At 35.7% G+C, this 132,543-nt stretch overlaps 3 protein-coding genes across 12 annotated transcripts; 1 reads left to right on the top strand and 2 right to left on the bottom strand.

The window, feature by feature from the left end:
• Positions 1-13,936: 13,936 nt before the first annotated feature.
• Positions 13,937-43,561, bottom strand: LOC110452500 (WD repeat-containing protein 78-like). Of its 6 annotated transcripts, XR_002463197.1 has the most exons (26): positions 43,410-43,561; positions 41,480-41,678; positions 41,081-41,188; positions 39,161-39,243; positions 38,644-38,741; positions 35,532-35,713; positions 35,178-35,285; positions 34,548-34,617; positions 33,902-33,919; positions 31,802-31,945; positions 27,710-27,745; positions 24,554-24,672; positions 24,104-24,206; positions 23,059-23,207; positions 22,504-22,590; positions 21,826-21,903; positions 21,302-21,375; positions 20,821-20,975; positions 19,884-20,007; positions 19,502-19,589; positions 19,016-19,144; positions 18,016-18,113; positions 17,795-17,870; positions 17,118-17,195; positions 14,232-14,422; positions 13,937-14,197 (listed from the first exon to the last, which is right to left on the bottom strand). XR_002463197.1 is itself a non-coding variant. In XM_021501064.1 (25 exons), the coding sequence occupies exons 1-25, from the start codon at positions 43,454-43,456 to the stop codon at positions 14,318-14,320; spliced, it is 2,556 nt and encodes an 851-aa protein (XP_021356739.1). In that variant the 5' UTR covers positions 43,457-43,561; the 3' UTR covers positions 13,937-14,317. The 6 variants fall into 6 exon arrangements, 5 of the variants coding, with proteins under 5 accessions (XP_021356739.1, XP_021356740.1, XP_021356742.1 ...); XM_021501064.1 differs by having other exon boundaries at positions 13,937-14,422; XM_021501065.1 differs by having other exon boundaries at positions 13,937-14,422; positions 31,820-31,945.
• Positions 43,562-43,833: 272 nt separating this feature from the next.
• On the top strand, positions 43,834-54,649 carry LOC110452501 (mesoderm induction early response protein 1-like). 2 transcript variants are annotated; one of them, XM_021501070.1, is made up of 12 exons: positions 43,834-43,902; positions 44,208-44,235; positions 45,615-45,742; positions 46,087-46,333; positions 46,815-46,912; positions 47,042-47,111; positions 47,582-47,638; positions 47,988-48,085; positions 49,179-49,260; positions 49,557-49,651; positions 50,122-50,249; positions 50,760-54,649. In XM_021501070.1, the coding sequence occupies exons 1-12, from the start codon at positions 43,894-43,896 to the stop codon at positions 51,280-51,282; spliced, it is 1,563 nt and encodes a 520-aa protein (XP_021356745.1). In that variant the 5' UTR covers positions 43,834-43,893; the 3' UTR covers positions 51,283-54,649. The 2 variants fall into 2 exon arrangements, with proteins under 2 accessions (XP_021356745.1, XP_021356744.1); XM_021501069.1 differs by lacking the exon at positions 43,834-43,902 and adding an exon at positions 43,911-43,998.
• A 3,100-nt stretch (positions 54,650-57,749) lies between these two features.
• Positions 57,750-121,381, bottom strand: LOC110452499 (high affinity cAMP-specific 3',5'-cyclic phosphodiesterase 7A-like). Of its 4 annotated transcripts, none has more exons than XM_021501059.1 (14): positions 121,134-121,381; positions 87,881-87,941; positions 75,651-75,737; positions 75,038-75,180; positions 74,154-74,217; positions 71,927-72,022; positions 71,077-71,177; positions 69,147-69,278; positions 68,363-68,454; positions 66,580-66,661; positions 65,378-65,443; positions 64,115-64,211; positions 63,393-63,473; positions 57,750-62,634 (listed from the first exon to the last, which is right to left on the bottom strand). In XM_021501059.1, exons 1-14 carry the CDS (start codon positions 121,278-121,280, stop codon positions 61,529-61,531), a joined length of 2,355 nt encoding a protein of 784 aa, XP_021356734.1. In that variant the 5' UTR covers positions 121,281-121,381; the 3' UTR covers positions 57,750-61,528. The 4 variants fall into 4 exon arrangements, with proteins under 4 accessions (XP_021356734.1, XP_021356738.1, XP_021356735.1 ...); XM_021501063.1 differs by lacking the exon at positions 121,134-121,381 and adding an exon at positions 117,392-117,562; XM_021501060.1 differs by lacking the exon at positions 121,134-121,381 and adding an exon at positions 94,333-94,535.
• Between the last annotated feature and the right edge of the window lie 11,162 nt (positions 121,382-132,543).

Raw genomic sequence — 132,543 nt, 5'->3', positions numbered from 1 at the left:
GCTATTCAGACCTCCGGTCTAAATACCTAAATCAATATTATTCCAGAAGGCCTAGTATGTATAAATTTGTTCAATTACTCAAAATCGAAAACACGAAAGAACTTAATAATTTAGGAAAGTATTTATCAGTAGCGTTTAAACGTAGAGCAGATTTATTAAGAGGTCACCACTAGAACAGGTCATGTTAAGATACATGTTGTATATCAGTTTATTAAATAAAAAATATGTAATATACCATTATATTGATAAGTCTTGTCTGGGTGAAAGAGGGTGAAAAAGGTTCTGTCGTGCGTATGAATGTGATTATGATCAATGACGAATGATTGCTGCTGCTGTTGCTGATATGATGATGATGATGTAATGATGTGATGATGATGATGATAATGATGATGATATAATGATGATGATGATGATGAAGATGAAGATGAAGATGATGATGAAGATGATGATGTGTGCGAGTTAGTGTGAGTGTTCTTGATGATGAGGATGATGTGTGCGAGTTAGTGTGAGTGTGTCCTTGTGAGTGTCTTTGTCTGATCTGTAATTGCCATAAGTTGTAAAACTTCAGCAAATAAAGAACTTGAACTTGAACTTGATAAAGTCAGCGAGTAATGCTAACACATGTCACACCATAACCGTTTTTAATGAGGTAGACTTTGAGGCAAAACTAGACTGAACAATTCAATATAATGATGACATACGGGACCAAACTGAAGACAAAGGGTAAAGAATAGGTGTGGCAAGATAAAATAGGCCCCAACTGCTCAATTGATCTGTTTTGATATATTCATTGTCCCTCAAGGATTCCCGTACCTTCAAAACTATTTTTTCCAGAATTACTTTACCTTGTGAAATGTTGTTGGGTTTTTTGAAAGAAAAAGTAAATATTGCGGGACTCATAAAACATGATGGAGATGGAATAATCACAAAAATAATCAACAATAATGTTCTTGGTGTAACCAATCAGAGTGGATTCGAACCATGGACTTCAAATTGTTATACTGTCGCTCTATCCGACTGAGCTGACTGTACTTCGTCAACGGAAGTGTCACGGAACCTGTAATTATAAATAGCTAGCAACAAGAAGTCAAATTAGTACGCATGTGTACAGAATACATTATAAGAAAAGCACATCATACATCACCACAAGCAACTAGCAAGCTTACAACCTTGAACGATGTTATCTGAGCGAAACTGAGCGAAACTATCTTAAAGCGAAATTAAAGGGAGGTCACTCTGTATACGAAAAATCACGGTGCAGTGGGATAGGGATCCCTAAATTAAGAAGAGAATACAAGAAAAGGGCCATTGTCCCACATTAGTCGCCTGATAAGAGACTGCAGTGGGTTACAGCAGGAACGGTAAAAAAACGAACACGAGACGTTTGTTCTTTGGACGGTATTCTTCTGGTAGCCAGTTTCCAAACTTCAGGCGAGCCATCCTCGATACTCCATGGGTTAGGCTCACTTTCGCTCTCTGCACCCCTGGGATATTTCATAGCAACATCGAAGGGCTCAGTGTGCACCACCTTGTTGATTTAGACGAGAGGACTCGATTTATCCTTTAATGTGCAATCAAAAGAATATGTCGGTCACGTAAGGGTGAAACTGACTGGCTTTGATGTCAGGTGTCGCTCCTCTGTAATCCTCAATGGACAGGTATCAGCCAAGCGATTTTTAATCAAGGTACGTTATTTAACCTTACGAACGTACATGGCGAATCGCAGGTCATTCCCCGATCCCTCGTTACATATCTGCATGCTGTAATTCTGAGCCAATCTGTGACAATCAGCTAAATAACTACTTAGGATCAACATCAGGGTCATTAATTATTAAAATAAGAGAAAACATTCGTTTCATAATTTTTGTAACATAATAATTTAGTGTAATTTTGTACATAATACCGACCAACCTATGTTCGATTCAGGCTTATAATGGAGATTGTAGGGAATCTGTAAGATGTATGCAATGTTGAAGAACTTACATGGAAAGGACACATGAAATTATCGTTGCATAGATATATAAGGATATACTATAGATACAATATATTTATATATATATATATTTATATCTATGGTTTATCCTTATATCTGTGCAAGTGTATAATGATAATTTAGTTCATTTTATACTAGCTACTAACACCTATACACTGAATATTAACAGATTTCAATCCTTTACATTGTTTTGTTTAATATATTTTTACTTCTCGTCTGTCTGTCCGTCCGTCCGTCATTCTTTCTTTCTTTTTTCTTTCTTTCCCTTTTTCTTTCTTACTATCTATCCATTTCCCTTTCTTTATTTCTTATATTTCTTTTTCTGGACTCTCTTTATCTGATTTTCTTTCCTTTCTAATATAACATTACAATAAATAAAATGCCACTTAGAAAAAGAGTAATGTGGATTTAGTATGAAAGTATGTGTGAAAGTGGAATTTATTATGTATAATGAAATGTACATATTATTGTTATGTGAAAGATATTTTGAAAATAAACAAATGAAAAAAAAGATCTTTTATGATATTCTTTTATTCATGTTCCCTGTTTTCCATCCATATAAAAAAACAGTATTAATTGGTTTCGCGGATAGTTTCAATATGTTCTGTATCAAAACCAAAACAAGCAAGGTAAAAAGGTAACCTTGACGCACTAGTTATAAAGGGCTGTTTTTTTAAAAAGTATTATAACAAACAAGTTGTTTCTTTGGCTTTGAACGTACGAACAATCTACAGCCCAAATTCTAAGACCCAATACCTTTTGTTCTGAACGATGAATTTGATGCTAAAATGGCTAAAATGTCCCCCCTGTAAATAAATTGTTTATATAAAAAAAAAATCCTATATTTTTATATTGTTGGTTGGCTTTTATGAGGTATACTTTTTTTTCGTTTTCCGTTGTGAAAATTTCATATGACTGGTACTTTCTGATTAAATCTTAGATAGAGACAGAGTGTCATAATTACCATCAAAACAATATATTTTATTGTCGTGTATGTCACACGGTAATGTAGCATTGTGTGTTGTTTTGTCAAGAAAATAATACAAGTTCACTCTCAACACTGTCAGGTGTGTGAATGAATTTCTTACGCTTTCAAATGAATTCTCAAGCTAATTATTATTAACATTTCTATACTGAAGCCTTCTTAAATTTACTTTATTTATTATTTATTTATTGAAATCCTAAGCAGAAGACGACGTTGATTTTTGTTCATATAGAAGCTGTCACAACACGTATCTAATCCTCACCATATTTTTGTTTGTTTTTGTTTATTGTTTTTAGGGGGTGGGGGTTAAACATAGGTTAACTAAACTAATAGGAGGTAAACCTATATTTAACAGAAATGACTGAAGGTGTCAATTATGTCCGACATATTTCTGATTATGCTATAAATTAGATACCAACCTTGATAATTCTTGTTAACAGATGTTAACGATATTGATATTACATCACCTGTATTACGTGGGTGATATATAACTCGTGCAGTGCGGCCTATTTTATAATCGGCTATCCGTAATATTATTGTTGGTACAATGTACGTATCGTATAGCCACAAACGTGACAGAAAAAAACACGTGTCCGGTGTTTTGATGAAGTCTGGTCATCCCTGTGTTTCTCGCCACTTCAGCTCGTACACAGCTCAAATTCGCACATCGTCTCATCCAGATATTGATATTACATCACCTGTATTACGTGGGTGATATGTAACTCGTGCAGTGCGGCCTATTTTATAATCGGCTATCCGTAATATTATTGTTGGTACGTATCGTATAGCCACAAACGTGACAGAAAAAAACACGTGTCCGGTGTTTTGATGAAGTCTGGTCATCCCTGTGTTTCTCGCCACTTCAGCTCGTACACAGCTCAAATTCGCACATCGCGAGTCTCATCCAGAAAAACCTACCGGATCATTGCTTCGTCCTTATTTAACAGAAGATTCCGGATATACAGAGGTAAATTATTTCGTTTCAGTAATTGATTTTTTTTCCAAAAGTTAAATGAAAGGAATTTGGGTGACGGATTGGTATCTGTTATTTGATATCTCTTTGGGCACATAAATATACTATATTTTGGAGATAGAATTCAAACTAATGTATGGTTCATGGATCATTATATTCGAGGTACATGTCTTAATATTTGCCTTAATTTATGCAGACCAGAACACTGTCGTCATCAATACTGCTAACAACATGGGCAAATGTGCCCCCTTTCTTGCTATATTGTTATTTGTTGACTCAATAGAACATACATAACATACTTTCAATGCAATTGAACCCTGATTCGCCAATATCATTCTTAAAAGCAGAGATAATGTTTAAACGACGAATCAAACAGTTTGTTAATGTAGGGAAAACCATTAAATTTCGCTGATTTCAGATAAAAGTAAATATTATTCAGTATTGCTTGCTTATATATATCAAGTGAGTATTTCAATCGTGGATAACATTACAACGCAACTGTAAGTACTTAAAACGACAGCCACGCATGTTTACCTGCGAGTTTTGGTTTTTGTCTGAAAAATATAATATGTATCAGATTTATCGTATTGTAAGCTTATATTTGTATTGTTATTTAAATTCAAATTTGTCTCTTTAAGGATATAGTTGCAGATTTTGTGATTGTGTAAATGAAACGGAGAATAATTATCGTACATTCGTTGAACTTAAACCTTATCGTTTATACTTGACATTTGTTTTTACCAATACATTTCAATGAAACATATTATACGCATGTCATGTTTCATTATTTTTCTTTTCTTTAATTTTGTGTGTGTTGTATCATTTCAGGAGAAAGCTTCAGGTATGATATCAGTGGAAAATATGGCAAAGAGAACCACCGACTCATTTTACAATCAAACTTCCTTTCCGCATTCCTCCATTCGACCGGATCACCAAGCCACAATGTTGCTTTCAGAACTGAGGCATTCTATCAGCACACCTTCAATGATAATTGACAGCAATGGATACCAGGATCAGTTAAAGCTGAAGCAATTCATGTTACAACAGACCTGTTTACCACTCCGAAGTGAGTCAACATCTCTGCACCATCTGCTGAAGACTGAAGAAGACCTAGGGATGACTTCCCGTGCAAACAGGCAGTTTGTACCGACCAACAAGAAAGACGGCTCTTACTGGCTAAAACGCTGTAAGAACAATGACTCGGCAAGGAGATCGAGGTTCAAACGTAAATGCCTAGACAAAATTCTCGAGAAGAAATTGGCCGTTTTACAGAACGAAAACTGCCGTTTAAAATATGAACTGAAGATGTTTAAACAGAATTCAAAAAACATTTCGACAAACGCATTTGCTACAAGTGCAGTTGAATCAACAAACCTTAATAATGATTTTGATACTTACTCATATTACCACAGCGAGGCTAACCTTCAAAACAGATCTTTTCCAGAGCAGGTTAAGCGAACGAAATCAACTCATTCTAGCGGGGATGAAAACGACTCCTCATACAGCTCATATAATTACGATTCAGGTAAGAGCATTCATTTTCTTGATGTTCCATGAACATTTATGGTATTACGAAAGTGTATTGATTAAATAGTGAAAATGTATTGACGCTTCTATTTTTAATGTTATGGTGGTTATGGACATTCATTTAATCAGCCACGAAATTCCAGTAATTACTCTCTCTTACCTCCTCTCTACCCATGAAATATGTCGGGACAAAAACAAATCGAGACACACAGTTTGCGAATTGATTGGTTTCCGGTTTAAAAAACCCTGACCTATCGCTTTACTGATACTTTGAAGATAATAGAGGAACGACATTTGCCTTCAAAGCCAGTCAATGTTAACATTACGAGTCCGCACAATTCTTTAATGTACATCATAGGATGAACTAGTACACATGAATCATCCGCAAGGAGGCGTGTACGGAGACTTCTATTTTGTCATGACATAATCCAGGGGGTCAGAAAACGTAAATGAACAAAACCCTGGAATTTCGAGCATGGCATTTAATATTATTGATAGCTCGTGAAAAATGCTAAATGTTCGAATTCATGAAAAAAAGCATGCGACGAACATAGAGAAACCGGTTAAAGCGAGATCAATGACCAATAACGTATCTGTGTACTGGATACAGACATAACGTCGTTATTTAACACCAATTAACCCTCTAGTCAGATAAAAGCAGAGGTAACAATAACAATCGAAAGAGAACAGTCGATATAGAAGCCACCCACACGTATGCAATGACAATTATTAATTATGTGTATGATCGCTATGTAATTGCCTTCATTATCTGTATATTTATATACCTATATATATCTATATATCTATATCTATATGTGTCTTGAAAAAGCAGCGAATCGCTCCGAAAATTTGACAACCTAAACTTGTCCACGCTGTTGGAATTACCTCTTTGCCCCATATATACCGTACTCACTCTACTTTTTTAAACATATTCAATTCTTCTTTCGTACGAAGCATTAACATAGAAACAATCTATAATTGTAAATATATCTGTGCAAGTTACACTAAAAAGAATACCCAGTAACCTTTAAATGATTTTTTATATGCAAACTTACATAATTGGATATATTATATATATACATGTTGCAAATAATAACCATTGGTTTTTAATCATTTTCGTCAGTAACGCCAGGGTACACATGTTTTAGAATCGGTTTTTTTTAACCATCTACATCAGTACTATAAGGGCAACCGTGTTATAGTACCGTTCCTTTGAATCATGTACATCATTACTATCAGGGCATACGTGTTCTATAATCTAACATAAACAACTTTCATCTCTCACATAAGTTTTTCTTTTTTCAGGTGAATATCCGAATCCCAGTAGTTCTCCAAGTTGTACATCTGATCTTGAGGGATGTAGATCCATGTGTTCTAGTCAGTCTGCCGACACAGGAAGCTCATCTGACAGCATTGTGTGTACGTCAGATCTCCCCCAAGACGATAGAGTGACCACAGATAGTGTTCATGACGCAATCTCAAGTCTGCAATTTTCCGAAAATGTTCAAAAAGTGCCCCATAAGTTACGTTTAAAAAAGAACATGCATTCCATTGTTGAAAGTTCTTGTGCATCAGAGGACATTTCAAATCGAGAGCCGCGTCTAAGATGAAAACATTCTACGTGAACAGCAGTAAGGAATCTCATCAAGATGATATGACATTAGAGTTTAAGACAGTTTAGTAAACTAAGCATGTGGTATGCTCCTCAACTACTTTACAAGATTGAAATCACATTGACTTACACAACAGTTTATTTTATCTATTTACACATAAATGGAAACATTGTTAACGATTAAGTCTTGTCCACGATACGCAGTGATGCTCTGTAAAAAGACAGTGTCTTTTAGTAAGTTGCTCTATATTTGGTGTTATCATGTTGGTATGTACGACAATGCCTTACATAATATTAACAAAGAGGAAGATAACTAAAGTTGTGTGGTATGGTAAGAAATGGTAGTTGTGCTACAAAGCGGTATAGAATGTATTGTTAAATCAGTGTATTAACGATATAAAACGGTCCGCCATATATCACATTATTGAGGAAGTCTTACACCTGATATGTTTTGTGATTGTTGTCAGTTAAACGGTATCGACAGATCACTGGGAAATATCATTGTGCAATGTTGTGACATTTTTTGTTTTATTATTTTACGGTTCAAATCGTTTCGGGTCAAAAAAACTGTAGAAAGGGATGTTAACCTTTTTGAACGTCTGTTTTGTACATGGTTTTGGCCCAAAATGACTTGAACCATGAACTAATGCAATACAATATTTGAATCAAAGTATGAAAAGCAAAAGGAAAACCTTATAAGCAAACGAATTTATTGTAAACTCTATCATGTTTTTGTGGGGATAATTTGTATGTTTTAGTTATGACTGATATTTTTGTTTCTTGTTTGGTTGGTAGTAAAGTAACCGTAAATATATTGTTAAAATAATGATATTATGTATTAAAAAATATTGTGGAATGTATGCATGTATTATTTATTAGAGGATTTCGGGAGAGTGACTCTATTTACGCGAAAAAAAAAAAGCAAAAATGGTTTTGCTTAGGTTTAAGTGTTAAATTTTAGCGCCCAAGCTTAATAATATTTTACTAATTTCCCTTTTATAAACTTTTTAATTATTGGATATTCCGCATTATAACCGATGGATAATTATTGTTGAGATCTCATCTTTTCATTATTTGTTTGATATTCCAATATATTAAAACTAGTCAAATACTTTAAATCTTTTGAAGATCAAATGTTCATCAAAATATTTACTAAATGTAATGATCGCGTCCGATTTCTTTGATTTTATTATATATAATAATTGTGTTTTCCGCGATAGTGGTAAAAAGGTTGATAAACATGACAAACGTTTTGCTCACAGAACGCTTATATTCTGCAGTAGATATATGGATTAAAAGTCAGAACTGACATAGATGAAATAGAAAACCCAAGCGTCAACTTACGCAAACGAAATCTGAAATCGAGGCCGTTATGAAAAATTGCACAAGTTTGTTTTATCATTCTTTATTAAAATAAGTAAATACAGAACGTGTTGAAATATTGTTTGAACTCGGGACCGCCCATCCCGGAAGTACAAGAAATCGAGATAACACCTGATCAACATTTACCCAGTCTCCAAAGAGTACGTACATGTTAATTAGCCTTACAATGCTCATTCAAGAATCTACCGGACTCTGAGAGCATAACCCCCAATAAAAATACACCAGGTTCCAGAAAGTTGGTACATTAACCTAGCATCGCCCATCCCAGATGTAAAGGAAAAAGAGTTTACACCTGACCGACCTTGACCCAGTCTCCACAAAGTACGTATAACAGTCTACCACCACCAAAACCATGAGAACAAGAAACCGATCGAGATTCCACCGGAACAACTTTGATCCCATTTCTAGAAAATTGCGTATGTCAGCCTAATACGACCCATCCCAGAAGAAACGGAAACCGAGATTACAACTGACCGACCTTGACCCAGTCTCCAGAAAGTACGTACATGTATAATAACAAGAAACCGACCGAGATTACACCAGACCGACTTTGACCCAGTTTTTAGTCGACAGTACGTATATTAGCCTAACACCGCCCATCTGATCATCCTCGATATCCAGGGGCTACGCTCACTTTCACTCTCTACACACCTGGAATATGTCATAGCAAAATTGAAGGGTCGGTGTGCGCCACCTTGATGAGACAAAGATTAGTTCGATCCTTTTATGTACATCAAACGAATCTCGCGGTCACGTAACGGTAAAAATGTACAGGCTTTGAAGTCGGGCGTCTCTCCTTTGTAATCTTCAAAGGACATGTATCAGCCTAGCGATTGGTAAGTTTTTTTTACCCGAGACCAATCAAACAGCTTGCTGCATGCCTTCAATTTTGCTATGACATATGCCAGTAGTGCAGAGAGCGAAAATGAGCGTAACTCCTGGATATCGAGGATGCAGTCTGTTGGACTCCCGAGATTATCAGCACGTTACATATCAATAAATTAATCTGACCGACTTTGACCCAGCCTCATAACCACAAATACTCGATATATAATCCACATGATTATCTCCTCGGCAACATTAAGTTTGTATAACGTATTCACTTTTTCTGTATATAGGATTAAGTATCGGGTTGAAAATTGATCAACCACACCGTAATTTTTCTTTGCTTTCTATTTTGATAAATACTTAAAAGGAAGGGTTGAAGGTAACTGCTGAGATTGGAAGGCCACAGAGATACATGAAATTAGGTAAACAATCTAGGTATTATATGATTTATCTTTATTGAATTCGTATTCATCATAATACTGAAGTTGTCAGTTACAATTGGTGCACAATGCATGCCATCAATGGATTAATGGTATTTTGCTGAAACATTCTTCCTAGGGCCTGAGTAAAGCCTCAGTTAACCTGGTGTCCAGCTACCTGAGCAGCAGGAAGCAGCAGGTAAAAATTGGCTCCAAATGCGGTGACTGGCTGGAAGTGCTGAAGGGGGTACCCCAGGGTTCTATTTTAGGACCCTTGCTATTTAATGTATTTGTAAATGATATGTTTTTATATGTGACATCCTATAAATTATATAATTATGCAGACGACAACACTGTCAGTGAATCAAATAAAGACCCAGATGCTTTAAAAAATAATATTGAAAATGACTGTCAAAATTTAATAGACTGGTTTAAATTAAACCAGATGAAAGCAAACCCTGATAAATTCCGGGCCATTTGTATAGGGAAACGTTCGGTAGATGCTATAGTCTTTTAGTATTGGCGAAATAGACATTGTTCCTGACAGTGTTATCAAACTTTTAGATGTGAACTTTGATTCATTTTAAACTTTGAAGCTCATATCTCTGAAATTTGTAGGAAAGCCTCAAGGCAATTGTCCATTTTAAAGCGAATTGGGAGTTTTCTAACCAAACAAGGTAGACTTATAATTTATTACTCTATTATTGTTTCAAATTTTAACTACTGTCCTTTAGTCTGGCACTCTTGTTCCATGAAAAGTGTCAGAAAGCTAGAAAAGTACAAGAAAGAGCTTTAAGGTTTATACATAATGATCACAACTCATCCTTCAGACACTTACTCAGTATTACCAACAGCGACAGGCTTCATGTAAGGCGTTTGAAGGAAATGGGTTGTGAGGTTTTTAAAATTATAAACAAAATTTCTCCTGAATATATTTATAATCTTGTAAATATTAAGATGTCTAATTATGACTTCAGGAAAGAAAATACTGCAGAGGTGCCCACCAGGGTCAACACTGTGAAGTATGGCCATAAATCGTTTGCTTTTGAGGCCGCCGGGGTCCACGTGGAACAGTCTCCCAAATGACTTCAGAAAAGTTGAACACTTCAAAGAATTCAGGAGGCTGGTCCATTCCTGGGATGGCCCCATCTGCCTTTGATTGTGTGATACTTTTACTGTCTTATTTCATTTCTTATATGTTTTAATTCTATTCTATATTTTTGCTGCTTCTTATTTGTATTTTAATTCCATATTTTCTAAAATATAAATTTTTACAAAACTTGATAAATTTTGTTAATTGATTTCGGTATCATTTTTAATTCACACTATAATACTGTATATTCTGTCAATTTTTATTTTTTGCTATATTAGCATTGTATTCAACATCATAGTGTTTTAATCCTAAGCCCTAAGAAATTCTTGTGTGATATACAAGTATTCATTCACTATTAACTATGTCTTTTATGTACCTTTTCTGAATACTACTTATCTGTGATCACATTTAAAGCTTTTCATATATAAACACCATTTTTTTATATATATCCTGGGGGCCTTTGTAGGTAGGGGACTCCCAATCACTTAGAAACCTGGGATATGTATACTTTCTTTTTCTGTGATGATTATTACTGTTTTATTATTAATATACCGGTATGTGATTATCTCCCTTTACTTGTAATATAATATGTTATTGTTATTTTTACATGTTTGTCGCAATAATAGCTCTCAAGAGCTAATGTTCCTTATTTACCTTTATGCGACGTTAAATAAAGTTTCTTGTATCTTGTATCTTGTAAGAGATTCAGACGTCAACCAAGAGAACAAGTACCAGGACAAACCAAGCAATGTAGACCACTCACCATTAACAGAATGATGAAGTGTGCAATAACTTTAACCTTGCACCAACGCATCTGCCAATCAAGGGCTGAATTCAGCCTGACAGAAAAAATATGATTAACACCCCAATAAACGTAGAGGAAACCAGTAGGGAACTTTCAGAATAGTGTAGGTTTTTCATAACAATGGATGTGAAACGCCTACTTAATAGTATCTCTTTTGGTGGAAAGACCTTAAGATTGGCGATAAACAAACCAGTAGACATTACAGAATGTATCAAATACTCTTCAGGAAACCACCTTTTGACTTTTACTGTATGAAACATTGTCGGTAAAATGAAGTGGTATGTTTAGTATTTTGGGAACTGAAGTCTGAAAAGCCGAGTTGACCATGCATCATGATTATAACAAATACAAAGTATCATCAATTAACAATCTCATTGACAAAAATCACGTGTTCTCTAAATTGTTTGAAAATCGGTGACAGCAGTACCCAAGAAGTTAAAAACTGTGTAGACACACAGTGATGCTTTCAAGCTATTACTTAGTCATGCGGACCAGTGACATTTGTTTGGAACTTCGTGTGTGTGGATAGAAGAACGACACTGACATACAAGTGTAAGTTGCATAGCAACCTTAAATATTCCACTAACAGAACAAGCTTTGTGTTCAGTCATTGTGTAATTTGGCAATGTGATTATGTACCATGATTCAGGATAGCCCGGGTTTCCTCTGGCTCTTAAACCAGACATCTATCTGTCAAAATGTCTTAATCTGGTATCAGGGTCAAAGGGAACCAGGGCTAGATCCAAGAGTAGAAATTTTAAACCGTTGTTAAAAATTCAACCGTTTGGACATCTCAGTTTCGACTCCCGGATCATTAACTCAACACCCTTCATAGGTTACCATTACCTCAGAATCAAAGATTTCCTTGCAATTTTATAGCTCAATGCAAGAAAAGCACTTAAAGCATCCATGACTGAGATAGCGACAATGCTACCCTTCAAGCATGATGCCCTCAACGAGTTAGCGACAATGCTACTTTTCAAGCATGATGCCCTGACAGAGTTAACGATAATGCTACCATTCAAGCATAATGCCCTCACTGAGATACCGATAATTCCACCCTTCAAGCATGATGCCCTCACAGAGTTAGCGAGAATGCCACCCTTCAAGCATGATGCCCTCACAGAGGTAGCGACAATGCTACCCTTCAAGCATGATGCCCTAATAGAGTTAGCGAAAATGCTACCCTTCAAGCATGATGCCCTCACAGAGAAAGTGACAATGCTACCCTTCAAGCATGATGCCCTCAGAATAAGCGACAATGCTACCATTCAAGCATAATGCCCTCACTGAGATACCGATAATGCCACCCTTCAAGCATGATGCTCTCACAGAGTTAGCGATAATGGCACCCTTCAAGCATGATGCCCTCACAGAGGTAGCGACAATGCTACCCTTAAAGCATGATGCCCTAATAGAGTTAGCGACAATGCTACCCTTCAAGCATGATGCCCTCACAGAGAAAGTGACAATGCTACCCTTCAAGCATGATGCCCTCAGAGTTAGAGACAATGCTACCCTTCAAGCATGGTGCCCTAACGCAGTTAGTGACAATGCTACCCTTCAAGCATGATGCCCTCACAGAGGTAGCGACAATGCTACCCTTCAAGCATCGTGCCCTAATAGAGTTAGCGACAATGCTACTCTTCAAGCATGGTGCCCTCACGCAGTTAGCAACAATGCTACCCTTCAAGCATGATGCCCTCACAGAGTTAGCGGCAATGCTACCCTTCAGGCATGATGCCCTCACTGAGATAGCGACAATGCTACCCTTCAAGCATGATGTCCTCACAGAGGTAGCGACAATGCTACCCTTTCAGCATGACACCCTCAGAGGTAGCGACAATGCTACCCTTCAAGCATGATGCCCTCAGAGTTAGCGACAATGCTACCCTTCAAGCATGATGCCCTCAAAGAGTTAGTGATAATGCTACCCTTCAATCAAAGCAATACTCGCTGAGTTAGAAATAACATCTTTCACATTATAGTTGTAATCAAAAAAACAAATCAATGTAATAAAGAATAAGGACAAAATTTCAAATAAACAAATTTATTCATTATGATTTCATATAAATATTAAGATTGCATACAAAAATATCTTAACATTTCATGAAAATGTAAGTCAAGAATAAATACCATTATGAGGAACATGAACAGAACAACGATTAACAATAAAATTGTCAGTACCACCTTCCTACGGAAGATAACTCACAAATGACAAAACATTTCTACAGAGCACTGAAAGTAGGACAAACTCACAGAAACAATTACTGAAGTCCTGAGATGAAAAACTATGTATGTGAGAATTAATGCTTCTGCTATTCCTACCTTCAAGACTGGTAGGCAATTTTTTTATTGTTTTTTTTTAATAATGAGAATATGTTTTGAGTACTGGTAATTCAATCTTTAAGCTATCACAGAAAATAGGATGTATATGATATGTGCCGTACAAATATCACAGTTTTATTAAAATATTAACTCTGATGATCCTAAAAGCAAAGCAGCATCCATATAAGTTAGGAATGTTCCCTTGTGTGGTTTCAACTGCTTTTTAGTGTATCTTGCCTTCTCAAGCCCTAGGGACAATTCACTAATTTCCATGACCAACTCGTATCTTTCATTGACTGGCTGGTCACATGTCCTAATAAGATGACAAACTGTCTGTTTCTACCAATCACAGATCACCTGGACAACAAAGATCAATCATCTCCATCTGCTCCTTCCTCGTCCTCTTTTGCCTCTGCTGTTTCCGACTGAAGTTGACTGGCCAGTGACGCCTTGATGACATTGTTAAGTGCCTCGGCCTAGTTGTAGAGAAAGTGATGTTACGTCAACATGTAAATACCTGTACTCATTAATAATGCTAAAAGCTGTATCATAGTCTAGAAGATGTACTGTGAAATCACATATTTTTGTGGGATCCTAATTTCGTGGTTTCACAAAAAAGAAAATTAAAAAAAATTGTGTGGGTACATGAATTCGTGGATTACAAGTACCCATTCATACAAGGAATAGCTTTATGTCAAACCTGGTATTATTTCTAGACCTAAGAATTGATGGATTAGGAGTGTCCACGAAAAATTTGTGAATTCACAGTAACAGTATTCATATCATGATTAGAATACGGAAGTACCTTATTTAGGGTTTATGCTATCCGATGCATTATACCTGTTATTTAAAGTATTTTAGGGTTATCTCCCTTAACTATGTTTTATCTTATAATTCAGAATGCTTTCAACTTTAAATGTGTCATCAATTAATTTGCAAATTCAGATTTATTGTCTATAAACTCACTATTAACAGGTTTAAATAGCAGATACTCATTTAACAATGACAGCGATACTTTTTATTGTCCTTGATACAATAATGTGGATAACTAATTGTCATGACGATATATTTTAGCTGTTGTTTTCCAATGACCTAGTTAAAAGACATCAATTCATTAAGAAAAATATGACATACAAAAATATTAGGCCTGAACTTTTGATCATGTTAATAATTTTCTACTGGTTTTGTATCTGCTTTAATGTTTGTGACTTTAAAAATAAGGAAACCCTACAAATCTGTTTCATGAACAAACCATGACAGTATGACCCTACATAATGAACGTGCTACAGAAAAAATAATAATATACATAGAGAATAAAACATGCCTTTTTCCATATCACACCCAGTATGAACCCCCGACCAATATCAGTCGTCTGGCCTTCAGCCCTTGTGCTGATAATGCAGTCTCGGGTTGATACTGGGGGTGATATGGAAAAAGGCATGTTTTATTCTGTTTATTACATACTTATTGATAAAAGCTACTATCTTATAATCTATTTTTCTTTTGAAATATTGAAAAACAAAAAAAATCCAAAAGAGGTGTGATACTGGTTTTGGGGTTTGATACGGCGGGGGCTGATACGGCTTTTGGGGTGTGATACGGTGAGGGCTGATATGGGTAAGAGCAATTGTGTCGTATCAAATATACAAACAAGAGGCCCACAGCCAAAGCTACAGGCAAAATATCAGTGTCTTGACTTCAGAAGATACTGTTAAACAATTAAAACACATTTGACCCCTGTGACCTTAAAAGTTCATAGCTCTTCCAACCAGAATGCAACTTGCCAAATATCACCACCTTATACCTTTTGTTTATTGAGAAGATGACTTTTAAAGATTTATGCACTATACACCAGATGTGAACATATTTGACCCCTGTGACCTTGAATATAGGCAAAAGTCATTAATTTGAATAAACTTCGTAGCCCTTCTTGCCAACATCCTTCTGGCCAAATATCATCACCCTGGACCTTTTGGTTATACGCAAGAAGTCGATTAAAGGTTTTTAAGACAATAGACCCATGTGACCTTGAATATGAGTGAAGGGTCATTTGTTTGAACAAACTTGGTAGCCCTAAATACCAACATCCTTTTGGCCAAATATCATCACCCTGGACCTTTAGGTTCTACAGAAGAAGTCATTTAAAGGTTTTCAAGACAATTGACCCCTGTGACCTTGAGTATGGACGAAGGTCATTCATTTGAACAAAATTTGTAGCCCTTCATGCCAACATCCTTCTGCCCAAATATCATCATCCTATTGAGAAGAAGTTGTTTGAAGATTTTACGACATCTGACCCCAGTGACTTTGAAAGTGGATCAGGTCATTCATTTGAACAAACATGGTATCCTTTCATCCCAGCATGCTACAGGCCCATTATCAGTACCCTGGGCCTTTTGGTTATTGAGAAGAAGTTTTTTGAAGATTTTACGACATCTGACCCCAGTGACTTTGAAAGTAGATCAAGGTCATTCATTTGAACAAACATGGTATCCTTTCATCCCAGCATGCTACAGGCCCAATATCAGTACCCTGGGCCTTTTGGTTATTGAGAAGAAGTTTTTTGAAGATTTTACGACATCTGACCCCAGTGACTTTGAAAGTGAATCAAGGTCATTCAATTGAACAAACATGGTATCCTTTCATCCCAGCATGCAACAGACCCAATATCAGTACCCTGGGCCATTTGGTTATTGAGAAGTTATTTGAAGATTTTACGACATTTGACCCCTGTGACCTTTAATGTCGGTCAAGGTCATTTATTTGAACAAACTTGGTGGCCCTTCATCCCAGCATGCTACATGCCCAATATCAGTACCCTGGGCCTTTCGGTTATTGAGAAGAAGTCGTTTGAAGATTTTAAGACATTTGACCCATGTGACCTTAAAAGTTGGTCAAGGTCATTCATTCGAACAAACTTGGTAGCCATTCATCCCAGCTTGTAACAGGCCCAATATCAGTACCCTGGGCCTTTTAGTTATTGAGAAGCAGTCGTTTGAGGATTTTAAGACATTTGACCCCTGTGACATTGAAAGTGGGTCAAGGCCATTCATTTGAACAAACTTGGTAGCCCTTCATCCGGACGCCGCACCATGCTATAAGCTCACTTCGGGCCAGGTGAGCTAAAACCCTATATTTATTAGTAATTATGTAATAAATAAGAATACATACCTGGTTCTCTGGAGGTTCAGGCATACATCTCAGCTCATACACTGTCACCTGTCCCTCACTGTCACCCACCAGGATACACTGTCAACAGGGAAATAGTAACATTATACAATACACTATCTTACAACCACATACACTGTCACCTGTTCCTCACTGTCACCCACCAGGATACACTGTCAACAGGAAAATAGTAACATTATACAATACACTATCTAACAACCACATACACTTGTCACCCAGTAGGATACCTTGTCAATATCCAAATTGTAACATTGCTACAACTTTGAATAGTCTTTCGATCTCAAAATTACCTGATCAACTGGCAATATACTTAAATATCTTAAACTTGGAATATTTTTTAATATTGAATTTCTCATAATTTTCCATGCTAGCAGCAACAAGAGTAGCAGTGCTCTTGCTTAGTTCTGAAACACGTGGTTGATGTAACGACTAGCTGTTTGAATGTTCATATACATGTACATGTACTCCAATAAATACCTATACATTTTCTGAAAAAATAGCCAGTTCAAAGCTGATGAATACAAAGCAGGCTACTTTTGTCAGCAACCAGCTTTTGATGAGAAAACTGACTAGAATATATGTCCATGTACTACTAGCCTAGAAGTCTATAACATGTAAGTACCTTATATCACCCTATGCCTTCTTTGTGAAAAAATTACCTCAGAATTTTTGGCAAATGTCACTGCAGTCTGTTTGGCCCCAGAGGATGGGTTACTGACGATCTGCGGGTCCAGTCTAGAACAAAAACAAGAGAAATGTCCAAATATAAATACAGGATTTTAAAATTCACAAAAAAAAAAAAAAAAAAAAAACATTGATTGACTTTGAATGTATGATGCAGTATATATCAATGTTGTTGATACAAAAGGAAGCTACTTACGTGCTGAGGCTGAGGTCCCACACCTCGACGCGCCCCTCGTTGACGCAGGCAAACACAGTTGAAGATCGCGGGGACCATGTCACGTCATACACTGATTTCTGTAAAATCAACCGACAAGAGCACATTAGTAGAAGTATCTTTTGTTGTCCAATTAAAACTTGTCTATTACAATTAAATCCATGAACAAGATATCATCAACCTATTATACAACATTAAACAAAAATTGTCCCAATAAATCACAGCCTGTCACCCAAGTTTAATTAACAAAGGCCTAAAATTAATTAACAATTTAATCAAAAGGATAACTTCAATACCCCCTGCTCCTAAAAATTCAGAAAAAAACCCAGCTTAAATTTCAATATAAAAAGGTAAAACACTTCAAATAAATCACAAAATCACTTAATTGAAAAAAGGTACTGATCATGTCTACCATATCCTTTGAATAACAGTCAAAAAGTAAATAGCAGTATACTTCAGACAAAATCTGTTAAAAGAAGTAAAAAAAACACCCAAATTGGCATAACTCCCCAACAAAATTGTCAAAATCAACATATATGACAAGCAACTACCAAAGAGCACTATTTTTCATATGTATCAAGCAGAACTTCCGAAAAACATCAAAAACAGATATCAAAATAGATATATATCACATCAAACAAAATTGTCAAAATTGAAAAAAAACATACCAGTCCACAACTACCTAAGGTACTGATGTTCCATGTTCATAAAAATTGGTTGAAAATATAAGCAGCTGTGTATGTACGTGTCAGGCAAATTTCCGTCCACTAACAGACAAACGATAGCTCAATTCAAGTTAACAACTTTATTAGGGGATGGAGGGTATAAATATGTACTTTGTCTGCAGAAAGCTTTGACAAATGTTTGTATTTGTCAACTTTGCCAACTTAACTGAAACTTACATTTACAGAAATTTTGGTTCACATATTATGTTCAGGTTTTACTGGTATTATAATCTCAATATAAAAAAAAAATGACGTACATTTAGGGAAAAGAAGCTAAGAATAGGTTTATTTCTCTCTTGGTGCCATAACCGAATACTCCAATCTGCACTGCAACTGAGGAAAATATCGTTGACGAAGGGAGACCACTCCATTTTGTAAACTGGACCCTGAAAAATAATACACAGATACATTTCAATACTATATAACAGCAATAGCATCCATATCGATCATTATATCAAATCATTTACCCCTGAGAACACATTTGAACTTTTCCAAATCAAAATGCGTCCTCCTAAAAATGAACTCCGTCTTCACAAAGAAGACAACGTATGTCAATTTCGAGCCGTTATCATGCAGATGATACTTCGCTGTGTAAAAATTCTGCAAAATTTCACATAAAGTTGCCAGACAGTTTGGATGAGATACAAAAATCTAGCACAAGGTAGAATGTTGGTGTCTGTGTCTGAGGTGCAAAATCAGAAATATTTCCGTAATTATTTGCCACACGTGACAGAACTACTTACATTGTGACCGGTATAGCTGTCCAGATATTGCTCGTTGTAGGAACATGAACACTTGTGAATATGGCCTTCTTCTGTTCCAGCTAGGTAACTAAGTACAACCAAATCACACAATTATTTTTATAATTTTCAAATACATAAATATTTCAAAATGAATTGAAAACATAAAGAATATACTACATTTTCAATGTAAAATTTAGAGATTCAAATTAAAAAATAAAACAACTTATTTCCTTGTTTTAATTTTGAGAACCTTTCCACATTAGTTTAGTACAGATTTGCAGCCCTAATATAAAACACATAAAAGACCAAATTTGTATATGTTAATTAGAAAGTTACAAGTTCTACATTCCATGCAGACTGACACATCTACATATACACTTACATGTTAGCATCTCTGCTATGGAAGTCAAAACACAGACCTCCGGCATGTCTGGAAATGAAAGCCTCGCCCTTCTTCTCTTTTTTACCTCCCATCCTGGTCGGCATTCTCTTCAGCCTCATTAAATCTATTATCACCAAACAAATTAATTCATAGATCATGAAAATGTATACCAAATAATATCAATCTACAAATTACCAAAATGTGGATTTATTAATCATTATTATTATTTTTTTAAACCAAGAGGCGACATGGTCCTGAACTGCCCACATCTGGATGTGTTTGGCCCTCCGCCATCTTTCCCCCTTTCCAGAAGGGTCTCAACATTTGTTTAGACAACATTAAATCCTCTTTACCCAGGGATGCTTAAGAACAAATTTGGTTACTATTCCTTTGTCCATTCTGAAGGTGTAGTCTTTTAAAGTTTACCTCTATTTCCCCTATTGGGGCCCTTGCCTTTGCTCCAGGGTGGCCACACCCTTCATAACGTAATACTGAGTTTCCTTGGCCTTAAAGTCATGCCACAAAGCTTATTTGATTCAAACCCCTTCACACATACTGAAGGAGTGTTTATAAAAAATATACTTCTATATCCTGTATTCCCCTCTGAAAATCTAATGACCTGTACAGGTGGAATAGTTTTTTAACAGAAAATGTTGACAAACAAGGCATGACATACCACAGTATAATCTTGTATGGCCCTTAGGGCAAAATGACCTACAAATTACCACCCTAACAATTAAACCTGTAAAACGGAATAACGCTATACACCTATTTCATCTTTATAAAGAAACTGAGAAGCAAGAATGATTTAGTATGTAATGAAGAAAGAGGTAAGAATTTGTTAGACGGGACCAATTCATTCTTGGACAGGCATTACTTTAACTTATTAGTACAAATGTATAGGGATCGTCAATAGATTTAAATTCTAAGTCTTTACCGTAGCTTTCGAATCCTTTTCTGATGGACCACTGTGTCACTCTCCCATCCGTGGAGATAGAAACGAGTACCTCTGTGCGCTCGTCACCTGACCCTCGCTCCTTCTCTATCCATCGAATGTGCCATACAGGTGCTGTGTGCTTCCCCGCGAGGTGGCTACACATTATATACATCAAGAGGTCAACAAGGGTTCTAGTTTCTTACAGTTACATGGTTGAAGTTTCAATACAAGTTAAGAATCCCTTCATAAATAAAACAGTTCTTTTCAAAGAAAAAAAATCTTTTTATTAGGAAGGAGACATATTTACTTTTGATCACACAGCTAAGATATAGATAATTGAAGCCATCTTTTTTATTATGAGTGGCTTTTCATTACAGTTAACCTTTTATACTGCTTCAATGTCGCTTTTCGCTGTTAAAATGAAAACAAATCCTGCTTGCACTTGTATAAAGAAAATATCAGGTAGAGATTTCACACTCACAAGCTATCAACAATGGGCTCATCTTGTGTGCTCTTCACGTTGTATATGGCGACCCCTCCATCATACAAACCAACCTGTTAATGAAAACATCAAATTTACATCCTAGTGAAACAATAGGTGAAGTATACAAGTCATTCATATTCATATCGTTAATAAGTTAGAATTTGACCATTAAATATTCATATTGTTAATAAGTTAGGATTTGACAGTGAAATATACAATGAAATATACATACCCCTAATAAGTTAGGATCTGACAGTGAAATATACAATGAAATTTGACCATGAAATATACATACCCCTAATAAGTTAGGATTTGACCGTGATATACATACTGCTAATAAGTTAGGATTTGACTGTGAAATATACATACCGCTAATACGTAAGGATTTGACCATGAGATATACATACCGCTAATAAGTTAGGATTTGACCGTGAGATATACATACCGCTAATAAGTTAGGATTTGACCGTGAAATATACATACCGCTAATACGTAAGGATTTGACCATGAGATATACATACCGCTAATAAGTTAGGATTTGACCGTGAGAAGTCAATTGCAGTCACTCCTTCTTTACAAGTATAGACACGTTCTGGAAACTGAAACAATAATTGATGAGTTAATAAAATTCATCATCATTTTACAACTGACATATTGCTGTAATGTGGAAAATGCCATACAGAGCCATACAGAGCTCAATCAAATTCTAGGAGAATATTCTACAAACTTATCGATTCTATTTGGCTATAGGCAATTACGACCAAGTTTAGATTCACTAATAGAACAGATTCTATTTATTTTATTAGTAAATAGTAGATATAAAAATGTCACATAAGAATCAATTATCAAATGATATTCAGAATTAGTATTTTCATAAATCATACAGAAATGAAGGATATGAAATACTTTACTATAAGCTTAAGATATAAACTCAATCTATTTCTAAGTGTTGCAATGTCATGAGATAATGTCAGCTGCTGCAGCCACTTCAAAAGGAGCTGTATTTCATCAGTGGATATGTTCCAACAGTAATCTAGATTCAAAATAGAGGACTGATGAAACTTAACATTCTTCAGGAATTCTGCCTTATTGAGACATCTGGGTGCCAAATACTGATCTGTATATATATATATATATATGTTGATAAATTCATAATTTTCAATTTGGAACCAATATGCTAATTAAAATAGCATACTAACCTCTGGATTCTTGAGTGACCAACAACAGATCAGGCCAGATTTTTGATTGGAGAACTCAAATTGTCCATAACCAATGGCGATTAAATCCTGAAAGATGGAAATGATGTACGACAATGAAGATAGAAAAATGATGTATGACAATGAAGATAGAAATGACGTACGACAATGAAGCTTGATTGATAATTGATGTAAACCTGGAGAAAATCACACTTTGACCAATGAATGAGGTGAAATAAGCATGACTTTTATCACATTTCAATTTCAAAATCTGTACTTGATATAAGCCGACTTTTCCGTATTCCCAATTTAGGAAAAAATGTACTACAGGTAATTGACAATCAAAGTTATATTTTAACTGTCTGGGTAAGAACATCGTTTTTTTACATAGCAGTGACTTGATGAACCTTATATATATACAAAATGTTCTATTTATTATAAAAAAAATGATAGTTTTATTAATTTTTTCTTTCAATTTTAAAATAGCTTATTTTTCTCCTAAATCTTCCTTAGCTTATTGTTTATTTTATCTAAGATGATAAAAGGTTATCTCTTTACTGGATTGAGTTTGTTCCAAGTCATACAGCTGACGTTGCGTCCCTTGGTCATGGGACAGGAATAGGCCCATAGTCTGTCCACATTTGGTCCCATATCGGCCACACTTATCTGCTGGGTAGGGTTAGCAGTTTCACTGGTGCTGTCAATATCTGTGAAAGACAACACACAGCTATATATATCTAATCATAAGCTGACATTCTCTTTTCCTTTAATTCATCAATACATTAGCTTACACACATATAGCTTTAATTAGGTCAAAACAAAAATTATGTGTGTTAAACATTGTAGGTGACATACAAAAAAAATAGGGTATGTCGGTATAGGCAAACAATTTTATTTTCAATTTTTATTTTGAAGGATCAATATAAGGCTTTCATGAGTATTTCAATTTGTTTTATAATGCATTTCTATACACATTACATTACTGTCAAGAATGTATCAGGGGTACAAGTAAGTAATGACATTTTCTTAAGTTGGCAGGGAAATCTAGGGTATGTCATGATACCTGAAACCCAAACAATTTGTTTTTGACCTTTAAACAAATGTGTATAAAATTATCACCGACAGCTATTGCTTAACATACAAACAAGCAATATATAGTATAACACTGCAAGTAGACCAATCATTTGACTATGAATGCTTCTGTTGCGATACTGTGCATTAATATACAATGTACTTCATCATGAATGGATATAGCAAGATAGAGCATTTCAAGTACAGCTATAACAGTCTTATTTGCAGGAAATATGATAAATTTTCACCGCCAAATTCCGGGGTTACATCGATACCTAATCGGGGTCTTTGCTAATTTTTACGGATTTTCCGGTACTACCCCGCACAATCGGGGGTGATTGACACCTTCAGGAATATAATGACAACCATGACAGATAGGCCAACTCTCAATAAGAAAGGACCACCTCTCAATTACGAATATGAAGACTCAATAACTTTAGGATAATCTGTTTTAATTTTGAAGATGGACCTGTCAGAGTTGTTGCCCCTGATACCGACACAGAACTGACCAATAGCATGTGAGGAGAGTTACCTGGTACAATATCAAACCCTCTGTAACTAGCTTGTTTTGGCTGGTAGGTGTTCAGGTTTATCACTCTCTCCATGATGAATAAATCTCTCTTGAAATTTTCAGCCTAAACAGGAAAATTGAAAAAGAGTCGATCTTTAGTTCCTCAATCAACAAAGGTTTTATACAAAATTTATATAAAAGATGAATAAAGAAATGTTATTGGAATGTAACAACAAAATTCTAAAATTTCTGCTAGGGACATTTATAAATCAAAGTTTTGAATGTCATTCTGGTTCACAAAAGATCTAATTAATTTCTGACTCAATTATTGCAAAGTTGTTTTGCCATAATTCACAATTTTAAAAATGGTGTGATATTTTATTCAACTTAAAAAAAAAATCAAAAAGAAATCATAAAATTGAATTTGATGGAGCACATTTTTTTTGTGTCATAAAATATTCTTCCTCTAACCTTTAAGATTTTGTCTTCCTCAAGTGCTATAAGGTCTGTTGGCATGGAGGACACTCCGGTTTCTCTGCTGGCGAAAATACTCTCCGACCCCGCCATTGATGACATGGTGGCACGGCTCTCTGTAAACCAGGGTCAAGGTCATTAACCACACATTATACACTGTGTTTTTTACAGCTGCACTATAAATCCTTACTGGAGTTGTTAGGATCATGAACAAATTCGGAGATTAATATACATAACAATCATAAATGCTAATTTTGTTTTTAACACAAACAGGAATTTAAAACTTATTTTGCAAGCTTTAGAAAACGTATGTATACACACATACATAAAATGTATGTGCGCATCACCAGTTATTTAAATTCTTTGCTTGACAAAGAAAACAGACGCTTTTTAAAAGCTCGTAAAATGAGGTTTCAATTACTGTTTGTGTTCAAAACAAACTTAGCATTTAATTATTTATTTATACCAAGCTGATGATTCTTATTCTGAATACAGAGGAGTCACTATAAAGGATTAACATATAGCTAACATATATAGCAATACACTGCCACAGGACCAGAAATCGCCTTCAAGATGAACAGGACATAGGAGACACAGATATTAAATAGTTCCTTGTTTAAAACAAGATATAATTATTTTATGATTGTAGTTGAATTACAATATTTCCATGATTCAGCAAAGCACAGTTAGTGAAAACATTGAAACATCTGAGATTGTCACGTAACATAAAGTGTATCAGAAGGTATTAATGGGAAAACATTACATTTTCTATTTATAGCATCTTTACGTTCATCAAAACCGTAAAAACTTGTTTAATTTGCGCATTTTTTGTGTGTTGAAGTTTGAAGTTGGGGATGTGCAAATTACATAGCTATAGGTGTTTTCAGGATTTTTTAAAAAGAATTTTGTATATTGACTTGAATTTTTTCACAAATATTCATAATCTATTTAAATATCTAACAATTACTATTTGTATTTTATGTACATAATGTCAATAAAATGATATTGACGAAACAACACTCCAAAAATCTTAGTCACTGAAGCGTTTGTTCAGTATTATTTGAACACACTGCGAAACGTCACAATGGCAAATATAAAGATGGTGGCATAACCAAGTGAGTGACCCCACATGCATTCATAAAGCTGTAAATGCAACTTCAGTATGGGTGCAGGTTCCTATAACACCAATGTAAATAAAAGTGTCGGTGGGTTTTTATGACAATCAGTGTTAAATATGTAGTCAGTCATATCAACCTTCAATATCTTCATGACTGACCTTCAAGTACAATTTTGAATCTAGGATTAATTTAAAATTATTAAAAACTAAAAGTGAAATGTGTACACCCTGCAATTCAACATGAGAATTTCACCTTTGATAAGATTAAATGCATAAATTTACTCAGATTTTGGTAAATATTTTCAAAAAATTCAATTAGAATTTATTTAAACATTGATAGTTTAGTACAACTAAATCCTGAAAGCTAGAGAAAATTATTTAGGTGGAGATGTTTCACTGTTAGCTGTAACAATGGTGAAAGTAGGGAAAGCAAATTTTACTCAAAAAATGGAGATGTTAGTCAAAGGTTATAGTGATGGTTAAAATAAGTTACAAAATATATCAATTAGGTCTCAATTTACAGGTATAGTTACTCACAGCAATTAAAATTAATCAATACATTGTATATCACAAAAGATTTTATTGTAAAAGTAATCCCTGGAACAGTGGATGGGTGTTTTTTTGAGATGATTTGGTTTAGTCTGGAATACAGTAAAACGCTACTACTCTTGTAACTCGAACTCTTCAAGGGGTCCAGATCAATAGTTTGGGGGTATATCAGTAGATGAAAGATGACATTAGTGAATTAACACTTCTGCTAAAACATCAATGTCAAACATCGTAGGGACATAATAAATCTGCACACAAAATGATAATGCAGCTCTACAACAGGGTTACATTACATGTACTAAATGATGCTGCCGTTAATCCCCTGATTATCTAACGTCTGGCCAACACCTGTATAAATCCAATGAGCGTGGACCGCAGTCTGTGTATTGATTCCTGTCGACGGAGAAGGTGTGCTATACAGGTTACTACCTCTTCGACAAACGGCTGGGTTAATTACTAAGAATCTGAGTAGTCGGGAATAAAATTGAATGAAGTTTGAGGAACATGAGGTAATTCAGCAATGGCAATCAAAGTGATCCGAAGTTATTTACAAAGAATATATAAGAACATGGTCGGGACTAAGCAAACTATTTAAGGAATGGGGGTATTCGAGTAATGCGAGTTCGAGTAAGTGCCATGGGTTTAACTGTAATTCTAGATTAATTAATTAGTCAAATCACATTAGTCAGACAACTATCATTAAGTCAGAAATAAATGTCTACCATTGAATTAATTGACATGTGTACATGAACTGTCATTCAAATTAATTTGTTTAATATAAATACATAAGGCATTATGTGAACCAGGGTTCTTATTAGCATGGTTCTACTGTAGGCTGGTTTGAACTAACCAGTATATGATAACCAGGGTGTAGAAAAGGTGACACATGCATGCAGGCAATGGGAGTTCCACAAACGGACCAGTTAGTTACCAACATACACACCATGGTTAAGGAAATATGTAGTGAGAGGTTGAATCATGCAAAGCAAGTTATGTCATATTAGTACCGTATTTGATTGCAAATAAGCCCTCACTCGCAAATAAGCCCTCTCCTCACTTTGGCAAATATCTTGGAAACAGGGTGAGTGCCTGCAATTAAGACTTCTCCCTACTTTTGGTCAATCCTTTTTTTCACTAAAGGATGGGGGCTTATTTGCGGATAAATACGGTAAGTACATGTGTGATAATCTTATCTAAGCTGCATGTACAATGGTGAAGACAAAGGATGAGGGGGATAAAGGAAAGGAGGTGCACAGGAAAGAATATGTGTGAAGTGAGTAATGATTACAGATTTAAGAAAAGAAAACAGATAGTGATGGAAATTCATATTTTTTTCTCCATCTCTCATTTCAATAACTGAGGCATCTAAACATGCATTCATGAATGTAAAATACTCCAACGAAAAGTGCCACCCTACCAATAGAGTTCAGGCAAAGTCTAATATATATCTTTACAGGGTGCACTACACAAGATATCTACAGACTTACCTGCCCTTGATTGTATTGATTGTGCTGTGGCCGAACCTTAGGTAGCATAAATATAAATCACATTGAATAGGTTGTTTATATTAAGGTTTACTGAAATGCACATACAACTTTTCAACATCATCTGATTGAAGCGTACAAACCATTTTGACAACTTAATAAGACAAACAATATACAATTAAAAATTTGAAGCCCAACTGTTGTAAGATAACCAAGTATCAAGTCTTGTTAGCTTACAATACTTCGACACTGTTAATCAGATTACACATAAGGGTGTTTCGATATTAACACATGTAAACTGTGAGTTATTGTGAAATCATTCATTTTCATGGGTTTTTTAATTTCGTTGATTTCCTGGAAAATCTTAATTCACAAATTCATAGGTCCACAAAGTAATTACAAGATTGATAAAAGCAGTTCTCAGTCTGAGTGGGTACTCGTAATCCACGAATTCATGTACCAGGTACCCACAAAAAAATGGTGACTTGTCGGGAAAACCATGAAATTTGGGCCCCACAAAAAAATCTGATTTCACAGTAAACCAGTATTTGGACATTTAAAGGGACATCACGTGAAAAGGCGGGTTTTTTTTTAATGAATGTATGTATTGTATGCACTTCCACTTATGTTACCTCGCTATCCCCATATTCATAGTGCGTTCCAAATGTCCAGTTTGACCACTTGAATTGTTCGGGAAAGCCCGGCTAAAAATAGTGCTGATAACGTCACCTGATTAGGCAGAGTTATATGATTTCTAATTCCGTATTCAAACTTATTGAACAGTAATTATTCATCATCAGAAGTTAATTGCACACTTGCCAATATTAAGAATTTAAATTTATTTAGATTTTAACATAAATTTGTTGCCAATAAAATTAAACAAAGGATGGGGCACAAGTTTTTACAATTTATCACAGCCTTCTCCCGTGACCGGTACAGGTGGTACGGGGCTAAACACTCCCTCAACAATGGGACAAACCTTTCTGTAAAAAGGAATATTCACGAGACGAATATCCCTTTTCAAATGTTTACATAAAGTGCATATATGCAATGACAAACTACACGCGAATATAAAAAGGAAACGTTTGTGAATTTATTTATTACATTAAACAACTCAATGTCTTTGGCCATTTTTTTTCTAGACCATGAATATAAATCTATGTATACTCTCTTTCCCACTTTCACTGTCTCCAAACGCTAACATTTAGGAAGTCATATTAACCATCACACACAATAAACTGTATGGCAAAACCACTACGTGTACATGTAGAATATGTGTCAATAAGGAACGTGTTGAGATACTTGATAATTATATTTTTTCAATACTTTACAGAGATTAAAGCATACTTTTAAATGGACCTTTTTATGCTGAGACAACTTTTCTTTAATCAGTTCCTTTGGTCCGAAACAGAAGCCGTAGTTATCGGCAGCACGCGCCATTTTTATAACGTAATCAAATATTTTTTCCCCTGTTTTCAATACGTATTCCGATTCTATCTGAAGTCGAAAATTTATTCTTTATAGAGAAAAGGTTGTTACATGATCATACATTCTAAGTCAACATCATATGAAAACATGAACTGTTGAAAAATTACGATTTAAAAAAAAAGTGTTATGCGATCCTATTTACTAGAAGTAGGTTCTCCTTCCTCAGTTATTCATCCTGGTCCGTCATTTTGACATTTTTAATCTAGCTGCGATAACGTAGCTTTCTGACGAAGAGCGATTTTTTTTTTATATATTGCGTCGTCGCGCCAGGGCAGGCCGGGTATTATATTAGTACTAATTTAAAACTTGCATGTCAAAACAAAAAACAATCGTTTAATTCAGCAATATAATTAAATCATACCATTTTACTGATCCCGGTAATATTATAAATTATGTAAATCTAATAGCGCACGTATCTAATTTGACCCCGAGCACCAACAGAGGATCAGAGAACAGAATACACCGTGGCCATCACAGCAGTTATCCCTTGGGGGGCCTCATTGCAAAATCAAACTAACCAGTCACTTATCCCTTTCGTTTGCATAAACCACTGTATAATTATAAAAAACACAAAGTAAACTCTCTCCGATACATGCCCATTAACATATTAAACTAAGTTCATCTGTGCTCAAACTCACACAATGATATAGCGAGGTTCATAGTTTTAGATATTTATTTATAACATAAACAGCGCTAGCATTTCTGTCGATTTTATTTCAGCTTAACTGGCCGCTATCCGGAAGAAAACATGCACCGTACTGACTGCTAGGGCAGTTATTTTCTGCTTTGAATACTTCCCACTGGCAATAATGATTCCGTAACGTACCCCTAGCGCTATCTTTTGACCATTTGACAACTATTCGCTTCGTAGCTGACACGGTACAACACTTTTCTTTCGCTTACTTCACACGGCCAGTCATTTTGTTTACAAGGAAATGGTGTGCTATGCGCATGCGCTAGTAGATGGAAATCCCTGAACAAAACATTGGTCAGACAGGTAGAAATACCGATGATTATCTTAGATTTAATCATTTTTATGAATCTATTTCAGCCAAATCCGATCGGCATTTTCCATAAGGAGTCTCACTTGATATGTTTATGTAGTATTTGGAAAAAAGACACAAAAAAAAGTTACTTCAGCGTGATGTCCCTTTAAGGAGTACATAGGTTTATAAATATATTAGTACACATATGATAACAGAAAAGGGGTGAAATTGTGGTCTGCTAAAAATTATTATCAGTTTCCAAAAGTATAAGGTTTCTCGATTTTAAATTCTTGGATTTTTCTTTATCAAATTGGGAAGAAGAATGTCTAAATCTCATTGAAAATGAGAACAAAAATATACATATGGAGGAAAACCCCTAAGAATGGAATTTGTATGGGACTGCATGTATGTCCCATGTTACATGCAAAAAGCCCTGTAGAGACTTAAAAGTACTCGAGTAACTTACGTATAACTACCTGCTGCAGAGGACACCAATAAATCAGGACACTGATACTTCAGAAGTAAGATATGCTACAACTACACTTACTTCAGAAGTACGAGTAAGCTACAACCACCTTACTAGGTACCATGTTTTTATCCTGCAATAAGGGGGCCTGTTTATAAACTCTTACTTTTATTACTTATAAGTAGTGGAAGGGCAATGAAAAAGCTTTTGCTAGCATTTCTACTGAACATTGTTTGACATGGGTGGGCTTATTACCAGATATATATGGTACAAAGCTCCTCTATGAAACGAGAGTATATTACAGCCACTGTAAGAAAATGTTCACTTCAGAAAGAATTTTAATATCACACAACAATACAGCGACACGTCAACAAATGATAAAACACTGAACATATGATCGGAATGAGACTACGTGTGTTGCAACAAGTCTTGTGCTCAGAAATTACTGTATATCTGTAAACACTGTTTACAAAATATTTTGATGATACGAACTCTGACAGCCTGCTGTTACTTTCAATATGAGTCAGGTAATTATTTCTTTATTCTGTGTACTTTTTAATGTTTGAGATCTGACTGCAGCCGTGCCAAAAAAAGGGGGGGAAGGGNCCTAACCATAAACTCAATCCTTTGGTACCTATTCCACAGACATTCATTTCCATTTTACCCTGTATGTGCTGCTATGTACAGTATAAGTAAATGTGAAAATAAATACCACGCAAAAATCTGCATAATCTACAGGAACAGTTTAAAAGTTTCACATTATACAATAATCAATATACAGAGATTAACATCATCATAACTATTGTTACTTGACTACCAATAATGGGGGGGGGGGGGGGGGGGGGGGGAATCTATGAGGTTATGTAATAACTTTCATATTCTCTTATTATGTTTTTTTCAGAATGAAATGATACCTTTATCAAATCCAGGATAAATAGGTGAACTAAGCATGCATACAGACTAGAACCAGATTCTTCAGCTTTCAGCTTCAAAATACCAAGCACCCATAAAACCAAACCAAATCAGAAAATTAAAAAAATATAGAATTGTTATTTTTGTAGATAGAACAATAATGAAAGTGTCCTATATCAGATCCAGTAAAAGAGTGTACAAGCACAGGTCTACTGTTGGTTCTACACCTAGTCCCATCCCTACCTATTTTCACGGTGCTACCTTCACGTGTAAGTACAGGTTTGTCCTGGCTGGTCGTCTGTGAGCCGGTCTCCTCTTTACTGTCTCCGTCCTTGGGACTCGTAGGCCGACTGATTGTACCCTCCTCCTCACCGCCATCATCGTTCTCTGAGGAGGCAAAACAACAGTGATACATGTAACAATATTAGGTACATGTATATGTGTCTCTTTCGTATTTGCAAATATGCAGCAAATAACTTGAGTAAATGTGTTTGAATTTCATTTGAACAATAGATACATTACCCACAATTACACTCAAATATTTACTGTCTACACTGACACTAAACTCAACCGACCTTGTTACTGCACACTGGAGTTATCATCTCATAACATTACCTATTAGGTGATATCTTAGGTAACAAGGCCAGCACTCTATCATACAGACAAAAATAACCAAAGTCATACCAATCAAAATATGTAAGTTATTTGGTCGTTAGTCAAAATATCTACTTAATTAGGTCACAGGTCAAAATATCTTTGTCACTATGTCACAATTTCAACTTTCCATTAAAAATAACAGGGTGATGTAAAGAGTGAAAGGGAATATTCTTCAGATATCAATATAGCTTAGCATGATGTAAGGTGTCTTTTTTCAAGGACACAACAGAACATTTACATAGGGTGGGAGTAAAACCACCAGACTGTGAAGGTCACCAGTCAGGCCAATTAGTAATCTACTATTTGTGTATTATTGTAGTATAGATTTACATATAGAAGTAACTGGTATATTGTGTTTTCATGTTTAATATCAATTCTTCACATCTTCAAAATTAAAGTCTATATGTATTGTAAAAATTTCTCCAATTTTTTTAATAGAACAAAATGTTTTTGATAGAGATCTTTTTATAAACACAAATATAATTCAGGTTTTAGCTCAAAAGATTTGCATTATGTAGTAGATATAATTTGAAAGATTTTTAGACAAATTCATTAAAATGAAAAAGAAACAAAGTACCTACAAAATGTAATTTACATATTAACAGACATCACCAATTATGATTTTAATATTGAAATAGAAGTTTGCAGATTGAAGGGTAAGAAGCCATTTTTTTCTTAAAGCTGCAACAGTCTGATTAACAATCCATTCGGATTGATATGTTTCGCCTATGCTCCGTTTTGACCATCAATGCACATGTCAGAGAAACTAACTTAAACGCAAAAACTTAATGTTGATGGAGATGCTGATAAAGTCAATGGACCATGAAAGGTAGACCGCATCCATCATTTGATGCATGGATTGTTATGTACTAACTAAGATGCATCTATGGTCCAAGTTTGATTGGTCTAGCACTTATACTTTCAGTGAAACTAACTTAAATGCAAAAACTTAATGTTGACGATGTCGTCACCGGAAAAGTAACACCTTAGTCTTGCTTCCACTTCGTGGTGGTGAGACAAAAACCAAATTTTGTATGATTTTATGACTGGTAAAAAGACTTACATCACCAGGTGACAACATCAATGAATACCTGATATACAGGAATATTCGAAGATTTACTATTGATATTAGTAATTTGTTAAGAAAATCCCATTGAAAACACAGAAAACATCATGTTGTGTATGTAAGATATATCAGTACAGTTTATCATATAAAAAGCAACCAGAAATATTATAGAGACATACACATACATATACTTTAAAATACAGGAATGTAATTTATATAAAACTTGTGCGGACCTGCACCAGATGAGGTTTATATTAGATATATAGCAAGTTCATTCACACAAACAATACAATATATAATCAACAGCACACGGTTCAAATCATCATGGTATGTTACAATAAAAAAAGGGTACAAGACTGGTATAGTTTTAATTAGTGTTAAAAATGTAGTTCATGTTCTTGACCTTTCAAATTCATTTAACCTGAAGTACTGGTCACAAATCTGATGGGATCATACCAGTAATGATTAAGGGTTTTTTAATTATCACAAATTTCATGGATTTTTTTTATTTCAATCAGGAAATGTTAAATGATTTAGTAAAAGAAAATGTCATCAGTATGACATCAGAGAAATGTTAATTTCCATGTCAAGTGACACGACATCACAACATTGAATCTTACTCTCTTTGTCGGGTAAACCTGAAACAGTATCTCTCAGTTATATATACAGTACATAAAAAATAAACAAATATTGGGTATCTTTGAACAAATAATAATAACAGACAAATGCATTTGGCAATTGTCAATAGCTAAAAACGTTGTTACCGTATTCGTCGTAATGAACATGAGCGCCTCTCCCTTTTTATCAAGTACCCATTGAATGATATATGTGCCCCCTTTCCCCTGGTTAACAAAATATAGCATTTCATACCCTTTATATCAGACAATACAGTTTCTCAATCTGCAAAGAATGTTTTCCAGTGGATTAGAAGAAGAAAAAAGGAGAACAATTTTTAAATTCTCACAGTCCCTGGGAATGTGTCCAACCTTTATGGCAACTAAATTTACAGCAACTGCCCCTGCCTATATTTTGGTATTTTAACAATTTTTATGCACCCTGGAATTTTGGTATTTTAACAATTTTTATGCACCCTGGAATTTTGGTTGTTTAACAAAAAAATTATGCACCCTGGATGTTCATTACAGAGAATATGGTATGTTTAATCACTTTATTATAAAAAAAACCACTGCTCTACCTATTTTTCTACTTATAAAATAAATAGAGAATAACTTTTAAAATTGCATTTATAAATTTGTATAACGTTACCTTTGTTTTCTTTATCCTGCTCGTCATACGTGTCATACATGTCCCACGTGGTGGCTGTTATACCAACGTCCTGTCAAAATTCAACAATCGGTACATACTTCAAAGGAAGCTTTTACGAAGAATGCAGTGATAGGTATAACAATAAACTGTATGTCGGAGTGACATATTTGTCTTAATTACAAAACTGTTCAAGGAAAGGATTCCTTGTCGAGTTAAATCATAAATATCTAATAAACAAGTATTCGATAAACTGAAATGTATTTGTATTTAATTTCATAAACAAATAATACTTTTTTAAAAAGATTTTGTTTCTGACACACTAGGAATTATTTAATTTACAATTAAATAGTAAAATGTTGTGTCAGAATATCAGAGTCTTCACCTTATTCTATGATTTAAAAATAAATTGTAGAAAAAAGCCATTAAATATTTTTATAAAAAAATGGAAATCTCTACAAATGTACATTAATGATATCTCAATGGTAATCCCTTGATCGATTTTGAGTAAAATGTCCATATTGTAAATTGATTAAAAAATCACCTGTTAATAATATATATCCATTTGCATGTTAAGAATATCTATACAGTTCTAACAAGTTTCTGGGGCAGTATTGCATGCCAAGAACCTACATTATAGGCAATTTTGTTGGTCTGGATGGTTTTAAACTTGGGTGGCTCATTGAATGTGTTCATGCCTCTCTCCATGTATCTGTCATTGCCCACTCTGCTCCTGATCAACTGAAATCAATAAAAGCATATTGTAAGCTGAAGATATTGGTACGAGTATTTCAGGATACATGTAACCTTAGCTTACCCTGTATTGTGTTTTCATTCCATGAGGAACCTCATGTACAATTTTCTGTAAATGTTATAAGCATGGTACTAAAATCACCAGGACATCGTCTAGACACTCTTACAACAAAATTGAAGATGTCAGGTAAACGAGGATTGCGTACCCGAGATATCTAACGACTAGTTACTTACCTCTTGGTACGTTTCAGTTCTCTTTTTGATGCCTGCTGCCTCGTCTGACTCTGTGGAGACACAGATTGTGGGAAGGTCCAGCAGCCATATTGTCTCAGTCTCCGTCAAGGTGAGGTCAACCTCTTTCTCAAGGTCAGCTTCTGTCAATGTTTCCTTTACCTCTTCGCGTTTGTGTCGAATGTCTGTGACAAAAGAGTGTATTCGAGTCTATAAAAATGTCAAAGAAAATTGAATACCCCTCCCCCAGTACCTAGTAAATGATAACCTAAGCGGAAAATTCTGTTTCAAATCCTAGCTGTTTTAGAAACACATTTCAAAGACATGTAAAAACAACACAAATATATTAATTAAATAATTACATTTTGAAATAAATGATATTATAAGTAAATGAGTATTGAACAAAATTGACATGACAAGAATGACAGAAAAAACAGAACTATGATTGAGCTTAGTTTTTCAAATACATGTAGCAGCAAATGATGTGCTAGTGTCTGAATGATGTTTTGTCACAAGCAAAATATAACATGGTGTCAGGGATCCATCTCTCTGTTACCGACATAATTTTCTTATTTTAATCTGACATTTCAAATTCATGTATAAATAAAGACCGCTACACCAACAAAATGATCCTGACCAAATTTATCCATGATCATAAGAAAATGGAAAGTGTTTGAAAACTAACAATGAACCAGAATCTAATAAAACACAAATAAGATTTAATGTATGAACCAACCACCATACTACGAATACATTGGTATAAATTCCAAATCACCGTAAGAAAAAAACAACTTTTCCTACAAAGATTTTTTTTTTAATTAAAACACCAGTATTACATAGTAAATATTTTAAAATGAAACCCTTTTCCATAAAGGCTAAATTTTACCGATATAATCTATCGATTCAGGAGAACTTCGCGTGAGAGATGGTACTGAAGAAACATCTAAAATAAAAATTGTATTCCGTATACTTCACATGTAAACATTCAATACATAAATTGATCAAAAAAGTTTACTTATAATTCTTGAAAGCAATCTGGGGGTCTTAATAATGAGAGGAAAACCAGAGTGGCCAGAGAAAACCCAGTGGTCAGGCGTGAGACCCTGTAACATTATCACATGTGATCAAGGACTGGGATCTCTTCAATCTTGGTGAAAAGTGAGTGCACTTACCACTGTGTTACCCGACCATTTTCATAACACCATTTCATAAACTACATCTGAATTATTTAATACCTCAAATGGTAATAATAATTCTAGGTTCTTATATACCGCTTTATCACAACCTAGTTTGTAGGTCATCTCAAAGCGGTTCACAAATTATTATCTGTGGTTATAGGGCCTTTGCAACCGGCCAATATCTTTCTCAACTCCCTGGGGAGCATACAGCTATATGCTATCACTGCCCAACCACGTACTCATTTACAGCTGAGTAAACTGGAACAAGCGGAGTAAAGTATCTTGTTCAAAGATACAACACAGTGCCTTGCCATGACTTGAACCCGCAACCCTTCGGTCACAAGCCTGGGATCTCACCACTAGACTACCGTGCCTCCTGAACATTTATGATCAATATGATATATTACTTTACAAAGATTATATATGAAGGTATTTAAGCATTACTGGTTTGATTTTGCACAAAAGTCTAAAAATATGAAAAATGTAAATATTTCTTTTAAAACTTGAAGAGCATTTGAAATAAAAGCTGAAATAAATAGTGAATAGGTTAAAAACAGAAATTGTTTATGAGGTTACTTGTTTTCTAGGTTCAAATGAGTCTGACTGCATGTAAGCGTTTATAATAACAAAATTTCAATTATTTACCATAAAATAAGCAGATATTTTTAGGGAAATTAAGAGCTACTCAAACTGAATATACAGTTTTTAATTTTCTGGATGAATGATATTATGAATATGTAGAAATTTTGTCGCTAAATATACGTAGACAAGTTGGCTGTTGCTGAGGAACTGCAATATTGTTTGGCCTGCTACCTGACAGCTATGAAGAACAAAATTGTACAAGTAAATTAGAACTAAACCCTGAGCACAAGGACATTTTTTTACATTCTGGGATAAGAAAAGGCATTCATACATTCATTCAAACATATTTTATTGACATTAAACAGCCAAATGGACTGGGCACAATTTCTTACAACTTACTGGGCCCTCTCCCGACAACACAATATGATTTTACAAATATCATATGATGACAAAACGTTAAAACATATATTATGTACTAAATAATTGATATGGAGTGAGGGAAAAAGTGAAAAGGTGGATCGGAAGAGAGATACCCTGGTTACATTTGGTGTCCACCAAATTGTTTGTAAAAGGCTTTACTTTGTTCTAGATCCCATAACAAAATTGTTTTTCAGTATCAATTTAAGGTGACAATTCCTTTTGATTATCTTGATCTTTATGTGATCAGTAGGTTATCTCATTAACATTACTGCTAAGTTGTGTCTAAAACTGAAATATTGAAACCCATTAAAAACAGTTTTCCAGCACACAAAGCTATAATTAAACAATAAGCCAAAATATCATTGACATTTTATTACAATTAACAAAAATAACCAACAGATCTAAATGTGATGGAAATTTTCACATTTTAATCTTATTGACACTGTGGTCATCGCAAAATAATAAAATATGCATTAAAATTTCTAAAAAGATATTTTATTTATATATATATATTTATTTAGATATATATTTATTTATATTTATTTATATATTTATTTTTATTTATATATTTATTTATATTTATTTAAATTTATTTATATATTCATTTAATTATTTATTTATATATTTATGATATCTGTTTGGTTCATTTATAAAATGTAAGGTCAAATTTTGTGTTATTTTTGAAATAATAGTATTTTTTATTTATTTTACAACAATTATGAAACAAGTTACAAGGTATATCAACTTATATTAATCACTCTTGTTTCATGTGGGAGGAAACCTGAGTACCTGGAGAAAACCCACCTGGCTGGGCAGGTGACCCCATTACCTTTTCACTTCCAATCAGGGAATTGAAACCCAGCCGTCTTGGTACATACTGACATTATTTCATTGTACCAGACAGTTGTGTTTTGGACTGGTTTTTCATAACTAACCTGCCCAGGCTGTCTGTTCTGAGGAAGGCTCTGTGATCTCATCATCCCCACCCATCATGGAGTCTGTCCCCGTGCCCTGTGACTGGCTAAATACAGATCTAAAGAACAAATCACAAATAAAAAACATAATAAAACATTGTTCTCTGTATTATTAAAAATATGCATGTTTAATGATTTAATACCAAAAATAATGGAACAGAATTTTTTATATTCACAACTGTCTAAAATATAAAAAAAAGTTTTTGACACTAAGTACAAAATAGCAGTGGTACAATTCTTTGATCACAGAGTGGTTACCAAGTAGAACAATTCAAGGTACTTAACCATCAACTGCACCTTGGCAATAATATTTTACCATGGATTAAATGGCATGTTTGCATATATATATTTTTTCCATATTTGTCCCTTAAACAAATTAGACAGATAATAAATTGTTCCGATATTACTCTGAACTCCTTGTAAATTTCAAATTTTTAAACGGAAATTTCAACAAGACTTCTTTTGTGAGGATTTTTACCTTGTAAAAGGGCCTCCACCAAATGTACTGGCAGTCACATTGGCTGTGTTGTAAATGGAAGCTTGAGACATCAGATCTGTTGGCTATAAAAATGAGGGATACATGTCATTTCAAATCCTTAATCAAAACAATTTACCAGTTCTATAAATTTGTCCAAGAACTTGAAAACTATCAGACAAATGCATGAGATAGAAATACATAGAACACAGTATCAAAATAGCTTTCTTTTTAAAGCAAATTTACTAATAAAAGTAACATTTCAAAGAAAACAATAATTTGCATGAAATCACCCAAATACACCATAAATTAATTAAATGATAGACTATGCACTTATTTTAATCTAGACCACCAGAATTTTCAAAAAGCAACCTTATATACCCGGTACAGTAGCAGCACGTAAGAATAAATATGTGTACTGTACCACCATTTTAAAGTAACTAGTGGATTACTTATTATGTAGTACTTTAAAGTGCTTAGCCAGATTGAAAAGTTGTATTAGTTCACCCAAGGTTGACATATCAGTTTAAAAAGAAAGTGAGTTGGTAGTTTTTTTTTATTATTATTTTATTGGTTATATTACCAGTAGGTTTTTGGTCTTACTTTCGGGCAAATCAGCCCAATATTAAAAATTTCAACATTATTCTTTCCTGAAATAATAGTTACTTTCTAATAAAGATATCTCCTTAAATTATAAGACACCATTTAATTTTCTTAGACTATACCTGTAAGCCACTGTTACATTCTTCACATTTTTTGGTAAATGTTCATAATTAATTTTATGAAAAATAAAATAAATCTGTTGTTGATTAATCCAACATTGTATCATAAACTGTAAAAAAAACACCAAAAAGGTCCACAAAGAAGTTCCAGTGTTTGAATGATTACAGACAGAAAATACTTGCAAATGATATCTTTAAATAATTCTGCAGACCAGAAAGAGGATCATCCTGGTCGCTATTTCATTCTGGTCGCTATTTTTTTTAAATGTTCTTGTTCAACATGAAATCATCAGAAACCCATGTTTGGCTTGAGTTTGAAAGAAAGTATGCTTACTGTTCCAGCGTTTGATATCTAAAGTATGCTTACTGTTCCAGCGGAGCTATCTAAAGTGTGCTTACTGTTCCAGCGGAGCTATCTAAAGTGTGCTTACTGGTCCAGCGGAGCTATCTAAAGTATGCTTACTGTTCCAGCGGAGCTATCTAAAGTGTGCTTACTGTTCCAGCGGAGCTATCTAAAGTGTGCTTACTGGTCCAGCGGAGCTATCTAAAGTATGCTTACTGTTCCAGTGGAGCTATCTAAAGTATGCTTACTGTTCCAGCGGAGCTATCTTAAGTATGCTTACTGTTCCAGCGGAGCTATCTAAAGTATGCTTACTGTTCCAGCGGAGCTATCTAAAGTATGTTTACTGTTCCAGCGGAGCTATCTAAAGTATGTTTACTGTTCCAGCGGAGCTATCTAAAGTATGCTTACTGTTCCAGCGGAGCTATCTAAAGTATGCTTACTGTTCCAGCGGAGCTATCTAAATTATGCTTACTGTTCCAGCAGAGCTATCTAAAGTATGCTTACTGTTCCAACAGAGCTATCTAAAGTATGCTAACTGTTCCAGCGGAGCTATCTAAAGTATGCTAAATGTTCCAGCGGAGAGCTATCTAAAGTATGCTTACTGTTCCAGCGGGGCTATCTAAAGTATGCTTACTGTTCCAGCGGAGCTATCAAAAGTATGCTTACTGTTCCAGCGGAGCTATCTAAAGTATGCTTACTAATCCAGCGGAGCTATCTAAAGTATGCTTACTGTTCCAGCGGAGCTATCAAAAGTATGCTTACTGTTCCAGCGGAGCTATCTAAAGTATGCTTACCAATCCAGCGGAGCTATCTAAAGTGTGCTTACTGTTCCAGCGGAGCTATCTAAAGTATGCTTACTGTTCCAACGGAGCTATCTAAAATGTTACTCTGGTTTTTCTTCACAGTCGTGTGGTCATGGCTTAACAGTGGAATAGGTGTCACATCATTACCACCTTCATCAATCACCTGTAAATCATGGATATATATAAAACCGATCAAATCTATACTGTTTTAGTATAAAAGTCAGTACAGCATCACATCAATTAATGCACTGGTTTTTATCCGATTATAAAAGGTACCTGAAAATTTTCACTTTAGAAGATATCATATTTTCAAATATTAGCAATTTTCACACTAATTAAATTAATTACATTATTTCTTATTTTAACAGTAATAGCAGCTTATATATTTGTATTTCTCATTACCTATTGATGTTTAAAAACTCAATTATCATTTGTTTTATGTTGTTGTTTGTACCTGGACAGGAGGTTTCCCTGCCATTGAAGCTTTTTCAGCTTCCCTTGCGGCCATACTTTTTCGACTTGCTGATGACAAGATATTTGACCGTGATCTTGTGCTACCGTATACTCCAGTATTTCCACCATACTTGCTCTTTGATACAGAGCCAGCAAGGTTTCCTTTCCTGGAGGCAGTGCTGGCACCTTGACCGCTACCTCTGAATAAAGAGAAAATATCGCTTTTATTACACACAAGTTCTACAAGAAATGTCAATTTTGTTCCATATGTGTGATGATCGAAGTAACATATATTATGCTGTGCTTTTAAAGGGTCTATTTAGTCAAATGACAACCTGAAAATAAAGCCAATCCTGAAAATATAAATCTCTTAATGAAAGTTTACGTAGTTAATAATGACATGACCTGAAGCCAACGTCCAGTGTGGTCAGTTACCTCTTTTGGGAAAGTCGGTGATAAAAATAGCTACGGCCAAAATAGCGCAATAACCTGCCTGGGCCTTTCAGTGAGAAGTTGACACATATAGCACTATGCTGTCAAAAACACAGTGTCAGTTATGAGTCTGAGCTTACAAATAGCACATTCTTGAATTTACACAATACACTGTACATCGCAAGTAAGAATTATAAGTATCATAATATATATCTCTAATCAGATGTCTGTTCACATTTGGATTTGAATAAAAACAAACAGGTTCAATTAGACCATGCTGGCATTGAGAGGGTGTCGCAGGGATAATTTCAAACCGCAGAAAGTATGATATCAATAGGCTTTTAAAACATAAAAAAGATCACTCATTTATAACGATGTTTGAGATGCTGTTGGAAGATGATTTTGATTCAGAATATATGCATGTACTTGTATTCTGAGAGGCTAGGTGAATAAACCGAAAAGTTACCTTCTCTCCTCGGCTGGAAAGACATATTTGTTATCTAGAAATTCACCGACAGCTGCTGCTTAAACGTACGGCTGTACAGTTAAGGATTTCTCCATTACTGATTAAAAATGCCAAGAAAACATTGTCTCTTGTCAATTTCTCGACATGAATTGTTCATAAGGAGTATCAAACTATATCATCATGGAGAATTTGGTGACAAGATTATTTTAACAACTTACTTCACTAAATTGTCCCTTTAATATATATCATATATTGCTGGTATTCTCTAAATCAGTAGTCTAGATTAAAATTAAATATATATTCTATATATCTGTAAAAAATATAATGCAGCATAGCATCTTGATCTTTCATGACATCACCAGTAACTTAAATATTCACAAAAATAATTTCCACAGAAAAATTGCATCTCAGTAAATCTTCTTATGAATTAATAAATCGCCAACATTTATTAATACTAATATCATTTGATCATCAAGATTATAGATATTCTCTATATCCTGTTATTCCAGCTGCAGACACAGGGTTCAGCGCTTCCAGTGATACTGTAGTATGAACGTCAGTCTAATAGTGACTATATGCTACTGTACCAGTCATAAAAAATCAACGTCAACAATATGGCTTTGTGAATCATCAAATCTCACTAGTTGTATGGAAAATTATACTATCATATTATTTGAAATGAATATGAATATTCCTTTCCAAAAGGTTCTTTATAATGAATAAATGATACAGAAATACATAATTGTAGTACAATTAAGTTCTTAAAACTCTTTATATTAAAGCCGAATTTCTATTGCAATATGCTATAATGCCCCTAAAGTTAATTTCATGTTCAGGATGTATATTTCAGGAATTCATGGATTAGCTACATTGACATATATTTTCAAATTTACTGTACTGAAGCAATTGCTTATAACGTTATGACATATTTGGTTTATTGGATTTATAAACAAAATTATCATTGATCAACATTCAAAATCATCATAAATCTGCAAATAAAAACAAAACAATTGTTTAATTATGTCATGCATACCCTGGTTGCGCTAAATAATTAGGCTTCTTCGATTTTGACGTTGACATTGTCACTGATGAATTGGTTTTGCGTTTTCAAACCACAAACTATATGACAACAATGTAGCTTGTAGATAATCAACAGGGCATCGCCATGTTCAAAGTTGTGTCATGTTGCTATAGGAAACCAAGTGCCGTATGCAAGCAAGACTTTGATTGGTTAACTTAGTATCTCCCTTGAGATAATTTGAACTGCAAAATGGTATTTCAAACAGATAAATGAACAACAGGCCATTAAGCATGCAAAATATATAAGATATCCTTCCACTTTGAAGATTTTTAACTTTAATTAAATTGCAAATATGTCAACATTTCCCCGTAGTTTGGTTTACAGTCAATATATACCTTATCCAATCAGAAAAGCTGTAGCATGACAATTTATAGCGGCAGGTAGTTGTTGCCTCGTTTTCGATTGTAAGCGACGTATCCCATAATTTCTAAGCAAAATGGCGGAGGTAAGTGAGGAAAAGAACCGAAATATCTCAAGGAATTTCCCTTAGATTTCTTGTCTCACATGATTTTGAATTTCGAGACCGATGGATTCTTGTTCCGTGAGATATTAACTTCTTTTACTGTCGATTTTTGGCTGTTTAGACTCGATTTCGCTTGGATATTTACAATTGAATTATGGCGCGCTCTCGATTAAAATTTTGACATCGCAATCGCACCGCGAAGTAAAGGAATTTCCCGGAGTTTTTGCCTTATTGATACATTAATAAGAACTCATAATGACATTCTTTTTTATTTTTCACCTTTACAGACTGGTGCGAGCGATTCCAGCAGCCCAGGTAAGTGTTTGATACCAAGAAACGAGATTTATTACGTTTCTTATACAAAATGAAGATATTTTATGCAAATTACCGGGGTCATCGTGATGCTGGAAAGAAAAGTTTCATTGGAAACTAATGTGACAATATGTCACAATAATGACACATTCTTGTGAACATTGTCACCGAATTACAAAGTAAAATAGTTCTACCGTATGTTCTTAGAATGAAGCCGGTGAATCCCTGCTGTCTAGAGGCTTGCATTGAGTACCGGTACCGGTGTCGTCTTGGGAATTTACTTGATGAGAAGGTCGAGAAGCCAAAGAGAAACTTTCCGTTTTTCAATGAAATGAAATCGGAAACAATGATTTTTAAACATGATATAATTGTCATTTTAGACCCTGCTCTGTGTTGTTAAAATAATTTCCTATTTTCAAAGATAACCGACATTTTTATGCAACAGGTTTTGAAGGCTGGGTTTTGAATAATGACATTTCACTGGAATCCTCAACTAGTTCGGGCTAAATCTCTACTATGATCTTCATTATTTTATTTATGGACAACTTAAATGTATTGAGGAAGGTATAAGGATATATTCTAGATTGACAGATTAGTCTAGATAATGATGGAGATGTTTTTGTGTTAGAGATCTCAGCATACATTAAATTTTGTTAAATCTATAAAATATATAAATAAGAAATGATGCATGCTTCAAATCAAAATGAAGTCGCATACAAGGGGTTTCCCATTTAATTTCAGAATAGATACGTTTGTCCTTTACCGGGTTGGGAACCTGACAGTCAAGATTGTTTCACATTTGTGATGCTTTAATGCACTTCTTGTCCTTTAAAAAAAAATCTAAATTTTGTATTTGACTTAGTTCTTTTGAATTAAAAATAATTATATATCCATTATTTACAATAAGTAACTTTTAGTTTAATGCTTTTTATTTCTGATGTATTCTTTTGACATTTAGTGCCTCAATTCAACTGGCCTTTAAAATGTTAACATACATTCTTTGAAGTGATTTGAATTTGAATGTGTAGGACTACTGAAGTGCTTTCTATCATATACTAAAAGGGGTTCTCTCAGATGCGAGATCTCAGAAAGTTGAGGAAATTGCTAAACACTTTGTTTATATGTTGACACTGAATATGATTAATTAAATATTATAAATCTGAAGAACATTTTGAGTTTAGCTTGCCATCATTTGTTCACAAATCATTTAAATATAAGTATAAGCAAGGCTTATCTAGTCTCCCACAACCACCACCAATATGTATATATTTTTCTTAGCCAGTTCTGATTTAAGAAAAGTATGAAAAAGAAACAAGTTGCTAGATAATTTTTAAGTTTTGGAATATTTAGGATGGCTTAAGGTAATAACCTGCATTTTTCAGAAACCGACCGCGATTTTGACCCATCTGCTGACATGCTAGTCCATGACTATGATGATGAACATACACTGGAAGAGGAGGAAGCCATGAGTGGGGACAGCTGTTCGAATGAGCTAGATGATCTGGAAAGAGTAAGCACTATGTTTTGTACAGCTTTAAAATGATAATTTGTTATGTTGATGAAAATGGTTTCATGACTTGTCATTCTTAGTTTTGCACAAGACGTTGGATGGTCAACTTTGATCTTTTATGCCCCTGTCATAGGGGGAAGCAGGGTTTTGGGTGTGTGTGTATTGGGCGTATATGAAAAGAGTATTTTAAACGTGATAGTGAAACATTGAAGGAGTATGTTACCAAAAGTTCATAATTTTGCAGGGACATTTACAGATTAAGTTGTTAAGTACAACTAAATCATATGTGCTCAAGTGCTTGTGAAATGACATCAGAAATGTTGAACATCAAATTTGTATTCTAGGAAGGAGATATGCCTTTGGAGCAGTTGTTAGCCATGTACAAGTACGCTGACGAGCCACAGGATACACGTTCAAGCAGTGAAGAAGAAATCCTCAGCAATCAGGATCTGACATTGGACAAAGAGGAAATAGCCCGCGATCTACTCAAAACCAGCGATGATGATGATGACAAGGAAACTACAGTTAATGACCTGCTAAACAGTGTTCATGTGTCTTCTGCACAGAGTCAGACAAACAGGCTTCTTAGATGTAAGATTGCGTTTATTGTAGATATCAGTCTGAATGTCATTGATTTATTTAGGTATCAGAGACTTTCAAAGTGTTGCACAACTAACACAAGGCATAGTAAAAGGAACTTCACAATAAGATGCCATCTGAATTCAAAAGAAAAAACTAAGTGCTTTACATGTTATATTTTGATTTCTTAATTGCTTGAAGAAAATTTAAATTACTGCTAGAGCAACTTTTAACATAATGGTGAACAGTTTGAGACTATAAAATCTTTCCACTTGGGTCAAGAGTTTCTGTCTTGGCCCATAAAATGTGAAAGTTTGCCTTTTTCTCTCATACATCAAAAAAATGTTTTAACCAAAAATAAAAGTTTCTAGTGATATCAGTATTAATGGAATAGTATAATGCATGACTGCATAATGTAGAGTTAGTGTAAAATAAAGATTCAATTTGGCTTATATTTAATTCCTAGACAACCTTTCTTTTGATTCCCTTGTAGCCAATAGTCAAGATGGTAGTGAGAATGAGGAAGACGAGGATTCTGAAGAGGACAGTGATTACCACCAACCCATAGAAATTGTTGACGATTGGAAAAAGGTGCGTCTTACATGAGAAATAAGGAAGCAAAAGTTTTATTAGGAAGCATTTTCTGGTTTCTGTTTGATGTTGTATATGTGAACTTCATTTAATTTTTTTATTAACTATAAAATCATTTTGTCATTGCAGACGATCCAAGTTGGCTCTGATTATCAAGCTAGTGTTCCAGAGGGTCTTTGCAAATACGGTGATGCTCCTGGTTAGTACATTTAACATGTTAAGACAAAGATATTACAGATATATTTTTCACATTAAATCACTAACATGACCCTTGACATAATTAATATTTGGCAGAATTCCCTATGTCTACAGATATCAATATCGCTTACTAAATTTTATTGTTCAGTGTTAAAAGTACAGTAGATTTTAAAGGATACCTGTTTTGTTAGAACACGTTTTACCAAAGAAAACCTGCTCCCCTCTCCCTAAACATCCTAGATATAAATGTGTACCCTAGTGTACTGTAATAGTCTTTTGGTTTATTTTAACCAAATACTTTCATCTGGTAAAGTTCTGTATAAAAATGAATCTTATTTATTTTGCAGAAGACGTTTTGCTAAGATATATCTATCAAATTGTTTTAAGATAAGAAAGTGGTAACAATCTGTTTGGTCTTTAAAAAGGTGTTTACATTATGTTATTTCACTATGTCTTATCTTTTGTCAACAGCTTATGAAAATGAAGATCGGTTACTATGGGACCCCAACAAACTGACAGATTCTGTTGGTAAGTTATGTTCTATAGGTATCATTTCATGACAACTATTATGTGTCCCTTTCGAGATATTTTTTTAAAACTTCAGGTAATATTCTGGTGACGGAGTTCTCTGATTTTTTTTCATTGATTTAATGGTGTTCAAAACTTGAGGGAAATTTTTTACAACTGTAAAAGAAAAAGTGTTAAACTAGAATGAAATAACTGAAGTGTCATATTTTGCAATAATGCAAAAAATTTCAATTGTAATCTGGTTTTATGACTGAATTGATATGCATTTCAAATTGTATTACGGTCCCTTTGTTGCAAAGTGAATCTTTTGTCGTCATTTTTATCTGTTAAAATTTTTGTCTGCTTGCAGTTGAAAAATACCTAGATGAAATTCACACCCAGTCGTTAATCAACGCCGCAGGTGTGGAGGCTGTGGGTACTGGTATACATATCCGAGATGATGAACAGGTGGGTTTACCAGAATACATTGAAATAGAAACACACTGATACTGCTAAGTAGAGAACACGTTTAGTAAAGTGAATATGGCAATGTCGCCATTGAAAAACAAGAATGTACCAACTGTAGAATGAAATATGTCATTCTCATTGTTTTCAAGTCTTTGATAATAGTATGGTGCAATTTATAAGAATATGGTACTGTAAGTGTATGGGCCACAACATATGAGTTGGTTTACCCTTAAATACATGCAAGTGAATAATCACAAAATAACCTTCCCTGATTATATCTCCTTTAATCATCATTAGATGGCGGGCTACCAAGTCTGTGGTCTGTTGTTGGTCCTTAATACAAATCTCAAGCATTACTTGATAGACCTTTGTCAAATTCCATATGAAGGTTCCACTTGGTATATGGTTGTGTATGTTATATTACGAGACTGATCAGGTAAACAAGATGACCTTAGGCAGGCATCTTTGATTCTGTAAATTAAAATTTGTAATATTTATCTCATAAGTCCTTACAAATCCTTTAAGTTTTGTGTAGCTTCCTCGTGCATGTTTCATGAGACTGATAAAGAAAAAAAAAAAAAAAAAAAAAAAAAAATAGATGGCTGCCTGTCAGTCATCTTTGATTTTGACAGTTCAAATTTGTTGTAGCAATTTCTCAAGAAGTGTTAGATGGATCTTTTCTAAAATTTCATATGGGAGTATTTTGGTATGGCTCTGTCCAGCGTAAACTTTTGTTTTTCCGGCAATCTCCTCCTACATTTTTCGACCAATCTCTTTGAAATTTGGTATATATTATTATCATGATATGAAGTTGTGTCCCCCTTAAAAGCATTTTGATACGACAATTTTTGCAAAAGCTATTGCCCTTAGTTCATTTCAGTATTTAATTTTTTTGTCCACAGATTTTCTCCTACATTTTTTATAGCATGTCAGCTAAGAATGATGCAGATCTTATTTCAATGTAAGAAAGTATATAACACTATATGGCATTAGACGGGCGTATATTGTTCCGCCCTGTGGTACTCTTGTTTTATTATTGAAAATGTATGCCAGTTTTTGCTGAACAAGTCTTCATTCCAAATATCACTTTCAGGCTTTATATTTATTACTGCAATGTGGACACAATGTGGAAGAAGCACTTCGTAGAAGGAAGATGCAGGCAGTTCCACCCACAGGTAAGTCTAGAGACAAACCTCCATGAATCAAAGTTTCATGAGCTATTTAAGCTATGCAGCTCAGAATATTTGGATATTTCATTGTATAACCTCTTCTCTTGAATTGAATTAGAATGTGCATGTCAAAAAGTAAAACAATTTAATGAAAGAAATTACTGCATATTAATGATTATGCATAAATGTATTGCAAAAGTTAATATAAATTATTGTATCACCTTAGATAGTTTCATTTAGTTGAATATAATTTTGAAATAGAAAAGTTAATTTATTTCAAGACATTTTTCATCTATTTGCAGATCCTATGAGTTTATGGTCTGAAGAAGAATGCAGAAACTTTGAGAACGGTCTTAGAACTTATGGAAAGGATTTCTACCTGATCCAGCAGAACAAGGTGGGTGTTCATCGAAAAACTTGCGTGGTTAATTTCATGTCATAACTCTTATTAGTTACTTTTCAAATTGTAAAAGACACAATTTATACAGTTTGAAAATGAACAAACTCGAGATAGATGAACATGATAACCAACCATCGTTGTTGGGGAACCTCGAGCTCTACATCTAGTTTATAACCAAAGTTTAAAAACTGTGAAATGCTAGGTAAGAATTGTTTCCCATGAACCTATTGGGAAAACTTGTGTTGCTTTTTCATGTCATAACTCTCATTAGTTAATTTCCCTATTGTAAAAGATACTTTGTAAATTTTGTATCTTGATACAATTTGAAAATTAGCGAACTAGAGTTAAGAGTTTGTTGAGTTTGTCTGATGAAACTGTGAGGTGTTATAGTTGATTTAATTTTAGGCAATGTCACAATGACCGTTCTTTTATGACTATACATTTATCAATGTACTGTTGTTATTTAGGTGAAAACAAGGTCTGTTGGAGAACTAGTACAGTTTTATTACCTTTGGAAAAAGACAGAAAGACATGACATGTTTGCCAACAAGAACAGATTGGAAAAACGCAAATATTCCTTACATCCTGGTGTCACGTTAGTATATCTTCTGCTGTTATATTTTATATGTTCAATGTCTTCATTTTTTCACTAGTTCATTACATATATGTGACATATTATCTTAATGCATAACCCAATATATTGCATTATTATCTTGCATTTGAAATAATTTTGTATGCAATGTGTGAACATAAGTCATACGGTAATTCTTTGCAGAAGCCCTGAATAACAAATACTAAGAAGAGATACAAGTTTGATATATATTTTCCTATGTTTAAATGCCATTTGCCATTTCTCATGGTCAACACTTTGAATATCATTTTGGTCCTTTTGATGTATTTTGTATAAAGTAGATAGTATATGCAAAGTAAGTAGACTTCAATTTTTATTTTGGTGTGTAATTCCATGAAGCTAAATTTTGGAGCTGCCGTGTAGAAAATGATCCTATCACGTTTTAACGCATTTTCATTGATATACAAGCATTACTTTGTGTACCTAGCTAGCATACAGTATTTAATTTGTCACCTTGTTTCACTCAATCAATAGGGATTACATGGATCGGTTCCTGGATGACCAGGAGAGTCCGGCTGCTGCACATGTAAGGGAGAGATCAGCAAGTCCTGTCAATTCACTCATCTATGGTGATCCAAAAAGAAACCAACTGAAACCTCCTTCATCAGATACAGACACCTCTTCCAATTATCATATTGGTGAACCCAAAGACTTTGATCTCAGTGCTGCTTCTCCAACTGTTGTTCGTCCCGAGATCAAGAGGCACAGTCCCTCTTCTCCTCGAGGCACAAATAATGTACTTCGTGTGTCACCTGGCTTTAATGGCAGCTTTGATGAAGTGATAGAACCACTTAACAAAAAAATAAAAACTGATTCAGAACATTCACATTATGAACTCCAGGAGTCGTATTCGGACAACAATCATATAGATTCTATGTCTTTAGTTTCTGTAGCCTCAGGACTCACTCAATCAGAACACACTTTAACATCCGTTGGTGCTTTAAATGCAGAACTTCATCCAGTCAAGCATGCATCAGCAGAGTCGGTGGTACTGTGATGTTGTCTCCAGTTAGATTAGATAGGCTTTAGATATATCAAATTTTGACATCAGAAAAGAAGAAAAAATGTACTTTATTATTACATCAGAGATCCAGTTCTTTAGAGCTTGAAATGACCGATACATTAAAAATTCAAGATTATTTTTTTGGACAATTCTGTTTTTTTACAAGCGACAACTGGTTGTGAAATTTTTGAAAAAATTGAGAAGTTTCAAAAACTTAAAAAGTTTTTATGACAGGCTTGATTTTTATTGATATTTGGTCAAGCTTTATAGAGGTGGGTCTTGGAAGTTTAAAAAAAAAAGAACATGGAAAAATCATTCCATTCAGGGAAATTATTTATACAACCTAGGAGAGAGACCGAGACCAGCCTCGTCTTGGCATCACTTACAATGTGCAATATCGGAGATGATGATCTTTTCAGAAAGCCTGACCGCCCAGCTTTTATTCAGTGTCCAGTGTTCTAGGATCAGGAAATGGCCAGTGGGTCTGTCAGTTTTAAGACCGTCAGTGGTGCATAGATTTTAATGTGACGTCGCGCCCATCCCAGCAGTATGTGTATAATTCTTGTCTTGACAAATCTTATGGAATCTTATGTGGCATCAAATTAATGGTGATTTTCTCTAAAAGCACATTTGTGACATTCACGGTATTGTATGCACAAATATTAAAGGTGATTGAGAATGTGTGTGAACCTTACTTTTATTTGGTTTAATTATGATAGATTTTAATTGTTAAAGGGGAGACGGTGTTCCTGCAATAAAATGATTCCTGTATAGAAGGAGTTAGGTTTCAGTTATAATTTTGCTGTAAACATTGATAATTTAAGGAAGTAAATAAAAACATTTGTCATATAAATGGTAAAGTGCATAAAAAATTAAATTCAAGCTTATAAAACCATATACCAGTAATTGTATGATGGTAGCGTAGCTATAAAAAGTGACATTTGACACGACTTTGTCTATATATACAATAAATGTAACACAAAGAGAATATACAATGATAACTGTATTTATTATCAGTTTGGTTATATGAAAGAGTGATTAAGTTGTTTAACTTTTTAGTGAGATTGGTCCAATCTGAGGAGTTTTATGCAAAAGTGTTAATTGTCGAAGAAATTGTAAATAGTTCTGGTTTGTTACTTGTCCGTATATATCCTACATTTCTCTACCAGTATGGCCTACTTCCTACAGAGTAATATACCGAGTGTGTTATTACAGCTGCTTGTTGATGTGTCCAAATATTTTATTTGTGTAAATGTTTTTATTATGAATTTCTCGCCATGTTATATTTATTGAATTGTTACAGAATTCTGACCATCAGTCTCCATAAATATTCATCACCTAATTATATGGTAAAAGTAAGGTGCACTTTTTTCAGGGATCCAATCCTTCAGATTTTGTGTTTATACTTGTCTTCTGTCACATCAGCAAAATTTCTAATGTGGATTTATATTCTTCCACCATTCATGAATTTGTAAATCTATTGTATTGTCTTATAAACTGAAGACTAGTAAGTTTGAATTGTTAATTCATGTCGACAGAAAAATAGAACCCTGATAGCTGAAAGCATTATCACATTGCCAAATAGGATAAATGAAGTTTTAAAAACCTGCAAATGTTTATCGATGTATTCAATGGTCAAAAACTGGCTTTATTTTTGGCAAAGTCATTTTATGTGCAAAACAATTAATGCTGTCCCACATTCTTAATATATGTATATGTCCCAAATGTCTTAATATATGTGTCGTAGTGTACTTATCATTTAAATGATATGATACGTTAATTATATAGCAACCATTATTGATATCAAACTATCCATGCTAAGACATTCTGTAATTGTTACAAAATTTAGCATAAAATAGTTTGAACATATGCAAGCTTTACATTGACGATGTAACTTTTTAAATTCCCGAGTTTACAGCCCTCTGTACTTGTAGTGGGTATATGGTGAAATTCAAATAATTCCTGGGTCCTGTAGGTATGACCATGTCAAATACTGATGTAAATCTCCTGTCGTGGCAAGTATGGTTTAGATTCTTTTAGTTTTAATCCAAGGTAGAAAATAGATTCCTTTAATTGTAACTGAAATTTAACACATTATTTCACAGAATTGTCCTCCGAGCTTTGAGGTCTTCTAGACATCAGATATATGTTACCTGTAGGTAGAAGCATATCAATTGCAAATTGAAAATGGCACTCTTTAACTTTAGAAGAATCTTGTACAATCTTCAACGAGTGACAGTCGTGTAATTCTTTACCATCATGCATGTCATAAGTGAATTTTATGCTTTTTTCTAGTTAAAAGAAAGAATTTTCCTTCGCCTACTATACATATGAAAATAATAACCTTGTGTCGTGATGTGAGTTTGGTATACATGAAGAGCCGATCAGGGCAATCGAGAGACATGCTCACCTGGGCAGCATTGTATCTAGTGCTCCACTCCAGTCATTTGTTTTTATATCTTTGTCATAATGTGTCTTCTCAGCCTACTTTTCATCATTTCAATAGAGTAAAAAAGTTTTTCTCAACTTAAATTGTTAAATTACAACATGGGAAAGTGGGAGGGATTGCCTTTTTTTCTGGTAAAATCTGTCCCATAAATCATGTAAATAAGATATATATCATAGTGTCACAAATGTAAATACAACATTAATCGTTCTAGAAATTGTGTTGTGAAGTTGATACTGAAAGTAGCATATCCTTAAAAAATGTAAATTAATGATTATATACAAATCTTTGAAATAGTATACAAGTCTTTCTTAGGTTTCTTGCAGTGCAAGCTGTATTCTCTGCTGAGGACTCATTATTTACAAAAAAAATCAATGATTGAATTGTCTTAATTGATTTGTATGTATGATTTCAAGCCAGTTTTATCAAAATTTACTTTCAATATTGGTATAAATTTGGGTTTGATATTACTTTAACGATGATGAAGAAGTAACAAAAGGAATGATTTCACCAAATTTTGTATTTTCTTCATTAATTTCAGTATCTGGGAGGGTGAATTCACACATTCTCAGCATCACATACTGCTACAAAATGTTTATTTGTTGGGTTGATGTCTCTAAAATTTGCAATATTTATTACAGGAATAATGTAAAAATTATGTTTATTTTTGTACAAACAGACTGTACATAACTGCTAATTTTGCTGTACAATTGTAACCCGGTATAATTATTATCCATTTCATCATTGGTTATCATTATATATCAATGTATATATTCTCCATCACAATCACCCTCATATCCATAGTGTTGTAGATATTGTCAGAAGTATACATAACATATGGTTTGTACTATTTATTATGTACATAGACATAGATAGATTCTATGCCACACAGAAAATAAAACATTTTTACAGAAAGAAACCAGAGTTATTTGTCTTGTGTCTTCATTTTATCCTACAAATATCTAACAAAACCTGTAGAAACTTAGTTCCCAATCAGTACTATGAAAGGAGACTAAATGAATTGCTAATATTTGTCCGTCAGATTTTTGTCTCTTACACAGGACAAATCTCGCACTACACCTACAATTACCAAGTTTAGTATGCAATTTACCCAGGTCTTCTTGTGACGGGCCATCTGACTCTTCAGTATGATATCACTGCTGTTTATAGTGTTTCTGACCTTAAATAAGTCATAATAGTACTGCATATACAATAACGAGGATCCTTATTTTTAATATTTTGTACTTTCTTTCATTACTTTAGTAGAATACATTGGTGTTTTTCACCCAAATATGAAAGAAGAAAAAAAATCACGTTTTTGTACCCAAATTCCCTTACAGTGAATGTAAATACTGTCGAATTTGTCTGTAGGAAATCTGACATGATGGACATCGATTCACTCTGCAGCTCTTTCTCTTAGGCATATATCTTGTAACTATATGCGTGTCGCCTACAATTGCTTAATTTTACGCGTGAAAACTTTTTTGGGATGTCTCGGCATGTGCGCTGAAACTTTCTCATGCTCCACTGTGTAAGAGTTCTGGCCCTTCATTACTGTGCTACATATTTCATACACTTAATCAACTTACTACAGCTGCAAACTTTTGTATTTTGACCCAGATGATTCTAAACTTCCATCTTGAGTTACCTGTTTTTCGGATATGAGATTGGACACTTACTAATTTTAATATTGCCTATTAACCAGTAGAGGACTTGGGCTTGCACTGTATTATTCTTCTGCTTTATTTGAAAATGGAATTGTCCTATAGAACACAAAGTTATCAACATGATCTTTGTAACCTTACAAAACCCACCAGGATAGGATTTAGTAACCTTTACAAACTGTCTGTTCCATGATTGGGTGAGGGAGTCTCATAATGTCTATTTGTTGGAGGGATCCATCAGTGTAGGAGAGTGAGTCTCACAATGTCTATCTGTTGGAGGGATCCATCAGTGTAGGAGAGGGGGCCTCACAACGTCTATCTGTTGGAGGGATCCATCAGTGTAGGAGAGGGAGTCTCACAATGTCTATTTGTTGGAGGGATCCATCAGTGTAGGAGAGTGAGTCTCACAATGTCTATCTGTTGGAGGGATTCATCAGTGTAGGAGAGTGAGTCTCATAATGTCTATCTGTTGGAGGGATCCATCAGTGTAGGAGAGGGAGTCTCACGATGTCTATCTGTGGGAGGGATCCATCAGTGTAGGAGAGGGAGTCTCACAATGTCTATCTGTGGGAGGGATCCATCAGTGTAGGAGAGGGGGCCTCACAACGTCTATCTGTGGGAGGGATCCATCAGTGTAGGAGTGGGAGTCTCATAATGTCTATCTGTGGGAGGGATCCATCAGTGTAGGAGAGGGGGCCTCACAGGGTCTTTAGGGGGGCATCAGTGTAGGAGAGGGAGTCTCACAATGTCTATCTGTGGGAGGGATCCATCAGTGTAGGAGAGGGAGTCTTACAATGTCTATTTGTTGGAGGGGTCCATCAGTGTAGGAGAGGGAGCCACACATGGTCTATATGTGGGGAGGGGGATCAATCAGTGTAGGAGTGGGAGCCACACAGGGTCTATCTGTGGGGGAGGGATCCATCAGTGTATTAGAGGGGGCCTCACAGGGTCTATCTGTAGGGGAGGAATCCATCAGTGTAGGAAAGGGGCCTCACAGGGTCTATCTGTGGGAGAGAGATCTATCGGTGTAGGAGAGGGAGCCACACAGGGTCTATCCGTGGGGGAGGGATTCATCAGTGTAGGAGAGGGGGCCTCACAGGGTCTATCTGTAGGTGAGGGATCCATCAGTGTAGGAAAGGGGTCTCACAGGGTCTATCTGTGGGGGAGAGATCTATTGGTGTAGGAGAGGGAGCCACACAGGGTCTATCTGTGGGGGAGAGATATATCAGTGTAGGAGAGGGAGCCACACAGGGTCTATCTGTGGGAGAGAGATCTATCGGTGTAGGAGAGGGAGCCACACAGGGTCTATCTGTAGGGGAGGGATCCATCAGTGTAGGAAAGGGGCCTCACAGGGTTTATCTGTGGGGGAGAGATCTATCGGTGTAGGAGAGGGAGCCACACAGGGTCTATCTTCGGGGGAGAGATCTATCAGTGTAGGAGAGGGAGCCACACAGGGTCTATTTGTGGGGGAGAGATCTATCGGTGTAGGAAAGGGAGCCACACAGGGTCTATCTGTGGGGGAGAGATCTATCAGTGTAGGAGAGGGAGCAACACAGGGTCTATCTGTGTGGGAGAGATCTATCGGTGTAGGAGAGGTGGCCACACATGGTCTATCTGTGTGGGAGAGATCTATCGGTGTAGGAGAGGTGGCCACACATGGTCTATCTGTGTGGGAGAGATCTATCGGTGTAGGAGAGGGAGCAACACAGGGTCTATCTGTGTGGGAGAGATCTATCAGTGTAGGAGAGGGAGCCACATAGGGTCTATCTGTGGTGGAGAGATCTATCGGTGTAGGAGAGGTGGCCACACAGTGTCTATCTGTGTGGGAGAGATCTATCGGTGTAGGAGAGGGAGCCACACAGGGCCTATCTGTGGGGGAGAGATCTATCGGTGTAGGAAAGGGAGCCTCACAGGGTCTATCTGTGGGGGAGAGATCTATCAGGGTAGGAGCGGGAGCCACACAGGGTCTATCTGTGGGGGAGAGATCTATCAGTGTAGGAGAGGGAGCCACATAGGGTCTATCTGTGGGGGAGAGATCTATCGGTGTAGGAGAGGTGGCCACACAGGGTCTATCTGTGTGGGAGAGATCTATCGGTGTAGGAGAGGGAGCCACATAGGGTCTATCTGGGGGGGAGAGATCTATCGGTGTAGGAGAGGTGGCCACACAGGGTCTATCTGTGTGGGAGAGATCTATCGGTGTAGGAGAGGGAGCCACACAGGGTCTATCTGTGGGGGAGAGATCTATCGGTGTTGGAGAGGGAGCACCAGCTAACACAGGTTCCAGCTACCACTTGGTCAATTATGTTACTTGATTTAAACAAAAAACACAAAGACTAGAGCTACATAAATATATATGTATTTCATGTAATTCATGAATTTGGTAAAACAAGTGCGAATAAAATTAATATTTTTTAAACATATTCCCCCTAAAACAATCTTTTTGAAAATTGATTGAAAATTGAACGGACAATTGAACGGACTATTGGCCAGTAAGCCATTCTACAGAATAGACTTGGTATTATATAACACATCATACAGAATCTGTTCAGACCTGTGTAACAGTACAATATTTCAACTAAGATTACCGTTAACATGATATGTCCTACATATTACTTCAACATTCATTTAAACATTCAACATAATACACATGTACAAAGTTTGTTAACTTTACACACTTAAAACACAACATGTATTTAATACGAAGCAAGTCGAGCTTCATCAATTAGTAAAACTTATAAATAGCATACAACTTCATTTACTTCATATATTAAATTAAACCATAACTCTTACATATGTGTAATATCTTTTCCTTGCATGATCAACTGTATTCGACAAATAAAAGAGCTTTACTTGTATCTTTAATATTGTATTTTCGAAGATGTAGTAAAAAACGATATATATTTCATTAATCATAGAGTTACATATTTGTATATCAGAAGTTCTATGTTTCATTTGATTTTGTCATAGATGAACAAAACAGAAGCATAAAATGCTGTAGTTTAAGTGTTCTCTGTTGCATCAAATTGATGGATTTTGAGCAAAAAGCAAGAGTTACGATATTTCGCTGATGTTTGAGTCGCCCTCCACACTATGGAGACTTTGCCAGTATGCTATATATATATAGTTATGGACTAGATAATGCTGTTTGTTTACCTGTACTAATCTATGATCAAATAAATCTATAAAAATAAAGCATGATTGTTTGATGAAATATTAAGAATGCAACGAGGTCACATCCTGATCACATCACAAATATACCAGGTGTATTGATTGTTTTTTTTTATCAGAATTGAACACAAACATTTATTTACTATCCAAATTGGAGATACAAAATTGACCACATGGCAAATTCCCAATTTTGATCAACATATCTGAATAAATTGTCGCCATTGTACTTTCATTACCGGTGATGTACATTATTTCATACTGGTCTTCTGTTAACGTTTCATACTTTTTTCAAACTTATGTTTTGTTTGTTCATTTGTAGAAATATTATTTACTTTCATATTTCAATAAGTTTTTTTTTATTAATGTAATAACCCAGACAAAAAAGTATCCAATGATTTGAAAATGGATTCTACAGAAATCCACAAATCTTTTAACATGCATCGCCTTTGGTTTAATCACCATAGAAAAGAAAAAGAAAAAAAAGAATTTTGTATTTTATGGATTTCTTTTCAAAAAACAAAGAAAAAGCAGAAATCCACCATATTAAATTGGCAGACACCTTCGCCTTGTGCATTGATGATGTGTAATACATGTATAACATTATTACATTTCACACTTGTATTATTTTTGAAAAAAACGTAGCTGTTTTTGAAAAAGTTGTCACTTTATGTACTTATTTATACATGTGTACAAAATCTACCAGAACTATGTCTGTTAGAACCCGTATCGCAATGATTTAATCAACAAATATTATTTTGCTGTCTGTAATTTAAATCTTAAATCTCATTTGAAAAAAAAACACAAGAAAAAATAAATTGAGCATGTCTAGATCATAAATTATGTTTCTAATGATGAATTTGAAGGGAAAAAATGAAATTCGGGAAGTTTGGATACATCGTTCTTATGCCAGTAGATTACGAGACACCTTTTTCAAATAAACACCAGTAACTATGATGATGAATATTACGGACTTATTAACATGTCACTAAGTTTGTCATTAGTGGTATAAAAAGTCTTATTAATGAAACATTGTGTACGATCAAAATGTTTTTTTCAAACCCAGTTAACAGTTACACCATCAATAATACATCTACCTTTTTTTCTTCTTGAATCAATACATTTCTGTGACAATAATATGTTTCTTAGATAAATGATAAAATGCTCTTTTAAAAGAAATATCCTCTGGTTTACATCACAAAGTTCTACATCTCTAATGAGAAAGTCTATATATAGAAATCTACATAAGTTTGTAACAGTAAAATATATTATAAAACTTTATCGTCTAAATATTTTATTATATGATTGATACAATAATTCTACATAACTGAAATTGATTGTTCATAACTGATGATCAAGAAATCATTTTCTTGGTATTTTTTACAAATCAATACTTTTTTATAGTCATATAGCTCTTTGGTTTTTTAGTAATCATTTATCTACGGTAATAGAAATCATGACTACCCTAGCTTAACATTAGTGTATACATTCTTATGTACCTTTCAATTCTGTCATCAAGGAATAAACCAATTCAAAATTATCCATCAATCTTTTTTTGTCCCAAGTTTCAAAGAGTGAAACTCGATCTTCTTAAAAGAGAATAGATGTCACAACAAAATTATTTGTTTAGGATCTTTGTCCCGCCATAGGCAAAACACATAGAGACTTCACCCTGTTTCCTCGTTATTACAGTAATCTCCCCTTAATTTCATTTTTGTATATAAGTGTAGCACAGTGAGGCCTTAGTATTTCTGTTGACCAGATAGCTCAGTTGGTGAGTGTAACAGTATAACAACGTAAGGTCTAGGTTCAAATCCTGGTAAAGCCACATTGAATTTTCACCGCAGAACAATACTGTTGATTACATTTTATTTATCTCATCTTTATTATTTTTTCTTAATATATGTTTTTCTTTTCATTAATGATTAGTCAAAGCTTTAATCATGACGAAAATTGAAAAAAAAAAGTTTCTAATACACTGTAACAGTTTAAGGAAATGGTATGAGGATCCTTAAAAGAAACAGATAATTCAGGCTCCAGTTAAGGGAAGTCACATTTTTAAAAGTAAGTTGCTAAAGCTTGGATAATTCAAGCTAAAATTAGTGAATTCAAATTTTTAAATACATGTGTACTTCTTTAAACATTGTCTGCAGAGACGAATACTGTAAAATCCCCAAAAGGCTTTTAAATTTTAATGCATTGTTTTAAAAACTCCTTTTTTTATATAAAGAAAATCTGGATAATTTGCACACTTTTTCTGTATTTGACTTCAAATAGTAGTTTTGAATCCCTAAATGTGTTAATTTAGTTTGAAACTAAACTAGACAAAACGAATGTGTAAACTGTTAAGCTAACCATGCTACTTGGCACTGAAGCTTGTCTCGAAAACAATTATTGAGGTTAACGACAACAGCGTTACAACATTGATCAGGTAAATCACAGTGAATTTGTACTGTTACAGCAGGACACTTCCTATCATTAAGCCTTTACGTACAATATCACTCAAGAAAGGCTACATCCTGTTAATTCTATCAAATGTTATCTCCCTAACAAATCCCACATTTTGCTTGTATCCCCACTAAAACATTATCAACATATTCATGCTGTGGAAATGATAAATCCAACTCAATAAATGTAATGAATTTTAGTATTAATATGATAATTAATAAATCTCTAATAGTATTTAGCTTGTTCATTGGTTAAGGATTATTCCATATTGGTCAATGCCTCCTTTCGAAATTTGTTAGCCCAAAGAAGCATCTAACATAATAAATATAGTATTTCATTGCATTCCATATTAATGATATGAATAAAATAAAATAAAATAATTTGAATGTTAAACCAACAATGTAAAGAAACAGTACCACTCCATATTTTATGAAGCAGCATATATTAGACTAGTACAATTATAATATACTTTAGTAGGCCCTACAACTAAGAATAGGAAACATTATAAATACTATTGCTATGCAATTGTACCTGGTATATGTTTAGAAACGTCCTTTGATTTGATGGGCTCCGTATTTGGAGATAGTTTTACCCTGTCAATAGCTGATGATGTTTTACTGTATCCCAGTGATGACCCCCCAAGTAATTCTCTATCTGTATTAGAAACACTACTAGAGACCTGTCGGTCATTACCGGAAAAAGCACCTACACAGTTGAAAGACACAGGCGAAATAACAGTTGTCTCCCCTTGAGCAACACCCTCAGCACCCTGGGAAGCTCCAGTTGATAATAGTTGAGAATGGAATGTATGACTAGTATTATCAGGCTTCCCTAACTGTGGTCCTTTATATCCCCAGTTCGGAGTAGTCCGACTACTCAGCAAATTTGGGGCACCAACAAATTTCACAGAACCAGTGGAACCCTTTACAGACCCAAGTTCCGAGGATAAAGACAGACCACTGAAAAGTCTACTGGCTTCAAAACTTGGACTAAGGTTAGAGATCTTAGGCTGAGTTATAAGCGAGTCGATAGAGACGCATCTGTCCCCAATCTCTGCTGGTGAAGGAAAGGGAGACAATTTTCCCAGGAGTCTGTCCAATGAGGTAGTGTGTAATATCATGGCCGTTGGGAGGCTACGTCGTCGAATGTATTGAGTATGAGGTAGACTTTCTCGACGAATAGTCACACATGTAATTTCCTTCTGTAAATATACAGGAGGCATACTGTGTCTGCGTATCTCTGGGTTCCAATGATTCTCAGGAATTTCACGCAACGGGGACAGACTACGACAACTGCCCCGCCTACTTTCTGTACCGGATGAACCACACTCATCTTCATTCACCAGATGAGTGAAGGTTAGAGGTAAGCGTGCTTCCTGCACAAAGTCATTTTCCTCATCACTGTTGTTGTTAACTTCTTCTTCCTCCTCCTCCGCCTCCTCCTTTGCTTCCTCTACCAGGTCCTCCTGAATTTCCACCTTATTTTTTTCTGATTCCTCTTTAATAATCTCTTTCCATTGCGCTTGATTTGACTTCAAGTTGCGTAACATTGACTCACTGAGCTTCGTTGGAAGAAACCGGTGCCATTCTTGAAACAAAGGATTTACTACAAATTCTATAAAACCTGCAATACAGAAAATCATTTCTCAGTTTAGGTCCAAATAATGCATACATAGTTGAAATATAGATATTGCTTCGAAACGGCTCACTTTGTTTTAATGGAGTGGCAACCTTCTTTACAAAGTTACCTCTTATAAGTGTCAGCCTACCAAAATAAAAGTTTATTTTCATATAGTTGCTTAATTTTGTTATAAGTGAATGTTTCAATAATTTCCCCCCTACCATGAGGGAATGACAAAGAAATCTCCACGTGAGGGGTAATATTATTGACTGTGTTATCCAAGGCTTGCTGAGGAGTTATAGACATTCAAAAATCTCACGAGAGAGGGTAATACTATTGACTGTGTTATCTGAGGCTTGCTGAGGGGTTATAGACATTCAAAAATCTCAACGTGAGGGATAATATTATTGACTGTGTTATCTGAGGCTTGCTGAGGGGTTATAGACATTCAAAAATCTCCACGTGAGTGGTAATATTATTGACTGTGTTATCTGAGGCTTGCTGAGGGGTTACACCTGTCCCGAATTACAATTACATCCTGACCAATCAAAACACCTGTCCTGAACTACAATAACATCCTGACCAATCAAAACACTTGTCCCGAATTACAATTACATCCTGACCAATCAAAACACCTGCCCTGAACTACAATAACATCCTGACCAATCAAAACACCTGTCCTGAACTACAATTACATCCTGACCAATCAAAACACCTGTCTGTGGTTATTTTACATCATCATATCATGAAGAGGTCCTCACCTGCTTGTATTTTGGCGACTGTGGTAGATTTTCGATCACACATTGGTGTGACAGGGATGTGAAGGCGCTGCTCATAGTCTCCTGTCAACAAAAACATCATTTACTTCAGTCACATTGATGTATTCAACAGAAACATTATTATTGACCTTAGTTAGTAAAGTCAATAGAAAACACTTTCTCTCATTTTTATCTTATACCCCATTTCACATGACGTGACGTCAAAATAGCTCAACAATAATGTGACGTCATGAATTTGGAAAACTTCCATGCCGCAATGCCGAAAAGGCGTCGTGACGAAATTAAAACCTTTAACGATATGTTTACCGTACACGTTAGAAATATGAGATTATTTTTTCTGCACAAACTCTTGTTTGCAATAGAAAATATATATTTCACCTTAGTAAGTACAGTCATAAGAAAATATTCTATCTACCTTAGTAAGTGGTTAATTGAAACTATGATATTTTACCAAATGTATCAAGACTTATCTTGTATGGGTGTTGGTGCCATGAAATATTTCCAAAATAATGTCAAATCAGTCACCAAGTTAGAAAACATACAAATAACCATGGAACCAAAAACAACTTTAGAAATAATCTGGGTTTCATGGATAACCAAAAACTGGGAGAAACCCATAGAAATTGAACCTACCATGTCGGGAAAACTCTGACTTTGTGTACACAGGAATTTCCCTTTACCCTTGAACCTGCCCTTGAACTTACCCTGTCGGAAAAACTCCTCACAAACATGGTCGCTCCACTTACGGCTGATGTCCCATAAACGACACGGGTTGGAAATGTCTGCACACTTTAGAGCTATCTGTAATACAACAAACTCATTTTTTTAACAGATAAAGATGGTTGTATATAGTCAGACAAGGTAGTAGAATCTTCCACAGACATTTCATGAAATAACGTCCTAATGTCACGGTATGATTAATTCCTTTCTCCGCCACACCCCACTAATATCATCTGCCACACCCCACCAATATCATCTGCCACACCCCACCAATATTATCTGCCACGTCCGACCAATATCTGCCACACCCCACCAATATCATCTCCCACACCCCACCAATATCATCTGCCACGTCCGACCAATATCATCTGCCACACCCCACCAATATCATCTGCCACGTCCGACCTATCATCTGCCATGTCCAACAAATATCATCTGCGACACCCCACCAATATCATCTGCCACGTCCGACAAATATCATCTGCCACACCCCACCAATATCATCTGCCACACCCCACCAATATTATCTGCCATACCCCACTAACATCATCTGCCACACTCTACCAATATCATCTGCCACACCCCACCAACATCATCTGCCATACCCCACTAACATCACTGCCACACCCTACTAATATCATCTGCCATGTCCAACCAATATCATCTGCCACACCCCACCAATATCATCTGCCACGTCTAACTAATATCATCTGCAACACCCCACCAATATCATCTGCCACGTCCGACCTATCATCTGCCATGTCCAACAAATATCATCTGCGACCCCCCACCAATATCATCTGCCACGTCCGACCAATATAATGTACCACACCCCACCAATATCATCTGCCACACCCCACCAACATCACCTGCCATACCCCACTAACATCCCTGCCACCCCCTACTAATATCATCTGCCATGTCCAACCAATATCATCTGCCACACCCCACCAATATTATCTGCCATACCCCACTAACATCATCTGCCACACCCTACCAATATCATCTGCCGCCCCCTACCAATATCACACAGATGTTTCATGAAATAACTTCTGATGTCATCACACATTCATTCCTCCCCAACACCCAACCAATCTCACATCAGATGTTTCACAAGTTTACTGTCTGATGTCACAATAAATTCCACACTTGTTCTGCCAAATCCCACCTCATCCCCTTTTCATTATATTTGTCACAGACCTCTGGGCAATACTTAAGTAAAAAGTGAAGAATAAATATGTTTTTACCTGTAACATGAAATGTTGATGTGATGGATTTCTGGCCGAGTCATAGTCTCCACTATCTAGGTATCTCTGTGAACGACACATGAAGATAATTATAATAAAAAATAATCAAAAACTAGCAATTGTATACAAGACTTATGTTATGATTTAGGGTTTAAGTCAGTAAGAAAAGCTACATAATACAGTCTACTAATTAATCCATCTACTCCACATGACAAGACATTCCAATGTTATGTAGGTAGGAACAAACTTAGCTTGAAGACCGTTTACACATGTAGTCTTTTGTTCCATATCAAATTTCAGTCTTTGCATTGAAATTCGCAGGAATCATTCAGAAATGTGAATTTTAGAGATAATTTTTAAATTAATCCCACTTATGTTGCAGAATGATATCAACATAACAAATATTGCAACCGGTGGATAAGCTCCCTGCTCAAAGTACAATCAGCAGGTACATGTATAAATATCTCCTTGATATAGCAAATTGGCAAACAAAGGATAGTGTCTATAAGGTCCTTTTTTTGGCCCCGGTATGTTCAAAGATGTCCTATTGTATGACATGCGGAAAAACCAAGGTAAAACTTTGACCGGAAGTGGGTTTCTGGGTTTCAAAATGAGCTTAAAAACCAAAATAATATCATTTCTGTTTATGAAAACATGTATAAATTAGACAAGCATATGTAACAGAATGAAAAATGACAGAAATCCAGTCATCACTTAAAGATTGTTTATATAAACCGATGGATTAAGACAGGGGGTTGTTTTTAAGAAAACTGTATTTGTGATTTACCCTACCCTTTTGGTACCCCCAGAAACCCACTTTCGGTCAAAGTTTAACCTTAGTTTTTCCACATGTCATACAATAGGACATCATCTGAATATACCGGGGCCCAAAATAAGGCCTTATAGACACTCATCCTTTCAGTCCGGAAAAAAAAGAGAAATAAATATGGAACTCTTCATGGGTAATTCAACAAAAAGCACCAAGACTGTCTACATTAAGGATACTCAGTATGATTTATTAAAATAAATGTTATGAGAGAGAAATAATCACCTATTCCAGTGTGACGCGGACTGAAATCTCTAGTTTATGGATAAGAGGATTGTTGATAAGAAATTAGTAGAGCAACATATGGACTATGAAAATCTGACCTGTTGAGACTTCCATGTCTATATCACACTGGCGTGATAGATTTTATACTCACCTTAAATCGTGTCAAAAACTCTTGTTGACGTGTTATATCGGTGGCCAGTATAAGTGACTTTATTTGTGATTCCAATCTCTCCCTAATTCAAAGTAAAAACAGTAATTTAGAAGTGTACTTAACTCCCCAGTATACTGGTGCTGTTAACCAATCCATCTAAACCGAACATCACTGGTACCATATCATTCGGCCAGTTTGTAGAGAGTCATACCTACCATTTGTACAAAATTGATTTCCCTTCCCAATAAGATGCTACTGTTCAAATTAGGTCAAAATAACCTTCATCCCAATGGAAGAAAAGGGATATTAAAGCTATTCCTCTATATCCCTTATTGGGCCCGCAACTCTGCCCCCGGAGGGGTCAGGCCCACCATTTATTCAATATTGGTTCTCCTTCCGAAGGATGCTTCATACCAAATTTGGACAAAATCCTATCATTCCTACAGCAGAAGAAGGATTTTGAGGTATTTGCTATGTGTCCCTTTTGCCCAAGGAGGCTCCAAACCAAATTGGGATGAAATCCTTTAATCCCTATGCTAGGAGAAGGATTTTAAAGGTTTAATCTCTATTTCCCCTATTTGGTCCCGCCCTTTTGCCCCAGGGGGCCCACACCCACTGTTTATACAAAATTGAGTTCCCTTGCCCCAAGGATGCTCCAGACTAAATAAGGATAAAATCCCTTAATCCCTAGGGTAGAAGAAGGATTTTAAAGGTTTTACTTCTATTTCCCCTTTTTGGCCCACCCCTCTGCCCCAAGGGGGGCCACAACCACCGTTTATATAAAATTGAGTCCCCTTGGGCCAAGGATGCTCCAGAGTAAATAAGCATAAAATCCCTTAACCCCTACAGTAGAAGAAGGATTTTAATGGTTTTACCTCTATTTCCCCTATTTGGTCCTGCCCCTCTGCCCCCAGGGGGCCACACCCACCATTTATACAAAATTGTGTCACCTTGGCCTAAGGAAGCTCCATACCAAATTTAGTCAAAATCTGTTTGGCCGTTCAGGACTAGTAGCGTTTTAAAGGGAAAGTTGACGGACGGACGACGGACGCTGCGGTACGGCATAAGCTCACCAGGTGAGCTAAAAAGTTAAAGGCAAAATTAACACTGGGCGATTTTTGTATTTTACAGGCAAAGGGCAAAAGTTTGACTGGGTGAACATTTCCTGATATACAATATATCATACCCTTCATCTCTTTTGGTGACACTGTAAAATGAACTTTACCGAAAATGGATAAATGACTGGGTAACTAAGTCCCAGATATAGTTTCATGTGCTTACATCCATTCTAGTTTAATACAGAATTTATTAACCGTTATGAATTGTTGTTTATATAAGATGTTACAAATCATTATTAATCTTCATTTTACTGTTTATTACTTACATAAATCATGATATAACATGTGACATGCTAAAAATCTATAATTAGCAGAGCTGCTCTGCAATTTGTCATGTCCCTCCCGATTTTGTAGATCTATACCTGACAATATCAAACCAACCTTAAATTTGTTGAATACCAAGTATTCTTAAAACATATGACCTGCCACCTGCAGAGATCTGTAATTAACCAATATATGAAAATAGAAGGAGAACATTCAACCTTTTTCAACATCACGGTACCATGTAAAAGAGCAACTTGTATCCCTTCAACTGTTTGTGATCTTTTAACCCTTTCCCCATAATGGACACATCCAGATCAATGCATGGTAGAGTCTACTTAAGTAACATAGGGATGAAAGGGTTAAGAACTTGATTAACTTGTTTATGTGGATGTTTTACTCACCATTCCATGGAACTGAAGTGACTTAACAATCCAGTCTCGTGAAGGACTCCAATAGCTGACCTCCAGTGATGGTTCTCCAGCACAGACGTGTTCTTAAATACAAATATATAACAACGTTTTTTACAACATTTTTCTCCAGTTCCGTAAGTATATAGATTGAATAAAGGTTCATATAGTATAAGTTTTCATCTGCTGGATAACCAAACTACTCAGTGGTGAAGCTGACGTAAAACTACTCAAACAACCAAATATAGCACAAACAGTGAACTGTTTATGTTAGATGTTTTAATGACTAATATGATATGAACACTCTCATCTTCATCTGATAAATAGATCGTCACCTATGTACGCTTTGATGTAAAACATGAACCAGATGGCATATAGAATTGACAAGCCTTAGTTTATACAAATTAGAGTACCAAGGATGCTCCACCAAATTTGGTCAATCCTCATTTAGCCACTCTGGACTAGTAGTCTTTTTATGTTTAGTTGACAGGTGGATGACAGACAGTTGAGCTAAAGATTTTGTATTACATGTTCACCATAGAAACCATGTGCCACCATCACCAGACAGAGGAAATAATTTTTTCTATTGCATTGTCATAAATATTTATTTGTGTACTATTTTATTTTTTTGCCAAGGAGATGCTAGTAGAGGAGAAGGACTGAATATGAAATAGATATGAGTGCTTCCATTGTATACTTTGTATTTAAGTGATATTAACCAGGTGAGAAAGATTTTTTATGCTATTCTGGACAGGTGCTCTTTTTTTGTGATACCTACTTCATATAATGCAGCAAGATGATTGGCTGTTGCTATGAGGAACGCTTGATTGACCCCTGGATGATCAAGGTCGTGTGTCATAGCAGCCAGTAAGCAGGTCATGATTTCAAAAGGAGGTATAGTATTCTGTAGCTGTAAAAAAAAAATACAATTGTAATGAGTGATTATCTTGAAAATCGTCATAAATGATTGAATGAATCTATTACCTGTAACTGAGCGAGATTGGTTTATCGTAGTCGAGGGCTAAGATTCTGCAATATAATCTCAACCGAGGTGTAAGCCGCGGTTGGGATGTTACAGAATCTTAGGCTGATGAGACTGATATACCAAACTCACTCGGCTACTGGTAATTGTTTTTACTCGCACCTTTCAGTTTGAAAAACTATTCAATTTCGCTCTTGTCTACAAGTGTCCCTTCCGGGGCCTCAAATAAATATGGCCTCTTCAGTACTAAAGCTACGTTTCAATACTTTCGTGTAAATAATGTTGTCCGTCCTTACAAAGAAGAAAACCGATTTCATTGTGTAAATCATATTTCATTTACAACGATGGGTATCTAAAAGCATCAAAATAATACATATAATAACAAAGCAGACTAAAAAAATTAAGAAACCAGTTATTACAACTTATATTTATCACTCCTGTTGGCCCAAATGTTTGCGCGCTGGGGTCTTCATGTGTGAGGAAACTTGAGTACCTGGAGAAAACCCATGTGGCCGGGCAAGTGAACCCATACGTTTTCATGTCCGATCGAGAAATAGAACCCCGGCCGCCTTGGTAAAAGGCGAGTGCGATATCCACTGCACTACCCGACCACCCAAAAAAAAAAATTGATAATAAGACATTGCACCACTTCTTCCCTATCGCATTGTCTTGGCCAGGATGATATAAAAGTTACGTTTTGTTTCAATTATTTTTAAACCGGAAACCTCTGACATTGTTTGTCATTCTGTCTCATATGAATTAGAAGTTATAATAAATTGATCATCACTCAGAACTTGTGATAAATTGTCTGTCAAATCCTATTAAATGCTATAGGCATGCAACAGTTTTCCATCTTAAACAAAACAATCTGTCTGCGATAACCTTTGCAAAACCAGGAAGCTACACAAAAATATAGGTCAGCTCCATATATAGGTTTCCAGTTTAACTCTTTCCGTACGCACCTCCCACAAGTCTTCATTTTCGCAGCATTATGACTAGCTGGCAGCTGACTATGACTGAAATATCGACATTTGTCCAGCAACGAATATTACGATTCATTGTATTCAAAACAGCGTCGTAGTGCAGGTTCCGAATGGAGATTGATTGAGGTTACAAAGAAGTTAAGGTTTTTCTAAATACAAGCAGGTTTTATCCTGACTTATATTAAAATATCCATAATTACTTCCATAAGTCTCAATAAATATTTGGTGGTGAATATACGAGTGTTCATATCGAATTCAGTAGCCGCCATATTGGTTATATTAGAGATCATTAAACACAGTTTGGTGAGGGTTTGAATAAGACAGGTTTGCTCCTTATACAGGTTTCCAGTAAAAGAAGGGTTTGGTTAAGACAAATTTGCTCCCTATACATGTGTCCAGTTTAAGGAGGGTTTGTTGTAGACAGGTTTGCTCCTTATGCAGGTTTCCAATTTAAGGAGGATTTGGTCAAGACAAGTTTCCTCCTTCTACAGGTTTCCAGTTTTATGAAGGTTTGGTTAAGACAGGTTTGCTCCTTTTACATATTTCCTGATAAAGGAGGGTTTGATTAAGACAGGTTTGCTTTATACAGGTTTTCAGTTTGGGAATGGTTTAGTTAAGACAAGTTGGCTCCAATATACAGGTTTCCAGTTTAAGGAGGGTTTGGTTAACACAGTTTTGCTCCTTTAAATAAAGGTGCTAAGATTAAGGTGGGTTTGGTTTTGAGTCAGCTCCTTTAGTCTCACCTGTTTCTCCTGAAGGTAACAGTGAATGGCTTGGGTTACATCAGCCGCATGAACAGCATTGTGGTAGGGATTGTTGTCATGGTAACCCTCCTCAATCAATGCTGCAGTACAAACAAAACAAAACATACATGTGGATAATGTTTCAGGTTGTAAGGCGGATAACATTTAGGTTTTACATGAATACACTGTGAACAGACTATGGGACTGTCAATGCTCCCATGATGATGATCTGTTCCCACTTGACTGGTTGGAAAACAAAATTTATGTTGATTTATGCAATTGACTTTTTTTTTTTATTCAGATCCTAAAAAAAAGTTGACATAGCACATGAAAAATCTCCCTCTTCTGTATTAAATTTTCTTATCAAGTTTTGTTAGTTTATTAAGATTTTTTTTTGTTTTTGTTTTTTATCAATTGTGCACAATTATAGATTATATACATGAATGTTAAACAGGATCGCCATGAGATACACTTTTTCGTGTGAGGTGCAATAAATTAAAATGTATTGTCATGCAAGCTTTGTATTGCAATAACTTTTGGGACTTAAAAATCTTTACCCTGTTATAGTGCATAGTATATTGTTCTACTGCTGATTACTTTGGCAATGGTGTTTTCATTGAGTACATTAATTATTTACCTGCATCGAAAATTATTAATAAAGTCTCCTGGTAGAAATATACATCTTGCAAAACTTACAAGAGATCTATAGCGATTCTTTACTCGAATGACACTGACCACCAAGCCTAGGGTTGATTGAGAAACTGTTCTGTTAATAACTGGTGTGGAATTTCTTTTTGTTTCTTGTACATCAAGAATAATTTACCACATATTTAGCAATGCAAATACTAACAAAATGTTCTCAGCAGCTTCATAGGATCCAGACTGAATGTCTCTATCAGGTTGTAATGCTGGAACAGGTGGAAAGCAACATGGAACAGCGGTCGACCTGAAACACACAAATTAATACACTACAGGATCAAGCGTACACAAATATTTTATCAACTTTATACACGTTTAGAACAGTGACAAGTACTGTCACATACTTGTCAACTCTCCCTATTTAGGAGGGAGACTCTGATTTCGAACCCTTGCATTTAGTATTTTCAACCAGTGAGTTTGTAAAACTATTTCTATATTCTTAGATCTAAGAAATTAAACCCCAAAAAGAACGACCCAAAATATGTCATTTTAAAGAGTTATTTTGTCTCTAGCAGGTACATTGTATATATACACACATTGGATTGGTGTTATAATTTTGAGCATGCAGAATCTCCCCAGTGGAAATTTCAAAACGTTAACGAGTATATGCTGTCAGACAGCCATATATATAGACAGATGGACAGAAGAGATACAAACTTTAAAATTTACCGCTCTCTACTTTTTAAATCCTCTAATAGCAATGAAAACATTACAGCAGTCACACTAGTAGGTTTGTGTTCCTTTTCATTGAAATCTGTTTTGTAATTTAGAAAAAAAGTATTGGAGACAAAATTGTATGGATGGACAGAGGGACAACCTGATTCCAGAACATGTTCTTTAGTTGAACTATATCACAAACCATTTCCTATAATCTCTTCTAGCATTTTGAAAAAATACAAACAATTATGTTTTTAGTAGGAATATCACAATTTAATGTTGTCATTTTCTTTGTTGGTTGCTAGGGGAAGCTATACAGTTGTCAGGTTTTTACTAGGACTGTTATACAACAGTTTTCTCTCGTTCTTTTGTGTGTATGACAAAACAGCTAGTTCAGGACAAGAAATAACACTCCCACTTCAAAGTGTGATGTCACAACAGGACAAAAGTGTTACAACATGATGAAATAGGGGAAATCTTAATGCTGCGATGACAAAACGAAATTAAAAAGGAACACAATTTATTAGCTGTCTAAATCACAAAAATTATAGTGAAATGGATTATTGCTCAATCAGACCAACTGAGCTTATCCTGGTGATTGAAACAACAGAAAAATAATCTTTCATGCCCAGGGGTGTAGAAAAGCAAAATTGCATCCTCAGGATTTTCAATATGGGGCTAAACTCTCGGCAAGCCTCGGTTTTATCAAATTTGAAAACCCTTAGATGGAATTTTCCCTATCCTACACGTACCACTGAACATGAAAGATATTTTTTTGTCCTATTATCAATCAGGAATGTTTAATACAATTGATAGATTAAACTCCTTCGGAAGAAATGTTACAAAGCTATCATATCGTTCCCTAATTAAATGATTGAATACATAACAAAGTCAACTCAGGCTGAATCATTGCTGTTCTAGTACACAGATAATGTCATCAGCCAGCAATATACTGGGGACAAACCCCGCTAATATGCTAATGGAAAGCAATTATCATTTCTAGATTAAAATCTCATTCGCCATACAGCACTTATTTTGATTACTAAAGATGCATCAATGTAAACAGATTTTTGTTACATAATAACAACATTGTAACGTCGAGTCGTCGGCCAATCCAAGGTATTTCAAGTAACGAGATACAACCAGGATGTAATTGCTAACGTAGATAAATGGGTAAAATTATGATTGCTCCGACACAAGGCTACACTTCACTGAACTGTTGTACTTACCACACGTTATTATATCCAGTACTTACCACACGTTATTATATCCAGTATGATTGCTCCGACACGAAGCTACACTCCACTGAACTGTTGTACTTACCACACGTTATTATATCCAGTATGATTGCTCAGACACAAGGCTACACTGAACTGTTGTACTTACCACACGTTATTATATCCAGTATGATTGCTCAGACATGAGGCTACACTCCAATGAACTGTTGTATTTACCACACGTTATTATATCCAGTATGATTGCTCAGACACAAGGTTACACTGAACTGTTGTACTTACCACACGTTATTATATCCAGTATGATTGCTCCGACACAAGGCTACACTCCACTGAACTGTTGTACTTACCACACGTTATTATATTCAGTATGATTGCTCCGACACAAGGCTGCACTCCACTGAACTGTTGTAGTTACCACACGTTATTATATCCAGTATGATTGCTCCGACACAAGGCTACACTCCACTGAACTGTTGTACTTACCACACGTTATTATATCCAGATGAAACATGTTCACACTCCAGCAGTCTAGTTTGGTCATCAAGCACTGACAAACAAGACATTGTTTAATTATACTCAATTCATATGGTAAAACAATACAATGTATGCGTGTCCATATTAAATCCACAAAAACATATAACAAAACCCAGTAAGTTCCTTCAATGAGTATGGTTTTATTTTTGACAGGAGACTGATACTTGAATACTGATTCTTAAAGAGACTGATCATTGTCAATGTGATCATTGATAGAAGAGAACTCTTAATTAAATGATTAATTATCATTGATTTGAATGTACATTAACCAAATTTGAATCTTGAGTAATTATTGATGGACAACAGATCACTGATGGGTGACTGTGATCACTGATGGGTGACTGTGATCACTAATGTGTGACTGTGCTCAATGATGGGTGACTGTGATCACTGATGGGTGACTGATCACTGATGGGTGACTGTGATCAATGATGTGATGGGTGACTGTGATCACTGATGGGTGACTGTGATCACTGACGGGTGACTGTGATCACTGATGGGTGACTGTGATCACTGATGGGTGACTGTGTCACTGATGGGTGACTGTGATCAATGATGTGATGTATGACTGATCACTGATGGGTGACTGTGATCAATGATGGGTGACTGTGATCAATGATGGGTGACTGTGATCTATGATGGGTGACTGTGATCACTGATGGGTGACTGTGATCACTGAAGGGTGACTGTGATCACTGATGGGTGACTGTGATCACTGATGGTGACTGTGATAAATGATGGGTGACTGTGATCACTGAGATTAATATTCAAAATGAAATTGATCGTTGATGGGAGAATGATCGCTCATGAGTGACAGTGATCATTGTACCTACCTGTGCTTGTTTGCTATACAGCTGGTCCAACAACGAGTTACTGGCTTGTGTCATTTTAAGGATTGGACGATGGCGTCGTCTTGTTTTATGCAAACTTTGAAATCTGGATCCCCATCGTATTTTGTAGTCTTTGGACGATACCTCTGTAATAATTTGTTTCTAAATCTTATTATATTAGTCAAACCTAGTTAGTTGAGAATTCGGGTTTAAGTCTACAAATGTTAATTTTTGTGCTTTAAATGTTTCTTATTTTATATAATATGCAATTGACTGTTGGAACATATTATTGCTTTATCATGAATTTCTCTCTTGAATATATGTTTCCTATATTTGGTCTGTACTGATGTATACAAAATGATACACTGATATAAGAACATTGTTTTGATGGTTCACTTGTCCACTATTCCGTCTTTGCGTATTGCAGAGTTATCTTCTCTTGGGAGCAGGGATTGATTGTTACATCATTGGTTTGTGTGAGAAAATTATGTTGTTTTCTCAAAAATTGATGACGTTACTCTCACAAACAAGTGACGTAACAATCAATACCTGCTCCCAAGAGAAGATAACTCTGCAATACGAAAGACCGAATCTAGCTATCGGAGTTTGAACTCACTGTCCAAGAGCTTGAGATCAGACACAGCCACAGCATTAGTCCGGCGTTCTGGGTAGCATTCCAGCTTGGATTTCATCTGGACATCGCCTACAACAAACAGATATAAAAGTGTGAATTAACTTAACAAGAGCTCTTTAGGGCCTGTAATGCTCATCTCATCTTGAAAGAAAAGAAACAATTTGAACAGAGAAATACAAACCTTGTAGATTTTTTTGATTTTTTTTTTTTAATATATATATTTTTGAATATCTCTTTATTAAATTCTATAAAAAAAAAAATCAAATTGTAAATTGGGTTGAATATCAGTCCCAAATACATAGACAATAATCCTCTGTAAACATAATTACTGATCTCTAAATAAGTAAGAACATCCAGATAAATTACTATGTGCAAAGGGTTTCTCAATTTCTTAGATGTTTCATGGATTTTATCCTGTTAACACAGTATGCTCTGATATACAATGGACGTAACCCATGAAGCGGATACTCATAAACAAACATCTCTCAACAATAGCTATTACATAGAATTGCGAGATGTTTTCTAACTATATATGTATCTACTTTACAACGACCCTCCTACTGGGGTTTGCTTTGTTAGTGTTTTTACGTCCTATTAACGGCTATGGTCATTTAAGGACCTGCCAGGTTTTGGTGGTAGAGGAAAGCCAGAGTTCCCGGAGAAAAAACACCGACCTATGTCCAGTACCTGGCAACTGCCCCACGTAAGTCTCGAACCTGTGACCCAGTGGTGGAGGGCGAGTGGTAGCAGAATGTTCGACGCCTTAACCACTTGGCCACCGCGGCCCCCTACTGCTGGGGATGAAGGCAAGGCATATCAAGGATTAGTACAGTTAACTACTAAGAACTCTGTTTCACATAAAAGACAAAAAACATTTGTACCAAGAACAAATTTCATGAATGAAAAATGTTCTATAGATTTGGGACTTTCAACATAACCATTCAAGGGGGTATTATACTAGCCACAACCTCAGTATGTACGTCTGCTACATTATGTACTACCCACCCATCCTGAAATTTTACGACCTCCCTTGGGAGGCCCATGGACCTGCATGACCAGCATGCTATTTGAAGGCAGATACAGTCATTATGATAAACTTCAAAGATACATTACTTAGACATTTTTAAGTTGCCTTCTTAATAAAATTCTATATAACCACCAGATTCTATTGCAAAGCCTGCGTTGTCAAACTCTGGGCCCCGTCTGTCATGTGGCAACCTCTGATCGGAACAAAGAAGGAGCAGAGCTCATCTCTGGTCTGCTAAGAAAGCAAAGCCAGAGAATGATATAGGCTGCATCCCTGAATGAAGTCGAAAGAAAATTTGCAATCAACTGAACAGATCAATCTCTCTTTAAATGCACCAATCACAGAAAATGCATCCTCTTTATTGGTCGACAGAAGAAGATGAATATCACACAGAAACACAGAAACACCTGTCTGAATGAAATATCCTAAATGTATGAAGGTGGAAGATCTGAGATCTGCCAGGCAGAGGATAATCAAAAGCAGATCTTCAGTGGGAGGCAGAAACAGAGGCTCACCCACCAGAAGAGATAGACCTTAAAGAAGTCTGCCTTGGCCACAATTTAAACAATTGGAAGAGCTATAAGAGATCAAGAAAGCTCTAAAAACTTCTAAAGAGCAAAAGCAAGTCAGGAAATTAACTTCCTTTCTTGTCACTAAACTGTTCCTACTGTGTAAGTGCAGTAGAAGGCTCCCAGAGTGTATGCTTAGCTTTTTTAATAACAGGTCTGTTATGAATCCTTCGAGGGACAAGAATGACTTGTGTATGGCTTTTCAAACAGACCTATGGCTACGGAATCTTCCTTCAGATCACAACCTAGTTCGTAGGTCGTCTCAAAGCGGTTCCCAACTTATTATCCGTGATTATACGGCCTTTTGCAAACAGCCAATATCTTTCTCAACTCCCTTGGGAGTATACAACCAGTGCTGCCATTTTGGCGCTCGAAGCTTAAAGCATTCAACAATTCTAGCACTGCCCAACCACATACTCATTTACAGCTGTTTAGACTGAATTCAAGTATCTTGCTCAAACAGACAACACAGTGCTGTGACTTGAACCCGCAACCCTTCGGTCATGAGCCCAGCATCCTACCACTAGACTACCGTGCCTCTCTGTTTAAGACTCACTATCTTGTTAAACCTGAAGAATTAGAATGAGGCAAGAACTGGAAAGCATGGAGCACAGCTGCCACCATTTTCTAAGCACATTTAGGGCCTGCATGTCCTGTTTACTGTTGTTGAAGATCTGACAAAACATATAACAATGCCATGAAAAAGTTCATAATAGACAAGGCCTCAAGACAGAGGCACAACATCCTTTCCATCTTTTGTTGTTCCTTGGCCTGGAAAACCACCTGTTTCACAAGCTTCCCAAACCAGGAGGTTTTTATGCAACAGTAGCTTATACTCATTCACCCCTGACATTTCATAATGAACTATTCCAAGCTTTTGAATTGGAAGAGTTCAAATTTGTGTTCAGGGGTGAATGAGTTATTGTGTTCCGGGGTGAATGAGTTATTGTATTCAGGGGTGAATGAGTTATTTTGTTCAGGGGTGAATGAGTTAATGTCTGATTTCTAGCATAGTTGGATGAAGTGCTAGTACAAGTATTAATTGACTATTTATAAATTTAAAAAAAAAAAAGGTATTCTGTTTATCAACATTGCAAAAGTGATCTTTTAATGACCCCAACCTCCAGAGAAGCTGCACCCCTTTTATATAGACCATCCATGAGAGAAACAGAAATGGTCTAAATAGATATTAACTGGTAATAAACAAAATCCTCATATAAGGAAATGAACCAGTCAGGAAATTTCTTAATAAGTAGCATACAGTGTGCGTGAACTGTTTGTCTCTAAGGCAGGTCGGAATGTATTTGCCTGGCAACTTTATAATATTATAACCTATTATGAAAAGATTCTTGTAACACAAAAAGATTCTTGTAACACAACCAATCTATAATAATAAACACTTATTGGTTGTGTCACAAGAATCTTTTTATAATCCATAATTACCAATCAGAAGAAAATGTCTAGAAATAGCATTATAACCATACACTAATTATGATATACCACATGCTAAAATGGTAAGATTTCAGTCCATGGAAATCTAGTTCATATGTCCATGTGCTTGCACTTGGAGCCCTTTTATTGTGAAGTATATGTACTGCATGGTTGATTTGGTTGTTTATGTGATGTCAGCTGGCATTGTGGTAGGTTCACAGGTATGTAGTGAATGACGTCAGTAGACTTATCCACTTTACAGATTTACTATGGCCCTGACTGATAGGCTGAGCTTACCATTATCTGTGTATTTGTCTATACACACCGTTTGTGGCCTTTGTGATACACACAGAGCACCTGCCAGTACCCTTGTTACTAGACCTGATTAACATCATCAGTCCAGGAGGATTTGTGTACATGGTGTGTGTGTGTGTGTTTGTCACAACCTGGTCAAGTGCAAATGGCCTTAATGAACAGACATCGTCACAAGTACATGTATATCAATAATTTTCATATAATTCATGTGCCTATAGCTAGAGTGGCTATCAATTTCTGAAGCCTTTTATCAGTAACATAACAGCCTATTATCAACAAAATTCACAATTTTTGTGCGTTTTATCACATTCACAACAAATGCAGATTTCTGTACATTTTATCATATCATTGAATCTCGGTTTCCTGTTCCCTTTAGCACAAACATTTATATTTTCTCAAGCACAACCTGAAATGATAACCTGCCAACACTGCTCCGGGGGTCCGAAGGCTGGAACTGATATTTACACAGAAATCCTCCCTAAACACATCAGTACCACAGTCACATTTTGTTTTTATTCAGTTTTTTTAATAAGTTACACATTTATTTAGAAATAATTACAGCAAAACATCCAACAAGAGGCAAAGATTACAGTTCTTTTTATAGATACAGTAAATAACCATACTTAACAGACAAGAGGATCAAGATTACACAGGTTTATATAGATAAAGCCAGACATCCAACTAAAAGGTCCAGATTACACAGGTTGATATAGATATACCAGACATCCCACTAGATGGTCCAGATTATTAAGGTTTATATAGATATAGCCAAACATCCAACTAAAAGATCCAGATTACACAGGTTTATATAAATACAGCCAGACATCCAACTAGATGGTCCAGATTACACAGGTTTACATAGATACAGCCAAACATCCAACTGAAAGGTTCAGATTATACAGGTTTATATAGATACAGCCAGACATCCAACTAGATGGTCCAGATTATACAGGTTTACATAGATACAGCCAGACATCCAACTAGAACATCCAAATTACACAGGTTTATATAGATACAGCCAGACATCCAACTAGATGGTCCAGATTACACAGGTTTATATAGATACAGCCAAACATCAAACTAAAAGGTTCAGATTATACAGGTTTATATAGATACAGCCAAACATCCAACTCGATGGTCCAGATTACACAGGTTTATATAGATACAGCCAAACATCCAACTAAAAAGTTTATATAGGTTTATATAGATATACCAGACATGCAACTAATAGGTTCATATTACACAGGTTTACATAGATATACCAGACATCCCACTAGATGGTCCAGATTATACAGGTTTATATTGATACAGCCAAAGATCCAACTAAAAGGTCCAGATTACACAGGTTTATATAGATACAGCCAGACATCCCACTAGAACATCCAAATTACACAGGTTTATATAGATAAAACCAGACATCCAACTAGATGGTTCCAGATTATTAAGGTTCATACATATACATGTATAATTGGACATCTAACTAGAAGGTCCAGATTGCACTGGTTTTACAGATAACGCCAGATATCTTACTCTAAGTATGTTCAGAAATAAATTACACAGGATTTTATAGATACAATTGGACATCATACCTAAGATGGTCAAGATCACACAAGTTTATATAAAATATATAGAACATTTCCAACACTGAATGTCTTAATACATGTGCAAAACGGGAGCAACACAGGCTAACAATTCAAAAATATTCTATACTGATTACACTCAGTATGAACAAGTCAGTCACGTAAGCTGACAATGCTTATACTTCCTTAAAGACTAACTATACACAGTGTAAACAGGAGCCACACAAGCTAACAATGCTCAACACTTATACACAGACTAACTATGCACAGTGTAAACAAGAGCCACACAAGCTAACAATGCTCAACACTTGTACACAGACTATACGAAGCCAAACAAGCTTACAATGCTCAACACTTACACAATAAAACTAACTATACACAATGTCAATTGAAGTTGACAATGCTGAAGCAGATTCCCATAAATTTGGCATTGTAATAGTTACAATTGTTTGTAACTGGTTCTTATTATCAGTTTTTACACAGTTGAAACTTAGCCTGGAGTAATAAAAAGCCACAGACACGTACAGAAATGATGTTTACAAAACGCTTCTTGTTATTTTTTAAGCAAAATCTATATTACTTCCACTTGCTATTTTTATCCACCGACATTTCTACAAAAGCTGTTTATGTATCCACAGAATGAATGTTTGTTTTGAATCAGTTTGTATCGACTAGAAGCTCCAGTTTTGTGATGATAGGGAGGATGGTGATGCTAATGATATTGACAAGGATGACGATTTGATATTCTACTGTGTGTTTATCATACTGAATAAATAGGTTTGCTTATGTATTATATATATGCCATTTATCCAACGTTAAGTACAGCCATTCTTCTTCCGTTGAATATCCAATAAGTTGCACAACTTAGGAATGTATATAACTGTTATGACAATAAACTGTTAGCAACAAACTTATACACAAAATCTTATAAAACCGTTACTGTTAAGGTACAAACAGTATTGATATATATATATCATGCATTAGAATGGGCTACCAGTTTCTTATGAAGAATTTTCCAGCTGCATTTTATTACTAGCTTATCTCCCCCTAGTTTGAAAACTAGAATCTGACATTCAAGTGATTAAAAGTGTTTGAGGTTATTTTTTCTGAACACTTCAATATTCATGAGAAGGGGGCTAACCTATCCCTGCATCTGACCAGCCATTTTTTTTATCTAAAAGGTTAGCCCTTCAGTTTCTTATCTTCAATATAAACCATTCACCTTAAAATTTGTCTATATTTTGTCTAAATTACTCATACTTCATCTTAAATATTAGTCAAGTTTTAAATGTAAAACCATTATCCATTATTAAACAGTAGAGTTAGGTAATCTTATATAATTAACATAAGCTATAAGTTTGATGCAAACATATTTTTTTACTGAAACGTTAATAACGGCTTGTCTTAAACATCAGCTAAGTTTTAATATTGTTTATTAAACATATAGCCACGAATTAGGTAAAACAGTAGCATTTTCCTTCATCTTAATTAACTCATTCAACCCTAGAGACACATTTGAACCCTTCCAATTCAAAGGTTGGAATAGTTCATAATGAAATTTCAGGGGTGAATGAGTTAACATAAGTTCATAATGCTTGATGTTAAACAGGAATGCCCATTTTTACCCAAGTTTAATTAACATAAGTATAATGCTATATTTAGCCATGTTGTACTTATACCTGCATATACCTTCAATGTACAGCAGCATTAACAAGGCTTCACATGAAACATAAATCATTTATTATATTAAAGTGCAAAGGAGCCTGTTCTGTAAGTGGATGCTAATTCAGACATTGGCAGAAAGATGCTCCGACTTCTAGACAGCTTCCTATAGCACTGGCTACATACATATCACTGCCTTGAAATAGCTTATGATATCATGCAGGCTGCAGAATTTTGGACTGATACTCAACTTCACAGGTTGTAATTTGTTGCAGTATATATACATTAACTATAGAATGTACGCCGATCACGAACAATATGCAGGGGATGCTTATTAGTTACAAAACAAATTTCCTAGTACATGTACGCCTAATGGCCATAGTCTGTATGGGTACAGATGGTAATGATAGATTGAAGGGATAGACATTCAACTCATTTAAACATACCTAAGATGCCACAAGATACTGTATGCCTCCTGTGATCTAGAGATCCCTCCAAAGTGTTGGCACACTCTATAACACTGGATACCTCAGCACTGCACATCTACTCCAACGTAAGTGCAGCCACTGTTATTCCGTTGACCTCCACAATTCCGGATCTTTGCTTACAGAATGTATCTTAAGTTTCCTTACACTTTCTCTTTGTTGACATAAGAAACAAAGGTATATTCTTACTGACAGAAAAAATATAACATTGTTTCCTTCTCTTGCAGCAGATTATAATCCCTAGGTGTAAGGGAATACACTGACCAAGTCATTAGCACACTTTTGACCCTTGGGTCAGTCACATATGCTAGCTGACCATACGGCTACATACACTCATATATCCAGAGTTCACCTACTCCCAGGTAATGATGACCGATGTCCCGGTTGTCAATGTGTCAAAGATTCATCACTATAACAAGTCTGACCAGTACAAGACAGGCTAGTCTTAGTCTGATCAAGGTCAGTCTCCCAACCAATGGTTACTACTCAGGTCAGTCCAGCCAACAGATGTGTAGTACTGATAGGACCTAATGTAGTATGTCCGAGTCCAGTTTACTGGACATCACACGATTGGACAAACAGGTGAAGGGCAGCACCTGATGGGTTTAGTTGTCCCGACCAATGTGATTACTACATTGCATATGAGGCCCTATCAGTTCTATCTTGCCTATAGGTACACATTTGTCGGTTATCACGTATTGGTCCTTAGCCCATCTATGACGTACATACAGGCACTGCTTACTGCATTGTAGTATTTTCATGCCTGACAATCAAACGGCTCCATGAAAGATAACAAAACCTACACACATTACACCCGACAACCCAGCTAACGACCCATGTGTAATAGGCCCGTATGTGTAATAGCAGATCCCCACCACAGCATTGGGGTTACAATAGAGGGCCCATTGTTCTTACAGCAGGTTTAAATATCATACAGTGCATTATTACATTCAAATAGGTCACACAATTACTACATTGGCTGCTTACCACAAATCTTTTGTGCGGTTTTACAGATCAGGGTCACATCACGGCAGATAGATACAGGTCACACAATATTTACTTTTCAGGTGGATTCTCTGTATAATTCTCCTGTTAAAAGTTTTGTTTATTGATAGTTTTTACCATATAAGGGCCATTAAAAGACACTGAAGTACATTTCATGATTGCATAGTTCACAGGAGGCAACAGCAAAGTGCGTACATTTCATTAACAAGTTTGAAATACATTTAATAAAACCTTTGAAAGTTACCAAAAATAAATGATCCCTGAAAAAACCTGATGATGTAAAAAATTAAAACGTCCAAAATATAGAAAATAAATCACTGTAAAAAATGACACTAAAAACATTCAAAGTTTTCAGGTGGGATTCTGACACTGGGGGTACAGCATAACTATCAAAGCTGAAACAGTTACACATTAATGGTAAGCTTAAATTCATACTTGTATGTCAGTGAATTTGTTTTTTGAAAGGTTATTCAATATTTAGACAAGAAGATAATAACAATCACCATTTTTAAAAGGAAATTTATATTTGGATTTGATTTTTCTACAATCTTAATTAAAACTGAAATAGCCTTCAATTTCCACAAAACATTCTATTTTACTAATCTTCAAAATTACTTATTTACTTCATAATTTTCCTGTCTTTAGATATTTTATCAAGGCTACCTCAGTACTCCTATTATGTATCAAAATAATATGCAAAAACTGTCCAAACCATAAATATCTATATAATGTATTCAATTACCAAATTTTATACTTACTCTATGATTTATCACTTATAAAGAAACTCATACTCAAGATATGTAGTAGATGCACATTAAAGACATAAATGTACACTTTAAGGAGATAACTTTCTATTGGCCAAGGTTTTGGCTACAAACAACCAATACACATATTTGTGATACCGTTCTACACCGGTATAGTACAAGTACTGTGATGGAAATTTGATTTTTTTATCATGCACATTAAAGACATAAATGTATATACACTTTAAGGAAATAACTTTCTATTGGCCAAGGTTTTGGCTCCAAACAACCAATACACATATTTGTGATACCGTTCTACACCGGTATAGTACAAGTACTGTGATGGAAATTTGATTTTTTTATCATGCACATTAAAGACATAAATGTATATACACTTTAAGGAAATAACTTTCTATTGGCCAAGGTTTTGGCTCCAAACAACCAATACACATATTTGTGATACCGTTCTACACCGGTATAGTACAAGTACTGTGATGGAAATTTGATTTTTTTATCATGCACATTAAAGACATAAATGTATATACACTTTAAGGAAATAACTTTCTATTGGCCAAGGTTTTGGCTCCAAACAACCAATACACATATTTGTGATACCGTTCTACACCGGTATAGTACAAGTACTGTGATGGAAATTTGATTTTTTTATCATGCACATTAAAGACATAAATGTATATACACTTTAAGGAAATAACTTTCTATTGGCCAAGGTTTTGGCTCCAAACAACCAATACACATATTTGTGATACCGTTCTACACCGGTATAGTACAAGTACTGTGATGGAAATTTGATTTTTTTATCATGCACATTAAAGACATAAATGTATATACACTTTAAGGAAATAACTTTCTATTGGCCAAGGTTTTGGCTCCAAACAACCAATACACATATTTGTGATACCGTTCTACACCGGTATAGTACAAGTACTGTGATGGAAATTTGATTTTTTTTTTTAATTGTAATTAATAACCTCAGTACATGTATGTACATAACAGTTGGCAGTCTATAGGGATATTCTTAACATCTGCTTGTCTTAAGACTGTTGAAATGAACATGTCAAGAATGCACCCCAGAACAATGTGAAGGTTGACAGACTGGAATATTAATACTGTACATCAGATAATGTAGCCGAACACAAACCTGGTGAAACAGTGCTGGAGCAGTTAAAATATTGGTTAGTCACCTACTTTTGGTGCATGACATTTCACCATCCCAAAATCTGTTTATCAAATTAATCAACTCCAGATAGGCCCACAACAAAACATTTTTAATGATTGGTGTCAGAGGTCAAAACATAAGTCGCAATTATCTACTTTTGATAAAAAGAAAAACACTCAGAAATCCAAAAATGAACTTCATACATGTATTAAATTTGTTGACTCCAGGTGAAAAGGTATAGGCCGATACAGAAAATGATTTTAGGATGGAATGCAGATGGTGTGCAACTAAAAGTTTAGTTAACATATTTCTAAACAATTTCTTCAGGTTGGTCAGTTTGAATAGTAGAACCTTTTCTAATAAAGGTTAAGTTCCCTTCAGTAGTATTGGTGGTTCATAAAGTATATTAACTTGAAGTTATGTAACAAGAGGTCAAGTATGCATACCTCTATGAAATATAGTAGACAGCAAAAGTTCAAAATTCCATAAAGTGATTTTGTATATTCAAGTTTTTCAAGAAGTTTCCTGATATCTTTTAATTAAAAAGTTAATTTAGTACAGGTTTATTTCCAAACGTAAATATAGCCTTTGCATTTTAATACATTTACCAAGAAAATCATAACTAGAACTGTAAGCCAAAGGCTAACTAATACCCCCGCTCCTATATAAACCAGAACTGTGTGCTAATTAAAAGCTTACTTATGCAAAGCCATATAGTCTCCCACCAGTAATGATTTATGATAATCACTATTTTATTAAGATCAAAAAAAATAAACAAGTATTTCGCACAAAGGAGCATAACTCCATCAAAAAGGGTTGAAATTCCAAATTAAAATGCCAGTCCGCAACAACATAAGATACCGATCATTCATGTAAAGTTCCAATGAAATCCACCTGTTAGTTAAGGAGGAGTTGCACGGACAAGTATTTTGCATAAAGGGGCATAACTCCAACAAAAAGGATCGAAATCCCAAATTAAAATGCCGGTGCACAACTACATAAGATACGGATCATTCATGCAAAGTTTCAATGAAATCCACATGTTAATTAAGGAGGAGTCTTCCGGACAAGTATTTTGCAAAAAGGGGCATAACCCCATCAAAAAGGGTTGAAATCCCAAATTAAAATGCTGATGCACAACTACATAAGATACCGATCATTCATGCAAAGTTTCAATGAAATCCACCTGTTAATTAAGGAGGAGTTTTCCAGACAAGTTACTGCAGACGACATCCAGACATCCAGACAGACAGACATCCAGACGGTGATTCCAGTATACCCCCCTAACTTCGTTGCGGGGGTATAATAATAATTTGGTATGTTATAGTCTAATTGTTTTACAGCTATATACAAATGCACTAGCTGTTCAGAGTATACATATTTGTTGTAAAAACATGAATGTAAAATAAAAGTCTGTCGATAAAGAATAGTCAGTTGTCTGGTAAATTGTGCCAAATGTTTGCCTTACCTGCGTGTACCTAGATGTCAATATCATGTATCCAACGGGTAGAAATAATTATGTGACATTAACTCTGACTGAGTTCCCTTGGCCAATGACTTGTATAACGATTGCTTGATAGGGATAAAGGGATATTATTGACTACAATCGGCTCCCATCAGGACAATTAGCACCTTGTTCGGTAGGAGATCACCAGTAAAGGAGAAACAGGCAGGTGAAAATATGATAATTAGTACCTATACCTATAGATATTGTATAAGTCTGGCTTATTGTTATCAGAACAGTTCAATGTGTTTGGCTTTATGAAGGTTTTAGATATGGGTAACACAAGGAATGGTATTGGTGGTTTTTTTCCAATATATAAATGTAACAGGTCAATTGTCAAGTGTGTGACCTTTTAAGGGGTCAAAGTTCAATAAGGAAAATTAGGACACTGACCTGAAACAATTTTCTTAAACTCTACCAAGCTAATTTCAAACTGCTAGGTACAAATGTTCTTGCAAACAATCATCAAGAAGTGTATTTCTTTTCTAGATAGAATCAAAATCCAAGATGGCCACCATGGCTTCTAACTTACAGCTTACACGGGAAGGTCTGTAACTTTTGTACCTTAGAAATGCTTTAGTGGTTATCATTCAATTTAATAGCAATAATATGTATCAAATATGGCTTTTGAAATTCTATATCAGCCAAATTGCAGTTACATTTGAACATGGAAATCCCAGCAATTTATCCTGATTCAGATACAATCATACATACCAAGCATTCTGACGTAGATGGCATTCTTGTCTTTTCTATCAAAGGAAATCCCTCCTCGTCTCTGAAACAGAAAATAAATACACATGTAAAACACTGCATAACATTATCTTAGTACTAAATTAACAGCTGTACCGAAGGGAAAACCTGACTGTAATAAACAACTTGAAAATGTTATAATATTGCAAGTTTCAATGCCAGGTTATTGCATTCTGTAAACACAATACAGTAATATAGCAGGTCACCACACCTGTATAGGTACAACTCTAACACGGTAAAATAGCAGGTCACCACACCTGTATAGATACAACTCTAACGCAGTAATATAGCAGGTCACCACACCTGTATGGGTACAACTCTAACACAGTAATATAGAAAGTCACCACACCTGTATAGGTACAACTCTAACACGGTAAAATAGCAGGTCACCACACCTGTATAGATACAACGCTAACACAGTAATATAGCAGGTCACCATACCTGTATAGGTACAACTCTAACACAGTAAAATAGCAGGTCACCACACCTGTATAGATACAACGCTAACACAGTAATATAGCAGGTCTCCATACCTGTATAGGTACAACTCTAACACAGTAGTATACCAGGTCACCACACCTGTATAGAGATAACTCTAACACAGTAATATAGCAGGTCACCACACCTGTATGGGTACAACTCTAACACAGTAATATAGAAAGTCACCACACCTGTATAGGTACAACTCTAACACGGTAAAATAGCAGGTCACCACACCTGTATAGATACAACGCTAACGCAGTAATATAGCAGGTCACCACACCTGTATAAGTATAACTCTAACATAGTAATATAGCAGGCCACCACACCTGTATAGATACAACTCTAACGCAGTAATATAGCAGGTCACCACACCTGTATAGATACAACGCTAACACAGTAATATAGCAGGTCTCCATACCTGTATAGATACAACTCTAACACAGTAATAGAGCAGGTCTCCATACCTGTATAGATACAACTCTAACACAGTAATAGAGCAGGTCACCATTCCTGTATAGATACAACTCTAACACAGTAATATAGCAGGTCACCACACCTGTATAGGTACAACTCTAACACAGTAGTATACCAGATCACTACACCTGTGTAGGTACAACTCTAACAGTAATATAGCAGGTCACCACACCTGTATAGGTACAACTCTAACACAGTAATATAGCAGGTCACCACACCTGTATAGGTACAACTCTAACACAGTAGTATACCAGGTCTCAACACCTGTATAGATACAACTCTAACACAGTAATATACCAGGTCTCCACACCTGTATAGGTACAACTCTAACACAGTAATAAAGCAGTTCACCACACCTGTATAGATACAACTCTAACGCAGTAATAAAGCAGGTCTCCACACCTGTATAGATACAACTCTAACGCAGTAATAAAGCAGGTCACCACACCTGTATAGGTACAACTCTAACACAGTAGTATACCAGGTCTCAACACCTGTATAGATACAACTCTAACACAGTAATATAGCAGATCACCACACCTGTATAGGTACAACTCTAACACAGTAATAAAGCAGGTCAACACACCTGTATAGGTACAACTCTAACACAGTAGTATACCTGGTCACCACACCTGTATAGGTACAACTCTAACACAGTAATGTAGCAGGTCACCACACCTGTATAGATACAACTCTAACACAATAATATAGCAGGTCTCCACACCTGTATAGGTACAACTATCACACAGTAATATAGCAGGTCACCAAACCTGTATAGATACAACTCTAACACAGTAATAAAGCAGGTCACCACACCTGTATAGATACAACTCTAACACAGTAATATACCAGCTCTCCACACCTGTATAGGTACAACTATCACACAGTAATATAGCAGGTCACCACACCTGTAATATAGCAGGTCTCCATACCTGTATAGATACAACTCTAACACAGTAATATAGCAGGTCTCCACACCTGTATAGATACAACTCTAACACAGTAATATACCAGGTCTCCACACCTGTATAGGTACAACTATCACACAGTAATATAGCAGGTCACCACACCTGTATAGGTACACATATAACACAGTAATATAGCATGTCTCCACACCTGTATAGGTACAACTTTACTACTCACATTTTGCTAAGGACCACCTATATTTTGAAAAAAACAATTCAAAATATTAGAAAGGATATTATATTTTCGTTCCGTAATGTTCTGGGCGAATATGTGGGTGTGTTCAATCAAACATAAAAGCGTGTGCACGCTTTTCCACGTGTACACCCATTTCAAAAGCTAAGCTAGGCTAAGTAAGACGTTGTTCAATTTGTTAAGGAAATCAATTTGATGAATATTCTTTGCATGTTTTTGTTTTAATAATTTAATATGGCACAAAAACGAACCAGACAACGGTTAAATGACGGTGAAACGAATAGGGGCATCGGAATGCTGCAAGCTAGCATGTCTCAATGTCAGGTTGCAGCAGACCTTGGGGTGTCTCAAAGTCTGGTGGCAAGAATGTGGAATCGTTTCCAAACTAACAAAAACCCTTCCAGATGTCATGTTGAAGGTCGTTCTAGGGCTACAAAGCAGCGCCAAGACCGATTTTTGCTCAAACAGGCACGGCGTCACAGGTTCCAGACTGCCACAGCTTTACGAAATGACCTCCAAAATGTTTCTGGTACCCAGGTAGCCACTCAGACAGTTAGGAACCGTCTTCATGACGCTGGTTTAAGGTCACTTAACCAGCAATACGAGTTCCCGTAACTGCCCGCCATGTTCGGGACCGATTAGATTGGGCCCAAGCTCACAGCACTTGGGACTCTACAGGAATGGGAACCGGTTCTTTTTACTGACGAGTCCAGATTCTTTCTCGACTTAACCAACAGGCGCGTTAGAGTATAGAGACAACCTGGGGAGAGGTACCAGGCAGGTAATGTTGTGGAACATGACCGATATTGGGGAGCTTCAGTAATGGTGTGGGGAGACATAAACCTTCTTGGGAAAACTGACCTCCATGCCTTCCATAATGGTACCGTTCGGCCCAGATGGACTGCGATGATATCCTTGATGCCTATGTCAGACCCTACGCTGGTGCTATGGGCCCTGACTTCATCCTTATGGACGATAATGCTAGGCCACATAGAGCAAGGGTGACTGAGCAGTATCTACAGCAAGAGACTATTCAACGAATAGATTGGCCAATTTGCTCCCCGGATCTAAATCCCATTGAGCATGTGTGGGACATGCTGCAGACAGCTCTTTCTGCCAGAATTGTTCAGCCAAGAACGCTTCAGGAGCTGGGATCAGCTTTGGTAGCTGAGTGGAATGCTATATATCCCACAAAAACGGATACGCGATCTCATTTGGGGCATGCGCAGACATCGTGAAGCTGTAATTGATGGTCATGGGCGTCACACTCGATACTAAAACAGTTTGTTTATTTAGGATGAGTTTTGTTCAAGTTAAGTGTTTTAGCGAATACCTTGCTGTTACCAATTTTAAAGGAAACCCTTTTCCTGTGGTTCATTTTCCGACTGTAATTACGATTTTTGGAATCTTTGCATGCTGATGAATTAAAAGAGCAATCAATTTTTCAAAAAAAATCTCAGTATAAACCAAATAAATATTTATTTCCACATATGCCCAAAAATAAAAGTGATTCTTAGCGAAATGTGAGTAGAATATTAACTGCATATAAACTTGAGCACATGAGGTTTACCGTTTAACATTATAAGCATATCTTTTTTCTTCTGTTTTCAATCGAAATTAAAATTACAAAATGTTGGCATCTCAGATCACTGACAAGGTAGCTCAGCGATTCAGAGATATAGTATAACACTGAAGTTGATGGCTTAGAAGCCCTGCTAAAGTTTTACTCTCAGATCTGTCAGTGTTGTTCATATTTTTCATCTTAATCATTTTTTCATAAAAGTCCTACAAGATATGGTTTTCTTTTCAGAAATGATTTATCAAATCTGGAAAAAAACGTTTTCAATGCAGATATTATATCTTTACAGTAATATTGCTTTCCAAAATTTATTATTAGTCCTAACAAATTATCACTTTCCAGATTTATTTCATCAATCCCAGATGAAATAGAAACTCACATAGGTGTCAACCCCTGAAACCTTCAATGAGGGAGATCTCTGTCATTCCATGCCTCAAAAGAGGGGTAAAGTGCATGAAATTCTTGGGAGTGTTTTTTTGTCCATGGATGAAGTCTTCACCATGCAAATCTTACATTGAAATTGATAATGACTGCAAGGTGCCTTTTGAAATGTATCAAAAATAAACTAGAGATTTGTTTTTGTATTGAGAATGTATGTCTCCCCTGATTTGTTTTTGTATTGAGAATGTATGTCTCCCCTGTAACAGTTTAAAAGTTACGGCCCGGACAAGATATTCCTGAGAAATTTGCACATATTTGACCTTTGACCTTGAAGTCAAGAAACTGACCGCAAATGATGCTTGGATAGAGTTTACAATGCCATCATTTACTTGCATACAAAGTGTAAGCAAAATTAGATACAGTGAGGGACTCTAGGCATCTCCTTTGCATCCACCTTTAAATGTTTGAAACTATCAGACTTTTTTTACCGTTGATCTTGAGGCAAAGGCCACAGCGACCTAATGACATTGCCTTGTACATTATCTGTAGATGATGCAGTTATACTTCAGGTTTCATCAAAATATCTTCAATGGTTTAAAAGCTACAGCCCCGACAAAATGTTCCTGAATAAATTTGCACATATTTGACCTTTGACCTTTGGGTCAAGATCACAATGACTAAATGACAATGCACTGCACATTGCCTATATATATGTAATATGTTTACCCATTCCGCCCCTTAGTGAATGTTAAAATGGGGTCATAAAGATGACTTTGTTGGTGGTCCCCTTTCACTCTTGGATGGAATACATAGTACCCAGCCATCTGATTGCCTGCAGTATTAAAGTGCTATTTAGACAAACTAGGTCTTGATATTATTCTGACAGTTATTTTTTCTGACTCGGCACATTAAGGCTTAGTGACTTGTTTTTTCAACAGTTTAGATTCAAGACACCGGTCATTTGCACTCTTTCGAAAGCTCGCAAAATTACTGTTCTATTACTGTATCTATTCAAAACAAACTTTGCACTTATTATTCACACCAAAATGATGAATTCCATTCCGAAAAAACTGTGTAGATTTCACTACTGATTTCTGATTGGTCGAATTAGTGATGTGCCATCTGCAACACACATTGTAATAATGGAGTCCGCTCAATATTTTACATTTTTACACATATTTGTGAATGTTTACTTCAATAGTTACATTGTCAATATTTTCATATTTAGTATAGCTTATTTAAGATAAGTCTAGATCTATGTCATAATAGTCTTGCCCACTATTTCATTGACTATGCATTTCCGTATGCTGTAGGCGTGGCCTAGAGTTGTCAATCAAAATGACTTGAGTGGTGCACTATGCCTCCTGGCATATATAATAGCTACAAAATAACACAAATTAACCTTTACTTACATCATGATTCATTAAGGTGAATAGGACCCCATAGACAAGGTGGAAATATTGGGCGATCCGGAGATCATGAGGTATAACAAGCTGATGTATTGCTCATACAATATCTCCATCAGAATATCTCGTAATTGAGAAAATGCCAAATGTCTATATTATCATTAATTAAAGTAAACCATCAGATGCTGAAAGTAACACTTTCACTGTATTGTGGCGATACTTAATGTTTCATCAAAATCTTCTGGCTTTTAAAAGGTTCAATGCATATATTGCTAAAAAACATAATGATTAAAATTTATTTCTTGCATCAGGACTTAACGTACCTCCCGATTGCGGATTATTTTATATGCGAGTCATTTTCGGCGTGCTGTTGATACTGTCCACAAAAATATTTCCCATCATTCACAAATTACACTGTGGACAATAGGAATATATGGACCGGACAATATATATATACAGGTATGTGTAGTTTTGTGTACAGGTGGGTAACAGGTATGTGTAGTTCTGTGTACAGGTGGGTAACAGGTATGTGTAGTTTTGTGTACAGGTGGGTAACAAATTAACACTCTGACGAAGGTCAGGTGTTCCCAACATGTGGAACTAGATACACTATACGACAGGATAAGAAAATGAAAGGGAAATAGGTACAACAGATATTGGAAGGAACAATTATATATATATATATATGCATTCTATGTACACTATGTACATCCACAGTTCGCACTGCAGTGATAAGGGCAGTGTGCATATGGACAAATGAATTGAGTAACAAATCCTGTTTCAAGACAAGATGAATGCTTTACATGTAAATGACAGCAACCGTGACATTTTTTATTATACCATTATGCAACAAAACAGCACACATTATCACTCCTGATTTCTTCAACACATGTTACTTAGATTTAATTTATTATCGAGGGTAATGCCAGACTTACTAGTTCATCCTCGGTCGATTCATAGACAATTTGGGCATTGCCTTGCACCACCCTCCACTCGCGAGAATGTCCCTTACACTGACGGTAACAGAAACAAGACATGAAGGGCATCATATTGAATTTGTGGTGCCGAGGATCAGATTGGTGATTGTGTCTCAGATCCCACCACTACACACAGATAGAATATTACACATCCTTTAGTGAATGTTACTTAACATTTGACTCAGCACTGATCCTTCTAGCATTCCAATCAACTTTGTTTACAGCATATTAATCCCCAGATCTGGCGAGCTGAGTCGCTCCACATCCATGCTGAAGCCTGGTCACTGGTGATTGTCTTTGATCCCTGTCATGTCTGACTCTACTTCATCAACATAAAAGCCTCTCCGACCCTACACACTGCTTCAGTCATTGCCGTGAAATTGCAGCACAATTTGCCTGGATGGTGTAAATTCCATTCATATGATTGGGATTACTGAGGTAAGGACAGCAGCAAGTGAATACAGCCGCAAGTGTAGCTGGTGCGTGTGGTATGTGTGATCAGTGCGGCGTCTCTCACTGATCACTCTACCAGATACACACAGCATTCCACACCTATCCAACATTATAAAACAAGCTTTTTTTCTCTCCTCCGTTTCAGATTCTCTTTATGGGCCATAAAGAGATGTTATGTTCTGATGAAACTTATGATACAGAAAACAATAAATATTATTTAACAGCAAAAATCTAATGACATTTGATACATCCAATATGTAACACCAGCAAAGATGCTTTCCGTGGTGAAATCAATTTTTACATTATAATATACTAGTAGTTACAGCAGATTTTTTCATTGAGCCAGGTAATAGATACATAATGTGCACGAGTGATGTATCGGATATATCACACGAGTCCGTCAGGACGAGTGTGATATATCCCGCCACTTTCTGACCCATCCTGCCACAGTATTCATTCCAATGACCGCCAAGGTTTTTGTCACCCACGTGTCAAGGGGCGGCGCTATACAGCTGATCAGGATCTGTCAAGTAATCACTTTGATATTTTCCCGCCACTTTCTGACCCATCCTGCCACAGTATTCATTTCTGTCTCAGGTGTTAATGATGGCGGATCAGGCATGGCATGACGTCCCCGGTGTTTATATGATATTTACACAGAATATCTACAGACTGTTGGAGAGGGTCCATTTTACATGAGACCCCTTGCCGGTTGGAAATTTGGAACACAGCCGATTGGAGTAAATAAACTGAATGCAATTGTGAAAAACAACGGAAAGAGAACATGCGCCACATCTCTTTACCAAGCCGGTAAGTCTGAAATTAAAGTGTGTCTAAACATAATTGTGAATCGCGAAAATATTAGCGTGTGTATATGTTTTTTCATAATCTGTAAAATAGAATACATGTTCTTTTTCGTATGTGAAAATAACTTTCGATGTCCATAAATAACATAAATCCTAAATAATCCATAAACACGATATTTGAAGTTAAATTACAGACGCGTTATTTATTTTGTTTATATTCTCCCATTTATGATAAGGTATTTACTTTTTCCGCAATGCATGTGTATATATATATATTTTTTAAATACAATGTAGTGATGAAACAAATATTAATTTTTATGTGATTTGTTTTTAATTTGACTTTAATGTTATACGCATAATGTTATACGCATTGACATTAACCTAAACGTTACACGATAAAAATGTCCATTTATTTTCTACCTTCATTAGGTTTTGATGAACAGTTGATTATGGAAAGGACTGGACACCGCAGTACCGCTGTCCGTGCCTACAAGAGACCGTCCGAGGCGCAACAGGTGGAAATAAGCGGGGCTTTAGAGTGTGGGAAAAGTGCGAACAAGAAGGTCAAGACCGAAACACAAGAAAACAAAAAAAGTGTAACGTAGCGTGAAAAATATAATACCAACACATTATTGGTGCTTGATAGAGAAATACTGTTTTTTACACTTACGGTGTCTAAATTTAATTAAATTTTTTTGCAAAGTTTTTCGTGTCTTTGTTGATTTGTCACGCCCACATTAAAATGGGCACCGCCTCCAGACTGTGGCATGGACCAATCAGACAAGCCATGTGATATTTCAGATAGCACATATGTGATATCTGAAATAACGCACGGTATGCAATATATCGTCAAGAAAAGATCAAAGAAAAACTAAGGCGTCATTGGATAAAATAAGGTTATTGACTAACTGAATAAATTATCATTTTCAAATAAAGCATCGTTGCATCATTGTCTGATGAACCTTTTTGATGTTAGGAAATTCTACCCACACATTCTTCAGCTTAATAAAGTAACCAAGTTTCCCAGAAAATGCATCAGATTTGTTTTCTCAATCAATAATGTAAATGCTGTTATTGACTGTTCATCAGTGTAGTTTGGGGGGAAGGAATGTAGTCAGTGTATTGATGCCAAGCCATGCTGGATAACTCGTAGGCTGGTGACAAGGCTAAATAGCTGGACAGCCACCACTAAGCCAGCCTGCTGCTCGGCAATCTCCCTCAATTCCTATTTATCCATTCACAATGAATTGACCACACATGTACAAGGTTACGATGATTAGCAGTCTGTGTCAGATCACTGCCCCGGAATACACAGACAAACCCATAACTGATAGATCATTGCACACCATTATCTCGTATAATTTGTGACCATCATATATACATTATGGAATTTCATTTAATTACATTGTGATCGGAAGGTTAATTTTCACAAAGTCGTAATTTTTACCAATAACGTGTAGAGAACTTACTCTATAATTATATAAATGACTGATTTATACATCCATACTGTTCAAGCACATAATGATTTCAATATTAATTTTTCTTTTATTTGAACCAGGTAATTACATTTACATGGCAATACGAGCATTAACAAACGAGAGGTTTATAATTTACAATATTATTTAAAACATAAACTGTATGAAGAATCATATATCATGAATATCACAGGGATTATATAATTACCTACACTAAAAATTTACTTCTTTTAATTCTTAAATTGTTCTTTGACAATTAAGAACCAGAACCATTTTCTCAATTCTGAGCATTTAAGAAAAACAAGAGATCCCAGAGGGATCTTGGCGCCCACCATTGTACCATCTTCATTACTTCTTTGTCAGTTCGATCTTTTCTCTTCTTTCCTCTATCTGTTTGATCGAGTCATGTTAACTGAAAATGCACCTTGAGGTAACTTTTGATCTAAACTTAATACTGATGTGTATGAAAGCCAACCTTCATAGTGAGTTTGTCATTTCACATATTTACTAGTACAGTACTTAATGTGAAAGAAATAGAATCGATCATTGCAATATGAGAAAGATCTGTTTAGTTCTTCCTTTAGCCATTTTGTTTTTCATGATCAGTCTCAAAATATTACATGCACAACACGAGGGATCAAGGGGAACCTACATATCAAATTTGAGAAAAATCCCTCAAGTTATTCCTGAGAAATAGTACTAACGAACCTTCAATGTCAAAAGTCGAAGATGGCTGCCGGTAGGTCATTTTGTTTAACTGATCAGTTTCAAAAGTAAACGTGAACAATAAAGGATCCCAAATGACATATTGGTGGCCCAAATAATTTTGGGAAGAAATATTTCCACAGCATTTAACGCAATGCTTCAGCACATTTAAATTACATATAACATGACAATCATTGTAATATGTAAAACAGAATAAAACATTATATTTTTAATTCTTCAACCCTAGTTAAAACCTGACATGCATGTTTCCCAAAGAAATACACAAAACTCGCACCTCAAAGAAGACATCCTGGCTCAAGTTTATATTTTATATAGAAAATCTGAAAAAAAATCGTCACATTTTCTAAATCACAGACAGTTCGTTTCAAATCGAAGTAAGGACAACTGAAAAAATGTCCTGCCCTCCAGTAAATGTGGAAGGAACTATAATTTCTTTTATTCATAAATCTTTCAACAGTCACCCAAACTATTTTTGTTGGGCCAGTGACTACCTCACTTTTGACAACTTTTGGTCATCCGAGCAAGACTTTAATCTCCATTGGCAAGTGGGAGACCGTCCATTTCAGGCACTGCTGTAACAACAAGGGGAAAACCTACATATAAAATTTGAGAAAGATCCCTACCATACTTCCTGAGAAATAGCGATAACAAACTTTCACTATCAAAATCCAAGATGGCTGCCCGTCGGCCATGTTGTTTATCCGATCAGTCTCAAAAGTTGCCTTGCACAGCTAAGGACCAAGGGAATCTATGTATAAAATTTGAGAAAGATCCCTCTAGCACTTCTTCAGAAATACCGATAACAAGAATTGTTTAAGGACGGACCACGGACGCAGGGTGTAGATCACCATCAGATGATGGTGGTCTAAAAATGAAGATATTACTGTAAGCCAAGAGCCAACTTTAATTATAGCCCCTGCTTATCCATACATATGTGTCCACCAGCCCTCACCCCTACCCCACCCCTACACAAAAACAAAATGTGAATGGCATGTTTGATAGACCCTACATACCATTACAATTAACATCCCAACAATTGGATAAGATATGAAATCTGTAGAGCAATATAACACCAACCTTTTATTTACAGCAATGGGGACTATATTTGTGATATCCCAGAGACATTTAATTGGCCCTAATGACCATATCTGTGTTGAAGGGTTGTTTATAATGTTATAATAATAATAACAGTGACCCAAGAAGGTGGAAAAGCAAGTCCTACAAGAGGTTATATTTGGGACAATCATCTGTTAATTTACTCATTCACCCCTGAAGACACATTTGAACTCCTCCAATTCCCGACTGTTGGAATAGTTCATTATGAAATTTCAGGGGTGAATGGGTTAGATATTGCAACCTGTTTACTGATGCTGGAGAGGGTGGGCTTATTACTAAATTAAGCACTGGATTATTGCAAGTAACATACACATCACAATATCATAATATACAGTATCATGAAATTAAGGACCCATATCACACTGCACTGTGTTTTTCCTGTATACAGTTACCTCCCCTTAACTTCCTCAAGATTATAACCGTAGCTCAGCTTGGCCAGGACGCTTCTGCTGACCAAATAGCTTAAAAAAAATAGCCAAAAAACAACTTTCCAACACTAAGCTACAGTTTTTGGCAGTGGTAAAATGGGGAATCTTGATATGCACAATCTTAGCACATGAAATATCAAAGAATTTTTTGTTAGATTGAACATGTATAGCCATATGTTCTTTGCTAATAAATATGTGAAATAAAACTAAATCTATTTGCATTTCCTTATAACAACTTGGAAATAATCTTACCAACTTAAAATGTTGTTTTCAAAATATAACACAAAGAACACTTACACATATTTGTAATCAAAAGCTGTTCGGGTCTTTCTGTCACAGTGTTTAAGACCAATAACGTTTTGACATCAAATGTAAACTTCGACGGAAATTCTGAAATGTTTCCAATCAACAGTTGGCACCTGAAGCTAGGAACTGCATTTGTAAACACAGAAAATACAACCTTGTTCCTGCAACAATAGCTGTTTCTAATGTATCATGAACCAAGAGAAACAAACCAAGAAAGTTAAATGGAAAATTCTTTGATATTTTCAAAATTACTTAGGGATTGGATTGTAATGATTTCAATCCTCAAATGCATACCATAAACATTTAGGATGGTATAAAACAAATTATCCTAAAATCATATTCTCAAAGAAGTGCAACTAGATGCAATTCATGGAATATGATTAAATATATGTAGCGGAACTGGACTTGGTCAATCGTCCGCGACCAGGTATAGCTCGATGGGTAAAGTGTCTGTCTAGATCTTGACAGAGACCCCATGCAGTCAGGCTGTGCATTTTTCCTCCCCTGTTTCATATGCAAAGAAACATTTCTTCAACATGAAATATATGTAGCAATCATGTGTTATTATGAAAAGTAACGATTTAAATGGCAATTTGAAAACAAGAACAAAAGAACACCTTATCTTGTTTCTTTGATATGTGTTATACTGGTGATTTGTGCAATACTCAGGTTGCCATCTTGAATTTAATCTGTCCCTAAAAAGCTGCTTAATGATCTTCATATCAACCAATTAAAAAGGTGCTTGGCTATGCATATTAAATGAAGACCTATATGACAAATTGACATCCTTTGTAAACAATCTTTGTGTAACTTACCTTGTCAATAAAACACTTGTAACCCCTCCTTCATTCAAAAGCTCCTTACATTCAAATTTAAAAAAACAGTTTGATATATTCTGCATACGAAATTCATTCACAGAAATGTCTGGTTAATTATACACTTCTATAGCTTGTAATACAGGACAGGTGATGTCCACGTCCTAATACACACAGTGTCCAGTCCCCCTAACACCAAGTCCAGTCGGGTATAGAAAGACAAGTGACGTTTGTCTCTCTTTATCTTCATACTACAAATGGTAACTGGGTGAAGTTGCCTTCAGTTTGCAGGGTCACCCGAGATTACCTTGATTCAATGTAAATATTACAAATATACCAGGGTATGTGGCTGATAGTCCAGTGGGACTGTTTGGCACGCACATAATGCCCACTTATACCACTATATTCATGCAGGTGAAACCATATCAACATGATATCTTACAATTCTAAAGAGGCTTAAATCCCGAGACCTTTACGCCCTTTGTGAGACTCTACTTTATGCAGGTTACATTAGTGGAATAAGGGTTAGTATGTGAGCTCAAATGTATATATATGTTGTAAGCTCGGTCATGATACTCTATGTCATGATAAACTAAGTACACTTTTGCATGTAGGCCAATGTGTATAATATACAATATTATAAAATGACTGGGGCAAAGTTTGAAAAAAATATCAACATGTCTATCAAGTAAAGTTCCCTTATAAACATTTTATAATCTATGCAAAGGTTTATATTTATAATGCAATAATAAAATGATGCTTCATCACTCTTTAAAAGCGACATCACAGTCGGAACACATCAATTTATCAACCTTTACTTGAAGCCCTATTTAACCCATTCACACCTGAAATTTCTTAATGAACTATTCCAACCTTTGAATTGGAAGAGTTCAAATGTGTCGCTAGTGGTGAATGAGTTAAGCAAATGCTTTTCATGTCTTTATAGTCATCCCATTATTCTATAGGTCTCCAACTCTTTCAATCATAACCCAGCATCCAAAATCCAATTTCTGATCGCTATAATATTTCCTGACGCAGTCTCCATAAAAGTTAGCTGCACTTAGTATTGCTTTGATGTACACAAAGACGTCAGTGATGATTTCATGATTATGGAGTCAAGTAAACTTTAAATGAAATCACAATACCAAATATGTGTATCATCATCATCATCACTTGTTAATAACTATGCACTCAAGACGGAAACTCCTGGCTGGCGAACTGGTTATTTGTAGATTAAAAATCTCTATATGGTTACTTTGAACCAGTAGGCTAAGTACAATGCCTTTTTTTTATTCTTGTTTTTTGTTTTGTTTTATAACATACTTCTAGAAAGTTCTGCAAGTCATAAGCTAACTGTTCCCCTCCTCCATGAAAATCATCGGAATGAAAAAATACATTGTAATGTCACCGTAAAATCATATATTTTCGTGGAACATTAAATTTCGTTATCCACGAAATTAAATCCCCTCGAAAACATGAATTTGGTATGATATAGATAGGAGAAAATCAAAAATCAGTGAAATATAATGTCTTTGAAACAGGCTAGTATATGAAAACCACAAAATTTTAACCCCACAAAATTAATGATTCTACAGTATATAGAAGTGATGACTAGGGTATGAAATTTTCATAAAACTACATTAAGAATCCAATCATCAAGTCGCAAGACATTCTAAACTCTAACTAAGGCATTTATAAATGTTTGCAAACTATTCTGAAGTATCATGGATAAAGCCTCTCAAAAAATAATTATATCATCCAATCACAGGCTAAGGCAGCCATCTTGAATCCCAGAACTGTCGGTCATGATTTAACATAATAGATCACTACCAAAAAGAATCAACAAAGTCAGCTAAAACAATCAGAGGCAAATTCAGCAGACATCTTGAATCGCAAAATTTTGAAGTTGGTTATTGTTAAATTATACCACCAAATGCATCAACAAACTTAGATCACTTAGTTATAACTACAAGTATACATGTCTCTACCAATCAGCGACTACCCAAGAAAACTCAAGTAATAAGCACAATTGTCTCAGCTAATCAGAGGCCATCTTGAAACCCAAAATTTAAAAGTTTTAGCCATTTAACATAAAGTATGTCCCCTATGTATCACTCCCACAAATAATTATCAACAAGCCCAGCCCCTGGTAGAACATATGACCTTTTATATGTATGATTGACAAGTATCCCATTTAGTTTACATGACCTCTGACCCTTGTGTATGATTGACTTACTATTTTAGTAAGTTTAAATGACCTTTCACCCTTGTATGTAATTGGCTTAGTATTCTGGTAAGTTTACATGACCTCTGACCCTTGTATATAACTGGCTTAGTATTCTGGTAAGTTTACATGACCTCTGACCCTTGTATTACATTGTTTGTTTATGATTCCAGTGAGGTTCACACCTCTCAGTCCGACCTTGGTTCATGAACTTTAATTCACCAAGTTAATCATCACACAAAGTCTATTCGACCTCTGATCCGAGGGCATGACTTAATTCTATTACTGTGTTCAATGCTTACGCAGCCTCTTGTCACCTGTGCAGTTTGACGGAATAATTATACCTCAGTCTAATACTGTTGACATGTTGGCCAACAACTTGATAACCCTGATAAAGAATTAGGTAGCCCTGCTGACTATCATCAGCAGTTAAAGTAGACCACCGTCAACCGACAGGCAGCAATTTCACCTGACCTCATTATTGAAATTTACCTTGCTGTTTATCATCTATCACACTATATGATAAATATCAAATCTGACAGCTTCATGATTATACAGAATGTCTACCTAACCACAAACTTAGCCTACAGAAAGATGTAATGCTTTAGTACCCAGCTTATAGAAAAAGAAGGGTCCGTTCTTTTCACCTAAATGGGCTTAATTAACAAAGCATTAAAAACGATACACATATAATTAACAGTATCTTGTTACGACCCACACTAGCAACTTCATCCTCTGACAATTAACATAACTGTGTCTAAATATTCTTTCAAACAACAAACATCTTCTATCAATAGTAATAATCTCTTAGACCTTGGCACCCTGAAACACAAGCTCATTCAAGGTTTTCTCAAAGACATAATCAATATTTGAAGTTTGATCAAAACCTGGTAACAATGACCATAACTTTTCATACTGGAGCAATGAAATACAAGAGGCCTAAGGGCCTTAACAGTCACCTGAGTGAATCATTAAGCAGAAAAAGAATTTTGAAATTTGTGCCAATTTCGGATCATTTCCAGCTAAAAATACATGAAATATAGTCAAAACTTTTATTTCCCAATATAAACTACAGAAAACTTCACTCCTTCCCCAGGGGATGAGTGAATGACCTGGGGGTTATGAAACTTAAAATTTTGAAAGAGCACCTTAAGACATATCCATCCATGAAGAGAATTTTATTCTAGGGCCTCTTGAAGATTTGTGAAATTTTACCAAATTTCCCTCCTTTGAGCCCTGCCCTTCTGTTCAATGGAGAGGGATCAGGGTTTTAATTTTCATACCATCAAACTGCCATCCCATGATAATCGTTCCGAATAAGTTGGAATCATTTTCACAGGAAAATATATGAAATATACTCAAAAGTGTTATTTCCCTATATAAACTATCGTAAACGTTACTTTGTCCCTATAGCTAGGGGGGGTTGAATGACCCAGGGATATTGAAATTTACAATTTTGATAGAGCACTTTAAGACATGCCCATCCATCTAGAAAATTTGATTCTAGGACTTCCTGGTCTGAAGAAGAAGATTTTTTTTCAAATATTGGGTAATTTCCCCTTTTCAATTTGATATCCTTTCCTACCAAGGATCGCCCCTACCAAGTTTGGTGGAAACCCATTCATTGGTTCTTGAGAAGAAGCCAAAAATAAAAAAAAGTTTACACACAATGATGAATTGAAAGCGATCAGAATAGGTCACTTGAGCAAAGTTCAGGTGACCTTAAATATCTATGCATAGCAAAACTCGTTAATGCCTTTGTCCTTGACACCTTAGAGCATTGACACATACCTCTTTTGTAAATGTTAAAAGCAATCTTGACCTTTATACAAACTTGTCTATGACATTTTCAATATATGTACTTGACTAATAATGCCGTTACGTATACTGTGACCTTGGCCTCAGAGGTTTCACAATGGGATCTGCCGTTACATATACTGTGATCTTGGCCTCAGAGGTTTCATAATGGGATCTGCCGTTACGTATACTGTGACCTTGGTCTCAGAGGTTTCACAATTGGATCTGCTGTATACTGTGATCGGGGCCTCAGAGGTTTCACAATGGGATCTGCTGTATACTATGACCTTGGCCTCAGAGGTTACACAATGGGATCTGCTGTATACTACCGTTACGTATACTGTGACCTTGGCCTCAGAGTTAACACAATGAGATCTACCGTTACGTATACTGTGACCTTTGCCTCAGAGGTTTCACAATGGGATCTGCCGTTACATATACTGTGACCTTGGCCTCAGAGGTTTCATATTGGGATCTGCCGTTACGTATACTGTGACCTTGGCGTCAGAGGTTTCACAATGAGATCTGCCGTTACGTATACTATGACCTTGGCCTCAGAGGTTTCACAATGAGATCTGCCGTTACGTATACTGTGACCTTTGCCTCAGAGGTTTCACAATGGGATCTGCCGTTACGTATACTATGACCTTGGCCTCAGAGGTTACACAATGGGATCTGCTGTATACTATGACCTTGGCCTCAGAGGTTTCACAATTGGATCTGCTGTATACTGTAATCTTGGCCTCAGAGGTTTCACAATGGGATCTGCTGTATACTATGACCTTGGCCTCAGAGGTTTCACAATGGGATCTGCTGTATACTATGACCTTGGCCTCAGAGGTTTCACAATTGGATCTGCTGTATACTGTAATCTTGGCCTCAGAGGTTTCACAATGGGATCTGCCGTTACGTATACTGTGACCTTGGCCTCAGAGGTTTCACAATTGGATCTGCTGTATACTGTGATCTTGGCCTCAGAGGTTTCACAATGGGATCTGCCGTTACGGATACTGTGACCTTGGCCTCAGAGGTTTCACAAGGGGATCTACCGTTACGTATACTGTGGCCTTTGCCTCAGAGGTTGCACAATGAGATCTGCCGTTACGTATACTGTGGCCTTGGCCTCAGAGGTTTCACAATGGGATCTGCTACAATGGGATCTGCTGTATACTGTGACCTTAGCCTCAGAGGTTTCACAATGGGATCTGCTGTATACTGTGACCTTGGCCTCAGAGGTTTCACAATGGGATCTACCGTTACGTATACTGTGGCCTTTGCCTCAGAGGTTTCACAATGAGATCTGCCGTTACGTATACTGTGACCTTGGCCTCATAGGTTTCACAATGGGATCTGCTGTATACTGTGACCTTAGCCTCAGAGGTTTCACAATGGGATCTGCTGTATACTGTGACCTTTGCCTCAGAGGTTTCACAATTGGATCTGCTGTATACTGTGATTTTGGCCTCAGAGGTTACACAATGGGATCTGCGGTTACGTATACTGTGACCTTGGCCTCAGAGGTTACATAATGGGATCTGCCGTTACGTATACTGTGACCTTGGCCTCAGAGTTAACACATTGGCATCTGCCTTTACGTATACTGTGACCTTGGCCTCAGAGTTAACACAATGAGATCTGCCGTTACGTATACTGTGACCTTGGCCTCAGAGGTTACATAATGGGATCTGCCGTTACGTAATCTGTGACCTTGGCCTCAGAGTTAACACAATGGGATCTGCCGTTACGTATACTGTGACCTTGGCCTCAGAGTTAACACAATGAGATCTGCCGTTACGTATACTGTGACCTTTGCCTCAGAGGTTTCACAATGGGATCTTCTGTATACTGTGACCTTGGCCTCAGAGTTAACACAATAAGATCTGCCGTTACGTATACTGTGATCTTGGCCTCAGAGGATTCACAATGGGATCTGCTGTATACTGTGACCTTGGCCTCAGAGGTTTCACAATGGGATCTGCGGTTACGTATACTGTGGCCTTTGCCTCAGAGGTTTCACAATGGGATCTGCCGTTACGTATCCTGTGACCTTGGCCTCATAGGTTTCACAATGGGATCTGCTGTATACTGTCACCTTAGCCTCAGAGGTTTCACAATGGGATCTGCCGTATACTGTGACCTTTGCCTCAGAGGTTTCACAATTGGATCTGCTGTATACTGTAACCTTGGCCTCAGAGTTTTCACAATGGGATCTGCTGTATACTGTGCCCTTGGCCTCAGAGGTTTCACAATGGGATCTACCGTTACGTATACTGTGGCCTTTGCCTCAGAGGTTACACAATGGGATCTGCCGTTACGTATCCTGTGACCTTGGCCTCATAGGTTTCACAATGGGATCTGCTGTATACTATGACCCTGGCCTCAGAGGTTTCACAATGGGATCTGCTGGATACTGTGACCTTGGCCTCAGAGGTTTCATAATGGGATCTGCCGTTACGTATACTGTGATCTTGGCCTCAGAGGGTTCACAATGGGATCTGCTGTATACTGTGACCTTAGCCTCAGAGGTTTCACAATGGGTTCTGCTGTATACTGTGACCTTTGCCTCAGAGGATTCACAATGGGATCTGCTGTATACTGTGACCCTGGCCTCAGAGGTTTCACAATGGGATCTGCGGTTACGTATACTGTGGCCTTTGCCGCAGAGGTTTCGCAATGGGATCTGCCGTTACGTATACTGTGATCTTGGCCTCCGAGGTTTCACAATGGGATCTGCTGTATACTGTCACCTTAGCCTCAGAGGTTTCACAATGGGATCTGCTGGATACTGTGACCTTGGCCTCAGAGGTTTCACAATGGGATCTTCTGTATACTGTGACCTTGGCCTCAGAGGTTGTGACCTTGGCCTCAGAGTTAACACAATGAGATCTGCCGTTACGTATACTGTGACCTTGGCCTCTGAGGTTTCACAATGGGATCTGCCGTTACGTTTACTGTGACCTTGGCCTCCGAGGTTTCACAATGGGATCTGCTGTATACTGTCACCTTAGCCTCAGAGGTTTCACAATGGGATCTGCCGTTACGTTTACTGTGACCTTGGCCTCAGAGGTTTCACAATGGGATCTACCGTTACGTATACTGTGGCCTTTGCCTCAGAGGCTTCACAATGGGATCTGCCGTTACGTATACTGCGACCTTGGCCTCAGAGGTTTCACAATGGGATCTACCGTTACGTATACTGTGGCCTTTGCCTCAGAGGATTCACAATGGGATCTGCTGTATACTGTGACCCTGGCCTCAGAGGTTTCACAATGGGATCTGCTGGCCTTTGCCTCAGAGGTTTCACAATGAGATCTGCCGTTACGTATTCTGTGACCTTGGCCTCATAGGTTTCACAATGGGATCTGCTGTATACTCTGACCTTGGCCTCAGAGGTTACACAATGGGATCTGGTGACCTTGGCCTCAGAGGTTACACAATGGGATCTACTGTATACTATGACCTTGGCCTCAGAGGTTTCACAATGAGATCTGCCGTTACGTATACTGTGACCTTGGCCTCAGAGGTTACACAATGGGATGGGATCTGCGGTTACGTATACTGTGACCTTTGCCTCAGAGGTTTCACAATGGGATCTGCGGTTACGTATACTGTGACCTTGGCGTCAGAGGTTTCACAATTGGATCTGCTGTATACTGTAACCTTGGCCTCAGAGGTTTCACAATGGGATCTGCTGTATACTGTAACCTTGGCCTCAGAGGTTTCACAATGGGATCTGATGTATTCTGTGACCTTTGCCTCAGAGGTCTCACAATGGGATCTGCGGTTACGTATACGGTGACCTTGGCGTCAGAGGTTTCACAATTGGATCTGATGTATACTGTAACCTTGGCCTCAGAGGTTTCACAATGGGATCTGGCGTTACGTATACTGTGACCTTTGCCTCAGAGGTGTCACAATGGGATCTGCTGTATACTGTGACCTTGGCCTCAGAGGTAACACAATGGGATCTGACATAGTGGGATCTGCCGTTACGTATACTGTGACCTTTGCCTTAGAGGTTTCACAATGGGATCTGCTGTATACTGTGACCTTGGCCTCAGAGGTAACACAATGGGATCTGCTGTTACGTATACTGTGACCTTGGCTTTATAGGTACATTTTAGATCTGACAATGATACATCTGTGTCTATGGTATACTGTCTACTTACGACCAACAGCTGATTGACACTATATAAATGAATCCTAGCTGACAATTGAACTCCTCAGATGTGACCCTAACTGAGTGGTGATGTTGAAGTCATACTTGACACATCATCTGCAGTTTACAAATCATATTTCTATAACTAGCCTTCCTTATTTTCAGGTCTACAAAAATGTAGTGTGATTATACCTCGGAATATTATGAGGTTACAAAAAGAGGCAAAAACAAATCTCTGCAGACTAAACTTTTTTTGGACTATATGAGCCGTCATGTCATTTAAACTATTGTGAAATGTGTTACGAGAATCTTTAACAGTATATACATATATGTTTTGTTGTAGGAACATATTTAACATCTGCTGTTGTCATGGATATTATCTGAATAATGTAATTTACTCAATTTTCACATTCACATTTACTGTGATACTTGGTATAAACACAACTTTCGTAATTACAAAACTGTGACAGAAAGTACTTAAGAACATTTTCTGATGCAGACAATGGCCTTATTCATCCTACGATAATTATAATATTACCCCATGCCAGGTAATAAGCCCATCCACATATATAACTATATTGGAGTTCAGTAGAAAGGCCAAGAAATGTTATTTTTATTGTTATATAATTATCATATATATCAACCCCCTCCTCCGAGTTGAAAATTATACAGAGGTAAATAAAATCATATTTCGAGTACTAGCCTGCAGACACGCTATTTTAACCAGACTACACTAACCAGACCCTAACATTTCATGATATTGAAAATTTTCACTAGCCTCAACATAAAATGAACTCGTCCCAGTGAAACCAGGCTAGTGGATCTGTAAGCACATGCTATGTATTGCAATTTGGGTCACCTGGATGTGATGCAAAATAAATTGATAATCAATACAACAAATACAAAGTTTATTACAGTACACACTAAATATAACCTTATGCTAGATAGTTATGAAATAATGAATTCAAATAAAGATGAGAAAGTGCCTGTACTAAATACTTCTGCTTGTCAAATTTCAGACACCTGGAAATCCATAAATTTGCTGTATTGTTAGTGTTTAGGGACAGCAATTTTAAAACTCAAACTTTTAAATGCCTAAATAATGACATTATATCCCTTTATGATGACATTATATCCTTTAATGATGACATTATATCCCTTAATGATGAAATTATATCCCTTAATGATGACATTATATCCTTTAATGATGACATTATATCCTTTAATGATGACATTATATCCTTTAATGATGACATTATATCCTTTAATGATGACATTATATCCCTAAATGATGACAAGTGTACAGTTTTTGTACGTTATTGGTAGCTCATTGTTATTCCATGTGGACCTGGAAATCCATAAATTTGCTGTATTGTTAGTGTTTAGGGACAGCAATTTTAAAACTCACAAACTTTTAAATGCCTAAATAATGACATTATATCCCTAAATAATGACATTATATCCCTTAATGATGACATTATATCCCTAAATAATGACATTATATCCCTTAATGATGACATTATATCCTTCAATGATGACATTATATCTCTTAATGATGACATTATATCCCTTAATGATGATATTATATCCCTTAATGATGACATTATATCCCTTAATGATGACATTATATTCCTAAATGATGACATTATATCCCTAAATGATGACAAGTGTACAGTTTTTGTACGTTATTGGTAGCTCATTGGTATTCCATGTGGACCTGGTATATAATAAGACAATGACACACTACCTCACGTCACCCTGTGCCTGATAGATGACACCGGAGGTGTTATGTTAAATTGATCACAATTGTCACATTCTTAGATCGTTCAAGTTCCACAAGACGAGCAATCAGAATCCAGCGAGGTGTGAAAAACGAGTGTCAAATTTTAACATCAAAATCATAATTTGACGACCAGTCATTTATACATTTACAAGTAAAATAAGGTCGGGAAGACATCGTCTGTATTATCCGACTAACTTTTGGTCAGAATAAACAAATTACAGGTTACGTGAAGTATGATCAACGGAATACCAATATTAGGTCATACGTAGTACTGACGTGTTATACCATACCACTACACACAGCTACATTAGGTCATACATATCAAAGCACAGGGGACATTTTTATTTTATCTTGCAACATAATTACCTATTTTGATTTGATTTTTGTTAAATACTGTTAATGATATGTTTTAGATTCATTAGTCAAGGTTAAATATATATCTTTATGAAGCAATAGGAATAAATGCCTTTGTGCATCATAACCAACATAACATAATTGAATGGTAACATATAAGCTCAAGGACATAGTGACATGTAGTCAGTTTATCATGTACATACATAATTAATATTGGTATCCACATGTACAGGGTCAGGCACAGGGACACATCTAATTGAAGTTCAGGTCACAATAACATTGATGTCTAGATCCTCAGGCACCGCATTATAACCTCAACCTTTCCAACAGATTTTCAGTCATAATCAATCAAAAATTGTAACATCACTATTACAAAACTGTTATCACATTGACATAAAGTTTGTATGTTTTAGAATAAGTCATGTCAGAGAAAATCTAAACACAATATATATATATACATCTGAAGTGATGGGAAAAGTTACCTTGACATTTTTGATAAACTTAAGTTAACTTTGATTTGAATTAAAACCCCACCTGTGGATTGTTTCTCTTACTTATATAGCACCTACCTGCACAGACAAAAATATAGTTTTATAACCTTGTTCTTAAGATGGAAAATTGACACATTCTACTACTAGGGTCTCATTTATTTACGGAGCGAAGTGATATACACTTATTCAATTATTCAATGTGTATTGATATCCAGCGGAGTCAGATTGACCCGTTCTACTGTATCATGTATTTATAGAGGGGAAATAGTACATTAATCAGGGAACGTTTAATATAGGAGATGACAAACTAAATACACATGTAAACCATGGAAATGGTCCTGCAGATGATGCACATGATATTATAACCCTTTCATCCCTATTTAACTTTAGTAGACTCTACCATGCATTGATCTGGATGAGTCCATTATGGTCTACAGGGGTGAAAGGGTTAAAGTAAACCGTACCAATGTAGGTTCCTCAGTTATTGCAATGAGTTCCACATCAAAGCTGTTGTTTAGCAACTAGAGTACTCTCCCTTGCATATAACAGATAAGGTAGCGTAGAGGCGTTTTCCTGGCTTACAGTTACTTCCATTGGCTATTGTTTACTGTGTAATCACAATTCCTGGTAGCAACATTTGTAACAGGATGGTAGTAAATAAAGTGTTGTGATTTCAACATCCTGAATTTCTAGTTTCCTTATTTGATTATTTCTATTTGTTTCCAACTACTCCAATTTCAAACAACTGTAAGCAATGTGTTTTATATGGAAAAGACTTAAAGAAACTAAGAAAGGCAAGATGAGATAAAAGTAAAGAAGTTATTGTGACACTGGCTGTGCAGCCAAAGACAACCTGTCAAATTTTCGGGCAATTCATCAAAAATTCCAGTGGTTACACTCCCTTACACACTCTGCAGCCAGGAATATGTCATGACGAAATGGAAGGGTCTATTCGCACCACCTGGTGGATGATACAAACAGACTAGTTTCAGTCTTTGATGTAAATAAAAAAAATCACACACTATAACATTAAAAATGTCTGGCTTTGAAGTCAGGGGTCGCTCCTTGGCTCTGTAATCTTCAAAGGCTAGGAATCAGCAATGTGATTGGTCATTTTTTTTCCTCATCTGAACCCAATCAAATAGCTCACCATGCGCCTTTGTTGAGAAGGCAAGTGAGTGTAACTTCTAGAATTTTGAAAAGAACAAGTGCCGATTGTAAATTAATGGGAGACATTACAAAAGTCCCCAAAATTACTCCCACAGTTTCAAATGATACTAATGGAAGTTGCAGTAGTGTTGTGTGTCCAATTCTACACTTACGAACCAAATGTGAGCAAAATCCATCAAGATTAAAGTTTTGACCCTGCAATCAAAGGCCATGGCAGCCATATTGGATGAACTGATCAAAACCAAGCAACTAGCTATAGTGCTCCTAGTCCCACACACTGCATTCCAATGATGAACACTCATGTAATGTTTTATCCGATTTCAGCTTATACTTTTTTGGGAAAAACGACAGAAAACCCACCCGTTAAAAAAAGCGGAAGAAATAACAGGAAGATATAACAAACGGGTGAAAAAAACAAATCCCCAAAGTTTGTTAGTTGGACTTGCCGGTAATAATATGTCACAGCATATAACACAAAGACAAACTGTCACTATAAAACCATATACTGCATCACAAAATACATAGATTTTCTGTTAGGTATTTTGTAAAGCAGTATTTATTACTTCTTTGCATATATATATATATATATATATATATATATATGTATTTAATAAATATGCATCCAATGAATATTTGTTTGTACAGATCCAGTTCCCATATTGGACTATATCGTTGTTAATTTATTCCTTCTGAGACCTATGTAGTTTGCGTAAAAATCCGAGAATTCACAGATGCAGAATTTTGAAACCTGAAATCCAAAATCCAACTGGGACCAAAAACCATCAGGATGTGTAACAGGTGGTGGTGCTTTACTCTCGTCTGAAGTATTCCGTCTTTGCGTATTGCAGAGTTATCTTCTCTTGGGAGCAGGTATTGATTGTTACGTCACTTGTTTGTGATAGTAACGTCATCAGTTTTTGAGAAAACGACGTAATTTTCTCGCACAACCCAATGACGTAACAATCAATACCTGCTCCCAAGTGAAGATAACTCTGCAATACGCAAAGACGGAATTACAAAAAATGAGTTAAAACAATCTTTCTACTGCCTGCAGTGACTAGCAAGCAACTTCAGACATATATATACATTTTAAACCACTACGACATGTACCCACGTCAGCAATTTCTGTAGGCCCACCTTTCTAAATGAGGATAAACCAAAATAAGAAGATATAAATAATGTTCTGAGATCAGAGGGAACAACACCCAAATATAGAATGCAGACACTAAGATCGAACAGCCCTATACTTGTCTGTTTTATATTCTGTCTGCCTTAAGTCATTCAACCCTGAAGACACATTTGAACTCTTCCAATTCAAAGTTTGGAATAGTTCATCATGAAATTTCAGGGGTGAATGAGTTAAGGAGGCTTCAGCTCTTTGCTCCTCACTAAGGAAACAAGAGGGCCAAATTGGCATGTATTGGTCACATTTAATTGAATGGTGTTGTCAACATACAGTGTATCTCAAATTGGAGACATTTAAAAAGGTCAGGATTTGTTTTTTGAAATTGATAGTGAACAAGCTAACAAAAAGTCATGTCACTTATTAGTTCAGTACTTTACCAGTACATTTACACTACTTACTGGTTTGTAAACACACCGTTTACCTCACCAACTTATTTACATTGGTTTTTGTGTCAACAATATGTAGAAATGTTTTCATTCTGCATACAAAATACAAGTATAACCCCTGGAGTGTCAGTGGATTGTATCAAAACGGGGCCGATTCTGGATGAGCGTTCTATGCTGATTGTACAGCCCTTGATTTATCAAAATATTAATGCCTTTAACATAAGCAACAAATGTGTCAGACAAAACCAAACTAACTTTAACCAGTCAGTGACCTTAATAAGATTATAACTTAAATACATGTAACACTGAAAAGCTAAACTAAATACCCTGTCCCTACTTTGTAAAATTTCTCTATTATTTTTAACCTGAAACATGAAAACATCCTACAGCCTTCAGTGGGGAAAACGTAAAGGTCCCAACAATAGCGTTGAAAAGACACAGAATAAATAATACTGAAAATTCCTTTTGGAGTCCACTGATACATAAAATGTAAGTTATGAGGTACACAATAGGTGTGAAAATGAAATAGAACTGTGTATATAACATCAACAAGCTTAGAACAGCTTACTTTAAATAACTTGTAATTTACATGTATAACTTGAGTTTCGGAATATTCACTAAATCAAGCTGTTGTTGATTATATTTTCCCAATATTTTCTTATATTTGAAACACTGCACGTATCTAGCATGCTATTAAATTGATAACAATGTGTTTGCTTTATGTTATCATTATGCTAATATAGATATGAAATGATTAATGTACGGATGAGGAACTAAGGAGAATATAATTATATTTTTTCGATATTTTCTGGTTTTTTTGTTACATATTCCACCATAATGCACACACATGTTGATAAAAATGAAATGTCAGCAAACCAAAACATGACCTGGATATATATATGTTATTTATTTTGAGAATTCTTCAGTACAGCAAAGTTTGGCAGCAGAAAGTAAGTAGTGGATGTAAAATATTAACAGGCTACTAGTCTGCGATGTCATGAACAGTGACCTGTTATGACAGAAGAATAAAATCACTACAAAAGTGGTTGTGCCACCAAATCATTGACGAGACGTCTCCTGTCAATCTTATATTAGTCACAAGACATAATAAATAGAGTTCATTGGTGTAAAAACCACGTTACCAAACAATGAATGAAGTATTAATTCGCCTTGGTTTATACCTTACCAATGATATGTCGGTACTCGAGCACTACATGCAATAAAGCAATGCATGCTCTCTATTGATTTTCCACTCCAATTTTAAAGCAGCAGAAACGAGAACAAGACCTTGACATTGAAACACATGTCATACTCTTGAAATTGTTTCCCGTTATAATTACACAATATCTGTAGTGTGATGTTGAATCGAACCACATTTAAACTCTTCCAATTCAAAGTTTGGAAAATTTCATCATGATATTTCAGGGGTGAATGAGTTAAGGAGGCTTAAGCTCTTTGCTCATCACTAAGGAAACAAGAGGCCAAATTGGCGTGTATCCGTCACATTTTATTGAATGGTGTTGTCAACATACAGAGTATCTCAAATTGGAGACCTTTAAAAAGGTCAGGATTTGTTTTTTGAAATTGATAGTGAACAAGCTAACACTATATATTGGCTTAATTTTATAATTCCATGTGTTGGTTATGTATGGTCGTGAACTGCTTGTCAGATTGTTCAACTTCAACAAAAACTTATGTCACTTCTTAGTTCAGTATTTTACCAGTAATTAACACTACTTATAGGTTTGTAAACACACCGTTTACCTGACCAACTTATTTACATTGGTTTTTGTGTCAACAGTATGTAGAAATGTTTTCATTCTGCATTCAAAATACAAGTATAACCCCTGGAGTGTCAGTGGATTGTATCAAAACAGGGCCGATTCTGGATGAGCGTTCTATGCTGATTGTACAGCCCTCGATTTATCAAAATATTAATGCCTTTAACATAAGCAACAAATGTGTCAGACAAAACCAAACTAACTTTAACCGGTCAGTGACTTTAATGAGATTATAACTTAAATACATGTAACACTGAAAAGCTAAACTAAATACCCTGTCCCTACTTTGTAAAATTTCTCTATTATTTTTAACCTGAAACGTGAAAACATCCTACAGCCTTCAGTGGGGAAAACGTATAGGTCCCAACAATAGCGTTGAAAAGACACAGAATAAATAATAATGAAAATTCCTTTTGGAGTCCACCTGATACATAAAATGTAAGTTATGAGGTACACAATAGGTGTGAAAATGAAATAGAACTGTGTATATAACATCAACAAGCTTAGAACAGCTTACTTTAAATAACTTGTAATTTACATGTATAACTTGGGTTTCGGAATATTCACTAAATCAAGCTGTTGTTGATTAAATTTTCCCAATATTTTCTTATATTTGAAACACTGCACGTATCTAGCATGCTATAAAATTGTTAAAAATGTGTTTGCTTTATGTTATCATTATGCTAATATAGATATGAAATGATTAATGTACGGATGAGGAACTAAGGAGAATATAATTATATTTTTTCGATATTTTTTTTGTTTGTTACATATTCCACCATAATGCACACACATGTTTGATAAAAATGAAATGTCAGCAAATATGACCTGGATATATATATGTGTTATTTATTTTGAGAATTCTTCAGTACAGCAAAGTTTGGCAGCAGAAAGTAAGTAGTGGATGTAAAATATTACCAGGCTACTAGTCTGCGATGTCATGAACAGTGACTTGTTATTACAGAAGTATAAAATCACCACAAAAGTGGTTTTGCCACCAAATCATTGACGAGACGTCTCCTGTCAATCTTATATTAGTCACAAGACATAATAAATAGAGTTCATTGGTGTAAAAACCACAGTATCAAACAATGAATGAACTATTAATTCGCCTTGGTTTATACCTTACCAATAATATGTCAGTACTCGAGCACTACATGCAATAAAGCAATGCATGCTCTCTATTGATTTTCCACTCCAATTTTAAAGCGGCAGAAACGAGAACAAGACCTTGACACTGAAACACGTCATATCATACTCTTGAAATTATTTCCCATTATAATTACACAATATCTGAAGTGTCATGTTGAATCGAACCACAAGAATACTCAATGACCTTTGACCTCTACTACTGATATTGACATCAGGGTTTCGGTCATGAAAGTGATACAGACAACACTTTCTTAGGTAGTAAAAAGTTTCCTGTCAAAATAAATATCTTCATCATTGATCTTAATGATGCTGTCACGTACTGAACGGACAGTTGAAAGTTGAGGATGGAGAGACAACGCCATTGATAAAACCTTTAATATTCCACATGTGTACACATTTAAATGCCTACCTTGCAGTATATAGCAGACAGTCCCAGTGTGAACTAATCCATGTTAAAGCTTCATCATTTCCTACCAATAAACCGAGGCCTTGATCATGATGAACCATGAATTGATGGGTGACTGAAACTTTCCTTCATGCCAAATAAACAGAGAGCCTCTTTGTGTCGACTAATCATATATATACACCATACCTTCACAATGGCATGCTTGTACTTTCGTTTGACTCAGATCATTTCCGCATTGAAAGGCTATGCCTATGAATTTGTCACATACATTGGCACACTCACAAACATGCATATGTAAAGCCAATGTTGTGTTAATGATGATACATACTGACCTATAGCCAGGGGCAAGGATAAAGGTAAAAGTTTAATGGCAGTCTAATTTACATGAAGTCCTGAAATGTTATGCAGTACTTCACCTATACCATAATAACACAGGAACCCAAATGTTTGGGCAGTTCATCGAGAGAATTCTGGGACAAACAGTTACCCAGGAAACCAAAAATACATCAAATGGAAATGACCAAGTCACGACTGTTCTAACAGGAAACTGACCAGTGGAGGTCAGTTAATGACAGCGGACATCACTGGTCACAAAGATAAACACACCTTTGTGACACATGTGCGTAGACCTTCTGCCATGTCAATCGTAATTGATACGTATATATACACGGAGAATTTCAGACATACAAACACATCATAATTATAACTTAATACACTTAGAATTTCAGCAAAGAAAAGTACATATGGTGTTTGGTTATATACATAATATAAAGAGAAGTTAAGATATATGGTGTGTCTCGACACAAATTGAGGCATATAAGCAATTACATGATAGATAGGATTCTACTTTATGTCCGTCATAAATAACATGTTTATAAGAGCAACTAGGCGATACAATGTTATAATAGATATCGTTTTCTAGTGTTTGTCATAGATAACACATCCTTAAGGTAATGTGTATCCCTTAGGGCCAGGAATACGTGGTAGATGTCTTTCTATTTATCAGTGTCCATATTGCTATATATATATCATATTAACCTGCAATAAGCCCATGCCTGGTAATAAGCCTACCCATGTCAAATTCAGTAGAAATGCAACTTAATTGTCCTTCAATAAGCCCACCTCCTACTCTAAGTTACAGTCTAATTGTTGGCCCCATGGACTTATTGCAGGATAAATATTGTAGTTAAAGGGCCACACTTACAGAATATATTTTCTATACAGTTCTACTAGTTTAAAACTTGGAACCTTTTCACAGCAAATAATACCTTCAGGAGATCATATGTACAGAAAATGTAATTCTACTGTACATACCTGTCATACAAGAAATAACATGCATGTTATTATAAGGGAATATACAGTAGATTTTTTTCAACTTCATGCATGTTTGTGATTGTAAAATGGAAAACAGGAAGTTGAGAACATAATGCTGTTATCACCATTTTTAATCTTACATTTCACCTATTTTGGTTAAAATGACAAAATTTATCTCTTCTGTTAAAATAAATTTTGTTTTATTTCTTCATCTGTTACCTGACACGACAGTTGCATATTAAGAAACTGTTTTACCTTTTTAAATATAAAGATAAGTTTTATTTTCTTTACAGCAGTCATAAAACAAGTTATTTAAACGTATATATCAATCCGCCTTAATGTTGGCCCGGATGTTAGCGCACAGGGGCCTCAAAGTTGGAAGAAACAGAGAACCTGGAGAAAACCCACGAGGTGGGGCACATGTGGCCCCATATCTATATTCACGTCTGATTGGGGAATCGAACCCCAGCTACATTGATGAAAGGCAAGTGCGTCATTGACTGTGCCACACCTGCCCACACAATTTCTTAATTCTTTTATGTCGGCAACACCTACAGTAACGGGCATATTTTGTGTAATTTCACTCAAACATGTGACAGTAATACCTTTCTTCAAAGTATAAAGCATTTGTTCTTTATTTTCAACTTCTTGAAACAATTACGATATCACTTTAGTCATCTAAAAAATGTGCCATGATTTTAGAATGGGAAGCTAGCAATGACAACCATTTTTTCTGTCCTTTAAACTACATTTTTTCTAGATGTTCTATTTAAAAACAGTTTGATGATCTATCACATTTTTTATATTGTTCTTCTTGTATATCGACCTCATAAATTATTTTGAAAATAGATTGATAAATCAAAGAAAAATTGTCGAAGAAAATAGGATGATTTTCTACCTTGAAGCAAGCAAAGCCTTTGATAAAGAAAACCAAGTGAGCATTTTAAACACTTAAAAACATCTGTTTTCTAGTTGACCACTTTAACGCTTATAATGAGACATTAGTACCTAACACAAGTAACCCCTGGGGATCACTACAGGTGTGAAGGTAACTTACGGCAACAAACTGTCAATCTAAGGAGGCAGGTGCAGGTAGAGGGTAAAAAGTGAATGGGTAATGGTAGTTGTAATCTTACACCTCATTCTGGACATGTCACACGCTGTCGAAATCACACATGAGCTATCACAGGTAACAGTTTCACACACCAATTAGTTATCCTCACCATAAGTAATTAACACGATGTACGTTTTTACCCATGTATTTTGGCTTTCATATATATCATTATTCATATGGATTTATATTAGAATTTGATTGAAGTCCATAGAATTTGTTGTGATCGGTACGTAAATATTGTCACAACTACTTTGGGCCATTACACCGAAAATCTGTAACTTTGTATCAATTAAATACCCAGAAAGCCAATTTTGCCTATATGCCGGGCCGCAGCACCAGTCTGGCAACAGATCTTCAATAACAATACTGTCATGCGTGCTCTTACAAAATCTACATCAGTTGTCAATATCTGGCTTTATACATCTCTGGTTAAACATATTAAGGCTTTGCAAAGTGCTTATCATCAAAATCTTAATTATCCCTTTATGTTTGAGATTTCTACATAGAGTATTTATTTTTTCCGATAAATTCCTACAGTAGAAATATATTGTAATGGTGTACCTATATATAGCTAAGGCACCATGCCATTCTTAAATTATAAAAGTAAGGGATAAAGAGCCTAAAGCCATTTTGTTTTATTTCGGGCAGGAAGAATCGAAATAGGGACTAAATCAACGTCTGGATACCAATATGCCACCTGATATGATAATGTTATTATATGGTAAGTGGGCTATCTTTAACCACTACAACACCCAACTGTAAGGAACACCCAACTGTAAGGCTAAGTACAAGATGGCCTGAGAATATATATGTATTATGAATGGAATAGCCAATCTGTGACTTTATGAATATAAATTTTAAAAAGAACAGCAATCGTATACTGGGTATATAATTGTGTTTTCTTCAAAACAATGTTGTATTGTTTAATGTTTTAGTTTTCCAGTATGCCGCATGATGTGGGTACTTCCAATTTACAGAAAAGTTTCTCTTTGTCCAACTTTATCGTCCAGTTTTAACACAGGAGCCTGAAGTTCTGTCAAAAATTAATAATAACGGTAATACCCAAAAATACCTATAATATGCTTAAAAAATATTATATGTACTTTTTTTGTAAAACTTCAGGCTCCTGTGGTTGACAGACTAACCCATCAGTTTTCAACGTCAGGGGAGATAACTTTCGTATTTCATTCATTGCGAAACTGGAAAACATGAGACGTTAGTCCCTCTCGTGCATTATCCATGGTTTGGGATTAAAATTTGTACATACGATAACATTATTTTTAAATAACGAAAAAAGAAATATTCATCGGAACTTACCCCAAGCCTTGGTCTGAAATAGTGACTACAACTGGAAGCAAACGAAATGCCTCCTCTTCTTGCCAGGAACTGAGCAGGCACTTGAACATCCAGTGGTAATACAGGGATGGAATGCACGTTTAGGACACTCATGTCGCAAAGGTGCATCCTAGGTTGTGTGATTTCGTGACGAACACATCAACACTCATAGACGGGTACCGTCAGGGTACCTGTCAAAGCACACTTTCCTAGCCTATCATGGTCACGGAAGTACGCGGTGTCGGGGGAAATTCACGCCTAGAGACAATAGTATATTAAGGATCATTACCCTCTACATTATATCATAAATAACACATATAATACAAAAATGTATATTCAACGATCATGGTTTGATACTGTGAAGTAGTATATTCACGTGTACGCAGATAAACTGTTTATGAAGAAACAGTATCTGAACCACACGCAGTCAAGATCGCGGTAAACGTTACGTGTATTACAGACGATTCGTCCCAAAACCATCACGCCCAAAACCTTTTCGCCCCGAATTTGTTCACATTTCCACAGATCACAGTTCATTTAGTCCCAAGTTTAACAATCATATCGATCCAAAATTTCTTTTTCGTAACATGTACATATCGCCTCGAACGACATATTTAAACTCTGTGGTAACTCATGATTTTTTAAAACTGTTACTAATTCCTGGGGATTTTTCTGTTACGAATGCCTATGTTTGTAATGTATTCTTATGGCCCAAGTGTGTTACTTTGTTTTTTTAATTTGTTTATTTTTTTATTACCAATTTTCAATTTAAAAGTATACCACACCGTAACTTTACTAAAATGTTCCGGTTTTTAATCACCTTTGGTAGATAGGGTTCAGTAAATTCTTCTTTTTGTTCTTAATTTGTTTATTCCATCAGTGTACGTTCACGGGGTAATAAACCAATCGATATGGTTGCTTAATGTAAATAAATAAAATCTCAAACGAAACACTTTTATTTATGTAACCATGGACTTAGATCTAATCTAAGTCCGTGATGTAACTGACATCTTGTGGTAACATAACCATACACAGATTTTTTTTTTTAATTATGTCGACAAATGCATAATGTTTAAATGTGTGTAACAATGTCACATGTATGTTGTCACATGTCACTTGTCTTACCTTGTTACGTCCATATAAGGTAATTGTTCTAAATATAGGTGTTACCTCGTTTTCGTTAGTGGTCAGTCCAGTTGTCTTTGTTACATGTTTTGGTGCGGTTTTTAGTATTCATTCATAGACAGAGCTAAAGGGTGGGTGTAATTTATATCCAGAAGTTTGAGTCTTGAAGTCTTTCTCCAGATCTGGTATGTACATATATAGATGTGACAAAGTCTTCTTCTGTAATTGGTTTATGTTAATTTATTATATTAATGAGATTTTGGATAAAGTAGCATTAATTATACTGTGAAATTGTATACCTACTTTTTATAAAATAAGTAGAACGTACATGTATATTCAATCGATACATAGATAGCTCTTTTTAAAGTAATGTATATATATGTTTTTATCAACATGATGTAAATTGTGAAATTGTGATTTACATGTCTCTTTTACAGCGATGATAGTTTTCGATTGAGAACGGATACAGATCTTCATTCGTGTAAACCCCCGACCCATAGTTGGGGTAGGTATTTTAATATTGTATGTGATAATGTAAACAAGCACTAATTGATAAGGATAATTGTATTCAATATAATTATGTATAAGTAATTTCAACTATTGATATGATGAAGTCAGTCATTGTAAAGTTATTCCTATTTTGAATAACCTATTGTGTGTGAACGGATCAAATATGTATGCACCGAATGTACATGTTGGGAATTATATATGTGAGCGCTGTGTTTCATTATGTAATCAATTGTATTGTGTCTTTGTAAGTATTTTTTGTTATGTTCCACATATTGTGGGAATAAACCGGTAAACGAGAAATCTGCGTCGACCTTGACTTTTCATTCAACTTTACATGTGTACTGGTAGAGTGGAAAGTTAAATCATGCATCAATTTTGCTTCAAATCAACTTATAGAACATTAAATTATAAAATATATTAAACGGTAGTAACTCGCGGAAAAATTGAATGGACATATCAAAAAATAAATTACATACCACTCACGAAATGCATTAGTTTGGGGCGATGTAGCTTTTGGGGCGAAATTCATTTTCAGGGCTATGTTTTTTGGGGTTGAAATGGTTGGGGCAATATGAATCAAATTCTAGGGTGTTACGGCTTTGGGGCGAATGGTCTGACACGCATGTTGCTAAGTAAAGTAACAGACTATATGTGCCCCAACTTAACGGTGTCAGACGATTCACACGTTACAGTCAATGACGTTTCAGTTTTTACCGCAATCTTGACTGCATGTTGTTCTACGTTCCCTTCAAACCGCAAAAAGGGGAGAAGGTTTTTCCTGAGGACTTGAGGGAGGGGGAGCACCGACGATCTTGCTTCATTTTTTTTTATTATTGTTATCATTTTAATGCAGGGAGCAAGGGCATCGCGTACTTTCGTCACTGTTGTGATTACTACATCCACCAGTCAAGCATAGCGCTAACTACCAATAGGGAACCGTCGGCACTTTCCGTAAACGATTCTTGTTTACGGAAAGTGACGAACCGGTTCCCGATTGAATCGATAAAGGAAAACAGTTAGCGGTGCGTGGAACATTTGCACGAGATGTCCATTAATGCCCATTTAAAACCTACATGTCACTGACGTTTGGTGACTAGGTTTATTAATTTGCCTTCGATCTGTAGTAAGGCACAAGGGTATAAAGAATCTGAATCTGACTGAAACGAAAACCTTTACATAGGAAAATGACTAAATTCACAAGGCGATAAAGATAGTTAAAATTAGATCGCAGCCACCTACACTTGTATGAAAAGTTATAGTTGTGCCATTTCGTTGTTTTGCCTTTTTCGCCCTAAAAAGACGAGAATCAACAAATCTAAATTCTCATTATTTCGTCTTTTAAAAAAAAAAAAAATAACGAACCTTTCTTCTTATTCTTTTCGCCCCGAAAAGACGAAACGACGAGAACTAAAAGTTTCTAAATCACGACTTTTCGGGGCAAAAACACTAAACAACGAAACGGTACATATCAGCCTCAGTAAAAAATCAGTAGTTCTTCGAACAGGCCAGCTACACACGGAATTTGAAACTTGTCAATTACTTTTTATATGTCACGCTTTAGATTACGCTTTATTGTAAATTAGTCTACATATGATGTTTTCATGGTTATACAACCGAAACAGTTCAATTTATGACCAGTTTATTACCGCTGAATGCATTACTCAAAACCACACATGATATAGCTATTAACATTTTCTAACCGCAATATACATTACAGAAAATTGACGCAATAATAAATAATATACACCATTGATATAGCGCCCTATGTAGATAACCTAAAGCGCTTTACAGTACATAGATATACAATCAATACATTTAGCATATTTTGAGGAATTCACATGAGCTGCCTTATCAGACGCTAACTACTAGTCCTATGCCACCTGGCTAATACTTCCATATGTGTGTATGTCTGCGTATGTGCTGGAGTTGTATTGTGTTATGCCTATGCCACCTGGCTAATACCTCCATATGTGTGTATGTCTGCGTGTGTGCTGGAGTTGTATTGTGTTCTGTTTGTAGTGGGAGCGTGCTTCCAACGGTATCATTTATAGTGCCACCTCACTTGAATGCAACAGCACAGATACCGCAACATCCTACCCAGACCATTTTATACTCAACCTGGATTGTTGGAGTTGTGTGGGCAGGAGAAAGACACTTTCTATGAATATTCCATGCGTACGACGACTTCGGGGATCGAAACCCGGCCGCCTGCGTGGAAGGCCGGATTGTTAACCACTCCACTAATCCGCCCATAACACGTTGTCGATACATTTTACCGCTAAAAAACGAATATCCGAAGGTCCCAGTAAGCATGTCTTGTGTATTACAGCTATGTAACACTACATGCAGGTAAAGGAACTGAAAAACTGTGGATAAGATGTGGAAATAAACAGATGTTAAAGCGATACACGGGGTTTCATTGCAAAGGCTAGATGGCTTGACTTCAGGTTATGCAAAATATGTAGTAGCATTCGGGGAAGATACTTCTTAAAGAGTCAAATAATAAAATAAATTGAACTACTATGTGAACTATTTCATGCGATTTTACGATATTGGTAAAAAATGACTACACAGTACCGGTACAAAATCCTTTACAAAGAAAGAAGAAGAGATAACTATTAAAGTATGAAATATACGATGATGAAACGGACGTAACTGGCATATATGTAGACGAGACCGGGATACACATAGAATGGTAATATGTCTGAATGTAGTCATTACGATGTAATTGACTTAATTGTGTTTTCGTCTGTGTACAGCGAATAGATGTTGATTCATTGTCAGGTGTACGACAACCAGCATGTTAACAGTACGGCGGATAGCTTTACTAACATAACCATGATTAGAGCGAACATTTGTACTAGCTATGTTTTTATGTTGTTATAACATTGGAGTAACATACCAATGGTGTTGCTTTGTAACAACACTTTTGAATGATATCGTAAGGGAATGGGCAGTAAAGAATGTCGAAAGTCTTATGAATGTAGAGTTAAATAATGATAAGGATTACCCATTTTTCACATGCTATAACACAACGTAAGCTGTGACCTTGACAATAGCGATGGCGTGTTGGAAATTTAGCTGTGACCTTGACAATATGGATGGAGAGTTGAAACTTAAGCTGTGAACTTGACAATATGGGTGGAGAGTTGGTACTTTAACTGTGACATTGACAATAGAGGCGGAGAGTTAGAACTTTAACTGTGACCTTGACAATAGAGGCGGAGAGTTAGAACTTTAGCTGTGACCTTGACAATAGAGGTGGAGAGTTGAAACTTTATCTGTAACCTTGGCAATAGGGTGGAGAGTTGGAACTTAGGCGTAAGGTGACATACTCTTTCCCAGTCACAACATGATACATACACCTATTAATGTTAATATTCAAGGGGGAGGGGTTACACAAGACATTTTAATGATGATGCAGAGAAAATCTGCACTAATACCTAGATTTGCAAAGAAATAAACGATAGTTAAGTTTATGATATTATATCCTCAATTTATTCACAGTTATCTGTGAACAGCAAAGTGGTAAAGGCAACACAGACGTATGAAAGTGTAAACTATGGACAATGCTGGACCAAAACTGACCTTCTGTCCTAATGATAACACTGAGGGATGTCTGACTTCTCTTTTCTTACTTTGCAAACATTTTGCACATAATAGCCAAAATAGTGTACGAAGATCATTAACATTGTCACTATATTTGTGGAGATCCCGTTTTTTATATCACCTTTTTAGTGATTTTATCGTCTGTAGATATTAAAAATCCACAACTGACCGCATCAGCGAATAATTAACCAACACAACTGTCATTGTATCTTCGGCAAATCACAGCCAGTTTAGACAGGGATCCGGATAAGACAGGGACCGATTTAGACAGGTTATACTATATTATACAAATTACAAATTGGCTGTCCCCATGACAACACTGAGGGATGTCCGACTTCTCTTTTCTTACTTTGCTGTTCGTTCTTTTCAGGAGACAGCTGTGTCTCCCTCGGCAGCCATTGTTATAAGGCATGTTACGAAAACATTACACCCCATACACATAAACAAACAAATCAAGAATCCCGCCGCTCAAAGTTTTAGCCGCATATTTATTACTCATATGGCCAGCGTGCTTATGCAATCTAGCTGTGCTGTCTGCAATAATATTACGACAATCTGGCAAACATTTTGCACATATCAGTATAAGAAATATAACCAATAATAGCCAAAATAGCAAACGAAAATCATTAGCATTGTCACTATATTTGTGGAGACCCCGTTTTTTTAATATCACCTTTTTAGTGATTTTATTGTCTGTATATTCATTGCACCACAACTGATCGCCATCAGCAAATAATTAACCAACACAACTGTCATTGTCTCTTCTACAATTAGCAAATAACACTCTCCATCAATGATATGGTCCACAGTTTTTCGGAGTTCACTTGATTGACTATTGATGTATGGATTTGTGAAGATGTGTCTCGGTTTATGATTAATTGGACATTTCGAAAATGCACTTTCCGAAAAACCTAGAGCAATAATATTTGACTAAAAGCTTGCTGATAAAGGACAGTTTCTGTTTGTTGTTTTTTGGGGGTTTTTTCCCAATCAATTATGAAAAATACTTAAACGCCAAGTTTGTTGCAGATTGCTTGCATTGAATGCAAACAAAACATTGCGGACAGAAATGATCTTGACCATTTTACAAGGTCACAGGGGTCAAGTTGTGAAAATGCTCAAATCACTTTTGGCAGGTAAGTTTCCTTGCACTGGGTGCTAAAATGACATTGACCTATCTGTTAAAGGTAAAAGGCTCAAATTTATTTATTTTTTCAAATGTTTTGGTAATGATATACACAATTGTAGGTGTTTGACCAGTAAACTGTTGTGGTAAACGGCTCGTACGTTTTGTTCAAAGGAACTGTGGCACAGCGGTCAATCATCAATTAAATAACCTTCATCGTAAACAATTGAATTGGAATGCAATACATCTCAAAACGATAGATTAAACTGGATAACTTTTTGTTTTGGCTACGGTGAGTTTTATGTCATCCTGTTTTCAGCATGCCTTTAATGCCATATATGTCGAAACCAAAACCAAATTCTGAAACGCTTCGTTCAAAAACACTTTTCCAGGTATATACCAATTAACCATGTCATTCTTCTTGCAAATATACATTTTTACCATGAATTTGTTGACAAAAATAATATTTTCATGTCTACAGTGTTTGTTAAGGCAACCGAGACAAGCATGATAAAACTCGGGCTCCAGCAAACTTTCACATTAAAGATTTTTTTCCATTCGTTCTATTTCTAGCATAGAACTTCTTTTCCTCTACGCCATTTAATATTATTATATTTTTACTAAATATTATTAAAGTACTGAAAAATACGGAGTGACCGCCGACATATGATTAAGTGTCTACTGACAGTGTGTTACATGTTTGTGCACAGTCCAACTTTCATAACAATTTAGTACGGGAAACGTTCAAGGTCACACGGGTCAGATAAGTTAAAATGAGGGTCTTAAATATCAAAAAGGCATAGAAATACAAAGTTTTCTTCACATGTACATCTTTACTATGTTCATTAAATAGCCATGATACATTTTCATGGTAGCAAGGTTCACATTATATACTAACATTTTTAACAATTACCCCTAAAGATCCATTAGGTGTATAGTAAGATAATTCGCCTGTAACTTGCATGTGGTGTGACGGGCAAGCACATGTTTCCGCATTAATATCCATTATCTTCTTCGTCCCAGGGGTTGAAAGTTCAAATATAAATAACTAAACAACTTTTTTCTTAAGGCCCTTAAGGGCTAGTACACTTAGTAGCAGTAAGCCTGTACCGATTGTCAGTGTTGCAAATAACCCCGATTTATTCGAATGAATGACCTTGACCTTTGAAATTCCCATGAGTAAAACAAGATCAAATCTTCCAACAAAATTCTGTAAGAATATTGGTATTTAACTTGTAATCTTAGCTTGCATCTTATCACGTTTGTTTAAATCAATTTGGTATTGTTCAAATTTGAAGGTCGCTGATGTCAAATGTGTTCGATTGCAGTACATCATGATTGTGTAACAGGTGAGTGATGCAGGCCCAGTGTGCCTCTTGATAATACAACGTGTCTACGTACAATTATGTACGCGTGCACTGCTTTGATTCAGTGACAGAAATTACATTGACGCGGTTTACCAATATGGGTGAGATTCCCGGGGGAAATGCTCGCTAAGTAATATCATGGTTGGGATCCTGACTGTGTCGTCGCTAGGTCAGAAAATTGCCGTAAAACCTGTATCATCGATTGAAGCGCTGGGCTTTCTGCACTAACGACTTAGTCGTAATAACGCAAAAAATCAATATCTCGTTACTCTTCTCAAAACTACGAGAGTTGAAAAGGAATAGAAACGTTGGATGTCATTTTAATGGTAAGTGCATCCCTGAGTAAGTAATCGGGGGTTATAATAAAATCACGGTCGTATACAAATTAAATATTTCAACCACAGACGCTTTAATGTCAGTGTATGTTAATCAATGACTCAAAACTGTCATCATGCACTTTCAGTGCAGACACCACTGGCATGTAAGTGTGGGTACCATGGATGTGTAATGGGGATTGTCATAGATGTGTAAGTGTAGTTATCGAGGACGTGTTTAAGTGTATTAGCCAGGGTGATGTAATTAAGTATATGGTAGCCACAAAGCTGTCCGTGTGCAATCAAAGAAATGTAAGCATAGCATGAATGTGCCAAGAAAAGACGCGAGTTTAATATCGCTAAGCATAACTATAAAATGATAAAAAATAATTTGAATAGAAAAAGGTTAAAAAGGAAAGGTAAAGAATATCGTAATACTATGAAAAAATGTTATATAAACTTCCAAGAAAAAATGGAGGGAGAAATAAGAAAAACCTCAAAAAGTGATCCTAAAAAGTTTTGGGATATCTTGAACAAAATAGATTGTACGAGGAAAAATATCAAAGTAGATTAAAAAATAGATAAAATTTTCAATTATTTAAAAAATCTTAATACTGATAACAGTGATGTGGAAGAATTTCAGTTACCTTCATTAGATGAAAATATGTATGACCATGTTTTAAATGGTCCAATAACTGAGACAGAGATAAGGAAATCTGTTAAACATCTTAGTAATAATAAAGCATGTGGAAACGATGAGATCCTGAATGAACATATAAAATATTCTTTAGAGCCTTTTATAAATATATATGTCAAATTATTTAATACAATATTAGATACTGGTATAATACCTAAGTCATGGACTGTGGGGCTAATTAAACCAATATACAAAAACAAGGGCGACATTAATGACCTTGACAACTATAGAGCAATAACTTTAGTATCGTGTTTGGGAAAACTTTTTACATCTATACTAAATGATAGATTGAATCAATTATCTGATCAAATAAATCTTATTCATGGAAGCCAAGCTGGCTTTAGGAAAGGTTATTCTACTACAGAAAATATATTTGTAATGCAAACACTAATATCAATGTATTTCTCCTATAATAAAAAGTTATATTGTTCATTCATTGACTTTAAAAAAGCCTTTGATACAGTGTGGAGGGTTGGACTTTGGGAAAAAATGCTGAGAAGCAATATCAATGGCAAAATACTAAATGTAATCTATAACTTATATACTGATACTAAGTCATGTGTAAAAAATGGAAACGAGCAGACTCAGTTCTTCACGAGCAATATCGGTTTAAAACAAGGGGAAAATTTATCGCCATTTTTATTTTCGATCTACTTGAATGATCTAGAGGAGTTCCTGTCTAAAAATGAGGTAAAATGTCTCAAAGATATTGATAATCTTAGTCAAAATTGTATTGGAATGTACCTAAAATTGTTTATTTTGTTATATGCGGATGACACTGTTGTACTGGCAGAATCGCCCGAGGGTCTACAGAAAGCTTTAGATGTCTTCGGCGATTATTGTAAAATATGGAAATTACATGTTAATACAAATGCTAAAATAGTTGTCTTTTCAAACGAAAATCGAAAATCAATAGTACATTTATGCTTTGCGGAGAGGAAATTGAAATTATAGATTCTTATTCGTACCTTGGGTTATTGTTTAACTATACTGGGAACTTTGGTAAGGCGAAAAAGAAACTAGCTGAACAAGCCCAGAAAGCATTATTTGCTTTATATAGGAAAATCAGAAATATCAATTTACCAGTAGACCTACAGTTTGAACTTTTTGATACATTAATATTGCCTATACTGTTATACGCGTCAGAGATATGGGGATTCGAAAATATTACCCTCTTGGAAACGATACATTTGAAATTTATAAAAAAGTTCTCAATTCAAGGAAATCTACGCCTAATTATATGGTATATGGAGAATCGGGACGTTTTCCTTTAGAAAATACTATTAAAATAGAATGATTTTATTTTGGTACAAACTAATAACAGAAAATGGTAAAGTATCGAGTCAGTTATATAATATTATACATGCAATGCACGAAACGGGCGCATTTCACTCGAAGTGGCTAAATTTTATCAAAACTACACTAAATGATCTAGGGTTGACATATATCTGGACATCTCAAAAAGTGACTACTCTAGAACGACAAAAACTTAAACATGTTATAACACAAAAGCTTAATGACCAGTTTATTCGAAAGTGGTATGCCGATATCGAAAAAAAGTAGTAGAGGACAAAATTATCTATTATTTAAATCTAATTTTGGTTTTGAAAATTACTTAACTCAATTAAACAAGAGGGATCGTGTTGTGTTTTGCAAATTTCGCTCGTCAAACTTTCCGCTGCCCCTGGAAACTGGCCGTTGGATGGGAATTCCTCGAGAGGAAAGAGAATGTACTTTGTGTAATAGAAATGAAACAGGAGATGAATTTCATTATTTGTTTAAATGTCAACAAGAATCCATACGCCAGATTAGGGAAACATTTATTCCAAAATATTATTACACCAATCCAAATGTTGATAAAATGAAAGGAATGTTCACAATATGTAATAAACGATTAATCAAAAGGGTTATTACATTTCTTGTAAAACTGCAAATAATTATAAAAAAATAACAATTGAAATAAATCAGTATGTCAAAAATACTATACTTTGCATTATGATTATGGCAGTGAAGATAATTTGCTGTGAAAATTGAGTATCCAATACATATATGACTAATGCTGATAAATCTGGTCATATATATTCTTCTGTGTCACATGCATGAACTAATGCGGAATCTGTTCATGTGTAATCTACTCTCACTCGTGTGAACTAATGCTGAATCTGTTCACATGTAATCTACATGTGTGAAATAATGCTAAATCTGTCCTTGTATAATACTACTGTTTCACATGTATGAAATGAGGATGTGTAATCTTACTGTTTCACATGTATGAAATAATTATGTGTAAACTTACTGTTTCACATGTAAGAAAATAATGTTGAATCTGTTCATGTATAACCTTACTGTTACTTTGTAACAATACATCTGATACATATGTACATCAAACAATGTGAAATATTGCTGAATCTATCTATGAAATATTACTGAATCTATCTATGAAATATTACTGAATCTATGAAAATGCTGAATCTATCTATGAAATATTGCTGAATCTATCTATGAAATATTGCTGAATCTATCTATTAAATATTGCTGAATCTGTCTATGAAATATTGCTGAATCTGTCTAAGAAATAATGCTGAATCTGTCTATGAAATAATGCTTAATCTGTCCATGCGTAATCTACTCTCTCTGTCATGTT

This window comes from Mizuhopecten yessoensis, unplaced genomic scaffold (genome assembly GCF_002113885.1).
Source record: "Mizuhopecten yessoensis strain PY_sf001 unplaced genomic scaffold, ASM211388v2 scaffold6719, whole genome shotgun sequence".
Lineage (NCBI taxonomy): Eukaryota > Metazoa > Mollusca > Bivalvia > Pectinida > Pectinidae > Mizuhopecten > Mizuhopecten yessoensis.
Note: the sequence above shows the minus strand (reverse complement) of the source record. Positions and strands in the feature narration are given on the sequence as shown.

Excerpts from the sequence above, each read along its gene's own strand:
- LOC110452500 (XM_021501064.1), bottom strand. The coding sequence starts at position 43,456 with ATGTCAACGTCAAAATCGAAGAAGCCTAATTATTTAGCGCAACCAGG. Across the intron at positions 41,679-43,409 it reads AATTATTTAGCGCAACCAGG|AGGTAGCGGTCAAGGTGCCA; the intron begins GTATGCATGACA and ends CTCTTTATTCAG. Across the intron at positions 20,008-20,820 it reads AAAAGGATTCGAAAGCTACG|ATTTAATGAGGCTGAAGAGA; the intron begins GTAAAGACTTAG and ends TGGTGATAATAG.
- LOC110452501 (XM_021501069.1), top strand. Across the intron at positions 49,652-50,121 it reads ACCTGATCCAGCAGAACAAG|GTGAAAACAAGGTCTGTTGG; the intron begins GTGGGTGTTCAT and ends GTTGTTATTTAG. Across the intron at positions 50,250-50,759 it reads TCCTTACATCCTGGTGTCAC|GGATTACATGGATCGGTTCC; the intron begins GTTAGTATATCT and ends CTCAATCAATAG.
- LOC110452499 (XM_021501059.1), bottom strand. The coding sequence starts at position 121,280 with ATGCACCTTTGCGACATGAGTGTCCTAAACGTGCATTCCATCCCTGTA. Across the intron at positions 87,942-121,133 it reads ATTTCAGACCAAGGCTTGGG|AGACGAGGAGGGATTTCCTT; the intron begins GTAAGTTCCGAT and ends TTTCTGTTTCAG. Across the intron at positions 62,635-63,392 it reads AGTCGCCAAAATACAAGCAG|GTTTTATAGAATTTGTAGTA; the intron begins GTGAGGACCTCT and ends TCTGTATTGCAG.